General features: G+C 36.8%; 2 protein-coding genes and 1 non-coding gene across 5 annotated transcripts in view; 2 read left to right on the top strand and 1 right to left on the bottom strand.

Moving 5' to 3' along the window:
• Positions 1-28,458, top strand: part of LOC150081272 (sentrin-specific protease 6-like) — a 369,847-nt gene extending 341,389 nt beyond the window's left edge. For both annotated transcript variants that reach the window (XM_090379581.1, XM_090379580.1), the window contains 3 exons: positions 9,924-9,992; positions 24,415-24,565; positions 27,535-28,458. In XM_090379581.1, coding sequence (XP_090235707.1) covers positions 9,924-9,992; positions 24,415-24,565; positions 27,535-27,765 — 451 coding nt within the window. In that variant the 3' untranslated portion in view covers positions 27,766-28,458. The remainder of the gene's footprint in view (positions 1-9,923; positions 9,993-24,414; positions 24,566-27,534) is intronic.
• Positions 28,459-80,681: 52,223 nt separating this feature from the next.
• Positions 80,682-80,765, bottom strand: TRNAL-UAA (transfer RNA leucine (anticodon UAA)). Its single transcript has one exon. It is a non-coding gene; the product is annotated as a tRNA-Leu (tRNA).
• An 8,828-nt stretch (positions 80,766-89,593) lies between these two features.
• Positions 89,594-141,455, top strand: LOC150081270 (uncharacterized). 2 transcript variants are annotated; one of them, XM_090379015.1, is made up of 9 exons: positions 89,594-89,702; positions 95,349-95,419; positions 109,492-109,741; positions 114,495-114,600; positions 121,155-121,357; positions 130,881-130,992; positions 133,933-134,197; positions 136,644-136,841; positions 141,276-141,455. In XM_090379015.1, exons 1-9 carry the CDS (start codon positions 89,653-89,655, stop codon positions 141,368-141,370), a joined length of 1,350 nt encoding a protein of 449 aa, XP_090235141.1. In that variant the 5' UTR covers positions 89,594-89,652; the 3' UTR covers positions 141,371-141,455. The 2 variants fall into 2 exon arrangements, with proteins under 2 accessions (XP_090235141.1, XP_090235142.1); XM_090379016.1 differs by having other exon boundaries at positions 95,349-95,423.
• The last annotated feature ends 2,724 nt before the right edge of the window (positions 141,456-144,179 follow it).

Here is a 144,179-nt window from a genome sequence, read left to right as displayed (position 1 = left end):
GTTAGTGTGACTTTTTTGGTGTTTCTTGAGATGGAGTATTATCAGGATTACAATCACTGAAAAAGCAGGGGAGAAGCTATACAATTTGTTAGTAATAAATAGATTCTGGAGTTTACACAGGTGAAGTACTTTTGCCCTAATCTCAGAAGCACTAATAGTCATTTGCCCAATGATAACTTGCCCTAATGAATGCTTTCCATAATGGTGAAAAAAGGGCAGGTTACCCCACTTGAATCCCATGGGAGCTTGAACCCCTCCTGAAGTGGAGGGGATAACCTGATCTTTTTTCTTTAGAATCATGGGTGGACTAGTGGATAAATTGTTTATTCACAAAATATAAATTTTTTTATTACTGTATTTTTATTTTGTTGTTATTTTTGTTTATTTTTAAAGACACTTGCACAGATACACACATTGTATTGTCAATCAATACCTCAATAGCTATTTGCAATATATACGGTATTCGCCACCTTGTCGCTGTGGGGGGGGGGGACTTGCGTGTCCCGATGACCTGGAGAGCTAAGTCAGCAGTAGCTTAGCTACTGGTAGGGCCTCCCAAGCCGGACAGGTCAAAGGGTAGGGGCCAGACTAAGAGAGATACCCCGGCCCTCCAGGTTGGGGGTTGCTGCAATGGGCTAGCTCCTTGTTCACTGTAAAAAATATACAAATGCTAAATGACCTACAAGTGAAAATGAAAATGGACTGCACTTTCGGAAACGACCCGGCAAATGGAAAAGGACTATGATTTTGGGATGCTGGAATATTCAAGGCCTTTCAACTAAAAGAAACTTTCTTTCGGATGAACTGCAAAAATTCAAGTTAGACGTTGTGTTATCAGAGACAAAGAAAAAGGGATGTGGAGAGGAAATAATGGGAGAATACTACCATTTTTGGAGTGGAGTTGATAAGAGTGAAAGAGCAAGAGCAGGAGTTTCTATTGCTGTTAAAAAGAAATTGAGACACAACATCAAAAACTGGCAATTTATTAATGAAAGAATGATCTCATTGGAACTGAAAATGTACGGGAGAGAAATGTGTATTTTGGGAATATATGCCCCGACTAATGACACCGCCGATACCATGAAGGATGAATTTTGGGAGGATCTGAGAGAACTAATAGAAAAAAATTCCTAAGAACAAAGAGATATTTCTAATGGGAGATTTCAATGCAAGAGTAGGAACTGAACAAAATATCAAAGTTATTGGAAGATTTGGAGAGAAAGAGAAGAATGACAACGGAGATAGACTATGCAATCTTTGTGAACAGTTTGACTTGAGAATAAACAACACATTTTTCCAACACAAGGATATCCATAAATATACTTGGTCACAGGAGACAAGACAAATTAGATCAGTTATAGATTACATTATTTCAAAACATTCAGGGACATAGGTATTGAAAGATGTCAGAGTTTATAGAGGAGCTGAATGTGGATCTGACCATTTTCTTGTTAAAACAACACTGAGGTGGAACTGGATTAAGAAAATATGTGTGGACAACCAACAATGCAAAGAAGGAGAAATGCTACAAATGGATCAATTTAACATTGACCTACTCCAGGACGACAGCATTAGAAACAACTTCATCCATAGACTGGATGCTGCAATTAACATAGAGATAAAAGGTAATACTGAAGAAATCTACGAATATTTAAAAAATACTGTTAAAAAAATAGCTCATGAAATCCTAGGCAAAAAGAAGAGCCAAGGACCAAAAAAGACCTGGATTACAGAGAAAGTAAGAGCTGCTGTAGAGGAAAAGAAACTTGCATATCGGAAATGGCTGAGTGATAGGAATGAGGCATATAGGAACATTTATGTTGAAAAAAAGAAAATAGCCAATCGGTTGGTAGTAGAAGCTAAAAATGAAGAATGGGAAAGGAAATGCGCAACTATTAATAGCAAATTGGGCTTCAAGCAATCAGCAGAATCGTGGAAGGTCCTTAAAGACTTGAGAAAACAGAATAAACACAATGCTGGTTTGCAATTAATACCTTTGAAAGACTGGACAGAGTACTATGAAGGACTTTTAAAAGAAGACCGGGAAGAGTTCAAGACGATGGAGGATTTTGGTTTAGAAGACTCTGGCTTAAAAGTTTCTGTTAAGGAAGTGAAACTCCTGCTAAAGGAAGGAAGGAAGGAATGGCAAATCACCTGGACGTGGAGGAGTTTACATGGAACTTCTGAAATATGGAGGAAGAGGAGTGGCTGTTCTGATACAAAAACTGTTAAATAGTATACTGAGAGGAGGAGAAGAAATACCGAAAGAAATGATAACAGGATATATTACATCAATTTATAAGAAGGGCGATCGGAAAAGCTGTTCAAATTACAGAGGAATATGCGTCCTGAACTCACTGTTAAAGATCCTTGGAAAATGGATCAGGAGCCGTTTAGAAGCCCGAATCGAGGTATCAGAAGAACAAAGTGGTTTTACAGCTGAGAGGTCATGTATAGATCATATCTCAACAGTACGACAGATCCTTGAAAAATACCAATCAAAAGGGGAAAAAATCTTTATGATTTTCATTGACCTTGAAAAGGTGTATGACAGTGTTCCAAGAAAACTCTTATGGGAAGCACTGAAAGAGGCAAATATTGATGGACAACTGATTAACATTATTAAGGCAATTTACAGGAATAATAGATGCAGAATTAAAGTAGGACCAGCTTTGTAACCTGAATTCCACACTTCAAAAGGCTTATTACAAAGTTGTTGCATGTCGTCAACACTTTTCAAAATTTATATTGACATCTGCCTAAGATCCTGGTCAAAAAAATTTAATAAAATGGGATTGCCAATTAATAAGAACACCTATATTCACAATTTACTTTTTGCAGATGATCAGGTGGTGATAGCACAAGACTTAGAAGATGTAAAGTATGCATGTCTTCAATTGTTTGAGGAATATAAACAGTGGGGTCTAAAAATCAATTTTAGCAAGACTGAAATGTTGTCTTCAGGGCCAGGACTCGTTCTAAATATTGCAGGTTTTAAAATCAAACAAGTCAATAAATTCAAATATTTGGGATCAATCTTCATGATCAAAGTGATGGATCATCCCAAGCAGAGATCAATAAGAGAATTACAGACGGCAGAAAGGCTATCGGCATGTTAAACTCTGTTCTGTGGAGCAAAAATATCCTAAATAAAACAAAGAAACATATTTCAAACGATTGTACAAAGTCTTCTATTGTATGGATCGGAAACCTGGACATTGAATAGGCGAGCGGAAAACAAATTGCTCTCCACAGAAATGGATTTTTGGAGAGGCTCAGCAGGAACTTCTAGAAGAGACAGAAAATGGAATGAAGACATAAGGGAAAAAATGGAAGTGAAAAAGACTATTATTGACACCCTCAAAGAAAAGCGTCAAACATGGTATGGACATGTAAAACGGATGCAGGAAAACAGATATCCAAAGGCTATCCTGGAATGGATACCTCCTGGAAGAAGAAGAGGAAGACCTAGGAAGACATGGATGGATGGAGTACGGGAGTGAATGACAGCCCGAGGCTTAACCGACCAAGACACCTTGAACTGCACTTTATGGCGGGAAAAAATTCCTAACAAGAAATAACTTATAGGCTGAGGAAACCCATTGTAAATGGAAACACTCCTCTTGAAGAAGAAGAAGATACAAAGAATCTTTCTTTTCCTATTATTTCCTAATAATTTTTCCTTATATTTTCATAAAGAATCTTTCTTTTCCTATTATTTCCTAATAATTTTTCCTTATATTTTCATAAAGAATCTTTCTTTTCCTATTATTTCCTAATAATTTTTCCTTATATTTTCCTAACCTAACCTTAAGGTTAGGTTAGGAAAATATAAGGAAACCTTTTCTATTATTTTCTAACCTATCATTCAAGGTCAGGTTATTGAAATATAACAAATAATAAAACTAATTCAGTAATATAGTTAAAACATTCATGAACTCCAAAAATCTGCTTTTAATAATGAGAAAAAACATAATAAAGAACGTAAAAATGAACGGAACAGTGCTTTTTTTGGGGGGGGGGAATATATTTCATGAATGCAATTCATATAGTTGTCCCTCGATAGCTATTCACAATTTCATTAATAATATTCTGAAAAGTATCTCATGATTTTTCCCATAAATTTCATGCCACATATATTCATTCATGTGATCTACAACATATCTTTACAGCTACCATTTAGTCTTTTAGTCACACTTTTTAGTCTCTTCCACTGGACTTCAATGTTATTCATGCGTTCCTGTATGTGGATCTACAAAATGTTACTTATGTTTCACCATTAAATGTTTGTAATTCTTTTTTTTTCTAAAGTGGTAATATGCCTATATCCACACCATTCATCTGTTATGATGATAGGGAGTGGGTTTTGTTTTTTTGTTTTTTTTTTTGTTTTTTTTTTTTCACTACTTTTCGAATAATGCGTAAGAGTTTTTGCTTTCCGATTGTTTATAAATTTCATGAACACGAATTTTGATTCTCTTTAAGATACTCCAAACACCCATTTCTTCTTAGCAGTTAAATTTCGTCCTTTGGTTTTACCAATAGTTTTCTCCGATGCACCCAACTTAATGGGATTTTTAACAACTGAAATTCACAAATATCTCTTAGTTTCTTATAAAAGTCAATTGATGTTACTTACGAAATCTCCAGACGTTGACCAAAAGTATATAATGCACATTATCTTTATTAATGGAAGTTTTGTATTTTCCATAAAACTGTTTTAATAAAGAAACTCGTGCAGAACATTTTTTAAAATTCCAGAACTTTCCACGACTCTATTCGTGATTCAATTAGTTTAAAATAATCATTGCACTTAAAATTACAATTGCAGTCTTATTAATTTAATTTTCATCAAAAAATCAAGCAACATTTCATTTTCCTTACAAATTCCTTCCATCTTTAAAAGATTCATTGCTACTTTTATCTGTTTACCATTCATTACAAAACTAATTATGCACTGTTCTTTACTCATAAATACACCCCATAATTGCCAACCAATGACTACACAGTATCTTGTCGTCTGTCATGCACATCACCAATCATTTCACCACATGTCACACCCACATGTCAGTCAATATATTGTAGTAGTGGCAGTGGCATGTGATGCAAGAAAGCAGTGTATGAGCTTATGCAGCATCAGTCAAAAAAAAAAATTCACACAACCATTCCCTCTAAATGTTTGTCCAATTCCTCCTTAAATCTATTTAACCTATCAACAACGACAGATGGAAGTTTGTTCCAGCAATTAACCACCCACTGGCTAAAGGCAAATTAACAAATGACAGATCTATTCTACATCTGTCTTTCCTTAATTTGAATTTATGCCCCCTGAGGTTTGTAATCTGAACAAGTGGAAGAATCCCACCAGAATTCAGCACGCTCAACCCATTCAAGGCCTTATACACCTCAATCAGATCACCTTGCAGGTTCCTAGTCTCCCGCCGCTGCAATTTGCAGAACTTAAGCCTTTCTTGGTAAGAGGTTCCCTTCATTCCCCTCACCAATCTTGTTGCCCTTCTCTGTACACGCTCAAGCAAATCTACATCCTTCCTAAAATGAGCCCTCCAGACCTGTACACAGTACTTAAGGCATGGCCTGACCATTGCCTTATACAGAGGGACAATCACCTCCTTTTCCCTGCTAGCAAAATTCCTGTATATCATTGACAAAACCCCCATGACCTGCTCTTGTAGCTTGTCTGCATTGCTCAGAAAACTTTATATCTGACTGCACAATTACTCCCAGGTCTTTTTCATTTTCTACTACCTTAAGTGTAGTACCACACAGTTGGTACATTTCTCTGGGGTTACTTCTACCCATATGCAGTACTTTGCATGTCAAGGTTAAACTTCAGTTGCCACTTCTCAGCCCACTGCCCAAATTTTCTAGATCCTGTTACAATAGCACACTGCCATTACTGTCATTAACAACCCTGCCAACCTTTGTATCATCTGCAAACTTCTACACTAAGCCTGATATACCTTCATCGATATCATTGATAAATTACTAGCAACTGTCAGACAAAAGGACTGGGTGAGGATCTTGGGATTGCTGGCTTTGGAGGAGTTAGAAGGCTGACTTCTCCACGAGTACCTTGCTATTAGTCTGGCAATAAGGTTTCTGTGGCACAACCAGGAGAAGCCATTTCTTTGCAACAAGACATGCCGAGCATCTGGAAGTGAGAGGTCAAGAGAGCTGACTGTTAAGGGAGTTCTGAACTCTTTCATCAGGCCAGGGTATGTTTTGACTCCTTGTATGATGTTACTACCCTGTTGCTGGTATGGTGCAGTTGTTTCTCTTGAATTGTGGTGGTCAACTTAGTACTGGAAAGAGTCATCTGAGCCAGAGAGATGGTTAATCTGATTCTGTTCACTGTAATAACTTTATGTGGAAAGTTTGTAGAAAGAGGCTCCTTGGATAAAGTGGTTTATAACAGAAAATTATTTTTGCCCTCTTCAGTAACACTAACATGTATGGTATCCTTCAAAAAAAAAAAAGATCCAATAAAAAGTTTGTAAAAAAGACTAAATTCCTTAAAAGACTATTGAATGAAAAGAAAATAGATTAAACAAGTTTCAAATAACTTAAACCAACAATTTAAAAGTCATCCATATTTTCACCAGTATAAAACTCACAAAGGTACCTTTTCAGCAAGACCTGTAGGGAAGTTTAGGCAGATCAAAACCTGGCCTGGTGGTTAGGGAGTCTTCTCACTGGGCAACCTTTCCCCCTTCCCCATTTGTAGCCACCTCCAAGCCCCAAGACTGTGGTGGGCTTGGGAATTTGTCAACAACATTTCTGCAGCTTGAACTACACTGATAGGACCTATATAGTTTCACAACCAAATTAACTGCCAAGACAGTTACATATTCTTCGTTGAATAGGTTAACAAAACCCTCCCATTCTTTGACATTAATATATCTCGAGTAATTGGCTGAGCACATCTATGTACCTGAAAACCCATAGAGACTCTTATCAGTTTTGACATACTATTCTAACTACCCACTCCATAAAAAAAAAGAAAAAAAAAAAAAAAACATATTTAAGGGATTAACTCTAAGGGCATTAAAGGTCTGCACACCTGAAACCATGAAGCAAGAAATTCACAGTTAGATGGCCTTCTTTAGAGTCAATACCCTATGAAGAAGAATGTACAGTCAGTCCTCGTATAGAACAATAGTTGTGTTCCTAGAAACCCTCGTGCAATATAAACAACAGGCCCTATGCAAAAAATAGGGTTAGGTGCCGACCACCCAAGATTGAACACACATTTGTAACCAAAACATTACCAAACACAATAAATAATCGTAATAAAATACTTACGTATTTTATTACGACTATTACGTAATAAAATATTGTTAATGCTTTTGCTTCTATCGTAAGCAAACTTGTTTTTTTGCTTGATTTTCTATCGAAACAGATGACAGCCATTCCATCTCTTCCAGTTCTTTGTGTCTTAATCTAATGGATTTTAATTACACTTTGAGTTATTCCTGCTATGAAAGATGTTTTTATTTTCTCTGCATTCTTTGTAATTCTCGGCATTGCCTCATTTAGGTCTGTAGCACGTGGAATATCACATGGTCTTTAATTTTGCTCAGCGTTTCACAATTTCATATTTTTTCTCTATCGACAGAGGCAAACTGGCCATAAGCCTTACCGGAGAAACCCCGGTGGGCCGGAGGCCGGTGTGATTTTGGCCATAAACAATAGTATGAGGCCACTATAAATTTACCCGGATAAGAATTTTTGACCCAGTCCGCCTGTGTTTATTGATATTGCTTTTCTTTTTCTCTCTGAATCTGCAGTGTCTTCACCAGGACGCTTCCTTTTCACACCTTTTAAGTATTTTACTCATTTTTAGGGAATAAAGCACAATTACAAAACGAGGAGGCACGCTTAATACACATAAACAAGCTGGGCACATGTAGCAACTGAATAAACAACACCGTAAAGGCAGAGATGCACTATTAACACTTCACATTTTACTAATGCACATTTCTAGGGGTTACTACCATAAAACAATTTCCAGTTGCGTTTCTGCTAGTGGAATCTGTTATAAACTGGTAGTAAACTCGATCTAATTGCATTTGCGATTATACCGATTGCTGGAATTGTGTTGGTTTTTACGTTATTATGGTGAAATGTGTTTCCCCTTCACTGATATAAAAACCATAAATACATTTTCAGAATCTTCTCTTCATTCCTATCGTGTTGTGTTCAGTTTCGATGATTCGGTTCGTGTTATATAAGATATCATTCCCCTATTTATAAATTGTGTATGATCAAATTCGTGTAGTGCAAACACGTGTTATACAAGGGCTGACTGTATCTGATTGAATTTGTGAATAGTGAATAGCTAGGAATAGGTGACATAGACCTAAATATCTAGGAAGAGGTGACATAAATGTAAATATCTAGGAATAGGTGACATAGGCGTGAATATCTAGGAAGAGGTGACAATAAACAGATTAGCCAAAAAAATGTGTTAACATTAAACAGACAAGAAACTAAAGCAACTCCCATGTTCCTCCAGCACTCTTCCCCCTCCCAGCTATGTTGGGCAGAAATTTAAAGAATTGCAAACAAGAATTGGTGAATGCATCTCATCAACCACACTAGATATAGAAACCTATAACAAAGTGACACCGCTTACCATTCTATATGAAACAAATTCATTCAAAATTTCAGACTCTGAAAGTCCACAGTCTCATGCACCACTACTTTTTATATGTGGAAAGAGACTAGAAGTCTCTTTCCACATATAAAAAGAATATAAAAATACAGTGAACAAAAATGCTGGCTGGTTGACCATTCCTCTGGCTTGAATAATCCTCTTCCAGGACCAGGTTTGTTGCCATATTCAAGAACAGTAGCATTGTAAAGTGAGTCCAAACACACCTGACCTAACTGCAGGGATTAGAACCCCCCCCAAACAGCCAGCCACCAACCAAAGACCATCAAACCGTAGCTTTCTCTTCATTGACAGAGTAGCAGCCAGCCAGCTCCCACAACCTTGCCTCTTCCACCTAGACACTTGACATGGCTTGCTGCAAAGAAAGGGCATCTCCCAGTTGTGCTACAAGCACCTTGTTGCCAACCTGACTGAGATCTCCTTCATTGAAGCGGGCAATCCCAAGATTCCTTACCTAGTCTCTTTGTATCCAACAGCTGTCAAAAATAGGATTGATGTAAACCAATGTATTCTAATGTAAAGCTTAAAATTGTAGTTTTCCAGTTTTAACCATAAATAAATTAGCCAGTGAGTCCTGAAATGTCTGATTGTATTAATGTATATATTTACTGATTAAAATAGTCTAGGGTTTTTTTTTTTTTTTTTCCCCGTCATGCTTTTATTTACCATACATCATTCTGTTTTATGTTGCACTGCTTTTCAGGAACACATTCTCAATGTAAATTAGGAGTACTGTGCCTGTAATTGACTACAAAAGTTTGTGCAGTCTGTGGCTTTTGACATTATGTCAGGGTGTATTTCAGATATATTGAAAATTGGTAAACATGTCAAATCCATAAAAAATATAAAGGAAAAAAATTGGGGTTAATGTGAAAAGTTATACTAAATGCAATCCGATTCTATATACATATTTGATTTGAATCTTTATGGAATGATTGTTGGTTAGTATCATATATTTTATTTAGTTAATTTGCATATGTAACTACTACTTTAATAGGTGTGTGTGTGTGTGTGTGTGTGTGTGTGTGTGTGTGTGTGTGTGTGTGTGTGTGTGTGTGTGTGTGTGTCATCAAGAAAGAAATTATAAAGCTTGATATTTTTATTTTATTTATTTATTTTTTTTTTTGATGAAGTAAATTTGTTATATATTCCACTTGGAGTTTCATAATTTAAATTAATGTAATATTTAAAATGAAACCAGAAATATATGTATTCTTCTTGTGAATAGGCCATGTATCCTGATATTTGATTCATTAGCCGGACCTAGTCGATGGAGGATAGTTGCAACTCTAAGAGAGTAAGGATTTTGAATTTATATTTATATCAAGTTACAGCTGAAATATTTAAGAGCACTCATTTCAAAAATTAAGCAGAAAACACCAAAAAATTTATCTATCTAATAATACACTCATTATATATTAATAAATATCTAATAAGAAATGTTATTTAATATGAAACAAATGGAAAATAAATTTATCAAAAACTTAGTCATTGTTGAACCAGTGTATATGATTAGTAAAATAATCATCCAACTCTGTTATTGTTGCACTCAGTGAGTATATAGGTCACCATTTTCCTCCATGCTAACCTAATTCCTATTTAGCCCTAGCCAGAGTAAGCATTATTCTTCCTGTAGTTCTTTCTTGAGACAATTGATCCCCCATCTCCTCTTGGTAAGCCTCTGGGCCTGTTATTGCTTCAATTATCTATTTAGCTAATCTTCATTCTCCTGGCCTTTCTACATGCCATCATAAGGTTGTTGTGATGCACTTACCTTTGACTGGATATTTGTTACCCCATGATTTTTTTTCTTATTTACTTGTTTGTAATGCTTTTGCCATTCCTTCCTCCCTATTTTATATATACAGGGTGATTCACTACCAGTGCGACAAACTTGCAGGTGTAGGGGGCACAAAGACGAATCAGAATCACATAGCATTGCAGGGTCCGAAATGCCTTCGTCGTGCGGGAGGTCGCGTGAACAAAGAAGCATAGAAAAAGAACAGAAACAGCAACTCGTTAGTGTAACAGAAATCATTTTAATGACAAGTTTTACATTGTCAAAAAGCCATGCTACAGAAGGCGTTCTAAAGTTCGACCAGAAGCAGTCACATATGCTTCACCGCGCCGCCGCGTCGAATCCCTAATGTTCTGAAAGATTCCTGGCGTGTCTCGAATCTCCCCGGCAGCTACAGAGATGCGAGCGACGAGGTCTTCAACTGAATCAACAGGGGTCTCGTACACCAATGTCCTCATTTAACCCCAGCAGAAGAAGTCCAGGCATGATAGGTCCGGCGATCTAGCAGGCCAATGAACCGGACCACCACAATCTATCCAATGCTGTCCAAATGTAACGTTGAGGTGTTGGCGGACGTCATTGGTGTAATGTGGGGGAGCCCCATCATGCTGGAACCACATTGAGCAGCACAACGACTGAGGAACATGTGCTTCTTCAATAAGTTCGGGCAGGACTTGCTGTAGGAAGATCAAGTATGCCCTACCGTCCAGATGAGGGGGCAGAAGGTATGGTCCAATGAGGTGGTCTCCAACAATGCCGGCCCAAACATTGACAGAGAAACGGCATTGAGTTGCACGTGTTCGCGTACCATGGGGGTTCTCCAAAGCCCACAAATGGGCGTTAGGTTGATTGAAGGTTCCCTCTCTTGTGAAACTTGCCTCATCCATGAACAATACGGACGCAGCAAATGCGCAGTCTGCCACACTCTGTTGAAGGAACCAAGTAGCAAAAGTCCTCCGGAGTGGATAATCCGCAGGCTCCACTGATTGGACGTATTGCAGATGGTATGAACTCATTTGGTTTGTTGACAGTATCCTCCATACAGTGGATTGGGAAATACCCAATCGTTGGCCTATCGCTCGAGTACTCGGATTGCCTTCTGCAAGACGTAGGACATTGTCTGGCGTCCTCGTCATTCGCTCTCGATTCATGGTACCTCTCGTGAAACAACCAGTCTCACGTAGCCTTCTGTGCACACGTGCGAAAATCGCATGATGAGGAGCACGCCTGTGCGGGAAACGTTCCTGGTACAAGTGCAGAGCGCCGCACCCGTTACAGTCCGCAGCTCCATACTCGAGGTGCATGTCGGCCAGTTCAACGTTTGAATACTTGCCCGTCCTACTGCTTCGGGAACCGGTTCGCAAACGCTGACTTCCAGCGGGATCACTGTTCACGCGACCTCCTGTTCAATGTCCTCTACCACATGACGAAGGCATTTCGGACCCTGCAATGCTATGTGATTCTGATTCGTCTTTGTGCCCCCTACACCTCCTGCAAGTTTGTCGCACTGGTAGTGAATCACCCTGTATATATTCGTAAAACTCATTTCAAAAATTCTAATTTTTGATAAAATTGTTATTTCTTACCCTGCTCTCGGCACCTTAGTTAAAATAGGTTATGAACAGTTAATTTTGTATTTTGGCTAATTTATCGTTGGCTCCCAATGAATTTGTTTAACTAGCTTCCTGCATGTCCTGCTTTATTTGTTTTGTTGTTTATTTCTATGTTTAATCTTTGATCTTCATTAAACACTTCATACATATGTATAAGTTAAGTGTGATAGCATCATTAATACACAGCCAAATCTGAATTAACAGAATATTTTCAAGGTGGGATCGTTTTAAGTTATCTCATATTGTGAATACCTTCACAACAAGTTGCGATGATATTGCACTACATCGAATAAGTAACGCTTCACCTGAGAAGATTAATGTTACTTATTCTCAGATGGATACCACCACCTAGACGGTACCGTTTCAGGGCTATTTGGCCCTTCTTCGGTGGGTGGGTAGGTACCCGAGTGATGCAATGATGGCAAAACAATTATGAAGTATAACTCCACAATATGAGAGATGTCTGATGGTGTATGATGTGTTTAGACTATAAAGCGTTTAGGGCTAAAGCCTCATGCTGCGAGAAAGTCTAGACTATGTATAAGTTAAGTGCGATAGCATCATTAATACACAGCCAAATCTGAATTAACAGAATATTTTCAAGGCGGCATCGTTTTAATTCTCTTAATTCAGATTTGGCTGTGTATTAATGATGCTATTCACTTAACTTATACATAGTCTAGACTTTCTCGCAACATGAGGCTTTAGCCCATTTTATATTTGTCAATGTAAAGTTTCAGCTGCCACTTCTCAGCCTATTGTAATTTTTTCAGATCCTGTTGCAGTATCATAGCCTGATTACCGAATCTGCCAATCTTTGTGTTATCTGCAGACATGGACATTAAGCCTGATATATCCTGATCAATATCATTAATAGTATTTGCCATATAGTACAACAAAGCCACAGGCTTTTGCTGCACTGCCTTAAAAAAAAAAAAAAAAAAGTAGATAAGAAATTACAAATTATATGATTCCCTCCTCACCTATGCAATTGTCCAGTTGACCTTAGAATTTATTCAAACTATCAGCCTCAACTACCTGCTAGGACAACTTGTTCCAGCAACCAATGGCTCTGGTTAAAAGAAAACTTCCTACAATCAAATCTAAATCTCATCTCCTGAAAGGCGCCTCCATAGCCAGGTGGGAAGGAGCAGCAGTGCATAACACACGCTTCTTGATTAGACCGGGGTTCGAGCCCGTCACCACCAAATACGGAGGATGCGGAAAGGTCAGGGAATGACCACCGCATATTCCCGGAGCAATATGGCCTTAGTTGCTAATGCTCCTAAAAACCAAATAACAAACAAACATCTCCTGAAATTTGAATTTATGGCCCCTAGTTCTGGAATTCTTTATAACAGTGAAAATTTCACCATCATTCATTTTACTAACCTCTGAGGTGCCTGGTTGCCAAACCTGCAGCCCACATATACAAAGTCTTTACTCGTACGTTCGTACTTTTGCCAATCTCACCATGTGAGTTGCCCATCTTTGGACCCTTTCAAGAAGCTCGGTGTCTTTTTTCAGATAAGGTCTCAATACTTGAACACAGTATGCCTTATACTGTGGGATTATGACATCCCTATGTCTACAGGAGAATGTTTGATAAATCATGGATAAACACTATGGGCTTTCCTAGCTGCCTGTTTACACTGCTCAGAAAACTTCATATCTGCCCATATTGTAACTCCCAGATCCCTTTCCTCATCCACTTTTTAATTCAACCCCACCAAGTGTATAATTTATTTTGTGGTTGCTGTTCCCCCAAGTGTAAGACCTTGCATTTTGCTGCATTAAAACACTTCTCTGACCATTTTTGAAGTCTGTTCAAGTCATCCTGAAGGAGTGCTGCTTGGCACTGATGATTAATGACTCTACCAATCTTTGTTGTCTGTAAATTTTGACATCACGCCTTCTATCCATTCATCAATGTCATTTATGAAAATGAGAAACAACAGTGGTGTACATCAGGAGGGGGCCCACTCCTGATGTTACACCACTGCAAGTATGACATTTTCAAGTGTCATCAGGATTGACACTTGCAAATGTGAATGCCGTTCATGACCTGATCAGTGAAAACTGCAAAATAACATTGAGACAACATTCAACATCTCATAAGCAAGCTCATGATATTGTGGTGAATGTTTTAAGAATGGTCTCTTCCAGGTGGGTCCCTAAAGCACTGAATGCAGATCAGAAATAGGAAAGCTGTCGTGAGATTGTGCAGAAATTTGAAACTAATGAAGCTCAATTTTGGGGCATTATATTGCTGTCGACGAAACAGGTGCGCCACTTTGATTCTGAAACAAAAGAACAATCAAAGCAGTGAATGCATCCCTCTTCTCCCCCTCCTAAAAGTTTCAAGTGCAAAAGTCAGCTGGGAAAGTCATGACATCCATCTTTTGGGATCCAGAAGGAGTGATCGTGGTTTATATCCTAGAATGAGGTGCCATTATCAATGCCAAGTATTATTTTAACCTACTGAGACATTTCTACTAGGAAGTCAAACTCAAGAGTTGTGAGAAATTGACCAAAGGCATCATCTTTCATCAAGACAGTGCACTGAGTACACACTGTGTTTGTGACTCAGGCAACTCTGTGATTGTGAGCTGTTAGCTTGTGCTATTATGGCATCCTCCTTGCTTATTGGATTTGGCTCTGTCAGACTGTTTTCTATTTCCAAATCTCAAAAAAGGACTTGGAACGACAGAATTCAACAGTGACAATGCTGTCAACAACTGGTTTGAGTCAAAATCTTCCGATTTTATTTGAGCACTTTACAAAAGCTAGTGGATTGTGCCAGAAAGTGTGTTGAATTGACAGGAGGCTATGTTGAAAAATGAATGGGTTTTCACAGCCTTCTAACATTCCTTCTAAAAGGCTAGAAACTTTTCAACCTACCCTCATGCACTGTGATCATTGCCACCTAGTGGTTCTTTTCTCTGCAGATTCTTAATGCATGAAGAATCACTGCTGATAATCAGGTCAACAGGATTGCTCTCACTTGTTGCCTCTCTAACATGCTACTATAGAAAACAATCAACCAATAAATCCACAAGGATCTTGCTAGTGCATAAGTGACCAACTCACAAGTTCCAGTTAAAATCTCCTATTAAAAGACATTCTGTTTTACTGACCCCAACTATTTAGCATTAGCATTAGTTGAAGCATATGATGCAAGAAAAGAAAGCAAGCTTTACAGCACCAGCAAAAAAAAAAAAAAAAAAAACCCTTCCAATTTCACCCATCCAGTCACTTTAAATGTTTGTCTAGTTCAGCCTTAAATTTGTTTAAGCTATAAACTTCCACATCAGCAGATGAGAAGTCTGTTCCAGCAATCAACTACCCGCTGGCTAAAGACAAACTTCCGCACATTTATTCTACAACTGTCTTTCCTCAATTTGAATCTAGGCCCCCTCAGGTTCATAGTCTGAGCAAGCAGAAGTATCCCATCAGCACTGAGCCTGCTCAAACCATTCAAGGCCTTATACACCTCAATCAGATCACCTCACAGTTGCCTAGTCTCCAGATGCTGCAACTTGCAGAACTTGAACTTTTCTTCGTAAGCACACCCCTTTGTTCTTCTCACCAATTTTGTTGCCCTTCACTGTACTCGTTCTAGCAACGCTACATCCTTCTTAAAATGAGGCCTCCAGACCTGTATACAGTACTCAAGGTGCGGCCTGACCAAATCTCTTTGTATAAGTGCCTTATAAAGTTAAGTTAAGTGCAGCCATTATCAACCCACTGCAGGATGGAAGCCTCCTCAACAATTCATGCTGAGGGAAATGGACCATAATCTACCACGCTGGTCCAGTGCGGGTTGGCAGATCAACCGTATTCAGCAGTCAGGGGCTTGAACCCCGGTCTACTCAAAGAGCGTGTGCTACTGCACTCCTGCTCCTGCCCACTTGGCTACGGAGGCCATAAGTGCCTTATACAAAGGGATAATCACCTCCTTGTCTCTGCAAGAAAAATTCCTATATATTATTGACAAAACTCCATTACCTGCTCTGGCAGCCCATCTGCGCTGCTCAGAGAACTTCATATCTGACTACACAATTACCACCAGATCTTTTTCATTCTCCACCTCCGTGAGTGTACTACCACACAGTTGGTACGTTTCTCTTGGGTTACTACTACCCATATGGAGTACTTTGCATTTGTCAATGTTAAACTTCAGTTGCCACTACTGAGCTCATCTGCCTAACTTTTCTGGACCCTGTTGCAGTAGCATACTGTCTTTACTGTCATTAACAACCCTGCCAACCTTTGTATCATCTGCAAACTTGGACATTAAGCCTGATATACCTTCATCGATATCATTGATAAATACACAAAACAATGGGCCCAGAATCAATCTCTGGGGGACTCTGCTAATAACATTAGTCCACGTAGAGCCGTGTCCATTTATTACCACTCTCTGCCATCTTCCACTCAACCATCCTTTATCCATTGCAGTAACTTGCCCTTAATGCCATACCGCTCCAATTTGTACAATAGTCTTCCGTGTGCAACAGTATCAAAAGCTTTACTGAAATCCAAGTATATAATATCAAATTATTTTTTGCATCCAGTTCCTTTGTGACCACATCATAGTATCCAATCAAATTGGTCAGACAAGACTTCCCCTTAACAAACCCCTGCTGTGTCTGAACTATTACTGCTGTCTTGTCTAGGCGATCCTGTATCACCTCTTTAACCAGTAACTCCATTATTTTCCCCGGAACAGAAGTTAAACTAACAGATCTCTAATTATTTGTGTCACCCTTTGAACCCCCCCTTGTGAATTGGGAATACATTTTCACATCTCCAGTCCATGGGACCTCACCTGGCTCTAAGGATGCTCTCATAATTATGGCTAAGGGTTTGCTTACTTCACTTGCTGCCTCCTTCATTATAACTGGATAGATTCCATCTGCCCCAGGTGCCTTTTTTATGTTTAACTTCAACAATTTCTCCTCCACTTTGCTTTCAGTTATTACAAATCACTTAGCTCCCTGTTAGTTTATAAACTTCTGGCATTTTCCTCCCTTAATAACTCCTCATGTGTATGAAATGTAGATGCAAAATACTCATTCAGCTACTTGAGCAGGATCATCAATAGTCAAACCATCTATATTAAGTGGACCAATCTGTTCATCCTCTTCCTTCTAGAGCTTACATAAGTAAAGAACTCTATGCTGTTTTTCTTTGTATCCTTTGCCAAAGATTTCATGTAATCTGCCTTAACCTCTTTTTGACTTGATTACAGACTAGCTTATATCTGCCATAGGCTTCTGTGTCACCTGATAATTTATATGCATCCCATGCATTTTTCTTCTCTGCCACGAGCCTCATTAATTCATCCGATCGATTTAAGCCTGAACCTTGAACAGTATTTCTTAGTTGGTTCTTAGAACAGTATTTCTCTATATAGTTGTTTGTTATACCCATTACAGTCATTATGCCTATAACACACTCCTACTTTTTCATTTCCTAGTGCTCATTTCACATCAAACTGACTCTATTGCACTGACCACCCATGTCAACCAGATGCACTGCCTTAGATTGAATATGCTTCTTAACAAAGAGCCCCCTTCCAGTCTGTCCTTCCTGAATACCATGTTTTTCTTGTATCCAAAATCTGTATCCCTTACATCTGAGTGATGCCACGTCTCTGATATTCCTGCCATCTCCACATTTAATAGCTTAACCAGTACTTCAAATTCATCAGTATCTTGTTAATAATTATCTAGTTAGTTAATAGTTTTTGAGTTTTAATATATTATTTACATCATAGCATAATATGTACTGTATTCATAAAAATAAGTTTGAAGATTATTTATTACACGAACAGTCATGGATAGGGTCTATCATGCCATTTCTTTGGAACATGCGTTGTTCATTATAACAGGATCAGTTGTACAAGCACAATATTATACTAAATTGTTAGAAGGCAACATTTCAGAATTCTTATCAAATCCTTAATCATTAATTAATCCAGTTGGTGGGAAGCGGCTGTGAATTAACCTTCATGGATTATCATGGGATACAATAATACCTGAACCAAACAATAATACTTCCAAATTTAGGATTGAAACGTATTTTCTCGGGCATTTATCTGGCTAATTTTGCATTATCCAGATAAATCCCGCGATTTCTCAGGATTTTCTTATGTCTGGCAGCAGACGACTGGCTTTCATTTTACTTATATTTACTGATTGTACAGTAGTGTCAGAACAGTAGCATGCATTCCTGTAAGTAAGCAAAATAAAATTTGCCATCCTAAATATTGATAAGCGTTAACCAATTAGAAAACTGTATCAAAAAATATTTCGGTACCCTCGAACTGCCTCCCGTAAGCGACACTAACCTTGATTTTTTAAATTTATTTATATAATGAGTAGTGAAGAGTGTTTTCTGTTCCTTTCTTTTAGCTCAAGCGCTAATTTATTTTAAAAAAAATCTGTATAAATTGCAAACTTTTTAGCATACACGAGATAACTCAGGATAGTCCAAATGGGTTAATTATTCCCATGTATTTTCTACTAAAAAATTTATAAAAAAACACAAAAAAACTATACAATGAGTATTTGCATAATGCATACTTTTAATCTGTAAAATAAAAAAAGTCGATTCATTTTGGCACATTTTCAGGAAAAGAATGTTCCGGGAAGGGGTTAAAAAAGAAAACAAATTTACTTAATGTGGTGTTTTTTTGTAACGTAAATACAATTTACGTTACAATAAAATGACATTAAAAATATGCAATCAGCATCAAAGCAGGAGATACCAGTAATGTTAAATTGAAAGAATACTATGCTGTATAAGAGACAACTTTAAAAATTGGTAAAATTGTAATTTGCAATAAGTACAGATCAGATTGTTTACGTACCATTTGCTGTCATATTCTGAAGCATAACCAAACTGGAATAGACCTTGTCCAAGGGTTATTCCAGTTTGTTATGCTTTGCTAACAAGATTAATTCTAATTGACACTTTTTACTAATACATTTATACTCTTAACATTTTCCAAATCTTCATTAACATTCCAATATATAAATTATATGATAATTAATTTATTTATCATCTAATAGTTAATAAAAAATATCATTAAATAAATTTTAAAAAATTAGAAAACTGTACATACCTCAGAGATCTTCACTGAAACTCAAAAGTATTCTCAAAACACTTCTAGGCTGAAGCAGGCTTCTTATAAAGCTAGAACTATGGATATTGCTTTGAGGCAAGCAAATATTAATGTCATGGGTTAACACTGAATTTACAGATAAAGTCTTGAGCCAGGTAATTAAGCAATTAAAAGAGGGAAGATAAGATAATTGGTTTTTACAGCTTCTAGTGAAGTACCTTCTGTATTGTTGACATTTTGTTCTTTTGTTAATGTTCCAATCATAGTTGCCTCTGCTTCCTGTAAAGTCAATGTAGGAACATCGTTGTGGATTGTTATCTTCTGAGATTGGATTGTATTACTGGTTCTGCTTCCTCATGTCTTCAATTCTTCTCTTGAAAACGTTAAAATATTGGATATCAAAATTGAATTTTGTTTTCTATTGATGGTGAGGTCACTAAAGAATCTGATAAGGGAAGGGTCCTCTTTGAAGGTTCCTTTCTTGTAATTCTGGTAAGTAGCAAGGACTGATGTAACTTTGAAGTGCCATAGGTTCCCACATTGGAAAGCTACATTGGACTGTCAGACACACCAAACTGGACATCATTAATGGTTCATCAAGTCTAGATAGTAGTCATCGATAAGATTTGCATCTGTAGGTGCCCTCCAATCACAGTTGATACAGTATATAGGGCCTCTGCATTTTCATCTGGAAATTGTAGACATTTTTGATTCAGGAGGAACTTCTGTAAAATGTGCCCATTCCTTGTTTCCTGGCTACTCGCTATTAGGTAGGTGCACTTTATTAAAGTGCCCATTCAATGTATGATATGTATTAATTTTAATATTTGTAGAAGAATAAGAGAAATTTACCTCGATATGATACATAGAACACTTCCATATGGTACTCTCCAGAAATTAGCATTAGCAGAGGCATATGATGCAAGAAAGCAAGCTTATGCAGCATCAGCCAAAAAAAAAAAAAAACCCACTCCCATTTCACCCCTCCATTCGTTGGAAATACCTGTTCAGCTCAACCTTAAATTTATTTAGGTTATCAACTTCCACAACAAGGGATGGAAGTCTGTTCCACAAACCACCTACCCGCTGGCTAAAGGCAAATTTCCGCACATCTGTTTTCCCTCAATTTGAATTTATGCCCTCTCAGGTGATTATTCAGAGCAAGAGAATCCCATCAGCATCGAGCATGCTCAAACCATTTAAGGCTTTATACACCTCTATCAGATCACCTCACCGGTGCCTAGTCTCCAGACACTGTAATTTGCAAAACTTAAGCCTTTCTTCATAAGAGCAACCCTTTGTTCCATTCATTAATCTTGTTGCCCTTCTCTGTACTCGTTCCAGCAGCTCTACATCCTTCTTCAAATGAGGCCTCGAGACCTGTATACAGTACTCAAGGTGTGGCCTGACCATTGCCTTATACAAGGGAATAATCACCTCCTTATCGGGTGCCTCCATAGCCAGGTGGGCAGGAGCAGCAGTGCATAGCACACGCTCCTTGATCACACCGGAGTTCGAGCCCGTGGCCACCAAATATGGAGGATGCGGAAAGGTCAGGGAATGACCACCGCATATCTACGGAGCAATATGGCCTTAGTTGCTAATGCTCCTGAAAAACCAAAATAACAAACCTCCTTATCCCTGCTAGAAAAATTCCTGTATATCATTGACAAGACACCATGAGCTACTCTTGCAGCCCGTCTGCACTGCTCGGAGAACTTCATATCTGCCTGCACAATTACCCCCAGGTCCTTTTCATTCTCTACTACTGTCAGTGTAGTATCACAGAGTTGATACATTGCTCTGGGGTTGCTGTTTCCCATATGTAGTACTTTACATTTGTCAATGTTAAACTACATTTGCCACCTCTCAGCCCATCTGCTCAACGTTTCCAAATCCTGTTGCAGCAGCATAGCATCAGTAGTGTCCATAACAACCCTGCCAACTTTTGTATTGTCTGCAAACTTGGACATTAAGCTTGATATACTCAGTATTCTTTATAAATAATACATCATCAGTATTATTTATAAATACAGAAAAAAATAATGCACCCAACACTGAACCCTGAGGGACTCCACTGATAACATTAGTACACAATGAACAGTGTCCATTGATACCACTCTCTGTCTTCTCCCCCTCAACCTCCCCTTTATCCATAGCAGCAATTTACCTCCAAAGCCACACTGCTCCAATTTGTGCAGCAGTCTTCCATGTGCAACAGTATCAAAAGCCTTTCTAAGATCCAAGTATATAATATCAAAGTTATTCCCTGCATCCAGTTCTTTTGTGACTGCATCATAGTATCCAATCAAATTGGTCAGGCAAGACTTCCCCTTAACAAAACCATGCTGTGTCCGAGCTATAACTGAAGTCTTGTCTAGATGATCCTGCAGTGCTTCTTTAACCAGTGCCTCCATTAATTTTCCTGGAACAGAAGTTAAACTCACAGGTCTATAATTACTTGTGTCAGCCTTTGATCCTCCTTTGTGAATTGGGCTCACATTTGCACATCTCCAGTCTATGGGTACCTCCCCTGAGTCCAAGGAAGCTCTCATAATTATGGCTAACCGTTTGCTTACTTCCTTTGCTGCCTCCATTAATATAACTGGATAGATCCCATCCACTCCAGGTACCTTTCTTGTGTTTATCTTCAACAATTTCTCCTCCACTTTACTCTCAGTTATTACAAGATTATCTAGCTTACTGCCAGAGTTGAATACACCTCTGGTATTCCCCTCGCTGAATAACTCCTCATGTGTGAATGTCGATGCAAAATATTCATTTAGTTTGTTAGCTACCTGAGCAGGACCATCAACAGTTGAACTATCGATAACAAGTGGACCAATCTGATTCATCCCCTTCCTTCTAGAGTTTACATAAGTAAAGAACTCTTTGCTGTTTTTCTTTGCATCCCTTGCCAAAGATTTCTCGTAATCTGCCTTTGCCTGCCTAACCTCCTTTGTAACTTGGTCACAGATCAACTTATATCTATCATAGGCTTCTGTGTCACTTGTTAATTTATATGTATCCCATGCATTTTTCTTCTCTGCCGTATGTCTCATTAGTTCATCTGATATCCATTTAGGCCTAAACCTTGAACAATATTTCTTAGTTGGTATGTAAAGCCTAGTAGCTTTCAAGATAAGTTCTTTGAATGCTTCCCATTTTGAATTTGCTGTTGGTAACATCATCAGTTGGTCCCACTGTATAGAATTTAAATACTGTCTCAGACCATCGTAGTCGCCTTTATGAAAGCAATAACCCTTCCCTTTACCCCTGATGGTAGTTAACTCTTTGAGTAAATCCCACTTCAGCACACTGTGATCACTGCCACCTAGTGATTCCTTTATCTGCAGATTCTTAATGCATGAAGAATCACTACTGATAATCAAATCAAGAATATTACTCCCTGTAGTTGCCTCCCGAACATGCTGATGTAGAAAACAATCATCCAATAAATCCACAAAAGCCTTGCTAGTGTGTGAGTGACCAACCCACAAATTCCAGTCTATATCTGGGAAATTAAAATCCCCATTATAAGACTCTCTGATTTACTGGCCCACTCTATTTCCCTGTACAGTTTCTTATTATACTCATCAGAGTCATTAGGCCTATAGCACACTCTTACTCTCAATTTTGATCTCCCAATGCTTATGTCACACCAAACTGACTCAACACTGCACTGTCCAGCAATGTCGACTGGCTTCACTTCCTTGGATTTTATGTGTTTCTTAACTAACAGCATAACCCCTCCTCCCTTCCTATCCTGTCTATCCTTTCTATAGATATTGTACTCCCCAAATTCCAGTTCTGTATTTTTTATATCTGTGTGACACCACGTCTCTGATATCCCAACAATATTCGCCTTTGATGCTTTGAGCAATACCTGAAATTCATCAAATTTATTTACCGAACTGCTTGCATTGGTGTACACGCAAGTATACATGCACCTGTTTCTATTCTTAGCTACCCTAACACAACCCATGTGTTTACTTGTACCGCAATGACTCCCAGCAGTCTCTGAAATATCCTGCATCTTATTTTCCAGGCGTCTGCTCATTCCAATAGAAGCAGTGCAAGAATCACTTTCATCTCTGCCAGTGGCTACTGTTAATCTATTAGTCCTTGTATCCCCCCAAGCTAGCAGTTTTCCGACACACGTAACACTGCCTCGATAGAAATATTCTTGCACCCTTTCTATTTAAGTGTATCCCATCTCTGTAGAAGCAGTCTTTCCTGTTAACAACAAATATTCATGGGCTTTTGCACACATGTGTAAAGACAAATAATCTTTGCCTTTCATTTGCATGCTAGGCGACAAACAATATCCAGTAATTGCGACTTGTTTTGCCAAGGTCTCATCTGTGCGATTCCTGCTGAATAATTGAGTAAAACAGTATGTGTCCTCGGTGCATGTTCGTTCAGCAGCGTCAGAGTTAGCCTTCCATGCCGTTAATGAAAACCATGCATTTTCATGTCCAATGTAATTATACAAGACTTAATTGCAGAAACCATAGAAATTAAATTACACGAGAATTCTATAAACGTTCACCATCCATATCTAATCTCCGATCTGTGGTCTTTCACGTGCATGCATAAGGACAAACAATTTATTTAAGATTCAAGCTCATTTGAATTTTTAATTATTTTTTGAATTGTTTTCAATTGATTTTTTACTGTAATCATTTTGTGTTAATCTCTTATTCGTTTTAATTTCTGGAGAGTATCATATGGAAGTGTTCTACGTATCATATTGAGATAAATTTCTCTTATTCTTCTACAATATTGATATCAACATAGAACCTATTGAGCATCATAGCTCTGTTATATACTGTCATATTAATTTTTAAAAAATTCTGGAATACCTGTTCCAACCGAAAGACTGGTCTGTATAAAGATTCTAATTGATAAAAGTTAACAAATGTAAATTCCATTTCAGTTTTATGTTACCGAATATTTTCTTTTGATTCCAATAAATCCTGCTGGTGCTAACATGTAACATTTTTTTATGCTTCCCTTAAATTATAAATTAAGACAACTGTTAATATATTGATCTAAAGTGGCCAATAAAAGCAATGGATTTCTTATAAGTTAAAAATTTTCTTTTTTCTCACTTCATATTAATTTTTCCTTTATTATTATGTGAATACAAATGTGAAAATATTATCTTTCGCAGATATTTGAATGTGGAATGGCAAATAAAAAAAGGTTCTAAACGGGCATTTGATCGTACAACAATGCGTGGGTACACCCCTAGAGTTCCCCAGCAAACTAATTATAGTGACTGTGGTGTATATGTTCTTCAGTATGTAGAAAGCTTCTTTGAGGTATGATATGATTAAATGAAAAATACTCATTTTTCAATTTATTACTATTTCATATTGTTATTTGCTTGATCATTATCTTTTTTGATTGCTTATAATTAAATTTATTGCAATTTCCTTATCTTCTGTCACAGCAAAATTATCCTTTTAAAAAATGATTTTGCTCTTTAGATTGTTAAATAGACATTTTATTATTATTTTATTATGAAACCAGCAATAAGTTACTATTAAGTCCAATTAAGATAAGTCTTAAATTGTGGTAGTTATCATTTAGCATCTAAGGTAAGGTGACCAGATTATGATGGCCACAACTGGGACAATGGGAGGGGGGGGAGAAGAACTGTGTAATGTTTAGATAATGTATGCTCTAAAAATGAAAAGGAACTCAATACCAGTGTCGAAGAACTGGGGTATTACTAGTTATAATAATTTTGAATAATGACTCATGAATTTACTAGAATGTTCTTTCAACATTCCCATTATGTGCTAGAATAGCAAACAAAAAGCCAGATAAATTTTTCAATTTCAGAAGTCTGCTCTTGAAATGCAAACTTCTGAAAAAATACTAATTGCTGCCCATAACAAGATCTCTTAAGCCATTATTTCTTATTTTATTTTTCTTTTCTTTATTTTCAACTTTTTTTAAACTCTTCTAAAATGAAATTTTTAAACAAATAAAACTGATTAAATAATAAGTTTTCATCAATTGATATTCCTTGCCAGTAATGTTTTTACACATATTTGGTACTTCCTCCCAAACTGGTGTACTTTTTAACAGCATCAGTCCATAAATTTTAATTTATTGAAGGGTTCAGGCAATTTTCATAGGCAAGTTTTTTTTTTTTTTTTTACATATCAAATAATTCATCATTAAATGATATTATTTCTTAATCCTGGATTTGTGATCAGTTAATTTTGCAAATGTTTAAGAGGAAAAAAATTTCTTCAGTGCATAATTTAAGCATTTTGATCACCTGATGCAGGTAACATGTTACTTATGTTGTGCAATTTTCGGAACTTTTTTGCAGTTGCTTATTGAATATGCCAAGCTCACCATACATTACATGGAAATATGCTTCATTTAACGGTGGTTCAAAAACTTTTAAAATAAATTTTGGCAGTCTATCTTCCACAAGAGAAAATGCCTTCAGTACTTCAAAGATTTTTAATACTCGATCAATAGCTTGGTATAAACTTAACCAGGGAGTTTTTGAACATATCAATAACTTGTTATATATTACATCATTTAAAGAACAAAATTTTCAAAATTATAAACTTTGACAAACTCATAACGAAAATAACATCACATTATTATATTCTTGAGCGCAAAACATTGAAAACCCAGGGCATCTGGTCATCTTAACCTAAGAAATTTACTGTTAGAGAAAGCCACAACGAGCTGTGTGTGTGTGTATATATTATACTCGCAGCTCACTGTGGTCATGGTATATTACGAGAAGAGCCAATTTGGATGTTGTTGTGGGCTGAAAAACTCAGAATAACTTGCAGTCAGGAGGCTCCTCCCTCTGCCTGAGGGTTTGGCTAACTTGAGCCCTGATTTAAGAAGCCTTTAAGATATTCTCCAGCCTTCAACCAGATCCAAACCAGACTTCTCCAAATGGATGACCAGTAGTGAAACAACTATAAGATCACAGATGTCTTAAATGGACATAATGGTTTCTTAATAGTTAAAATAATCACAGAAGTGGCTGTCTGGGGGAGGGCGAGAGAATGAAACCATATCACAAATAAATACTATTGTACTTTTCTTTAGAGGAAATGTTACTTATTTGTTATTACTTTATTCATGATAGCCTTACAGTATGAGAGATTAACACCAAGTACAGGTCGACCATCACTAATCCGGCAGTGTTGGGACCTGTGGGATGCCAGATTAGTGAGTTTGCCGGATCACCAGTAGTTATTTTAGCACATACATTTTACCAAACAGCTAACCACCTCCTTTTACCTTTAACATGTTGACTGCCAAGCTAGTTTAAGAAAAAAATTCCCCAGGGGCCAAAAAAAATATTTAGGAAATAATTTGATTAGTAATTCTAAAATAAATATTGTAATGTCAGTGTTGTCGTTTTTTCACTTAAAATATAAAAATAAAAATAAAGTATTTTTTTTATGTCGCATATATGTGGCCACACATATGTTGGTTACTTTATTTCTTGAGAAGCCATGTCGGCCACATACATATGAAGGTCGCTTGTGATTAGGTTATTGCATGCGCGGCAAGTACTGCAATAAAACTAATTACGATAAAATAAACTCTCAAACATCGCAATAAGTTTGTCAGTATTGTTAGAGATTTTGTGAAAACAAGTTTGTTAGCATGCTGTATTATCCATCATATTGTGTTGTGTTTTTCCGCTAGTTTGTATAAGTGTGTTGTAAACAAAAAAAATCTAAAAAGGAATGGCTAAAAGAAAATTACTAAGATAAGAGGAACTGAGAGAAATTGCTAGAATTTACAATTAAGCAGAGTTAAACTTCTCAGAGACACACCGCTGTCAAGTTTTTTTCCGAAGTTCAACTTTATCTGTTATGGACAATGCATGGTGTTTGTGCTTTACACCATGAAAGTCACTTCCTTTATGCACTGGAACCATGGCTGGGGCTAAATGTGAGCAGGTTATAATAATAAATGTAGAAAAACAAGTGGGAATGGGTTGCCAGTGTTTACGAGTTTTTGCCAACAGCCGATGCTGCAACCAATGCCACCAAAACAGTAGCGGCAGGTCGGTGCGCCGACCTGGGAAATTTAAAATTACGTTAGCGGAAATTATGTCCAAATTAGTGGTAGTACCGGTGGCCAGATTAGTGATGGTCGACCTGTATTAAAAATTTTGTCTTTATCGGACAACGTTCATTATAGTAAATGGTTATATATACTTTATTATTCATAGACTAATTACCTAGTTAGTAACCATATTGTTATTTTAACATTCCTTATTTACTTTCAGAACCCACTGTCAAAATTTGGAAGTCCATTGCCTAATTTAGAGAATTGGTTTCCTGAAGAAAAAGTAACACAAAAAAGAGAGGAGCTCAGGTCACTCATATTGCAGCTACAGAAACCCCAACAGCCACAGTCTTCACAGACTGAAGAAACCAAAGAAAGTAGTGATAGTTCTTTAGTTTTGACATCTAAAAGTCTCACAGAGGGTCAAAATGAGGAACAAGTTAAAAGATGAAAGGATTTACTTGGAAGAATTTTGGAGGAAAACAACCTAAAGAAACTAGTATGCATTTGTGTTTGTGAGTGATGTTACTACATTTATAGTTTGAGTAAACTTGTCGTTTGATATTTGTGAGAACTGCTGTGTTGAGCAGGAGAACATAATTTTGCCGCATATTGTGGAAATGAAAATTCAGGTGTTCTAAACTGAACTTTAGTGACATCAAGATGGAAATGCAGTGCCATAGGGATTACTCAAACTTAACTGTGGAGCAGCACATGTGATTAAACTTTGCAACATCTTAGCTTGTTGGAAGCAAGCACCAATGGCATGTTAGACATCAAACACTCTTTGTGCTACTACAAAAGATTCTTAATATCTCATGAATCATCTACATAATCGGTGACAAGTGCAGGTGTGTGCAGCTGTCCGTATATGCTAGCATCTTCATTGGAGTACACTTAAATAGATGTGTTGATGTGATAACGGTTTTGTTGGTGATGTATTTCTGTCTCATTTTCTTTTTTCTCTCTCTCTCTCTCTTCCCCCCCCCACCTTGGTAACTTTTCCTTTGTTTGTGTGTGCACGTATTGTATGAAACAACAAAAGAAAATAACAACTTGACTGAAATCTCAGGTCTTGGAAACTGAACATTTCATCAAGATCTTCCTATTCCCTAGTCTTGATACTTGACTGCTGATTCTAATAAAAAAGTGGAAAATTACTTTTATTATTTATGGTTATTAACCAAGAAATTGTGGATAGGAGGCTAATCTGCTTCAGAACATGAGAAGAAATGACATTCACTTTAAACATTCATTTAATTTCAATTAATTTCTACATTCCCGTGTAGCTTTTTTTTTTCCTTATTTAACTATTTTAAAATAGTGGTGATGAATACTGTAATAATACCTGAAGGTTGTGTTGCCACAACTGTACAGTGTTTTCCAAATACAAATTTTTCTTTAAGTATGCTAAAACATTTTTAAGTAGTACAAATAAACTATTAATTTTTCATACAACAAACACATTTATTTTTTTCATCCTTATAGTTGTATGTTATTTTCTCTTCATTTTATTGGGTCAGCTCTAATATTATTGAGAAAAACTTTTTCCACTTAACTGATGTCATAATAATATAGACAGAAATTCACAAGTAGGTAACAACAAAATAATTATTGGGTGAAAAGAATTATTAGAAGAAAAGGGCAGCCCTAACACAATTCACACAGAGATCTAGAAATACAAAGAGTAGCTATTTTTGTAAAATGCCAAAGATTAATTTTTTTCTGAATGGGGACAATTTTTTTAATTGATTTTCTATAGATTAAGAAATTAGATTTAAAAGCATCTTTATTTTTAATTAATATAAAGTTCATATGGTGAATCATCAGGTTTAGTTTTAAATATATTATGCTTCATTAAAAATGGACCTCTTTCTTATAGTGAGGGTTCTTGTGATCAGCATTAAGAATACAGCCACTCCCTGATTAACATAAGGGTTGTGTTCCGCGGAACTCTATGTAAGTTGGAATTTCCCTTGTGCTTGTGCAGCACTCGCACTTGTGCTTGCTGAATTGATTGAATCAAAAAAGAAATGTTCGATAAACATGTGAATAGAATTATTTATTGTATTTATTAATTTTTTTTTCTCATGCGCAGGAAAAATTACAGAAGCGTACAATTTTTAAAAAATTATAAAATTACAAAAAAGAGAGACAGACAACGTCAATAGATTTTAACCCTCAAGCATCGTTGCCAGAATCGACGTCTTCAGCTGATAATTACACTACTGCGGAGGTTGGCTGTGGAGATTTAGGAGTTGTCGGCCACTCAACCTTACGAAAAAACATATTAATGGATGACTGGACGGTGGCTGTTTTCTTTGCATCTTTTTCTTTGTAGCAGGTAAGCATATCATTCATCCCTCTATTAACTTTTAAGAATCGTTCGCTGTCAGGATCCATCTTTTCAAACCTCGCTATTGCCAATGCAATTTCACAAAATGCCATTGCCATCTCTCTGGTGATGAAGCGTCTCGGCTCCTCATTTGGTTCATCTTGAGCTTCATCAGCATTTTCTTCTTTCACTATTGCTGCCTGCAAGTCAATAAGTTCTTCGTTAGATAATTCCTTCTCTTCTTCCTCTATTAAACTTTGGCAACAACCTCCAACTGCAGTAGCTCTGGAACCTTTACAATCTTATCTGTATTATTTGAAAAAGATTCGTCTTTTTCAAACCCTTTGAAGCCTTTTACATGCTGTGGGCATATTTTCTTCCTTTCACCACTTAAACAATTTTTAGTAATTTCCGGGTGCCAAGTGTATTTTGAGGCCAAGCAATATTCTTGCGATTTAGGGTGCTTTTGATAAGAGATTGAAGTTATTTCTTCTTTTTAAGTTCCTGCATTTCTATCAACAGTTTTTCTTTAAACGAGTTCTATACTTTAAAGCCACAAGTTAGAACACAGGAAGGAAACACACCTTTCGTATTTTCCTTTCTTTATTTTCCTTTATTTTCTTGTATTAATCAACTAACACTTCAACCGCTTGGCCTCCAAGCGGCACTACTCCTGCCTCCCCATGGCGGGGCCGGTAGCCTGGGGGAAAAGTTATCCTCCAGGGCTAAAAGGAGTAACCATGGATTCAAATGAGTATCCACCTCTAGAGCCTTCAAGCTCCAGACCAGACATATCCACTGATAATGACTGTAATCAACCGAAAAAGCTTCGAAGGGAAGTGCGGTGCAATGATGTGCCAAATTTTCTTGTAGTACATTCCCTCTCCACCCAGCCTGTGGGCAAATTGTCACCATTTGTAATACAGAGATATTTGGAATCCATTGCTAGAACACCAAAAATGGTAAAACGATTGCAATCCGGAGACCTCCTTTTTGAGTGGCTGCTCAAAACGACATTCGGTGGGCTGCCAGTATCTATTACTCCTTCCTAATTCATTTCACAAATATACGTGGTCTCAATTCTAATCATAACGATGTCCATTTCCAATTGCAGTCTGCCAAACCCCACGTACTTTTTCTGACAGAATCTCAGTTATCAGTTGATTCAACTACTGCTCATCTCAGATCCCCAAATTATTCGCTGTATGATTCCTTTCGCCTCAAAGGTGGTACTTGTGCATATGTCCATTCGGATATTCCCTGTCAGAGACTTGGCAATTTGGAATCTACTCTCTTTGATCGTCTCTGGCTTAAAATCTCTCTACTTAAAATCATTGTGTAAAATTCATCTGTTGTCTCTAACGTTCTCCCAACTCCACTAATCACTTGGAGCTTTTTGACTTCCTCTCTTTGCAACTTGACTTTCTCCAGTCCAACTTTCCTAACAGTGAGGTAATTTTCCTTGGTGATTTTAATGTTCACAACTCCAGCTGGCTTCCGTTTTCTAGTCACACCGACCCAGCTGGTCGAGATGCTGAGGCTTTTGCAATTACTAATGACGTTGCACAGATTGTTCATTTACCTACAAGAATACCGGATAATCCTAATCATACAGCCAACACGCTTGATCTTTTTCTCACAAACAACCCTTCTGAGTACATGGTCGAAGTGAGAGGTCCTGTAGGCACTTCAGATCACAACTTGATGATTGTCTCTTCTCCAATGGAGCCTTTATCTCATGGCTATTCCCAACCTCGTGTTGTTTGGCATTACAAGAATGCAAAATGGGATGACCTGCGAGATTTCTTTTCTTCATTTCCTTGGTCGGATTACTGTTTCAAAACTTCTGATGTCAACGTTTGCTCAGATCGTGTCAGTGAAATTATTCTTGCAGGAATGGAATCCTTTATCCCACACTCCACTTTAAAATCTCGTCCTTTATCTAAACCTTGGTTTTCCAATAAATGTGCTAAGTCTGTTCAAGTGAAGAATGTTGCATATCGTAATTGGCTTGTTTCTAATTCTTCTGTTTCATTTCTGCCTACACCAAAGCTCGCAACAATTGTAAAGCAGTTATTAATCAGTCCAAACTAGAGTTTGAACAGGCTAAGAGTAGAAAACTTGCTTCTTGCCCTAATGGTAGCCAAGCATTCTGGTCCCTTGCTATTGGCCGAAACTTTTGCCCATCTCTGCTCCCAACTCTGTCCAAACCAGATGGTTCTGTTGTCACTTCAGCCAAGGATAAAGCTGACCTGCTAGCATCCCATTTTTCTTCCAACTCATATATTAATGATCTTGGTAAAACACCTCCCACCATTCCCAACACACTCCATTCAATCCCTCCTGTGGTCTTCCGTCAAAAGGATGTCAGAAGGATTTTGACGAATCTTGATGCTAAGAAAGCTCCAGGTCCGGATGGTATTTCTCCACTTGTTCTCAAAACCTGTGCTCCTGAACTTACTCCTATTCTTTGCCACCTTTTTTCACTTTCTTATTCCAAAGGTGTTTTTCCTTCTGCTTGGAAATTTGCTCATATCCTTCCCATCCAATTATCATCCCATTGCAATTACTTCTACTATTTCTAAAATAATGGAGAAATCAATTAACCGCCAACTCTTAAACTACCTAGAAACTTTCCTTCTAATCAACGATCGCAAGTATGGATTCCATCAGTGTCGATCCACTGGTGATTTTCTGACTTATGTTACCCATTTAAGGACTAATTCAATGGAAAAGTTCGGTGAAACACAAGTAGTTGCTCTTGACATCTCAAAGGCTTTTGATCGTGTTTGGAGTAAAGGTCTTCTAAACAAGCTTCCATCTTATGGTTTGCCAACTGTTTTTAGTAATTGGTTATCCAGTTTTCTCTCTGATCGCTCACTGAGGGTGATGGTAGATGGCTCTCTGTCTTCTAACTTTTCCACTAATGCTGGTGTCCCCCAAGGTTCCTTTCTTTTGCCCACTCTTTTCCTCTTGTATATTAATGACCTTCTTCCATTGACTGGAAATCCTATCCATAGTTTTGCCGATGATAGCACATTGCATTCCATTTTGAGAAACCTTGCCCTGTTCAATCAGCTTCAACTTCTCGAAAATCTGCTACCAATTCCTTAAATGCTGATCTTCAGGTAATTCTACAGTGGGGCCAAGACAACTTAGTTGATTTCAAACCTTCTAAAACTCAGTCTTGTCTTATATCTCGCAAAAAGGATTCTTCTGCTCCTATGCTTATCTTTAGTGATACTCCAATTTCCAAGCAAAATGATATATCTCTTTTGGGGATTACCCTGACTTCTAATCTCTCTTGGCACAAGTACATTAGGCGCCTCCGTAGCCAGGTGGGAAGGAGCACCAGTGCGTAGCACACGCTTCTTGATTAGACCGGGGTTCGAGCCCGTCACCACCAAATACGGATTATGCAGAAAGGTCAGGGAATGACCACCGCAGCGGAGCAATATGGCCTTAGTTGCTAATGCTTCTAAAAACCAAATAACAACAACAACAAGTACATTACAAATATTGCTTCCTCTGCATCTAAAAAACTTGGTTTTCTCTTTCGCTCTCGGCGTTACTTTTCTTCCAAACAGCTGCTCGCTCTGTATAAATCGCAAATCCACACTGCCATGGAATATTGTTCCCACATCTGGGGTGGTGCCCCCAAAACCTCTCTCAGGCTTCTTGATTCCATTCCGAAGACGGCAGTTAGGTTAATTAATGATTCATCTCTAACAGAGTCTCTCCAGTCGCTTTCTCACAGACGCACTGTTTCTGCTGCATGCCTCTTCTACAGATACTTCCATGGGCACTGTTCTTCTGAATTGGCTTCTATAATTCCTGCTCTCTCTTTCAAAACAGTCCGAACACGTGCCGCCACCAGCCAACATCCATTTGCTGTCCAACTTCAAATTCACAGAATCAACTTGTCATCTTCCTCGTTTATTCATTCAACTGCCGTTTTCTGGAACAACCTTTCTTCATACGTATTTCCTGAAAATTACAGTCTACAGAAGTTCAAGTCCAATGTCAACAAATATCTTCTTTCGTCTTCTCAACCTCCAACCCAAGCACGGTACTAAGTACTATAGGTTCTAATACCTCTCGTGTTTGGGGTTTACATAAAAAAAAAAAACTCCCCACAACACCTTAAATTCCTCGAAAAGCATCATAACCGAATGGGACCTACTTACAGTATCTAAAGAGGAATCAAAAAGTAATCAGTGCCAAATGCAAAATGGCTAAAAAAGATGGAAATCTCGTCCCAACTAGATCCATCATTTTAACTTTCAGTACCCTAGATTTGCCATCATCATTAAAAGGCTATTTAAACTGCCAAGCTCGGCCTTATATTCCTAATCCCATTCATTGTTTTAAGTGCCAGAAATATGGACATACCCAGCAGGCATGTAGAGGTGATGCCATTTGTCCTATTTGTGGTTCCAAGGAGCATGCACAAGCAGTGTTCAGCCTCAATTCCCATTTGCCCCAACTGCAAAGAAAATCACCCAGCCTTTTCTAAATCTTGTGAAATGTGGAAAACAGGAAAGAAAATTCAAAAATATAAAATAGAACATAAAGGGACATATCCTGAGGCACACGGACAAGTTCTGCTGACCATGCCCAGTCGTTCTTATGCATCTCACACTCGAAGCACCCATTCAACAGCAGCTCAAACAGATGTATCAATACCCCCTAACACATCTCTAGCTAACTGGTTTAAAACAACACTATCAAACTCTGGAAAATACACACCCAAAAATAAACCAGTGAAGCAACCAACACTCCAATTAGCATTCCAGCTGGCACTCCAGCACTCGCATGATAGTGAAAAATTGAAATCTAAAGACAGCAAGAAAACCACAAACAGTATGGAAGTAGATGTACCCTCAGATTATGAGGAACCCATACTAGAACTTCATGCGAACGATACTGGATGCCCCACCTTCTCAAAAAAAAAATGCAAAAAATGCTCCTCATACAAAAAGCAGTCAGAAGAATCATCCTCAGTTAAACCAAAATGAGGCACAACGGAAATGCAGTGGACTAGTCAGTCATTCTGATGACCTAAAGGATTTACTTGCTCAGTTCAAACCCATAGGTGTATGCATACAGGAAACTTTCTTGTCACCGCATGTTTCACCAAAATTTTCAAATTATGTCATCTACAGACAAGATAGGATTTCTGAGTCTCCTGCCCATAGAGGTGTAGCCATTCTTATTAATTCTAACACACTGTCCAAGCACATCCAATTACAAACCACTCTAGAAGCTGTGGCAGTTCGTATTGCAGTTGGTGTTTCAGTTACCCTTGTTTCCATTTATATTCCACCAGCAATAACATTTCCCCATTCAGAACTGGACAACCTCATTAAACAACTCCCAATGCCAATTTGTCTTTTAGGTGATTTTAATGGCCACCATCCATTGTGGGCGGGGTCCACTACAATGGATGCAAGGGGCAAATTAATTGAAGAATTTTTGAACAATAATGATCTAAATTTACTAAACTCTGATTCTCCCACCTATATCCACCTACCTACAGGATCTACTTCTGAAATTGACATCAATCTGTTCACCGTCCATCTTTCCATTCTTGTCATGGTCAGTGTTAACCGATCCCTTTAATAGCGATCATTTTCCTATTATTTGCACATAACAAACAGGGGTAACTCGAAATCCTGATCAACGATCCACTTGGAAGTTTAAAAAGGCTAATTGGGATGGCTATTCTGCCCAAATATCTCTAGACGGGCTTTATGTTGAAAAACAGTCGATTGATGTTGTAACCACTTACATCACCAATCAGATTCTAACTTCTAACTGCAGCCCATGCTTTTATTCCAAAATCCAAACCATATCGCATTCACCAAAATCACTGGCGGAATACGGATTGCTTTCATGCCAAAAAGGAGAAAAAACCATGCTTGGAATAATTTCCGCAAGTATCCTACCACCAGTAACCTGATTACTTATAAAAGACTTAAAGCTAAAGAGAGCCAAATTATACGGAAAGCGAAACATGATTCGTGGATTGCTTTTGCCTCAACCATCACAAAAGACACCAACACACACATCATCTGGAGAAGAATACAGGCCTTAAATGGCAAATTTTTAAGTCTGTCGATACTTCATTGGAAAGGGAAAGACATGTTTTCTGAGAAAGTTGCTAATGCGTTAGCAGAATCATTTGCCATCTTTCTTTCTCTTCTTATGCATCCCCCTTCCAGTCCATCAAAGCAGATGCAGAACAATATAAAATCAACTTCTCCACGCACCGCTCGTTCCCGTACAACCAACCTTTCACATTGACAGAACTCAAAGAATCGTTAAATAGATCATCAAACAGTGCTGCAGGCCCAGATGGTATTCATTACATTATGATGAAGCATTTACTCGAGAAGGACTTGTGTACCTTGCTGATTTTATACAATTAGATCTTCTCTGAAAATGCCTATCCTCTTCCTGGCGCCATTCTTTCATTATTGTCATACCATGTGTACCTTGCTGATTTTATACAATTAGATCTTCTCTGAAAATGCCTATCCTCTTCCTGGCGCCATTCTTTCATTATTGTCATACCATGTGTACCTTGCTAATTTTATACAATCGGATCTTCTCTGAAAATGCCTATCCTTCTTCCTGGCGCCATTCTTTCATTATTGTCATACCAAAACCAGGCAAAGATTCTTCCCTGGTTCAAAATTATAGACCTATATCTCTCGTGAGCTGCTTGGGAAAAACTTTCGAAAGGATGGTACATTCAAGGCTCACTTCGGATCCTGGAGTCACAGAATCTCCTGCCATATCATCAATATGGCTTTTGGAAAAACCGATCAACTCTAGACATGCTCATCAAGGCCGAATCTCATATCCGCAATGCCTTTGTCAGGAAACAACATCTAGTCATAGTCAACCTAGATCTTAAAAAGGCATTTGACCCTACTTGGCGATATGGATATTTACCATGTTGGACTTAGGGGGCATTTACCTAAAATAATTCAAAATTTCCTGCAGTTGTGCTCTTTTCAGGTAAAATATAAAAACTTACTCTCTGCTCACATTCAGGAAGGAGTCCCACGGGGATCAATACTTAGTTCAACACTTTTTTGATATCTGAGTTAGCAGCATGACAAAAGACATCCCAAATACTGTTGAAACCTATATGTATGCAGATGACCTTACCATTTCCTGTCAGTCTCAAGGTATCAATACCATCGAACGGCAGCTCCAACGTTCCATAACTAAAATAGAATCCTGGACTTTATGGAATGGATACCGGCTATCAGAAAAGAAATGCACTGCCACTCACTTTTGCAAGCGTCGCACCCTCCATCCTGATCCTGAATCGCAAATAAACCATACTCCAATACCACTTATTACCACTGTTAGATTTCTTGGACTGATGTTAGATAACAAGCTTAATTTCCAAGCTCACATCACTCATTTACAAAATATTTGTCTAAAGCATTGAACATACTTCGGCCGATCTCATCCACGTCTTGGGTAGCTGATCGGTATACTTTACTGCATCTTTACAGAACTTTAATCCGTTCACGTCTAGACTATGGTTGTCCAGTTTGACTCTGCCAGAAGCATTACTTTACGGCTGAATGTCATCCAGCACAGTGCTCTGATGACTGTGCTTGGAGCTTTCAGGACTTCTCCGATCCAAAGTCTTTACATTGAAACCCATGATCCCCTATTACATCTTCGTAGGAAAACACTACTGCTCCACTATGCTGCTAAGATTCAGGCTTCCATTGCACCTTTTATGAGAGTAAACCAAATGAGAATCGACCGGCCTCACTCAGAATTAGAGAACTTGTCCAGAGTTGGGATATCGACTTAAATGATATTTTTCAGGATACAAGTGCACCTGTTCCTCCTTGGACGTATGTTTCTGCCTCTTACAATGAACATTTTCTGCAATGGGGAAAGAATGTCATACCTCCCTGCAATATCAGGCAGTTGCACTCAGCTCACTCTACTCTAAACTTGCATGCCTGTAAAATCTACACTGACGGATCAAAAACTGCAACTACGGTAGGTGCTGCAGCAGTTTTTCTTTCACTTTCAGCCTCACTACCACTAGCCTGCAGTCTTCACCACTGAATTATATGCCATAAAGTTAGCACTTAGTAAGATTATAGAGCTTTCCATCTTGTCTGCTATAATTTAAACTGACTTTCTCAATGCTGTCTCTGCTATAAGAAAGATTTCTCCTCCTTTCACCCTACATTGAAACACATCCACTCTCAGCTATTCTCTTGCAGTGTGTCCAATCAGTTTTTGCTGGATCCTGGGCCATTCTGGGAAATGAAAGTGCTGACTTTGCCGCTAAACATCCCCAACCATCTCTCTCTCTCGCAACATCCTCAGGTTCCATACACTGACTATAAGTCTGTGATATGCAAAGCGTTCTACGATAAATGGTTACAGATCTGGAAAAGTAACACCAATAATAAACTTTACCAGATAAGGAAAGAACCAAAGCTGTTGTTCTCTGGCTTCCAACAAAACAAACAAGAGGAAGTGGTACTGGCAAGACTCATAATTGGACACACTCATCATACTCATCTCTTCCTATTATTGGGAGAAAACCCACTGCAGTGCTCAAACTGTCAACAACAACTTACTGTCCGTCATTTTCTGGTGGATTGTCCCTTACATTCAACCACTTTTCAGTCACTTTCCACATTGAATATCTCACATGATCTATCTCATTGTATAGGAAATTAAGCAAATATAGACAAACTTTTGACATATTTAAGATGTATTGGCCTGTACAGGAGGATATAATTTAACATTTATAACAATATGTTGCCTCTACATAAGCTATGAACAGACACAATTTGGCCACAGCAGCCCTTGTGTCGTTAAACCCAATAGCAACAACAACATAATAATTTCCACCCAGGCCTTATTAATGTTTAAAATGGCGTCGTAAATATTGTAAGATTTCCAAAAATCTCTTAACATAATTTTTCTCACCGTCTACTGCAGACAATGCCTGAGCAAATGTTGTGCATAAATAGTATGCTTTTAAATTCAAAATAACACCCTGATCCATAAATTGGATGAGTGAAGTTGTGTTTGGTGGTAGAAATATAACCTCACATTCGAATTGAAATCGTCTAGATGCGTAGGATGTCCAGGAACATTATCTAATAGAAGCAATATCTTGAAAGGAATATCGTCTTTACAATCTTTTTCAACTTCGGGAATGAAGCAGCATTTAAACCAATCCTCAAAGAGAGATATTGTTATCCATGCTCTCTGGTTCGATCCGAAATGCACGGGTAGGGTGGCTTTATTGATACCCTTAAATGCACAAGGATTTCCAGAATGGTACACAAGCAGTGGTTTTAATCTGTAATCTCCCGCTGCATTAGCCCCAAGCAAGAGCGTGGCCCCATCTTTTGAAGCCTTGAAACCTGGCATTGTCTTTTCCTCTTTGGCAATGTATGTTCGATCCGGCCTTTTTTTTTTTTTTTTTTTTTTTTTTTTTTTTTTTTCAATACAGAGCAGTCTTGTCAACATTAAAAATTTACTACGTTGAATAGCTACCTTCATCAATAATTTTTTCCAGCACATCACAAAATTTCTCTGCAGCTGCAGAATCGGCACTGGTGACTTCACCACATACTTTAATGCTTTGGAAATCAGCACGATGCTTGAAACTATTAAACCACCCATTGCTTGCCAAGAACATGGCTTGGGGTTCACTCTACTTATACTTAATATCTTCATAAATACTTCTTGCTTTTGCTTGAATGGCCATTGGACTCAGGGGCACTTGCTTCTGAATCTGATTTTCCATCCATCTTATTAATAGCTGTTCCATCTTCAAATACTTGTGTGATCATGGTTTATCTTAAGTTTGTTGATCCTTTGACATGTTCTTTTATATGCACACTTATCCTTTAAAATAGTATTCACTGCTGAAGCAGCGAGACCTAACTCCGTGCAACTGATGAAGAACTTTGTCTTGCTTCGTACTTCTGAATCATTTTCATCTTCATTTCTAAATCAATTTTGTTTTGTTTCCTGGCACTGCCAGCACTTTTTATGTGATTGAAGATTTCGGTGAAGGGGGAACTCATTTCATCATAATACCGTAATGTAAAAACCCACAAAAATGAAAGTGTAGTGCAATTGCCATTATAAATATGACCTTTTAGAGAGATAAATAGCTTAGTTATATAGCAAAAATTTCAACTTCCAAGGACTTGGAACGAATGCAAAAAAAAAAAAAAAAAAAAAAACAATATGTTATTGGGTTCACATTACAATATTTGCACAATACTTCCATTTATTCCTACAGATGCAAAGTTTCCATATTTGTTTCAGTTTGCACTGGCCAGCAAAAACTTACGTAAAGTCGAATTTGCATAAGTTGAATACAGTAAACCCCCGCTATTCGCAGTATCTGTATTTACAGTCGCTGATTTAATATAAAATGAAACCTAAAAAAATGTGAATTTTAAATCGCCGTGAACATTTTCTGCCATAAAAAAAAAACATGGGCGTGACTAAAATCATCTTTCCCAGTCAAAACAGCGCTCAGTGGGTAGGGGGAGAGGGGTGACAAAATCGCAAGCCTGGATGTTTCTCGCCAATCCTTGTTCAGTATGTGCTTGTCATGGAAGGTTTCGTTGTTTGCTTTTAATTTATATGCTTACAAAAGTGAAGAATCTACCGTCTTGCAGTGTGTTAGTGTAAACAGACTTTTTCGAGTGTCTTAACGGAAGAAAGTGACTTTATTGTGGACAAGTTATTTTCTAACCCCTACAAAAATATGGCTGCGAATAACAAGGGAATTGTGAAAAGAACAAAGAAGGTGATGACATTAGCGAATAAAATTCAGTTATTAGACAAAATTTGTAATGGTGAAAGTGTCTCGTCAGTGGCAAAACGTTATAAAATCAATTAGTCAACGGTACGATCAATCAAGAAATCGGAAGGAAAAATCCGCCATAGTGTCTGTGAAAACGCGCTAATTGATTCAAAAATTTGCTCTGTAACTCATGATGTTAAATTAGAAAAAATGGAAAAGGCTTTAAATCTGTGGATAGAAGACCGAACTCAAAATAAAATTCCCTTAAGTTCACTCATCATTTGTGAAATGGAAAAACACCTTTATCAACACTTTAGTGAAACTGGTGATAGCACTGGCGGGATAAGTTTTTTAGCTATAGCAAAGGCACTGGATTGAAAGATTTTTTTGAAATTTCTAATAAATATTACATTTAATATTAAATTGTTTCTTATTTTCATTTCGATGCCTTATGCTTGCATTTCACTATGTACTGTCTATGTACATAGTCATATTATGAAGGTACATATACATACATAGACAAAATTTTAGATTAGTTTTTCTTATATTTCTTATATATATATACTTTGGAACGGAACCCCTTTATTACTATGGGAGCCATAACTCAGTATTCGTGTTTTCGGTATTCGCAGCATTTCTCAGGAACGTAACCCCCGCGAATAGTGGGGGTTTACTGTATTACGTAAGTCGGGGAGTTCCTGTAGTATCACCAACAGATTCAGTGTTACTCATATCCATAAATGTAAAATAATTTATAACTTAATAATTGGGTTTTATGAAAATAAGTGAGGCCATTCTTTTGACATTTACTGATATGATATATATATATATAAATATATATATATATAAATAATTGATGAAGATAATAGGTAGTAGTGATAAAACGGAACGTTTAAATGAATGAACAAGTATATTATAATAGTTTATGGATTCAGGAAACTGCTAATGATAGCAGAAATGCCCAGCAACCATAATGAAATATAGACATAGATTAGATAAGTGTATAGGTAGTGGTGCTGACCTGTCAGGTGTAACTGCAATGAAAAATATTAAAAATTACCTGAAAAATAAAAACAGATTACGTAAAAGTTTAAATAAAATTAAATGAAAATATATAAATGGTACCTAATGCTGTAGATCCTGTGATTTTAGCTACATCATCAAGGGAGGCAGCCAAAACCAAAGGAATCACAGCAATAAGCAAAGCCTCTGTTTCTGTTATGATGTATACGCAGCAGACAATGAGAACATACTTATACATCATAGCCAACCCGGCAGAGACCAAAAAGAAAAGGACTAAAGAACAAAACCAGTATAATACTAAAAAAAATAAAAAGTAAAGTGCAGGTAATTCAGCTGATCTCTCTCTCTCTCTCTCGCATCTATATATGACAAGCAGGAAAGAAATTCTAATTGAAGTAAGTAACATAAAGGAAATAAATATACTGAAATGTAATGAAATGATTATCAGATGTTATCGATGTTGGTATTGGGAAAAAATTATGAAATGGCAGTGTGGATTGAAGGAAACATTGGAAAATGGTTTAAGGTTAAACGTAGGGAGAAATAATTAATGATTGACAACAGATTGTCAGATTTTGAGATATTATTATTCATATGGGGACTAATGATATTAAGCGCACACAATCTGACGAGTTGTTAGGAAAACATAGGACCATGCCTAAGAAATGCTGCGAGTTAGGTCAGAATGTCTGTGTGTCTGCAATTCTACCCAGGCACTATGGAAAGGATTATATGCTGAAACCCTTGTGAATTAACTGAAGACTTGAAGGACTCTGCTAAATTTGCAGATGATGTAAAGATTGGTAGAATGATCACCGGCAAGCAGAGCTTCTTCAGGGTGACCTAGATAGACTTCAGGGAGGGTCAGAAAAGTGGCAGCTATGCTTTTAATCCAGCCAAGTGCAAGCTCTTGCACCTGGGGAACAGTAACCCCCAAAATAACCTATTCACTTGGTGGAGTTGAACTAAAGTCAGTAGTGGAAGAAAAGGACTTGAGAGTTAAGATACAATCAGATATGAAGTTCTCTGAGTATTGTAGACAGGTTGCAAGGAAGGCCCGTGGTGTCCTATCAATGATTTATCGAACGTTTGCTAGTAGAGATAAGGACTTCATAATCCAATTATATAAAGCTTTTGTTAGACCACACTTGGAATACCGTGTTCAGATGTGGAGACTGAACCTAAAAAAAAAGACAGCAAGCTTCTGGAAAGGGTCTAGAGATGGGTAACTTGCCTTCTGAGATTGGCAAAAGGGCATCTGTATGAGGAAAGACTTCGAACGTGTGGGTTGCAGAGCTTGGAAACTAGGCAACTTGATTGAGGTGTTTAAAGCTCTGAGAGGCAATAGTAAAATGAATGAGAATGAAAATTTCATGGTTATAAATGATTCTAGAACTACGGGCCATAAATTCAATTTACGAGGAGAGATGTTTATGCTCGATTGCAGGAAGTTTTATTTTAGCCAGTGAGTTATAAATTACTGGAATAAATTATCTACGTGGGTGGTGGAGGCTTACAGTTTGGGTGACATTCCAAGATCAGCTGGATAGTCTCCTATGGGAGGAGGGAAATGCATAGGTTGTCTATTTCCCTTTCTCTTATTATTATTTATTAATTATATATTTTATTTTATTATTATTATTTTATTTTATTTCTATTTAATTTTTTTTGGCTGGTGTAGCATAAGCCTCAGGCTTCCTTGCACGATATGGCCATTCTAATACTGTACATTTTCTTAATGTACATATAGTAAATAAAAAGCTTTATACAAAAAAAAAACGTATCACTTTTATGAAGATAAAGAACAAGTTGAATCTGGCAAAGTCTGTTATCTTTAAAAAAAAAAAAAAAAAAGTAGCATATAAAGTGCTAGCATTGGATGTAACCAGTCAGGCCTTCAAAGTATAGGAATTAGACTAAAGCTGAACAGAATATATGACAATAATAAACAAGACTTAAACTCTATTAGATGATTCATTGCTTTCAGGCCACTTTACCAGTGGCAGTGAAATATGCAAATAACTTAGCTTTGGAAATAATATCTTATTCATCACATTAAACAAACATAACTGCATAAAATTAAACCAGGATTGCAATTCTCAAATGGGACAAAGTCCCTCTACAACTCCAAAAACAACACGAACTAATACATATAAGGGTATTTCCACATCCACATGGACCTCTTTCTGCTACCAGCTGTCAGAAAGAGATTCATGTGGATGTACAAATACTCTCTATCACAGATAATCATCACCACTCCCTTTTCGGCGCCTCCGTAGCCAGATGGGAAGGAGCAGCAGTGCGTAGCACACGCTTCTTGATTAGACCGGGGTTCGAGCCCGTCACCACCAAATATGGAAGATGCGGAAAGGTCAGGAAATGACCACTGCATATCCCGGAGCAATATGGCCTTAGTTGCTAATGCTCCTAAAAACCAAATAACAAAACAAAAAAAAAAAACTCCCTTTTCTTCATTTTCCCAAAACACATCTTTTAAACCTTAAATGCTCTTTACACATAATGCCAAAAGGTTAACTTATGCATAGACATGGGTTAATCTTTTGATATGTTTGTAGCCATCTGAAAATGCCACGAGCATATAAAGGGAGAAGGGGTAGTAGGTAAACAGACTTACAGATAACATGGGATCAAAAATTAAATGTACGTGTAAGTTAAAGTAACAACATAAAAGTAAGTAAATTAATTAACAGGGTAAATATAAATTGATTTAGTTTTAGTAAAGGCCAGAAGATGCAAGGAAGCTAAACTTTTGATGTGTCAGCCAAACAAAAATGGAGGGGGGGGGGGAACAATCATTGGCTATATTCCTCTTATTACACTCTTTCCACTGTCATACTAGTTCAGCTTACCCTTAAATTTCAGTACCCCAAGAACCAGGAAGGCAATTTCATTGGCTCATTAGTATAAATATATATATATATAAGTTTGTATTAATATATTGAATAAAGTATGCATAAATGGATGTGAAAGTTACCCAAAGTGCCAGTAACTAGAAGGGTGTGGATAGTAGACAAAGAAGTGTGGTAGATTTGTGAAAGGTGAAAGAATGTTAATATCCTAAAGGTTATGATGAATTAAGAGAATTATGGGCTGAATTACCAAGCCAATAGAAAGTGGGAGAACTGTAAAGTAAAATTAGTACGTCAAAATACTAATAAAATAAAAATAAAAAATGCAAATAAATAAATAGAAAATGAAAATAAAATGATAGTGTTATATCTGTCATCAGATATGGGGGAAAACATATTTAAGAAATGGTCGAATATAGGTAGGGCAAATATGTTTGATCTGATGTCAGCTAAAATAAATAATTATTGATACATGATCAGGTATTTCATTAGGGGACTACACCTGACCATCAGGAACTGCGTTACTATACTTGTCTATAGTAGTAGAAGAAAATTGATAGGCCAAAAAGCAACGAAAAAGCACATTCTAATGCAGTTCTTGATACAATAAAAAATTAATTTTGAAATGAGGAAAATTAATAATTTTTCCTTCGATTTTTGCTTTCTTTTGTTATGTCTAATGCCTGGTCTTACAAAATATAACTAATATCAATTTTGTTATTATAGCTCAGAAGAACAGTTAAGTTCACACCATTTGACACACTTGTATTCACTCATTTTATTCCCCCCCCAACTCCAGCAGCACTCTATAATCCTTTCCCACCTATATCACTTCCTAAATGCAAATGCTATTCTTGTCGACACTGACTGGACAGGAAATGTGACTTAAATTTTAAAGTAGTGGAATAAGGCCTGCTAATATATAAAAAAGAATAATAGGAAAATACTAAAAACTAGTGGAATGGTATTTCCCTTTGAAAGTTTCCAAAAAAGTAAAACTAGAATGAATGGAAGAAAACTTTTCAAAAGTGAAAACTCTAGAATGCCAGTGAAATGTCTCCTTGACCATCTAGAGCTGTCACAAATAAAATTTAGAGAAGAGTAAAATATACAGTAAGTGCTGGTTATATTGGTCACATCTGCAAAATTTTTGATTCTAATAAGCAAAAATTGACGAATATTATCTACAGGCTATAAAAATAAAGATATAAAGCAAATTTACACTTTATTCCCAAAAGTTTATTACCAATTAAATGATATGTGAAAATCAGAAGAATGTTATCTACAGGTTAGCAAAATAAAAATAAATTTATACTTGCATACATAGCTTAATTAATACACAATACATATTAATTAAACATAACACTTTGTAATATGATTATAATTTAAAAGAGTTCACTTATTTGAGATTGCTTTAAATTATCACTACAAAGTTTATTTATAGATTTTTTGATATTGTATAACTTTGTATTCATGATCGCTTGCACCAGTTTCTTCCAACAATTTTTTTTGTTCCTCAGGATGGCTATAGCTTCACAAGTTTGCCACCTTGTAACTGGAATTCATTTGGGTTAATCTTCATTTTCCTCCATGAAATAATCAACAACAGACTTTGCAAAATCTTCATCTGTTAAAGCTGTGGTAACTTATAGATCATCATCCATGTCCACCCAGTCATTAAAACTCATATTCACGCATATCTTCAGGCTTTTCAATGTGATAAGTTTCATGACTTACTTGACCATTATGAATAATTAATCCAATTTTTTGAAACATTTGCTAATGTAGGTTTCAGAAACTTCATTCCAGGCACTCGTCATATGAAGTGCATCTAGAACAGTTATCTGCTTTGCAATATTGGATGATGTTCCCAATCTATCTATAGGCTGGATGATTCTTTGTCTCATATCCAATCTATAAAAGGTCTTAAAGGTTTTTATTATTCCCTGGTCAAGAGATTGAATCAGCGATGTGGTATTTGAAAGTAGAAAAACTAATTCAATATTTTTGAAAGTCAACTTTGGATGAGCTGGGCAGTTGGCCAAAACCAATGCAATTTATTTGTTTTTCTTATCCAATTGCAAATCCCATTTACAAAGATAATCTTCAAATAAAGAAGCCATCATCCAAGCGTTGGCATTATTGGCTTATTCAACAGGCAGCTGTTTTACTTCTTTAAAACATCTAGGTGATTTACTCTTGACTATAACAAATTGCTTCATCTTGCTTCCCATCACATTGCATATTAAAAGAACTGTAATCCTGTCTTTGATCTTCTTTCCTGCAGATGCAGAGAAATTTTTAAAAATCATGCAGTGGTCTGGGGTAGCCCTGTAATACAACCCTCTTTCATCTGTATTAAAAATGTCTTCAGGATTATAAGTGCTTAACATAGTTTGCCAAGAGGTTTTCAACCAGTTGTCAGCCACAGAACCAATCGGAATCCTGTTTTTTTTTCTATGTAGTTTTTGATAAACAATACCATGCCTCTCCTTCCATCTTGTCAGCCATCCATCCGTTGCTTGTTGTTGTTATTTGGTTTTTAGGAGCATTAGCAACTAAGGCCATATTGCTCCGAGAATATGCAGTGGTCATTCCCTGACCTTTCCGCATCCTCCGTATTTGGTGGTGACGGGCTCGAACCCCGGTCTAATCAAGAAGCGTGTGTTACACACTGCTGCTCCTTCCCACCTGGCGACGGAGGCACCTTCCATCTGTTGCCTTAAACTCTTTGTGTGGGTTTTCAGAAAAATCATTAGCTTTTTGAAGAAGAATGCTTTGATTGATTGGTGCATTAAATGAGCTGGCCTGTTTGAACCAAACAAACAGAGCTTCATCTGTTGTTTGGCATTTCCCTTCACGCTTCCTTTTTCTGGTTTCACTAATCACATTAGTGTTTAATATGTGATGTGATTTTAATAATTTTCATGAAGATGACTGAGGCACTCCTAATTTTATTGCTGCTTCCCTTTGAGACACATTGCTTAAATTGAATTTGTCATGTTTCTATAATTTGTAACATCTTTTACACTCAAATTCACTTTCTTTCTGTTCACCGACTTTTTTTTTTTTTTTTTTTTTTTTTTTGGGTAGTAAAATTTAAAACACAGTAAAAAAGATAAGCGTCAATCAATAACAAAGCACATGGCGCACACAAATTGGAACTAACACGACACGCACAAGCGAGATACGGAGTAAAAAGTTTATGAAGTTCATTTTTTATATGATTGAAGATTTCAGTGAAGGGGAAACATATTACAGAAAAACTGTAAATTGTTTTTGTCTTATAGTTGTGACCTCCAAAAATGTGCTTTAGAAAAATATCACAGAGGCACTCAAAACTGCTTCTTATAACCAAAGATGTGATTCTATTAACAATGAAAGTGTAGTGCAATTTATTTATTTGAATTGGTTCTTTGCAATTTGATTCTATGAAGTGGCTGATTCTAATAACCAGTGATCACTATAACCAGTGCTTACTATACATACACTGGTGTTCAAAGAAAGTGCATCGCCTAGGAATTTCACATTTCTAACCCATTTTGGCGATGGTATGTTACATTAATGACTAGCATCACAAATAGAAATATAAACAAAAGATATTTATTACTAGTTAAGGTAAAGCTAAGTAATATTTGACAGGTACTCTCAAAATATTCCAAAATGAGCATTTGCAACCTTTATACAACAATTTTGGTAAACACTACAATTATAGCTGAAACATTATCAGAAGCCCTCAATTTACTTCAGTTTATCATTTTAAATGGAAAACAAAATGAAAAGTTCAGGTGAAAACTAATATTTAGTTGAACCGCCTCTGGCCCTAATTGACAGCAGCACACCGTCAAGGCCAATGCCTTGACGGTGTGCTGACAAGATCAATTTCTGAAGATAATCAACTGATAATTTGTAGTTACAAACACAAATTATGGCTTCATGAAGTTCACGAAAGGTCTTTGGTTTCTTTCTGGCAACTGCAGATTCCACATGATGCCAACAATTCTCTGTAGGATTGAGGTCCAGGCTCTCTCCTGGCCAGCTAAGAGTTGTAATGGACTGTTCTTCCAACCATTTTTTCACCTGTAACAAAGGCAAACACATTACTGTCGAACCTCTAATGCAGAAATGAATCTAAAGTAACTACAGAAGTGCCTACTTACACTTTTCGCCCGATGACAAGGAGCAGAGTCGTCCTGAAAGATGCAGTTACTTGGCAGGTTGAAATGGTTGAATTTCTTCTCAGATGAGAAGAAATTCAACCTGCATGGCTCTGATGGGAATTCAAGCGTGTCCATTTGACATGCTCCTTACACCAAATTAATTGGGCCTTTTCATTTTTTGTGAGGAGGGGCTTCTTCTTAGGACAATCAGCCACAAGTCCATTTTTGAAGAGGTGTCTTTTGACTGTTACTGCACTTGCTACTACTTCTGTATGTTCTTCCCATTCTCTTTTCAGCTCAGACGAAGAACTTTATGGTATTTAAGGCATAAGCACTTCACAACGCGGTCCTCTTTTGGCATAGAGACTCATTTGCATCCGGTTCCTTTTTTCCTATCAGCAGAACCGGTATTCTTGAGTTTGGAAAGAAATCTACTCGCTGTTCACTGATTACAAGACACCCAATAAACAATATGATGGGAAGAACATCCTTCCTCACGTAAAGCAACAGTAGCACTCTTTCTTCGTGGTGTCAACTGCACGCAACTTGCCATCCTGACACAACCAAGGAATGATTGCAACTCTTGCAGAGCATGCTTATATAGCCGAAAGTAACAGCTAATGCAATATTACATCATCACCTATGCATGTCAATGTTATCTGATGCAATCTGTAAGAAAAATTGCCATATACTTACATTATTTGGATGACAGTTACAATTAAAGGGGTGATGCACTTTCTTTGAACACCAGTGTATATAGAATATATATATACCGATACAAAACATTATGACCAGCACATTGTTATGCATATCGAAGCAACTGCAGGGTGCTTGTGCAGGTGCAGGTTGGGACACGGTATAAAAAACACCCAATACTGAGCTCTGTTAATCAGTGTTACTCTTGTTCTTCGGATGAGAAAGGCAGCAGACTTAAGCGAGCTTGACAAAGGCCAAATTGTAATGGCCAGATGACTGGGTCAGAGCATATCCAAAATGGCATGGCTGGTGGGGTGCTCACGGTCAGCCATGGTTAGTACCTACCGAAAGTGGTTCGAGGAGGGGAAACCAATGAACTGCCGGCAAGGTGTTAGACTACCATTGCTCGTCGATGCTCGAGGTGAGTGAAAGCTCTCCCGAATGGTACGTGGCAACAGAAGGGTGACCGTGGTGCAACTCGCCAGTAATTGGAATGCTCGTGATGGGAGTAATGTGTCACAACACAGTACATCAAACCCTGCTGAAAATGGGGCTGCGTAGCCACAGGCTGCTCAGAGTGCCCATGATAACCATGGTTCACCGACGACAGTGCCTACAATGGGCACGCGAGCATCGAAACTGGACCTTGAGTGATTGGAAGAAGGTTGTCTGGTCCGATGAATCACGTTTCCTGTTGCACCATGTGGATGGCCAGGTACGTGTGCGTCATTTATCTGGGGAAGTGATGGCGCTGTGAGATGAATATCCTGAAAGAGGCCTCTGAGGTCGGGAAAACTCATGTCTAAGAATATATAAATTCATACACCGACCATTGAATAAAATTTAAAATTTAATATGACTACAATCTTTACAAAAAAAAAAAAAAAAAAAAAAAAATTTGCAATAAACTATTACGGAATGCTAAAAACTGTAATAAAAAAGATCATTTACAATAAAATTTGCTAAAATATAAAACATTAAAAGCGCTAAAAATCTGAAGCTTTCGGGAGCGTCAGCTCCCTTCTTCAACAGTGATATAACTTCCTGCAACATCTCCTTAAGTAGCAGGCTCACGGTACCTCCACACGTGGTATTTCTCCACGTGGTTCAATCGGCACATGGTCAGAACTGGAAGCGGAAATGTCTCGGGAACGTGGCAAAGAAAATCGTTCATCCGACCTTAATATAATTGTTTCAAAGATAGGATTAATACGTATACCTCTATCTCTGTTTATTGTATTCCTACTGGATGAACTAATCCGTAAACCCTCGAGCCATTTACGCTCCCAGTATCTATGTGCACGATCCAAAATAATAGCGTCCTCCGGGGAGATTTGATGCTGCTTCTCCCAAAAATGTTCGGCCACAGCAGACTTGTTGTATTCAGCGGTTCTTATGGCATTTAAATGTTCCCCCAGACGATCCCTGAGCCGTCGTTTTGTTTCCCCCACATAACACTCCCCACAATCCGGGGAAAAACAAAACGACGGCTCAGGGATCGTCTGGGGGAACATTTAAATGCCATAAGAACCGCTGAATACAACAAGTCTGCTGTGGCCGAACATTTTTGGGAGAAGCAGCATCAAATCTCCCCGGAGGACGCTATTATTTTGGATCGTGCACATAGACACTGGGAGCGTAAATGGCTCGAGGGTTTACGGATTAGTTCATCCAGTAGGAATACAATAAACAGAGATAGAGGTATACGTATTAATCCTATCTTTGAAACAATTATATTAAGGTCGGATGAACGATTTTCTTTGCCACGTTCCCGAGACATTTCCGCTTCCAGTTCTGACCATGTGCCGATTGAACCACGTGGAGAAATACCACGTGTGGAGGTACCGTGAGCCTGCTACTTAAGGAGATGTTGCAGGAAGTTATATCACTGTTGAAGAAGGGAGCTGACGCTCCCGAAAGCTTCAGATTTTTAGCGCTTTTAATGTTTTATATTTTAGCAAATTTTATTGTAAATGATCTTTTTTATTACAGTTTTTAGCATTCCGTAATAGTTTATTGCAAATTTTTTTTTTTTTTTTTTTGTAAAGATTGTAGTCATATTAAATTTTAAATTTTATTCAATGGTCGGTGTATGAATTTATATATTCTTAGACAGCTGTGAGATGAAAACAATCCAGTGGCAGCAGTGTCATGCTTTGGGCGATGTTCTGCTGGGATACCTTGGGTCCAGTCATCCATGTGCCGGGCACTCTGATGTCTACCACCTACCTAAACATCATTGCTGACCAGGTACACCCTTTCATGGCAATGGTCTTCCCCTCTGGCAGTACAGTCTTTCAGCAGGATAATGCGCCATGCCACACCACCCATATTGTTCGAGACTTGTTTGTGGAAATTGAGGAAGATTTCCAGGTATTGGCCTGGCCTGCAAATTCTCCAGACTTCAATCCCATTGAGCATCTGTGGTTTGTGTTGGAACAGCAACTCCAATCTACGGCATCTCAACCACAGACCTTACAGAGTTAAAAGTATCTGCTGGTTACGTGTTGGTACCAGATACCACAAGACACATTTAGAAATCTTGTAGCATCCATGCCTCACCAGGTACGAGCTGTTTTGGCTGCATGTGTGAGGATCAACATCATATTAGGTAGGTGGTCATAATGTTTTGCCTCATCGGTGTATATAAGTAGTAAAATATAGAAGAAATGGAAATAACTGGAAAAGAATAGAAGAAGGAACTCAGCCACTGACGCTCCATCTTTTCAAGAGAAAGCTACAAAGCACTAGTGATCAAAGGCCAAACAGTGTTTTGATAACTCCTCAACCCAGAAGAGGAAGTTAAGCAGCTGTAGTCCTGACATTATAGCAAGCACAGTCCCGACTGGTGAAGCACTTGAAGCCATAAACAAATGAAATAGAAAACATGCAAACAGAATATAAATATCCAAAGACAAATGTCTCTAGTGAGGATAAAACAGTTGACATTTCAAACTTAAAATAATAAAAGCTGCTCTGTAATTATAAAGTATCAAGAAATGATTGGAAATTAAATTAATTTTGAGAAAAAGGGACCAAGGAACATATGACTTAGAATATATCAAAAACAGGTGAAATAAAAAGCATGATGGTAGCAAAAGTGCAATAATAATGAAATCTGGAATAGTGATGGCACATTAATGCACTAATATAAAATACACAACCACATTAGAGTATAAATAACCATTATAGTAGACTAACACCAAACATGCTTTTAATTTCACCTGTTATTTTCAATATATCTGAATGTGTACATTTTCTGTTTCATTTTTTCTCAGCTTTGATTGCTTCCATAGCTATAACCACTTAACTTAAGACTCTTCTGGGTTGAGGGTTCATCCTTTGCCTGCTAAAGTGCCTTGTAGCTACCACTTGAAAAGACAGGCCTTCAGCAGCCAATTTCTATCTCTTCCTTCCAGATATTTCCAATTATCTTCATTAGGCTACCTTCATATTTACTCTCTCAAAATTTTCATTTCAGTTTGTGACAGTTTTAGCTAGTCAAGGAGACATATCATCCCACTTTACTGTAGAGTTTCCATTTTTGGAAACCCTACATCTGAAAAGAGACATACCATCCCACTAGTTTTCATTGTTTTCCTGTTATTCTTTTTTTCTGTAAAGATAGACTTTATCTCACATTTCTTGTCTGATCACTGTCAACAAGAATATTGTTCTTATTTTAATCCTGACCTCTAAAAAGGGCCATTGTAGTTTACTTCTTGAATGAAGATGTAAAAAAGTTTCTCAGTTAAGCTTTTAAGTATTCCCCCCCCCCCCAAAAAAAAAAATAAAATAAAATGTGTGCATTCCAATGTCCTCTTTATGTTTTAATTCATATTTTTATAATTGTAATTTCAGTATAAATGGTTCTTATTTTTAATATTAAGTTTGGTTTCTGGTTTTATGAGTTCTAAATGTGTTGTGGTTTCTTATTAGTGGTTTTAATTGAGGTTCAATAAAAACATGGGCAAGTCCATACAGATGGTATTATAATTATTGTTAGCTATATGGTGCAAGGAAGCCTGAGGCTTATGCTGCACCAGCCAAAAAAAAAAATTCCCAAGTTACCCTGAGAGAGAGAGAAGTAAAAGGGAATCACCAAGAAAGAGAAGCATGATTGTATCCAGCTCAGGATCCTGGGTGTGCCAAGCCCATACTCAACAGATGTGAGCCCCTGGGATAATATAAATATAAAAAAAGCTGCAGCAGTGCAAACCTGCAGAATAGTATTAGCCATATAGTGCAGAGAGAGAGAGAGGTTTTTGCTGCACTGTCAAAAAAAAAAAATAAATAACCTATGTGCTTCCCTCTTCATGTAGGTAACTATCCCACCCTTCTCCAGCCTGTCGGCCTCAACCACCCATGCAGGTAACTTATTCCAGTAATTAACAACTCACTGGTTCTGGAATCAACATGAATATAATATAACAGAAATTTTGCCATCATTTTACTATTCTCTCTCTCTCTCTCTCTCAGAGTCTTATGGACCTCACTGAGATCCTCGTGGAAGTGCCTGGTTGCCAAGCTCTGTAGTCCACATTTCCTCATTCTAGTATCCCCTTTCAGACCTTGCTTCTTGTTGGTTGCCAAGTCCAAATGATTACTTCTCTTTGGACTCTTTCAAAAAGCTCAGTGTCTCTTCAAGTGCATTCTCTATACTTGGACACAGTATTCCAAATGTTCTCACATCAGGTACTGTAACTTGGTTTTTGGTTCATTCACTGTTAATTCTGCCTACAGAAAGTGGCCTGCTGAGCAATCATATCCTTTCATCTGGGCTTCAAGTGAAGGCTTCTCACCCATATAAAGTTTGAGAATAGATTGCAGTTATTTCAGCCCCAATGCCTCTAATCAGATAAGACTAATTCTCTCAAGTGCCAGCTATCCTTGGGGGTGGGGGACTTTGCAGGGAATCGGCTACTAGATGGTTCAATTAGTCTTTTGCCCAGATCTGATGATCAGTCTGCACATCAGAACCACTGCAGACCTAATGTAGTCTTACGGTTGCTAATATGTAATAATACTTAAAATGGAGGGGGGGGGGGTCATAAAGCCGTTATATCATTTGGGCAATATTTAACACCTTGTCAAGCCAAAATCAAACAGTATGCAATTTGATATAATCGTGTTTACCTGTTCTGGAAACAGGAAGATGCATTTAAAGAACTTACAATACATTTATTGCATTTCTACAACTGATAAATTATGAGTAATTTATCAGCTGTAGTGCATTTTTAATTTGGAATTAAAGTCAAGCTGCCCTGTTCAGACAGTGCTGAAATGCAGTTCTGGAGTGTTGTGGCTAAAGCTAGATCTCTTAAAGTCCCAATTTTCAATTTCTAAAAGTCAGTAGGTAAGTCAAACCTTTTATGCCTGTATGCATAAAAGGTTTGATCAAAATGAATGATCTTATAATTCTTGAACACATAGGAGTAGCTAAAAGATTGTGAGTGGGGCTTACAAGAACATCTTTTTTCAGCACATGCACACCAAGTTTTAACTTGTTACACATGCCAGTCTAGTAGAAAGTTGCTTTGCATAAACACGTTTTTTATTTAACTTGGCAGGCAAGAATAACACACACACACTAACTTAAATCTTCCATAGCACTTTCTGCTGCTAGGAATACACTGTTGTCTCATGATTTCCTATTATGTAATTTCAAAAAGTTTAGGACAAATATTTGATCTCAGTAGCCTTCAAGTGATATGGAAGTTGTTAGTGAACTCCGTTTAGCATTTTTTCTTTTCTTAAACTTCCAACCTAATGTATGATTCTGCCATGGCATTCTGATTTTCCTGACTTTACAGATCTCCCAACTCTCTTTTGTAGCTTCCATTAAAGATCATTTTAATATCGCAGCTGACAACTGAGAATGATTCTCAGTTATTCATTCTGTGATCAGAGTGAATACTCCATTTTTTGGCCTTTGTGGTGGTACCTGATTAATGGGTCTGATACCCACCATCAGACCATGCTGCTGTCAGACTCCTGCTTGCCGATGCTACCAGAACCTAATGTGCATACTTCACAACCACGTAACATCCTTCCCTAACTATATTAGATGTATGTTTCCATTGTGGAGTAGCACAGCTTTTAGATTCAATTTTACAAATGTATAGGAAAATCTACCATCCTTCTGGCTTATGTTCTCTTCCAAAGGCATGAAGCACTCCATACATATCATTAATATAGAAAAATTAATCTTCCATAGCAAAACATGAAGGAAACTCTTTTGTGCATTCAGATTCCATTGGGTCATCTGTGCTTTCCTTCTTTTAATTACCAAGTTCCTGGAGGAACAGACAGGCAGTTTATCACTGACAACATATTGGAATACTCAATTTTTTTTTTCTATCCTTCAATTTGAGTTATTAAAAAACAGCAGTCATTAAGATGATTGGTTGGCTCTGTCCACATCATCACAACAGTTAGTGGCAGTGATACTTCACATATTTTTTAACTAGTCTCTAAGAAGCAAAGCACAATTAGTGCTACATATATGTGGAGCTCACTTCTTGTTCCAATTATCTAATTTGCAGCCAAAGTAATGCACATATGCTTTTTTTAATAGGAAAAGATACTGTCAGTGACATTTGCTTCTGCAGAAAAAGTTATTTGGTAAATTAATGCACTGACTTGACATTTTAAAAGTATGTTCAACTGCAGTTGACAGCAAAAATTATAAAAAGAGCAAGAGTTTACAGATATGCAACAACATTAACACACACAAACATTCTAAGTTCAACTGATTTAACATCTGAGAGGATATCTGTACATTCAAGGAGCAGGTGGGGGAAGGGTAGAATAATTTTTAAACTACTTGAAACTGACAAGGTACAGGAAACTTCTAACTCCAGAACTTCTCAATCAACAGTCCAACTGCTATAAACAGAGAGACAAAAATCTAAGTACATAAAAACTAAAATATGACATTAGCGTCGCCTCCGTAGCCAGGTGGGCAGGAGCAGCAGTGCGTAGCACACACTTCTTGATTAGGCCAGGGTTCGAGCCCGTGACCACCAAATGTGGAAAGGTCAGGGAATGACCACCGCATATCCCCGGAGCAATATGGCCTTAGTTGCTGATGCTGCTAAAAATCAAAATAACAAACAAACAACAACATGACATTAGCATTAGCAGAGAGATGATGCAAGAAAGCAAGCTTATGTAGTATTAGCCAAATAAAAAAAAAAAAAAACCTTCCCAATTCATCCATCCATTCACTCCAAATTTGTCTAGTTCTGGCTTGAACTTATTTAAGCTGTCGACTTCTGCTATGGCAGATGGAAATTTGTTCCAACTATCAACCACCCACTGGCTAAAGGCAAATTTCAACACATCCATTCTACAATTGTCTTAACTCAATTTTGAATTTATATCCCCTCAGATGAGTAACCTGAGCAAGAGGAAGAATTCCATCAGCATTGAGCTTGCTCAAACCATTCAAGCCCTTATACACAGAGCCGGTCATAGTGTTTGCGGGGCTGTGTGCGAAAATAAATGCGGGGCCGAAAAAAGTAAACTTTTATTTACTCATTAAAGATATGTTTTTTCAAATCAAAAATAATTATTCAAATATAATCACAGAAAGTTTTATAGCAAAAGTAACAAAAACAATTTCTATACCACTAATGAATACAATATTAATATAAACAAAAAAAAAACTATATATTTTATTACAAAGTAATTCTGTGCTTTTTTCACTGCAAAGTCATCTATAATTTGTGAAAAATCTATCACTTCTTTCAATTGCAACTAGTGATAGCCCAACTAGTCTCTGCTGCAAGGATGAAATCCAATGATAAATTCGCGACTTACTGTAAAATACAATTTTTTTGAATCAGGGTTCAATGTAAGTAATAAAATTTAGGCTAATATTTTAATTTATTATAAAAAAACACCACCAGTGTGGGGACGGACTACCCGCGGGGCCGTGCACACCCTGCACTCCTCTTTCGCTGGCTCTGCTTATACACCTCAATCAGATCACCTCACAGGTGCCTAGTCTCCATACACTAATTTGCAAACACTTAAGCCTTTCTTGAAAGAGCAACCCTTTGTTCCATTCACTAATTTTGTTGCCCTTCTCTGCACTCATTCCAGCAGCTCGACATCTTTCCTAAAATGAGGCCCCCAGACCTGTATACAGTATTCAAGGTGTGGTCTGACCGCCTTATACAAAGGAATAATCACTTCCTTATCCCTTCTAACAAAATTCCTGTATATCACTGACAAGACACCATTAGATACTCTTGCAACCTGTCTGCACTGCTCAGAAAACTTCATATCTTACTGCAAAATTATCCCCCAGGTCTTTTCATTCTCTACTACCCTGAGTGGAGAATGAAAGAGTAATGTACCACACAGTTGGTACGTTACTCTGGGAATTACTGCTACCTATATGCAGTACTTTACATTTGTCAACTGAAATGGCAACTTCAGTTGCCACTTCTCAGCCCATCTCAACTTTTCTAGATCCTGTTAGTAATAGTGTACTGTCATTAACAACCCTGCCAACTTTGTATCATCTGCAAACTTGGACATTAATCCTGATATACCTTCATCAATATCATTGATAAATACAGAAAACAAGAATGGGCCCAACACCGAACCCTGTGACACTCCACTAATAACATTAGTCCATGAAGAGCATTGTCCATTGATTACCACTGCCTACTCCCACTCAACCATCCCTTTATCCATAACAGCAACTTGCCCTTAATAATGCCATACTGCTCCAATTTGTACAGTAGTCTTCCATGTACAACAGTATCAAAAGCTTTCCTAAAACCTAAGTTTATGATATCAAAATTATTTTTTGCATCCAGTTCCTTTGTGACCACGTCATAGTATCCAATCATATTTGTCAGACAAGGCTTCCCCTTAACAAACCCATGCTGTGTCTGACCTATAATTGCAGTCTTGTCTAGATGATCCTGCAGTGCTTCTTTAACCAGTGGCCTCATTGTTTTCCCAGGAACAGAAGTTAAACTAACAGGTCTGTAATTACTTGTGTCACCCTTTGATCCCCCTTTATGAACTGGGGATACATTTTCACATCTCCAGTCCATGATGACCTCTCCTGAATCCAAGGATGCTCTCATAATTATGACTGTCGTGAGACAGGTTAGTTTTACTCTACTGATGACTAGTCATTGTGATAGTAATCCTGCTTAGTACGAGAGGAACTGCTGGTTCGGACACTTGGTACATGTGCTTGGTCGAGTGACCAGTGGTGCAAAGTTACCATCCATGAGATTATAACTAAATGCTTCTAAGTCAGAATCTCATCTAGCCATTTGCTTACTCCCTTTGCTGCCTCCCTTAATATACGAGGGAGGTGATAATTTAATTCACGGAGTGGTGCAAGATTTTATGTTTACTGCATGAACTTTTCATAATGCCACTAGAGATACTCTCCCTGATCACTACTGAGCAGATTCTGTGTGTGCATGCCAATACTTGTTGAGCTAGTGTTGCTTCAAGAGAATTCTTTTTAGTTGTGTGTCACTGACGATCGTTTTTAAGCAGGTATCATGTCAGAGATACAGACTGAACAGCGATATACGATTTGCTATTGTGTTAGATGGGGCTCAAATGCGTCGGAAACAGTTAAAGAGATGAATGAAGCATATGGTATTGAGTGTCTTGGTAGGACAGCCATATTTAAATGGCACAAGTGATTCATTGAAAGTCGTGAGTTGCAGATGACCCACGACCTTGTCAGCCTTCTTCCTCAGCTCCTGAGCAAATCACAAAAGCCCAGGAAATCTTGGATGAAGACAAGTGAATTACACTTCATGAATTAGCTGTTAGGATGTCAATTTCATACGGTTAATGCTCACAATATTGTGAGAGATCACCTGAAAATGTTACAAATCTGTGCCTGCTGGATTCTACACAGAACAAAAACAGCAAAGAGTAGACGTGTGCAAAGAAATGCTTGATTGTTTTGAAACACAGGGTCAAAACTTCTTGAATCGAATAGTCCTGTGATGAAACTTGAATTTTTCACTATGATCCAGAGATCAAAACAACAGTCGAGTAGTGGAAACATTGTTTCTTCAAGACCTAAGAAATTTCGGCCAATCAATATCTGGAAAGCTAAAGTTTCCCATTATAAGACATTCTGATTTAATGACCCACTATTTCTCTGTACAGTTATTCATTATACTTATCATAGTCATTAGGCCTATAACACACTCCTGCTCTCAATTTTGCTTTCCCAGTGCTTACGTCACAACAAAGTAATTCAACATTGCACTAGCCACCCATGTTAACTTGATGCACTGCCTTAGATTTTATGTGCATCTTAACTAGAGCATAATCCCTCCTTCGTGTGCTGCATGTCCTTTTTATACACATTGTACTCCCCATATTCAAATTCTGCATCAACATGGTGAGGACAATGGGCAGATATAGATATAATTTTATTACTATTATTAGCCATAATGGTACAAGGAAGCCTGAGGCTTAATGTGCACCAGCCAAAAAAAAATTTCTGAATTATCCTGAGAGAGAGAATAAGGGTCATAAGTAGAAGGGAAGGGAATCACCAAGAAAGAGAAGAATGATGATATCCAGCTCAGGACCTGGGTGTGCCAAGCCCATACCAGATGTGAGCCAAAACATTATGACCAGCAAGTTGTTATGCAAAGAGAAGCAACTGCAGGTGAACTATGGCGCAAGTCAGGACACAGTAAAAAAAAAAAAAAAAACACCTGATACTGAGTTCCGGTAAATCGGTGTTACTCTTATTCTTCAGATGGGAAAGGGAGTGAACTTAAGCAAGTATGACAAAGGCCAAATTGTAATGGCCAGACGACTGGATCAGAGCATACCTGAAATGGCACAGCTGGTGGGATGCTCACGGTCAGCCATGGTTAGTACCTACTGAAAGTTGTCCGAGGAGGGGAAACCCACGAACTGCCGGCGAGGTGTTGGACGACCATGGCTCATCGATGCTCGAGGTGAGCGAAGGCTCTCCCGGATGGTACATGGCAACAGAAGGGCGACTGTGGTGCAACTAGCCGGTAATTGGAATGCTGGTGATGGGAGTAATGTGTCACAACACACAGTATCGAACCCTGCTGAAAATTGGGACTGTGTAGTCGCAGGCCACTCCAAGTGCCCATGCTAACCACGGTTCACCGGTAACCACATCTACAATGGGCACGCGAGCATCGAAACTGGACCTTGAATGATTGGAAGAAGGTCATCTGGTCCGATGAATCACGTTTCCTACTGAACCATGTGGACAGCCGGTATGTTGCATCGCTTACCTAGGGAGGTGATGGTGCCTGGATGCACCGTGAGATGAAAACAAGCTGGTGGCAGCAGTGTCGTGCTTTGGGCAATGTTCTGCTGGGATACCCTGGGTCCAGTCATCCATGTGTCGGGCACTCTGATGTCTACCACCTACCTAAACATCACTGCTGACCAGGTACACTCTTTTATGGCAACGGTCTTTCCCTCTAGCGGTGCCATCTTTCAGCAGGATAATGCACCATGCCACACCACCCGCATCGTTTGAGACTGGTTCGCGGAACATGAGGAAGACTTTCAGGTATTGCCCTAGCCTCCAAAATCCCCAGACATCAATCCCATCGAGCATCTATGGTTTGTATTGGAACAGCAACTCCGATCTGCAGCGTCTCAACCAAGGACTTCACAGGAGTTAAAGGATCTGCTGGTTACATGTTGGTACCAGATACCACATTATGCTACAAGATTACTACATTTAGTAATCTTGTAGCATCCATGCCTCGCCAGGTATGAGCTGTTTTGGCTGCACATGGAGGGCCAACATCGTATTTGGTCGTAATGTTTTGGCTCATTGGTGTATGTGACTTGTGGCTAAAAACGACTGAACCCATTATAATCATCTTTGCAAAAACAAAATCCTTTCTCTTTATACTTGACAGTAGTTATTTTGTTGAATACTTCCTCCATTGTTATACTATGGTCACTGCCAATAGCAGTTTTTTACTTGAAGATTCTTATCGCCTGTTAAATTGCTGCTTATAACTATATCAGGAATATTGCCTTCTCTTGTAGCCTCTCTAATATGTTGGCATAAAGAGCAGTCATCCAGCAAATCGAGAGATTTTTTGTCCACTGAGTGCTCTCAACCTATGAGTTCCAGTTGATGTCTGGAAAGTTAAAATCCTCGTTAGACATTCTAATTCCAAGGATCTCTTTCAGTTTGGTTTAAGGATTCTTCAAATACAGTCTGGCAGCAGCTTGAAGATTTGAGAAATTTTTGTTAATTACAACAAAAATTCCTGTTTTTCGTATGTAAGTAATGGGAATTTAGCAAAAACATACTTGAAACAATTTTCTTCTTTATTCAGGAATTGGATGAACTGTTTCATTAAACGTAGGTTTATATGCTGCAGAGTAACAGTTCTTTGTTTAGCTCTACTAGTGGCTCGTCTTTAATTTTCTTTGAGCCTGTGCGAGAGATTGTCTTTGGTGGCTACATGTTCCTTTCCCAATGTTCACTTTTTGTCCAATAACTTTGAAATCTCCACATTAACATATGCACAACAGTACATGTACAGGGTTGTTTAAATAACTTGTCCCCAGTAACATTTTTCCATATTGTTATTTATTATTTTTGTATCTCATTAAATTTGCAATGTAGTATAATATTGTGATATAATTTTTAATATAATATACGCAACAAAAAAGGACATAATACAAACTTTGGTAATATTCGCAACAATGATATTTAATGATGTCCTTGTTGAGAATTCAGTACATCTGTATGGGACCCACCATCATTCTCTGCACATAACAATTCAGTGCTATGACCTTTTCAAAATTCTGCACAGCATTGTTATGTAATGTCTACTTCAGTAGATGCATTCTGTACAGCTGCTTTCAATTCTTCCACTGCCCTGTACTATGATTTTTATTTTGGAATACATTTTCCCCCCACAGTGAGTCAATAAATCATCATAGTAAGTTATTACATGAGGAAAGATCCAGATTCCTTTTGGGGAGGGATTAAATTGAGCTAGTAAATTTTGTGTGGCAGCCAATCTGTTTCATTTCAAAAACATCATTTGGGAATTCGTCAACAGAAATAGCATACCAGGCAGATGACTCATCCTGCTGAAACCAGATATGCCCAAGAAGATTTATTCTTTTAAGCTGTGGGGTGAGCTCTTCTCTCATTTCATTTGCCCATTTCAAGTATTGCTGAATCCCTCCTTAAATTTAAAGATAACATCCACCCTCCATTAGAGTGGGTTGGAATTTATTCCAAAAGTCCATCACTCTGACTAAACAAAAATTTTCCGATATCTTGCAAATTTATCAAGTTAAATTTGTTCCCCTAAGTGTAAAGATGCCCTCAACGTTTACTTTACTCAACCATTTCAAAGCCTTGAACACTTCAATCAGGTCAGTCTGCACTACAAATATGCCCTCACAGGTGGTAATAATTAATGTCCTCCCACACCTGGTTGAAAAGGACTGAGTTAGCATTAGCATTAGTAGAGGCATATGATGCAAGAAAGGAAGCTTATGCAGCATCAGCCAAAAAAAAAAAAAAAAAAAACTGCTCCCATTTCACCCCTCCGTTTGTTCCAAATACCTGTCCAGCTCAGCCTTAAATTTATTTAGGCTATCAACTTCCACAACAAAAGATGGAAATCTGTTCCGCCAACCAACTACCTGCTGGCTAAAGGCAAACTTCCACATATCTATCCTACAACTGTCTTTCCTCAATTTGAATTTATGCCCTCTCAGCTGATTATTCTGAGCAAGATCAGATCACCTCGCAGGTGCCTAGTCTTATGACACTGTAATCTGCAAAGCTTAAGCCTTTCTTCTTAAGAGCAACCCTTCGTTCCATTCACTAATCTTGTTGCGCTTCTCTGTACTTGTTCCAACAGCTCTACATCCTCCTTAAAATGAGGCCTCCAGACCTTTGTATAAGGCCTCCATTGCCTTATACAAAGGGATAATCACCTCCTTATCCCTGTTAGAAAAATTCCTGTATATCACTGACAAGACGCCATGTGCTACTCTTGCAGACCATCTGCACTGCTCGGAAAACTTCATATCTGCCTGCACAATTACTCCCAGGTCCTTTTCATTCTCTACCACTGTCAGTGTAGTACCACAGAGTTGATACGTTACTCTGGGTTTACTGCTTCCCATATGTAGTACTTTACATTTGTCAATGTTAAACTTCATTTGCCACCTCTCAGCCAATCTGCTCATTTTTCTAGATCCTGTTGCAGCAGTGTACTGTCATTAGTATCCTTAACAACTCTGCCAACCTTCGTATCGTCTGGAAACTTGGACATTAAGCCTGATATACCATCATCAATATCAATACCTGTAACATTTTTAAATACAGAAAACAACAATGGATCCAATAAGGAACCCTGAGGAACTCCACTAATAACATTGGTCCACAAAGAGCAGTGTCCATTGATTACTACTTTGTCTTCTCCCACTCAACCACCCCTTTATCCATAGCAGTAATTTGTCTCCAATGCCACACTGCTACAATTTGTGCAGCAGTCTTCCATGTACAACAGTATCAAAAGCGTTTCCAAGATCCAAATATATGATATCAAATTTATTCTCTGCATCCAGTTCCTTTGTGACCACATCATAGTATCCAGTCAAATTTGTCAGACAAAACTTCCCCTTAACAAAACCATGCTGTGTCCGAGCTATAACTGAAGTCTTGTCTAGATGATCCTGCAGTGCTTCTTTAACCAGTGCCTCCATTAATTTCCTTGCAACGGAAGTCAAATTAACAGGTCTATAATTACTTGTGTCGCCCTTTGTGAATTGGGATCACATTTGCATATCTCCAGTCCATGAGTACCTCACCTGAGTCCAAGGAAGCTCTCATAATTATGGCTAACGGTTTGCTTACTTCCTTTGCTGCCTCCTCTAATATAACTGGATAGATCCCATCCACCCTAGGTGTCTTTTTTATGTTTATCTTCAACAATTTCTCCTCCATTTTCCTCTCATTTATTACAAAATCATCTAGCTCACTGCCAGAGTTTGATTCACCTCTGGCATTCCCCTCCCTGAATAACTCCTCATGTGAATGTAGATGCAAAATATGCATTTAATTTTTTTGCCACCTGAGCAGGATCATCAACAGTTGAACCATCAATATCCAGTGGATCAATCTGATTCATCCCTTTCCTTCTAGAGTTTACATAGGTAAAGAACGCTTTTTTTTTTCTTTGCATCCTTTGCCAAAGATTTCTCATAATCTGCTTTTGCCTGCCTAATCTCCTTTGTAACTTGGTTGCAGACCAGTTTATATCTATCATAGGCTTCCATGTCACCAATTAATTTATATGTATCACATGCATTTTTCTTTTCTGCCATATGTCTCATTAGTTCATCTGACATCCATTTAGGCCTAAATCTTGAACAATATTTCTTAGTTGGTATGTAAAGCCTAGTAGCTTCTAAGATTAATTCTTTGAATGCCTCCCATATTGAATTTGCTGTTGGTAACATCGTCAGCTGGTCCCACCTTATAGAATTTAAATACTGTTTCAGACCACCGTAGTCCTGTACACATTGAAAGCAAAAACCCTTCCCTTTATCCTTGATAGTAGTTACCTCTCTGAGTAAATCCCACTTCAGCACACTGTGATCACTGCCACTTAGTGGTTCCTTTATCTGCAGATTCTTAATGCATGAAGAATCACTACTGATAATCATATCAAGAGTATTACTCCCTCTAGATGCCACCTGAACGTGCTGATGTAGAAAACAATCAACCAATAAATCCACAAAAGCCTTGTTAGTGTGTGAGTGACCGACCCACAAATTCCAGTCAATATCTGGGAAATTAAAATCCCCCATTATAAGACTCTCTGATTTACTGGTCCACTCTATTTCCCTGTGCAGTTTTTTATTATACTCATCAGAGTTATTAGGCCTATAACACACTCCTACTCTCAATTTTGATCTCCCAGTGCTTATGTCACACAAAACTGACTCGACACTGCACTGTTCAGCGATGTCGACTGGCTGCACTTCCTTGAATTTTGTGTTTCTTAACTAATAGCATAACCCCTCCTCCCTTCCTATCCTGTCTATCCTTCCTGTATACATTGTACTCCCCAAATTCCAGTTCTGCATTCCTTATATCTGTGTGACACCACGTCTCTGATATCCCAACAGTATCTGCCTTTGGTGTTTTGACCAGCACATCAAATTCATCAAATTTATTTACCAAACTCCTAGCATTGGTGTATACGCAAGTATACATGCACCTGTTCCTATTCTTAGCTATCCTAACACAACCCATGTGTTTACTTGTACCGCAATGACTCCCAGCCATCTCTGAAATACCCTGCATCTTGTTTTGCAGGCTGCTGCTCATTCCAATAGAAGCAGTGCAAGAATCACTTTCCCCTCTGCCAGTTGTTAATCTATCAGTCCTTGTATCCCCCAAGCTAGCAGTTTTCCGACCCACCTAACACTGCCTCGATAGCATCAGCAAATATTCTTGCACCCTTTCTATTTTAAGTGTATCCCATCCCTGTAGAAGCAGTCTCTCCTGTTAACAAGTATAGACCAGGTTGAAAAAAATTCTGCCCTTTGAGCATTGCACAATCTTTCCAGGACCGAATTGATTTACAAGGCTCTCATCATATACTCCCTCCTGTCGCGTCTGGGCAGAATTGCAGACACTTTCAAATTCAACCCTAATTCATGGCTTTTTTTCAACTGTGACCAGTACTATCATTAGTGCCGTGTACAACAATATCACCTTTTGTGCCCTTAAAAGATGATATCTGCTCTACAACGTCATCAACCTTTGCCCCTGGCAGATATACCCTGGTCCTGTTTCACCTAACCTTTTTACACACTATGTTCCCCGTTTCCCTGACAATGGAGTCACCGACAACTACTAGTTCCTGGTAGAACAGCACATTCTGCCTTGGGGGTTGCCACTGTGTTGCGTGATGATCAAGTGCAAGCTCTGGCGTTGATGTGGGCAGCTAAGAGCTTGATGGGCCCCTCAATTTAGATCCTTTGAGGGCATTCACCCTGTCCTTCAAGCTCTCATATAAGCTCATAACAACGCCGAGTTGTCGCCTGATTTCCTCACTCTCCTTACATTGCACGCACACAAAGACATTCCCGTTGGCAATATCATGTCCCATACCTGATTGCTCCACAAACATCAAACAAGCAGTGCATTTTAAAAGGCTGTGATTCAGAGGACAACTGCCCCCTCAGTTCTCCCCTGAGCCACAGCAGTTGAAATCCCTTCAATGATATGAGCAATTTTTATGGACTTTTTTACAAAATGCTAAGTAAGTTAGTCTCAAGTGAGGGCTGCATCCTTTTTTCTCCAAGAAACTTGGGTATTTTTCCCAGCAAACTGACTGAGAATTCATGCAATTATTGATATGATGTACAATGGCTTTATCTGCTTTGCCACTTAACACCATCTAACCCTCATAAATTACCAAACAAGTCTCTCTTGAAAAGAATACCTCTTTATTCCCTTAACCAATCTGTTACTCTTTCCTACCCTTTCCAACAGGTCCATATCTTTCCTAAAGTGGAGTTTTAGAGACTGTATATAATATTCAAGATAGGAAACTAACCACTGCGTAGATAATGGAATAATAATCACTCTGTCTCCACTAGCAAAGTTTTTGTATATTATTTTTGAAATCATGAGCTGCCCTAAAAGCCCTCTTAAAACTTCATGGTCCTCATTCTTCTCTTTCTTGGTGATTTCCTTCCCCCCCCCTCTCTCTCTCAGCATAAGCCTCAGGCTTCATCCTCACTAACAGAAGATATATTGTGAATGATGTTACCTTCCTGAATAAGGTAAATGTTGGAAGTGATCACAGAATGGTAAGATGTACACTTGATATAGATGTAGGAAAGGAAAGGAAAGGAAAAAACTGACTCGAGTAAATAATACAAAGGTCTTTGAGATAACAGAGGAGGAGAAAAAGCAGTATGTACTGGAACTTAAGAACAAGTTTGAGCTTCTGCAGACTGCTCAGGACCAAGATATCGATGAGGAATATTACAACTTTCTGAAAGTGATAAAGCCCAAGAAACCTATAGGGAAAAAGAAATCCAAAAAGAAAAAATTAGTCAAGAAACACTTGTCATGATGAACTGAAGACGACAAATGAAGAGCAAGAAAAACTGACAGTGAGAAAATTGAGTATACCGAGTTATGCAAAGCCATTAGAAACAGACTCAGAGAGGACATAAGAAGATTTAACACAAGAAAAGTAGAACAAACATTAAGGGAAAACAAAGGATTTAAATCAGCAGCCATGAGCAGTAATGCAGAAAGACAAATGATATTGAAATTGAAGAATAGCGATGGTGTACTTATAAACAGCAGAGAAGGCATAATTCAAATAGCAGAAGACTACTATAGAGAATTATACAAGGAGCGAGGGAATGATACCAGCAGTGCGGAAGATGGATTGCAAAGTAGCAACACATACGACATACCCGATATTTTTCCTGATGAAGTAGAACATGCATTGAAGAAAATGAAGAATCAGAAAGCCGGGGGAAGATGAAGTTACTGTAGAGTTGTTAAAATTGGGAGGAAGAGACATAACACAAAAACTGGCAAGGCTCTTCACAAAGTGCATTAGAAAAGGTGTGACGCCTAAGCAGTGGAATAATGTAATCATAGTTTTGCTGCATAAGAAAGGAGATAAATCAGAAATGGGAAATTATAGACCAATTAGCTTGTTAACCCACATCTACAAGTTGTTCACAAGGGTCATTACTAACAGATTAGAAAGAATACTTGATGAGAATCAACCGAAAGAGCAAGCTGGCTTTAGGACAGGATTCTCAACTATGGATCACCTTCACGTAATATCACAGCTAATGGAGAAAGCAAATGAATATAAAACAACATTATGCCTGGCATTTGTGGATTATGAAAAGGCATTTGACTCCATACATCATAAGGCAATGTTTCGGGCACTGGAAAGACAAGGCATGGATACCCCATATATTATGATTTTGAAGAAAATATATGAGAGTGCTACCTCCTTTATTAGACTAGACAAAGACAGTAGTAAATTTAAAATTGCTCGACAAGGAGACACAATATCTCCGAAGTTGTTTACTACTGCCCTTGAGGAAGCTTTCAGAAGATTAGACTGGTCACAGAAAGAAGTCAGTGTGAATGGAGAGTACCTAAACCATTTACGATTTGCAGATGACATTGTGGTCATAAGCCACGATCCCAAAGAATTAGAGGAAAATCTTAATCAGTTATGCATAGTTAGTAAGGATTTTGGACTAAAGATGAATATGGCTAAAACAAAAGTAATGATGAACAAGTATGCCACGGAAAGGGAAATAATGATTGAAGGAGCAGTAATTGAAAAGGTGGAGTCATATACTTATCTGGGACAAGTTATTAGCTGTAATAATGATAAATGGCTGGAAGTCAAGAGAAGAATAAATTTTTGATGGATAGCATTAAGGAAATATAGTTACATACTGAAGAGCAATATCCCAGTTTGCCTGAAACGTAAAATAATGAATCAATGTATACTCCCCACCATGACTTATGGAAGTGAAACTTGGGCACTCACCAAAAGAATGGAAGAGAAGCTGAGAACTACACAGCGAAGAATGGAACGAATTATATTGGGAATCAGACTGTTAGATAAGAAGAGAAACACATGGATTAGGCAGCAAACTCAATTAAAGGACATTCTTATCAAAACTGAAGAACTAAAATGGTCTTGGGCAGGACACATCGCTCGAAGACATGATGACAGATGGACTAAGAAAATAACAGAATGGTACCCAAGAGGAGCTAGAAGAAAACCTGGAAGACAAAGGCGGAGATGGATAGATGAAATTCATGAGTTTTTGGGTAGTAAATGGATGGCCAGTGCTCAAAACAGAAGGAACTGGAAAGTTGCTAGAGAGGCCTTCATCCTGCAGTGGATTGTAAATGGCTGATGATGATGAGTTGTATAAAAAGAAAATGTTGTAAAAAGCATAAAATACAAAAATATATTGATGAATTTTAAATGTTTAGAGTTTTAATTTGGCTGGAATAAGAATCAATTTATAGAAGTTTGCCTTGGAAGTTTAAAGTTTAATTGAGCTCTGGATAGTGAATATCCACCTCTTCTGGGCAGGGGCGGTAACATATCCTCAATGTTTGATTTATAATATGGAGGATATGATTAAGGATCAAAAGATTAAAATTGATAGGATAGAGGAATAAAGTGTGGATGAGCTTATTGCTCAGTAAGTGCAGGTACAAGTAAGGTGTTAGGACAGTGATAATGATGATGCCGTAACTTGCCCCTGATGCCATGCCACTCCAATTTGTACAACAGTCTTCTATGTGCAACAGTATCAAAAGCTTTACTGAAATCTGAGTATATGATATCAAAATTATTTTTAGAATCCAATTCCTTTGTGACCACATCGTAGTATCCAATCAAATTTGTCAGACAAAACTTCCCCTTAACAAACCCAGGCTGTGTCTGAACTATTGCTGCTGTCTTGTTTAAGTGATCCTGGATCACCTCTTTAACCAGTGACTCCATTATTTTCCCCAGAACAGAAGTTAAACTAACAGGTCTATAATTATTTGTGTCACCTATTGAACCCCCTCCCCTTGTGAATTGGAGATACATTTGCACATCTCCAGTCCATGGGGACCTCCCCTGACTCTAAGGATGCTCTCATAATTATGGCTAAGGGTTTGCTTACTTCCTTTGCTGCCTCCTTCATTATAACTGGATAGATTCCATCTGCCCCAGGTGCCTTTTTTTATGTTTAACTTCAACAATTTCTCCTCCACTTTGCTCTCAATTATCACAAAATCACTTAGCTCCCTATTAGAGTTTGATAAACTTGTGGCATTCCCCTCCTTGAATAACTCCTCGTGTGAATGTAGATGCAAAATACTCATTCAGTTTATCAGCTACTTGAGCAGGATCATCAATAGTCGAATCATCTATGTTAAGTGGACCAATCTGATTCATCCGCTTCCCTCTAGAGTTTACATAAGTAAATAACTCTATGCTGTTTTTCTTTGCGTCCTTTGCCAAAGATTTCTCATAATCTGCCTTCACCTGCCTAACCTCCTTTGTGACTTGATTACAGACTAGCTTATATCTGTCATAGGCTTCTGTGTCACCTGATAATTTATATGCATCCCATGCATTTTTCTTCTCTGCCACAAGGCTCATTAATTCATCTGACATCCATTTAGGCTTGAACCTTGAACAGTATTTCTTAGTTGATATGAAAAGCCTAGTAGCCTCCAAGATTAAACCCCAGGGGCTCACATCTAGTGCGTATGGGCTTGGCACACCCAGGGTCCTGAGCTGGATATCATCATTCTTATTTTTCTTGGTGATTCCCTTCTATTTCTCTCTCTCTCTCGGGGTAATTCAGAAAAATTTTTTTTTTTTTGGCTGGTGCAGCATAAGCCTCAGGCTTCCTTGCACTCTATGGCTAATAATAATAATAATAATAATAATAATAATAATAATTAAGTCCCTGAAGGTTTCCCATTTAGAATTCACCGGTGGTAACATCATAGGTTGATCCTACTCTATAGAATTTAAAAACTGCCTGAGACCTCTGTAGTCACCTTTACGAAAACAAAAACCCTTCCCTTTACTCTTGATCGTAGTTACATCTTTAAGTAAATCTCACATCAATACACTGTGATCTCTGTCACCTAGTGTTTTCTTTATCTGCAAATTCCTAACGCATGTGTCATCACTGCTGATAATCAGATCAAGGGTATTACTCCCTCGTTTGACCCTCGAACATACTGCTGTAGAAAACAATCCCCTAATAAATCCACAAAAGTCCTGCTAGCATGCAAGTGACCAACCCACAAGTTCCAGTCAATATCTGGAAAGTTAAAATCCCCCATTACAAGACATTCTGATTTACTGGCCCATTCTATTTCTCTGCACTCATCAGCATCATTAGACCTATATTACAACTGAAGCACTGCACATTGCATTTGGATCTCTCTACCAGAATGAAATTTCTATTCATCCTGCTGATATTCCTGTTATTGCAGCAAGTTCCCTCTTTCAACTGGTAAGAGTAAATACAGTTTATTTATTTATAACATTACTGAAATTTAAAGAAACCATGAGTAAAAAATAATCTGATTAAAGAAAAGTAACCAACTTCTGGTATTTTTGTGATCTTACAATTTATTTGCATTTATTCTATTCAACTTAAGTTACGCTGTATTAAAATTTAAATAAAATTTTTGGAAGCATTTACAAAGTATATCAAAACTTGCTGAGATTGTTTTTTCTTCTCTATAGCTAATGCTTTCAAAGGTTGCTAGATTTATAAAATAAAATGCAGAACTAGACAATATGGTTATGTAGAATAAAAATTATATAATATTGGTGGAAATGCACCATAGTTTGCCCATAAGTTTGACTACATACGTAGTTAACGGCATCATTTAGATTTTATCTCATATTGTGGCTACCTTCACAATGAGATACCAGGTATTGCACTACTTCAAATAAATAACGCTTCTCTAGTAGAGGAGACTACTGTTATTTATTCTCTGTTACACTACGTATTTAGTTAAACTTATGGATGGACTATGGTGTATTTGCACTGATATTATATAGTTAATTTCTACCCATAATATATTATGCCTTGTGCATTTAGTTTTCAACATATTACCATTATCTTCACCATTTGGCATCTCTCATATTGTGGAATTAACTTCGCAACCGTGATGGCATGTCTGCATTATATGAGTACCTGCCCGCCCACTGATGAGTGAGCCAACAAGCTCCGAAACGTGTCTGGGTGGTGGTGCCCACTGAGAATAAATAACAATAGTCTCCTCTACTAGAGAAGCATTCTTTATTTGAAGTAGTCAATACCTGGTATCTCTTTGTGAAGGTAGCCACAATATGAGATAAAATCTAAACGATGCCGTGCCATTACACTATGTATGTAGTTAAACTTATGGGTAAACATAACATATTATGCCTTGTGCATTTACTTTTCAACATAGAATAAAAAAGAATTTCATCCTAGAGTGACCCCATCTTGTCAGGAGTTAGTGTCCTGGGCTCCGAACATGATGGGTGCTAGTGTCTGAAAAAACCAGGGACATAGTAGTTCAATAACTTATAACTCCACCATTTGTACTGGGTTGAAAGGCTATGGCACTATGCTTATACAAACTGTACTCACAGGAAGTACTTACCAGTAAAAACTGAAAAACCAAGAATGCCTTTGAAGAGCTTCACTAATATATATTTCCAGATAGTACCTCTTAATGAGGAATTAATCATAACCACCACTGGGCTAGTTTATGAAAGGAGAAAATGATGGATACGTATAAATAAATAATTAAGCCTATAATAAAAAATAAATCTCAATATTACTGTATATTCATTAGCTTAGCTAGGAAAAAAATTGATAAATCAATAAAAAATTTAAATATTGTATGGCAAAAGGTACTCTCTCTCTCTCTCACACACACACACACACAGTGCAGAAAGAATAGGACCCTCTCTGACCTATTTAATAGTCTTAGCCCACCTGGGCTTACTTTCTACCAACTTCCATTACATGTTAACTGGAATTTTCCTCTATTCCTCCTGCAAAACAGCTACCATAATCATTTTGGAGAAAGATGTTTTGGCCATAGCCGTATCTAGTGCTCCACTTTATTGTCCCACAGGTGTTCATTTCATTGAATTGAGGTCCAGTCTCTGAGCCAGCCAATCCATGTTTTTAACATCATTTTTCACAAACCAATCATATATGGCATGGAGCATTGTTGTGGTGATACTGATCGAGCTGAATTTCTGTAATACATAATTGCCTAAAACATCCAAGTAGGTTTTAGACTGATTTCAGACATTACCGCCAATGGACCAAGTCTGGAGCAGCTGAAAGAGCCCTATACCTAAACCTCCACCAAACTTTATGGTTGAGACAGTATGCTCTGACAGGAATTGCCCTCTGGGGAATCCCATACCCAAATATGTTCATTGGAACGAAACATTATATGACAGAATTCATCATTCCATGGCACTTCTGCCTCTGTACTAGAGTCTGCGGATGTCATGAATGATACTACTCCAAATGCCATTTCACTTTGATGACCATGATATTGGGATTATGTGCAGCCCTACTGCTGAATTCAAGGCTATGCATTTCCCTACAGATAGTTGCTGTAGTGACAAATGTTCCTGTGCTCTCTTAGACCTGTTTCATGATGTCTTCCTCAAATGATACAAGTCATGAATCTTTATAGTTCATCGAACATCATCTGTGACCCTCCAAGTCTGTCTAGGCCTTTTTTCTTTTCACCCATTATTTTCCATCTTTGAATAACATTTGCCATAATGGATTTTGGGAGCGTCATATCAACCGTAATCGTGCACGCAGGAAGATTATTGGTGTGCCATCCAACCCACACTGGCTTTTAAAATGCTGCTGCTACACAAACAGATCCACAGATTTCTGTTGGTATGGCTGAGCCAATATGCATGTGTGGAGAATGTCTGACCTGATACACAATTCATGAAGAGGATGTTTATGTATTCTATACATAAATGTGGGGTTGTGTCAGTTGTGTTGTTCATCTGGCCTCTTAACCTAGAGGCCTGTGTTTTCACGCAAAAATCTCTAGTTTACCATCCAATTCTGCAAGGAGGTGAGCCAGGCAGTAGGAGTATGAAGCACTGGCAGGGTGAACCCAGTGGCAGCCAAGGCTACGGACAGGGAGAACCCAGTAAAAAAAAAAATCACCATGTGTACCCTGTATGCACGAAAGATGTTTTATATTATGTGAAAACATCCATGTCAATGCTTAATTTTCTTGTAATTTCAACAATTTCAAACTCAGGCTTTCAAACTTGTTCACATTAACATATGAACAAATATGTTAATGTCCAATATGTTCATATGTCAGTGTCAAACTCATTCATAATTTCAATAATTTTATGTTGTAGATTGATAATCCCACAATTGATCTTATTTATGTATTCGACAACATAAGCAGCACAAAAAACTGAGCTGGATATCATCATTCTTCCCTTTCTTGGTGATTCCCTTCTACTTTTGACTCTCTCTCTCAGGGTAACATGGGAATTTTTTTTGGCTGGTGCGCCTCAGGCTCCCTTGCACCATATAGCTAATAATAATAAGAACAACAACAACAACAACATACACCTACTCTTTCCCTTTCCCAGTGTATATGTCACACCAAACAGACTCAACATTACACTGTCCACCCATGTCAACTGGATGCACTTCCTGACATTTTATGTTTTTCTTAATTAACAGCATAACCCCTCCTCCCTTCCTACCCTTTCTGTACACATTTTACTCCCCAAATTCCAATTCTGCACTGCTTATATCTGTGTGACATCATGTCTCTGATATCCCAAGAATATCTGCCTTTGATGTCTTGATCAGCACTTCAAATTCATCAATTTTATTAACTATACTTCTAGCATTAGTGTACATGCAAGTATACATGCACTTGTTCTTACTCTTAGTTACCCTTAAGATATAATTACCATCAGGGGTAAAGGAAAGGGTTTTTGCTTCCATAAAGGTGAGTACAGTGGTCTCAGACAGTTTTTAAATTCTGTACAGTGGGATCAACTGACGATGTTACCAACAGTAAATTCTAAGAGGGAAGCATTCGAGGAATTAATCGTGGAAGCTACTAAAAGTTTCATACCCATTAAGAAATATTGTTCAAGGTTTAGGCCTAAATGGTTATCAAATGAACTAATGAGACTCTTGACAGAGAAGAAAAATGCATGGGATGCATATAAATTATCAAGCAACTCAGAAGCCTATGGCAGATATAAACTAGCCTGTAATCATGTCACAAAGGAGGTTAGGCAGGCGAAGGCAGATTATGAGAAATCTTTGGCAAAAGATACTAAGAAAAATAGCAAGGATTTCTTTACTTATATAAACTCTAAAAGGAAGGGGATGAATCTGATTGGTCCACTTGATATCGATGGTTCAACTATTGATGATCCTGCTCAGATAGCAAACAAACTGAATGAGTATTTTGCATCTACATTCACACATGAGGAGTTATTAAGGTTTGAAAATGGCAGAAGTTTATCAAACTAACAGGGAGCTAAGTGATTTTGTAATAACTGAGAGCAAAGTGGAAGAGAAACTGTTGAAGTTAAACATAAGAAAAGCACCTGGGGTGGATGGGATCTATCCAATTATATTAAAGGAGGCGGCAAAGCAACTAAGCAAACCCTTAGCCATAATTATGAGAGCATCCTTGGACTCAGGGGAGGTTCCCACAGACTGGAGATGTGCAAATGTATCCCCAATTCACAAAGGGGGATCGAAGGGTGACACGAGTAATTACAGACCAGTTAGTTTAACTTCTGTTCCGGGTAAAATAATGGAGTCGCTGGTTAAAGATGCATTGCAGGATCATCTAGACAAGACTGCAGCAATAATTCAGACACAGCAGGGATTTCTTAAGGGAAAGTCTTGTCTGACAAATTTTACAATTGGTTATTATGATGTGGTTACAAAGGAACTGGATGCAAAAAATAATTTTGATATATTATATTTGGATTTCAGGAAAGCTTTTGACACTGTTGTGCATGGAAGACTATTGTACAAATTGGAGCAGAATGGTATTAAGGACAAGTTGCTACAATGGATAAAAGGATGGTTGAGTGGAAGAAGACAGAGGGTGGTAATTAATGGGTGCTGCTCTTCGTGGACTAATGTTATTAGTGGAGTCCCACAGGGTTCGATGGTGGGTCCTCTGTTGTTTTGTATATTTATCAATGATATTGATGAAGGTATATCAGGCTTAGTGTCAAAGTTTGCAGATCATGCAAACGTTGGCAGGGTTGTTAATGACAGTAAAGGCAGTGTGCTACTGCAACAGGATCTAGATAATTTGGGCAGATGGGCTAAGAAGTGGCAACTGAAGTTTAACCTTGACAAATGCGAAGTACTGTATATGGGTAGAAGTAACCCCACAGAAACAGAAACGTACCAACTGTGTGGCACTACACTTAAAGTGGTAGAAAATGAAAAAGACCTGGGAGTAATTGTGCAGTCAGATATGAAGTTTTCTGAGCAATGCAGACAGGCTGCCAGGGTAGGTCATGGGGTTTTGTCAATGATATATAGGAATTTTGCTAGCAGGGAAAAGGAGGTGATTGTCCCTCTGTATAAGGCAATGGTCAGGCCATGCCTTAAGTACTGCATACAGGTCTGGAGGCCTCATTTTAGGAAGGATGTAGATTTGCTTGAGCGTGTACAGAGAAGGGCAACAAGATTGGTGAGGGGAATGAAGGGATCCTCTTACCAAGGGAGGCTTAAGTTCTGCAAATTGCAGTGGCTGGAGACTAGGCACCTGCACGGTGATCTGATTGAGGTGTATAAGGCCTTGAATGGGTTGAGCACGCTAAATTCGGATGGGATCCTTCCACTTGTTCGGATTACGAACCTAAGAGGGCATAAATTCAAATTAAGAAAAGACAGATGTAGAATAGATGTGCGGAAATTTGCCTTTAGCCAGCGGGTGGTTAATTGCTGGAACAAACTTCCATCTGTCGTGGAAGTTGATAGGTTAAATAAATTTAAGGAGGAACTGGACAGGCATTTGGAGGGAATGGTGTGATTTTTTTTTTTTTTTTGGCTGATGCTGCATAAGCTCATACACTTGCTTTCTTGCATCACATGCCACTACTACTACTACCCTAACACAGCCCATGTATTTACTTGTTCCATGATAACTCCCAGCAGCTCTTGAAATCCCCAGCAACTTGCTCTCTAAGCTGCTGCTCATTACAATGGAAGCAGTGCAAGTTAAATCTTTTAGTTTAATCTTTTAGTCTTTGAATCCCCCAAACTAGCAGTTTTCCGACCTACCTAACACTGCCTTGATAGCATCAGCAAATTTTCTTGCACCCTTTCTATTTAAGTATATCCCATCCCTGTAGAAGCAGTCTCTCCTGTTAGCAAGTACAGACCACACTGAAAAAAATTCTACCCCGTGAGCCTTGCACAATCTCTCCAAGGCCGAATTGATCGACAAGGCTCTCATCATATACTCCCTCCTATCGTGTCTGGGCAGAATTGCACACTTTCAAATTTAACTGGCGACTCTTTTTCAGTATTGGCCTGTACTTGTTAAGTAAATCTGCAGATCTCTTAGTCTTAAGGTCATTAGTGCCAACATGTACAACAGTATCACCTTTTGTGCACTTAATAGATGATATCTGCTCTACAATGTCATCAACCTTTGTCCCTGGCAGACATACCCTCGTCCTGTTCCACCTATTGAATGGTCCTGATCCACCTACCACCTATTTTTCAAATGCATGTGTGCAAATTCGGAATAACCCGGTGTCACACAGAGGAAGAACAATCCTTCATACACTTGGTAACAGGTTAAAAGATGATACTTGTTCTGTAATATCAACCTTGGTCACCCTGTGGACATATTCTGTAATTTCAAAATATATTTCCTGTTTCTCTGACAACTGAGTCACTCATAATTGAAACTCCTTGTGAGATTAATGCCTTTTGCCCCAGTGTTCCTTCCCTGCAATGAAGTGCACAAGAGAGCTCCAGAATTGAGTTAGATACCAGAGTGCTTGAATACCTTATGAGTTCTTTGATTTAAATTCTTTCAGGGTTATAACTGCTTTCTTCATGTTGTCAGTCTTCAACAAAATATTGAGTTTACATTCCTCTCCCCCCCTCTCATTCTGTGGTATGCTTTCAACACTTCGTTAAGTCCATGCCATGAAAAATTCTGGCTATCATGAGAATTTAAGGGTGGGGGACTTATTCTCTATTAGATTAAGTTCCTAATAAAATGATCACTCAGCGTATACTGCTTTATTATTTATGTACAAGGCCATTCAAAAATGAAAGTCAGTATTTCATAATACATTCTGTACAACTCTGGAAAAAAAAAAAGTATAAACATTATTGAATTTAAAGTGCTGTAATCAAGCGATACCTTGTGATTTCTGCTTATGCACATAGCGGCCGATAAATTTAACATAAAAGGTTCAACAATCAAAAGCACAGGAAATACATGGATTTGTTCAGACAGCCTCCCACAGTGCCATTGAATGGCATCTAGAATCAGACTTGTCTAATAATGTGTGAATTCTCTACTGACCAAAAATAGGTTATGCATGTCAAGCACCCATTGGCATGTAAGAGTTTGAGCTATCAGCCCAGTACTTAGGAAAGAATATCAGCATACTGCAGATTACCCACTTGTTGAGCCCACTGACATTTCCACCAGTTTTGGCCAAGATTTGAACCCCGTGCCTCTGCAAATGAGTGACAAGGGGTGAACCCACTAAAGTCTCACAGTAGGTTCATCTAAGTATTTGAATCGTATGCCATAACGTTATCTATAATATGATTTTTGTATTAATGTGGATGAAGAGTTCCATTAATGTGCACATTATTGCCAAGATATTTTTCCAAGATAAATTTTTTTTTACCGTTTCCGAGGTTAACAGGTTTAAAATGCTGTTAATGACATCCGTAAATGAGATATTTTCTTTGTGAGTGACATACAAAAATGAGTGATTGCAACGCTGTATATACTGCAATATCTAATTTTAATAAATAAGCATCACATTACAAACCCTATCCTTGTTCGCATACACAATGAGTGGGAGAAAAAGTTTATATATTTGCCTTTTGAAAAAAAAGAGTTAGTTTGGTCTTTTGGCAATGAGTTACAGCAGGATTACAATCATTGAAGAAGCAGTGAAACAAACATCCATGAAATGTGTGGTTTTTAGATATTGTTAGTGATATATTCATTCTGAACTTCATACAGGTGAAGTACTTTCGTTTCAGGTTTAGATAATGATAACCATTCAAATATAATAAAATGAATTCTGCTTGAGAGAAATTCACAAATTGGGCAATACACCTACCTGCCTTACGATTAAAAATAGGATACATTGTTGCACAAAATAAATAAATTTTCTGCTTATATTCCAAAAAGAACATGTAATATCAGAGGAATGCACAAGATACAGAGACGTGAAGAACATCATCATGTTTAACAGTCATGAAGACTTGAATCATGGTCACTCAAATGTGTGCACTTCTATACCCTCATAACTTTGTTGCAATAGTCCCCCAGGGCATAGTGTGCAAAGATATAAAACAATTACAGGAAAAAATATATAAAGGTATAGGAAAATACAAGAAAAAATTGGGAAAGATAGGAAAATATAAAAAAAATGTATATAAATACTACATAGGGCATACAGGCAAAAAGTCACCAATCAGATAGATACCACATGTTTAATTAATATTAAATTAATATTACATTACACCAATGAGAATTAAAAATTATTGGAAATACAGAGAATTATATACAGGAAAAATAAAATGTATATGTCCTCTGTTTCTTATATATTTGTTCCAAAATATATAGTCAACAGCGGGTGAGACAATTGCATATATGTTATAGAATGGTTTGTTTGTTTTTTTTTTTTTTTTTTTTTCATAAAAAAAATGAAGTAATGTAACTTTGAAAGTTCATTATATAATAATGGAAAGAAAAAAATGGGGGAGGGGGCTTAGCCACTATCTGGGATCGCCATTGGTAGGAGGGTACCACATGAACTGTCAGTTCAACGGTGCAGTACAAATGTTTATCAAATAGGAGGTTCTAGTCTCGCCCCCCCCCCTCTAAAATTCTGAAGCCTACATGGAACAGCAGTAATGACTGTATTGATGTAGCGTAAAAACAAAAGTAATGACTAACTTTTGTTTAACACTATATATATATATATATACACACTGTATATATATATATATATATTATTGTTGAAAAGTGTAAGTAAAAAATTTTCTTTTGAGCGTGATTTACGTTTACTGATCTGACAGTAAAATACCAGTTATTCAAGTAGTTTGCGAGAGAGAGAAATATAAAGTCCATTAGTGAGAACAGAGGCGTTAAAAACCGATAGACAACTATCTGTAAATAACTGTCTCTGTACATTTTTTTTTTTTTCAATTGCATTAGTCTTTGTTGTGCCGCTTATCAATGCATATGGATGCCTAATTATTGTGAATCTGGTTTATTTCAAGCTTCTATACACTCTGCTCCATTCTATGCTAGTCTTTTTCGGGGAATATTACCATTTACTTATGTGTGGTTCTCCCTAATCAACCTGAAGTAGTCGTTGATAAAATAGCAGTCCTAAGAACACCTATATCTGAAATGAAAAGTGTTAGTGTAATATCTGCCGTGAAAGATAGAGATAGAGAGAGAATAACGAACGGATTTTGGATAACAGATATGAAACAATGGTGATATGGAGAAAGAAAAATGAACCTATCGATACTAAATAATAATCGCTAGCGAGAAAAGAAAAAAATTTAACCCTTTGTCAGGAGTGGGGTTCGAACCCACGCCCTCTTACGAGGACCAGATCTTAAGTCTGGCGCCTTAGACCACTCGGCCATCCTGACTGATAAATTCGGTATCGTAAAATAGTTATAAGATTGCAATTCAAAAATACAATAATTGTCATTAATTTCATTTTAAAAAGCTTGTATTAAGTGAAATTTAAATTATAGTAAATGCCACGAATAAAAAGAAAATTGTAATTATTACTCTTTTCGATTACTGATATTCTACACATAACCTTGACTACAATACGTTGTTTACAAAAGCTACGCCACCTATAGGCAAAATACTCATCATTTCTTAAACAAAAAAAACCCGGCAGATTCACCACGGAATGTACATAAAAAACGGTAATTAGTTCCCATTTTCTTTTATAATAAAAGAAGAATTTAAAATGTATTTTTCAAAGAAGCCTTATATTTTCTTGGTCTTTAGTTGTGTTTAAAATCGTTAGTTAAGGCCAGCAACTAAATGGACGCCCAACGATTTTGTAAGAAGGGGAGGGGAGGGGGGCGACCGAGCGTGGATCAGACACATGATGACACTTGGCCAACTAATAATAATGAGGAAACTTGGCCTGAGCCAACCATCCTGATTATTATTATTTTTAGCCATATGGTGCATGGAAGCTTGAGGCTTATGTTGCACCAGCCAAAAAAATTCCCGAGTTACCCTGAGAAAGAATTCATAATTTTATTATCAAATTTAGTTAGCATCAATGCTATTACAAATGAAACAGCCATTATACATACATGTAACACATTATAATTTAGGTATAGTTATATATTAAATTGGATATTTTTCTAATTTAGCTGATAAAATGGCTTATACGGTTGCATTCCGGGGGGGGGGGGGTGGCATATGCCGGTTTTTGTTAGCTAATGACATACGGGACAAAATATTACAATTGAGAACTAATTAGACCGAATTGTATTAGTAGTGCAAAATGATGCAGAAAGGCAAGCTTATACAGCATCATTCAAAATATAATAATAAAAATAATAGAATAATGATATTACCTTGAGGCCATATTAAATAATAACAATAAAAAATAAGCAGCTGGGATTAGAACACAAAGTCTGAGGAGTATACATCAGACATGATATGAAGACTTTCCCAGGTATACAGTACCGAATCTACAAATGCTATACCTTCCAGATTGATTTACGAAAAATCTTCCTTCTATGTGCTCCTTAATGAGCTGGATATCATCATTCTTTTTCTTGGTGATTTTCTTCTACTTCTGACACCCTCTCTCTCGGGGTAATTCAGAATGTTTTTTTTTTTTTTTTTGGCTGGTGCAGCATAAGCTCAGGCTTCCTTGCATCATATGGCTAATAATAATAATAAAACCAACGGTCTCCGCCCCTGTCGCGATAGCAAACATGACAGTATGGTAGTTTCGCCACTGGCTTTGTTTTTATAAAATATAGTTATAAAGTTCTATTCGGTCGGTAATAGCCCTCAAAAACGATAATTTTAGCCCAATCAACCAACATGAAATTTATCAGAGAATTTGTGTGAGAGGCGTATTCAGTGCCAAAGCAGCTAAGGCTGCGAGGTGTTAGTATATTATGTCTGAAAATTACATGTATTCTGTTGCCAGTTTGCTTGAGAGTGACTAATTCAGGCGCGTTTGGAAAGAAAAAAAAAACAGTAAAACTTCCTCGCGCTGTTGACTGGATTCTAACTCGGGTATTTTCCAATCGGTGGGTGATGGACGACGGTTATATCCACTTGCTACACACGGGGTTTTATTAACTAGTAAAACTAATATTGGAACAGAAACGGGTATGCATGGGTTGTCCGTTTTGATTGTATACTTATCCGCTCAAAGCTTCTCCAAGGGATGTTCATATAGGATTTATATTACATTTCATTAAAATACTTATTATTATGAGATTAATTCATTAGTGGTTAGTGTTTTTAAGTTAGCAGGTTTTGCGTGTTTAGGCAAAAATTAGCTAAAAATATGCCTAATTGCCATTAGAACAAAGTGGTATAAACCAGAAATCTAATTATACAAATATGAAATTGAGTAAAATTAGTGAAACATTACCATTAATTTCGTTTAGCATCCTACCCGTTCAAAGCTTCTGATGAGCAGTGGAGAGATTGCCATGTGGATGAGTGAATCTTTTTTTCCTTTTGTTAATTCTATGTAGTTTAATTTTAAGTATATAGATTAGCATATATTTAGCAATGGTGATTAAATCTTTACCTAGGGCACATATTGTCTCTAACAACACTAAAATTGTTAGTCAGCACCATTTAGGCTAGAAAAGCAACTATACAGCTGCATCCGCTCCATGAAATCATTCCATTATAAATTATATAGAATCCAATACAAAGGAATAAAGTGGGTTTATAGTTAACAACTATAAACCCAAAACATGGATTTATAGTTGTTAACTGTAACAATAGCATTAACGCCACATATCAATACCACATTCCTGACACCCCATAGTAGGGATTATTTTGTTGTAATAATAAAAAATGGAGTTGCAAATATAATTTGTTGCAGTAGGGTTTTAGGAGCATCACCGACTAAGGCTATGTTGCTCTGTGTATATTGTCTGTAAACTGCGTGTGTTCTGAGGTCATAAATATTCACATGGAATGTCACAGGACTGACTACCTGAGGTCCAACTTATAGGTCCAATTGTATTATGGCCATATATTAAGTGTGTTCTCTGGTCGAAATGCCTGTTTTGATAGACTAAAAACTAGTGTTTCCGGGAGAAAAACTTATCTGCTCCCGGGACTGACTAAATGTGACACGCACTGAAAAAAAACCTACATAAAAGTTCTTCGCTCATTGATGGAATTCGAACTCTGACCTTTTTCATTTGATTTCGAAAACAATGGTGATTATAACCACTGTCTAACAGCGCAGACTTATGCACAAGGGCTATATATTATAATTTCTCAGATATTAGTTCATATAGGCTATGGCAGCGGACAGATGTCACGGGTATTGATGGTCACTGCAAGACGCGCTCATGAAAGTGCGCTTTAATGGGCGCGTCAGCACTAACGATGGACCACCGACATGTAGAAATCTGTTGCCTGGTTTCATGAATGCGGTTTGCAACTGTATCATGCTGACGAAACAGGATTACAACTCTTATACGCATTTGAAGAAAGCAACATGAAGCCATGGCGCAATGTTGGCGTTTGGCAGATTGAAGGGATGGTGTTATGGCTTGGGGACTGTTTTCGTGTATGTCATCTATCCTCTGATCACTTAATCAACCACTCAACTGAAACACCTACCTGGATTTCTCATCTCCTCCGAACTTCGCTGACTGCAATACATTGTAGTTGATAACGTTTCTCAGACATTTTCCATAATCACAGGCGACTGCCTTATCTAAAACTGTAGAGGGATCTGTTTTCACTGTTAAAGAACATTGGACTAGGCACCAGTTAAAACTACATCTGGAGTTCATTGGTATGATGTGGGGCTTGTGAATGGCAGCTCCCATGAAATCCATGGCAGTTCACTTCCTGTGGACACTGGATGCATTTATGAACACTCCTTTAGCATCTGGAGCCCGATATGGTTTGCAATGGTTAAACCTCTTTGAAACACCATAAGAATCTTTCCATGACTCATTCTGCTTGTTTATGAAATCTCCATTATTATCTACTTGTAAACCTGTCTCTGTTTTACCTATGCCCTCATGGGTAGCATTGTTGATATAAGCACCATCGTCCCCACACTGGGAGGAAAAATCTAAGTTCGAATCCTGTCAAGGAATTTTTATGGGCCTTTTTCACAAGGTGGCTAAGTTAGTCGGTCTCAGATGACAGTCGCATGGAAACTCTGGTTGGTTTTTCGCCCAGCAAACCAACCACAGAACACATGCGATTTATAGACATTAATATACACTGAATGATCACTGAATTATGACCACCTACCTAATACTTCGTCGGTCTTCCTTTTGCCTTCAGTACAGCAGCTATCCGACGTGGCTTTGATTCAACAAGATGTCGGAAGCGTTCAGGAAGTATGGCCAACCAAGCTGTGTGTAATGCGGTCAGCAATGCAGATATTGAGGTGATTGGTGTATCCAGACGCCTGATATGCCTTTCCATAGTGTCCCACAAGTGCTCTATGGGACTGATATCGGTGGAGTTCAGCCAATCGATATGCTGGAAGTCAGAACTGTGTTCCTCAAACCATTCCTGCACATCAAGTGCCCGATGGCTCGGCGCATTGTCATCTTGGAAGACACCGTCGTCATTCGGGAAAAAGTGTAACATAGCGGGGCGTACGCACTCAGCAAGCAGTTTATGATAGCGGAGACCAGTGATACGTTGTTCCATATACCCCAGCGATCCAAGTTCCTGCCAGAAAAACATGCCCCCTACAACCGCCTCCACTTTTGATACCATGCATGATGGATGAAGAGCCTCATGTTGTTGACGCCAAATCCGTACACGACCATCGACGGTGTGGAGTAAATAACTTGACTCATCCGATCAGCACACCTTCTTCCAGTCTTCTAACGTCCAACTTGCATGCTCTTTGCATCAGGCGAGTCTTTTACGCCGATGAACCTTGGTAAGGAGAGGATGCCGTAGGGGTTGTCTGCTGATATAGCCCATGCGTGCGATGCATGGTCATGCCAGATAATGTTCCAGGTTGGCCCATGTAGTATTGCGTAGTCAACTGTTGAACAGTGCTGCGCCTGTTTGCCTGGACGAGTCGTCGGACCCGGCGCTCACCTCTAACATCAACATTTCGTGACCTTTTCAGTTTTGCCGTCGGGTCGTTGTTTAACCATTTTGACGCCAGTCCTAGTAAACTTTAACTACCGCAGCTCTCGAACACCTCACCAGTTCAGCCGTTTGGGAAATCGAGGCACCAGCTCGTCGAGCACCCACAATCTGTCCTTTATCAAAGTCCGATAAATCCTTCCTTTTACCCATCAGGCTCGGAATTTTACTGCCTACAGAACCACTGACACCTTATCTATGCTACGTAGGTCAACTAACTGCGCACTCTCGTACCTCACGTGGTCATAATTTAGTGATCACTCAGTGTATATACAATATAGCGCAATATGGTCTAAGCCGCTAATGCACCTAAAACCATACAACCAACAAACCGCTTTACATATATCTGCACACCGTTTATTGCATTGGAAAGTAGGTCTCGTAATTAATAACGAAACTACAGATAATGGCCTTCTTCAACGAAATTGTCAAACGATCCCTTGCTTTTCAATAACCATAAAATAACCAATTCCCAAGCTCTCTGACTGTTCAATTCCCCTCTCCCCACGTTAGGTAACCTGGTTTAGAGGCCCCGGTGCAAGAACCAATGTTTTGGAAAAGAAAGAACGGCAGTCCTATTTGTCTGGACAGGGGCCCCCTCCTTCAATTTGATCCTCCACCTTTTCAGTAGAAGCGTTTTGATGCCTCTGACCAAATATCAGAAATGGTCAAATATCCTTTTTTCATAAATGTAATTAAATTGTAATCATAACTGAATAATAAATTTTAATAACAATCATATAAAATAAAATGATTATTAAATCATTATGCATAAAATGATCTTTTATATAAAAGTGACAGGTTTCTATAATTGATCATAATAATGCCGATTTTTTAAAAAAAAAAAATTATAGATTCAGTTTCGAACTCCATTCGGGAATTTAAATCAGAAAGAAGAATAAACGATCATTAAGTGCTCGATAAATGATCGAGTAACAATAGTGAATCATTGGCACACATTAATTTACCTACTGGCATTTGCTATGACGTCACCACTCAATCGATATCCGGTTTTGGCAAACGAACCTATTTCAGGTTCGCCATTGTTGTACTAGAGAGAAACTGTAGATCTGATTAAAATTTAAAAATTTAAAAAAATAAAAAATGCAGAAAATTACAATAAACTGAATATGCATCATATTACTTGCCCATTGATTAAACCAAGGTAAAAGTAAATGATCGATGGTGAAATGAGCGTCCGTTTTCGTTCCGAAATTCAAACCGAAACCACTTTCTAAATGGGAACATGCATGCATGCCTAGTAGACTATGGAACATACCATCCATTAGCAACGATTGACTTAAGATTATGCAAGCCATAAAATCCGTGGTACTTCACACTAACAAAGAAAGGAATGGCGCCTACGATATCTAAGGGCATAGTTACAATGATTATAATCGATAAGGTGATAAAATAAATTATTTATTTAATGTAAACTTCGTCATTATCCACTGGAAAAGATTTCTTGCGTTTGGATTAAGGGTAATTTATTATTTATTAATATAATTTATCTAATTAGCAGTAAACCAGTTTATATGTGAAAACTATTTAAAACTTCACTTTTAAATACTGTGTATATGGTATTTAAAATATTTTAAAAATGATGTATACAGAGATGCTATTAGGATTCCCAGAAACTTGGGGGGGGGGATTATATTCACCCATCAAATTTTTGCGTATACTTTTCTTAGGTGTAAAGTAACACCTAAGAAGTTCGTGAAAGGAACTATTGAACTGTGGAAGATAGCGTATGTTATCATTTGCAAATGAACGGAAAAGAGGTGGGACAGAAAGACGTCTCCTGAAGTACTGAGATCAATTCTAATGAAGTGGTTTCTCTGCTATCAGCAGCTGAAGGTGTTTGTGATGACTGAATGATTATCTCACTGCGTATAGCCTGCATTTTTAAAAAAATATTTACTAATGCTTATTAATGCTAGCCTTGTTATATTTATTTATATTTTTTATTTATTTCTTTGTTATTTTATTTTTATTTATTTCTTTGTTATTTTATTTTTATTTATTTCTTTGTTATTTTATTTTTATTTATTTATTATTATTTTTTAATGTGAGAGATGCTTTTCTAGAACATTTATAATGCGTGAGGGTCTTGTATAAGAATTTTTGTTATGTGGAAGTCAGTTCCGTGATCCAAACAGGGTCTTTTCGAGATTTATAAAAGGGCTGGCTGCAAAAAATAAAAATAAAAAGTAAAATAATATGCACTTCCTTCTACATAAAAATATTTAAGTAATATTACTTAAATATTACTTAAATTATTTAAATAATTACTTAAACACCGAGACACCTGCATCAAATACAAGATCGAAAGGGGAAGGAACAAAGTTTAGGACATTAATTTTGCACCCTTCATATGATATAACCACCTTCAAAAAAGTATACGGATACCACTGTTGTCATAGTCCATTGGACCTAGTGACTCAGACCGATATATAATGAAAGTGTGTGAATCATACAAGTAAGTTGCTCTCATGCCATGTAGAGCCCAGCTGACTGAATTCTAGAGGGGGTGTTATTGTCGGTTGTGACATTGCTGGCTTGTAGATTACTGCAAATGCTCATGGCCTACAACATCCAAATTCGATCGTTGCTGATGTTATCATGAATTGAACCATGAGCATCGCACAGGAAGACCACAGAGGCTCAACCAACGTGACCAGAAGGTACGCGAATGGATAGTATGAAAATCTCGTCAGACATCCCCTACAAAACATCAAGCAGGAGTTTCAGGCATCAACAGGGATACAGAACTCTGTAGTCTTAGTTTTCATGGAAGAGTGGCAACCAAACATCAACCGAAATAAGTGGCCTTGCAGAGTGCAATGAACGCCGTTGTTAGTAGTCTGGAGAGCAGTAGAAATCTGTTCAAAGGGGTAACGATTCTCACTCTGGGACCTCTGCCCATCTTTGGATAGTTCGTGCACTTATTTCAACACCAGAGGCCATCTCAAAGTCCAGTTTAGATCAGGAGCACTAGCATTGCATTTACAAAGGCATAGCCATTTCAAATATCGAAACGGCTATTACTTTTCGGCTGTTGATTTACAGAGTACAGCTTCTCACACTAAACTTTTTAATTTTGTCAGGACCAGTCCAGAGCATAGGAATGGATGAAATGCATCATTCGTTCTCGCGCAGAATTCTTATTGATTATGCATCTAATTAAAATAATTCATGCTTAATATTGAATATTAAAAAATTTATTTCACACTAAAAGAAAAAACTGTCGAATTTCTTAAGTTTGTTCATCACGAGAACATGGCTTATCTGCTGAAAACTCAAATTCCTTAGGTTATATTATCTGAAATGAATGATACCAGTTTATGATTTTCTCAGTTATTCATGGACCTAGTTGCTTTGGCTACTAGATCTAAGACACGGCAATATATTATGACTATAATTAGTTGTGTAATTCATTTGTCAGTCGATTTGTTATTTGATGGACTGAAAACCGGAGTTTCCGGGAGAAAAAACCATACAACACATGCCTGAGACCGACTAAGTCGCGTTGTGAAAAAGAGCCTATAAAAATTCTGTAGTGGTGCAATGACAGACTGTAATGATGTGTTAATAAACTTTTATAAATAAAATATTTCAATTGTTAGGGATATCAAATATCAAATATTAGGAAGCTCTATAAGCGCGCTTATGTATAAACACGCTACTGCCAAAAATACATTGATTTTTTAGTACTGTCCAAAAACCTTTAGAAAAATATTACGCACATATAAAAATCGTTTTATAATTAGGTGAATTCTGAGATTTAATCTCGAGAGAGATTAAGTTTCAACAGAATTAAACTAACTTCATTTATTTCAATATTCAGTTAAAAGTAGAATTCAGAAAGTTTAACCTGCAGGTTACGTGTTTAAATGCCTTAATAAAAACTGTAGTAGTCATTCAAGTACTGTCAATCCGTGCAATGGCTTGTTATATTTGTGATTAGGCATATCCACATTTTTTAATAATTTGATATTTTGTAAAAGATAGTGTCTGTAAGAGAGGACATGTTACTCTTTATGATAAAGAGATGCTCTTCCCATCTTATCATAATTTGAACAACTGACTACAATGTCTATGTTGCATATATTCTCTGCGTATAGGCGGTAAGATGCACATTTCTTTTTCAAAATGTGATTAGATATGGGCAGTTTGGTTTCGAGCTGCAAAAGGCAGTCTTCTCAGTCAAACAGGTAAGGGCAAATGAAACTTTTTTTTAAAAAATAGTTTTATTAAAAATTTATACGAGATCCTAAGGCAAATGAGAGAAGCCTGATTTAATCAACGTTATTAGTTTAGTGTTGTCATACAAGCCAATTATTGTACGTTTACCCCAGAGAGCAGCACTGCAGTTTGTTAGTTTTTTTTGAATTATTTATTTATTTATTATTATTTTTTTGTTAATACAAGTCAGATATATTTTTGTTTTTTAATAATAAACAAAATAGAAGCACAGAGTAATAGTATTAGTATTGACAAAATATGTGTAGTTGTCAATAAAAAAAAAAAAAAATATATATATATATATATGTATATGCATTTATAACTACCCCTAATCACTGAATATTCTGTATATAACTAACAGTATACTAAATGGTCAAATTATTCGGACATCTGATATCATTGTTATATATAGCCTGCATTTGCATTGATAATATTTAGGGAAAAAGTTATTGAAGACAAAGATAAAATTTACTGCACATCATCTTTAACATAATAACAATTTTTCATATAGGGAATAAAGATTTTAAATATTTTTAAACAATTCATGAAAAAAAATATATATATATAAATGAACTTTTTGAAGAGAGATAGTGACAATGGAAGTTTAAGAAATTATTATTATTGGAACAACTCAGTAAAAGCTGAATAATTTGGCTTAACCTTGGGAGGGGGGAAGGATTATATTTTTATCTAAAGATATACAGATAAAAATATAAACTCACTGTAAAATTAATAATTAATTTTTATAATAAATACATATATATTAAGTTAAAATAATAAAAAGTGGCATACACAGAAACTAAAATTAGAAAAACATAAAACACTTAAGTATGGAGCTTTAAATAAGTGCACATCATCGTTATTAGCACTGTTCTCTGCATTAGCAAGCTCTTTAAACAGCAGAACCACTGGCCTGGTTATGCAGGTTGGGAATGTGACTTCTGGTGCATACAGAATAGCTGGTTGTTGTTCAGCAACTAAGGCCATGTTGCCCCGCTTATATTGTATGTAAATTGCATGTGTTCTGAGGTCGATTTTCTGTTTACTGGACGAAAAACATGAATTTATGGAAGAAATACAGAATAGCAAATCTGGTTCTCTGCTGATGGTGTATTTGATAAATCAACAATGTTGTTTACATAATTGTGACTCTTTCTCCTCTCCGTTTCCAGCAATAGTGCTAAATGTGTAAATTTGGCCAAAGCCATGCATTACTGAGAAAAGTATTACCAAGGAATACAATTTTGAAAACCTAACCAGACTGTATTTATTTATCCTAATTGCAAGAATCTGCCAACAAGGAGAGTTGTCTTTGTTAGCTCACAAAGTGTTACAAAAGTAGGTGTACGTCACACTTTGTATGCCATTTGAAAAAAAAAATTAAAAATGAGTGAAACATTTTGAAATAAAAGTGATTATTTGTTCTTTTTTTAACATTATTTTTGAGGTAGTACGGAGCATGGTTTCATTTAACTCAGAGAAACTAGTTTTTCGTCCTGCAAACAAACCAACCATAGAAATTTATACCCACAGTATATAGTGATACTTCATGACTTTAACTGGCTGTGCAGTTATTATAAACAGCCCATACACAAAGAAAAAGAGGTTTTTTATGCTAAATGCACTTAGATACTATTATAAAGTTGGCTTATTATTTTACCTCCTACTGACCAATTCATGCCCATACAATACTTGTCTACTAGCTCACTGTTAAAACTGACTATTGGCCAGATTTGATAATTGATCATTTCTCCTCTTATATATTGGACAGACAACTTGCGTGATCGAGACCCACTAATATTAGTGGGTCTTGATCACACAAGTTGTCTGTCCAACTTGTCTAGTAAAGTTTCAAGACAACAGGATTCCATAATGTTTTTTATACAATGTCAATTTCTCCTCTTATATCTGCATTTTATATTAGATTAATGGGTGGGTGCAGTGGTGTATTTACACATAGGTGTATTGTGCTCATACCTATTTCACCTATGCTTAGGTTTCTTATTTTAAACTCATTTTACACCCAATAAATTAAAATCGTTATTTTTTTTTTATATATATATTTACCTAACCACTTAAAACCTTTTTTTATAATGCTAACCCTAAATATGAAAGTTTATTGGAACGTGTAGTACTGTGTATGGGTGGTGAGGATAGAAAGTAATTGTTGACACTGGACATGAATTTTGTTAGCTTGTAATTTTCAGGTCTTAGTAGTGACAAATGATGCAATGAAGCAAGCTTACAGAGGAATTAGTCAAAAAAAAAAAAAAAAAATAGCCCACATCATTTTTCCATCCCCTCTAATATTTTCTCTGATCCTTCCTTAAATTTATTCGAAGTATGTACCTCCACAAATTCAGATGGAAGTTTGTTCCAGCAAACAATTACTTTTTGGCTGAAAGCGAATTTTCATGTCACTGTCTACCGAACATCCTTTTTCGGTTTAAATTTATGTCCCCTTATATGCATCATCTGATTTGTTATTTGTTTTTTTAGGAGCATTAGCAGCTAAGGCCATATTGCTCCGGGGATATGCGGTGGTCATTCCCTGACCTTTCTGCATCCTCCATATTTGGTGGTCACGGGCTCGAACTAATCAAGGTTCGGTCTAATCAAGAAGCATGTGCTACGCACTGCTGCTCCTGCCCACCCGGCTACGGAGGTGCCGCATCATCTGAGAAAGAGTAAGGATGCCATCAACATTTAGTTTACTCAATCCATTAAAACTTCAGTCCTTAATACTTCAATCAAGTATCCTTACAGGTGCCTAGTTTCCACATGATAAAATTTACAGAATTGAAGTAAGAGAACACTTTTGTGCCTCCAACTAATTTTGTTGCTCTTCTTTGCATCTATTCCAATTAATCTTCATTCTTCCTAAATGAAGCTTGCGTGGAGTGCTCAAGCTGTGGCCTAAGCCTCACCATTGCTTTATACAACCAATGGGATAATCACTTCCTTGTCCCTTTAGGCAAAAATTCCTGTATCTGTCATTGCCAGAACACCATGTGCTGGCCAAGCAGCCTGTCTGCACATTGCAGAGAACTTCATGTCTAACTATAATTATGCTTTTCATTCTTCACTATCTTCAGTGTAGTATCACCTAATTGGTATGTTATTCTGAGATTATTACATATGCAATACATTGCACTTATCAATGTCAAATCTCAGGTTCCACTTCTCAGCCTGTCTGCCCAATTTCTGTAGGCCTTGTTGCAGTAGCATACCCTGATTACTGTCATTTATCACCCTGCCAACCTTGATATCCTCACAAAACATAAGCATCAACCTTGTTATGCCTTCACAAATATTATTATTAGCCATATGGTACAAGGAAGTCTGAGGCTTATGCTGCACCAGCCAAAAAACAATTTCTGAATTACCCAGAGAGAGAGAGAGAGAGAGAGAGAGAGAGAGAGCTCAGGACCACACTGAACCCTGAGGGATTGCACTAATAACATTAGCCCATGAAAAACAGTACCCATTAATAACCATGCTCTGTTTCCTGCCACTCAACTGTTTCTTTATCCATATCAGTAATGTCTGTAATGCCACACTGCTTCAATTTGTATAGCAGTCTTGCATGAGGAACAGTAACAAAAGCTTTACTGAAATGGAAATATATATTGTCAAAATTATTTTTTATATCTAGTTTTGCCGGCAAAACACTAAGCAGGGCATAGGGTGGCTATGTCTGGGGGCACCAAAATTCAAAATTTTTATTATAATAATATTTAATAAAAGTATCTTAAGGGCACCCAAATAAACAGATTGACTTAAAATTTAGCTCTGGACATTTTCATAGTAGCTTAATCAGATTGGTCATGTAAGATCTTCCCTTATGAAAACTGTGCTGTGAGTGCCATGTTACTGCAGCTGGTAGTTTCGGTTGACTAATTTTCCCTGGTGCAGTCTGTGGGTCTTGCATTTGTCTAGACCAAATTCCATCACAAATTCCAACAGTGCCTGATATCATTGCTGAATTCTTCGGTGATCTGGAGTAGTTGCTGGAGGTGCTTCTCAGTTCCTGCATAGAGCTTGATGTCATCCACGTACATCAGGTGGGTGAGGGTGTACAGGTTCTTCCTTCCTTCTTTAAGGTTATATCCGTACTTGCTACTGTTGAGCATGGTGGATAGTGGGTTACGTGCTAGACAGAACCACAATGGGCTCAGGGCATCTCCCTGGAAGATTCCTCTCCTGATGGGGATTGGCCTGGTTGTGATGTTTTCAATCTTAATGGTGGTACTCCATTTCACCATCGTTTCTCCTTGGAAGTTTGTCACTATCGGATTCACTTTGTAGATGTTCAGTGCCTCTATTAGCCAGCTATGAGGCATTGAGTCGAAGGCATTGCGGTAATCGATTTAGGCTGTGTACGTGTTGTGGCGCTTCTTGTAGGCTTGCTCCATAACCGTGGCATCTATGGTTAATTGCTTCTTGCATCCTTTGCTCAGCCGCTTGCATCCTTTCTGCTGTTCGGCCATTATGTTTTGGCTCTCCAAGTGGTCTGATATCTTCCTGGTTATGCAGCTAGTCAGGATCTTGTACATTGTTGGGAGGCAGGTGATAGGCCTCTATTTCACCAGGTTTCTTGTATCTTCATCTTTAGGCTTCAGATATGTGATTCCTTGAGTGAGAAACTTCGGGATCGTCTCTGGGTGCCTTATCATTCGGGTGAACTTCTCTGCCAGGTGCTTGTGTGCAAGTGAGCTTCTTGTACCAGTAGTTGTGGATGTTATCTATTCCTGGAGTTCGCCAGTTGTGAGAGTTCTTGATCGTCTGTTTTACTTCTTCCCGAATCTCCCACCCTCTCATTTCTTGTACATCCTTGGTTTTCTTGTGTTCTGTCCGGGTGGCTCGGCTGTTATGTCTTACTTCCCTGCTCCATATGTTTCCCCAGAACTCCTCAATCATCTTCTTCTCAGGTGGTCCATTCCCTTCTTTTCCATCTTCTCCAAGATTCCTATAGAAGCTTCTTTGGTCCTCATCGAAGATTCGGTTCATTTTCCTCTGGGAGCTCTCTTTGTATCGGCGTTGTCTCTTGCTGAGGGCAAGGAGGTTCTGTTTCAGTGTGTCCAAGTACTCTCCTATTCTCTGATTTTTTTTTGTCTCATATTTGCTGTGGATGCTGGTACTGGGCAATATTATTATCATTAGCCATATGGTGCAAGGAAGCCTGAGGCTTATACTGCACCAGCCAAAAAAAAAAAAATTTCTGAATTACCCCGAGAGAGAGAGGTTGACTGACTTATGCATGTCTTCAGGCTGGTTTGGAAAAAGAAAAGAGTTAGAATTACAGATGCTAATTCAGAAGAACAGTGCCAATTGAAATATCTGTAGATAAAGGCATCCAGCTGAAACTCAAAAATAATTGATGGTAATGGTTTCCTTTTCTTGATGAGCACTGAATGTGTTATACTTTGCAGTCAGGCTTCAATATTAAATTTGAAATCCTCTTCTGTTGATTAAAACAAGTTTTTTAGTTTTGTTTTTATTTGGAATAAAAGTGACATGCTGAATTCAGCATGTTATCTTTATTCCAAGTAATTATTTACTTATGTGATGTTGGATAAATTATATATTCTAAATAGGTGCATTTTTATTTTTAGGGAAATTATATTGCTGATGATTGGTTTGGATAATGCAGGAAAAACGTGTACAGCCAAACATCTTTTGGGTGGTAGGTAATATATCTTCTAGCTGAAGGGCAGAGCCTTAATCTAAATAGGATGGCATACCTTTTGATAAATTGAGCTTTTAAACCTGCCTTAAGCAGCCCTTCATTAAACACCATCATCTGTTAAATGGTGGCTTTTTATTGCTCCTATGCTAAATCCCTTATTAAGCACTGACTTGTCTATTGTAAATAGCAAGCAGTGCAGGCAAATTTTAATTTGTTAATCCTATCAAACTCATTGATATTTATTTGTTTATCTTCCAACTGTTAATTTTAGCTGTATTAGGCAATTTTTTATTGTAAACAAATTACTATAGTATTCTGCACATTTTTAATCTTTACTATTTTGATGCTAGCTAGGTTAAAGTTTTAAATGGTAATTTACTGTACTTTACTGTTACTGTTTCATATTTTAGCTTAAAAATTTTAAAACAGCAATACTCTACAACTAAAAACTAAGCTTCAAAATTTTCATTTTCTTATAGTGAACTTTTGTTTCCAAATGAGGAATAGTTTACAGAAAAACTAATTTAGAGTACAGTACAAAACTACTCAGCATCATAATCGAAGTTTTGCACATGCTTACATAATATATCAGTAAAGGTGGTGTCACATGCCCATCTTTACCTACAGGATTTTGCTTTTCATGAGCTTCTTCATAAAGGAGTACAGTATCTTTATTATGTTTGCCACTTTCTGTATAGTATACTGTGTACTATCATTGTAATATCTTTGAAAGTTACCCTTTCAAAGAAAGAACAGAAGTAATGGAATTAAAAAGGAAACTAGAGAGTGGTCAAAATACTTTATAATTTATAAGAAGATTAAAAGAATTTGCTATTTTTAAAGATAGAAAATTTTTAAGCATCATTACTGATATAAGAAGAAATTTTAACATTCATCAGGTGTCTAAGAGATGCCACTTTTTAAAATTTTTCTGTTCTTTTTTAAAATTCTGTAAATAAAATCAGATCCTCCCATATACCTTTCCCCACTAGCTGTTTCTCTAACTGTTTATGCTGTATTTTCTGTTTTCATTTCAATATACTATGGATTACAAGATATTAAATTTTTGTTTGGTGTTTAGCAAACACTAGGTGAGCATACTGAAACTGAAGAATAGCAATGGTGTACTTATAAATAGCAGAGAAGGCATAATTCAAATAGCAGAAGACTACTATAAAGAGTTATACAAGGAGCGAGGGAATGATGCCAAATGTAGGGATGATGGATTGCAAATTAGTAACACATACAACATACCTGATATCCTTCCTGATGAGGTAGAACATGCATTGAAGAAAATGAAGAATCAGAAAGCCCCGAGGGAAGATGAAGTTACTGTAGAGTTGTTAAAATTGGGAGGAAGAGACATGACACAAAAACTGGCAAGACCCTTCACAAAATGCATTAGAAAATGTGTGATACCTAAGGAGGGGAATAATGCAATCATAGTTTTGCTGCATAAGAAAGAAGATAAATCAGAAATTGGAAATTATAGACCAATTAGCTTGTTATCCCACATTAGCATTAGTAGAGGCATTTGATGCAAGAAAGCAAGCTTATGCAACATCAGCCAAAAAAAAAAAAAAAAACCCACTTCCACTTCACCCCTCTGTTCGTTCAAAATACCTGTGCTGAGCCTTAAACTTATTTAGGCTATCAACCTCCACGACAAGGGATGGAAGTCTGTTCCACCAACCAACCACCCGCTCGCTAAAGGCAAATTTCCGCACGTCTATCCTACATCTGTCTTTCCTCAATTTGAATTTATGCCCTCTCAGGTGATTATTCTGAGCTAGAGGAAGAATCCCATCAGCATTGAGCATGCTGAAACCATTCAAGGCTTTATACACCTCTATCAGATCATCTCGCTGGTGCCTAGTCTCCAGACACTGTAATTTGCAAAACTTAAGCCTTTCTTCATAAGAGCACCCCTTTGTTCCATTCACTAATCTTGTTGCCCTTCTCTGTACTCGTTCCAGCTGCTCTACATCCTTCTTGAAATGAGGCCTCCAGACCTGTATACAGTACTCTAGGTGTGGCCTGACCATTGCCTTATACAAGGGAATAATCACCTCCTTATCCCTGCTGGAAAAATTCCTGTATATCATTGACAATACTCCATGAGCTACTCTTGCAGCCCGTCTGCACTGCTCAGAGAACTTCATATCTGCCTGCACAACCACCCCCAAGTCCCTTTCATTCTCTACCACTGTCAGTGTAGTACCACAGAGTCGATACCTTGCTCTGGGGTTGCTGTTTCCCATGTGTAGTACTTTACATTTGTCAATGTTAAACTTCATTTGCCACCTCTCAGCCCATCTGCTCAACCTTTCCAGATCCTGTTGCAGCAGCATAGTGTCAGTAGTGTCCTTGACAACCCTGCCAAACTTTGTATCGTCTGCAAACTTGGACATTAAGCTTGAGATACCATCATCAATATCATTTATAAATACAGAAAACAATAATAGACCCAACACTGAGCCCTGAGGGACTCCACTAATAACATTAGTCCACGATGAGCAGTGTCCATTGATTACCACTCTCTGTCTGATCCCCCTCAACCACCCCTTTATCCATAGCAGCAATTTGCCTCCAATGTCACGCTGCTCCAATTTGTGTAGCAGTCTTCCATGTGCAACAGTATCAAAAGCCTTTCTAAGATCCAAGTATATAATATCAAAGCTATTCCCTGCATCCAGTTCTTTTGTGACTGCATCATAGTATCCAATCAAATTGGTCAGGCAAGACTTCCCCTTAACAAAACCGTGCTGTGTCCGAGCTATAACTGAAGTCTTGTCTAAATGATCCTGCAGTGCTTCTTTAACCAGTGCCTCCATTAATTTTCCTGGAACAGAAGTTAAGCTCACAGGTCTATAATTACTTGTGTCAGCCTTTGATCCTCCTTTGTGAATTGGGGTCACATTTGCACATTTCCAGTCTATAGGTACCTCCCCTGAGTCCAAGGAAGCTCTCATAATTATGGCTAATGGTTTGCTTACTTCCTTTGCTGCCTCCTTTAATATAACTGGATAGATCCCATCCACCCCGGGTGCCTTTCTTGTGTTTATCTTCAACAATTTCTCCTCCACTTTACTCCCAGTTATTTCAAGATTCTGTAGCTTACTGCTAGAGTTGAATACACCTCTGGCATTCCCCTCGCTGAATAACTCCTCATGTGTGAATGTCGATGCAAAATATTCATTTAGTTTGTTAGCTACCTGAGCAGGACCATCAACAGTTGACCCATCATTATCAAGTGGACCAATCTGATTCATCCCCTTCCTTCTAGAGTTTACATAAGTAAAGAACTCTTTGCTGTTTTGTTTTGCATCCCTTGCCAAGGATTTCTCGTAATCTGCCTTCGCCTGCCTAACCTCCTTTGTAACTTGGTTGCATATCAACTTGTATCTATCATAGGCTTCTGTGTCGTGTGTTAATTTGTAAGTATCCCATGCATTTTTCTTCTCAGCCATATGCCTCATTAATTCATCTGACATCCATTTTGGCCTAAACCTTGAACAATATTTCTTAGTTGGTATGTAAAGCCTAGTAGCTTCCAAGATAAGTTCTTTGAATGCTTCCCATTTTGAATTTGCTGTTGGTAACATCATCAGTTGGTCCCACTGTATAGAATTTAAATACTGTCTCTACAAATCTACAAGTTGTTCACAAGGGTCATTACTAACAGATTAGAAGGAATATTTGATGAGAATCAACCGAAAGAGCAAGCTGTCTTTAGGGCAGGATTCTCAACTATGGATCACCTTCACGTAATGTAATGTCACAGCTAATGGAGAAAGCAAATATAAAACACCATTATTAGCATTAGCATTAGTAGAGGCATATGATGCAAGAAAGCAAGCTTATTCAGCATCAGCCAATGCCTGGCATTCGTGGATTATGAAAAGGCATTTGACTCCATACAGCATAAGGCAATGTTTCGGGCACTGGAAAGACAAGGCATAGATACCCCATATATTATGATTTTGAAGAAAATATATGAGAATGCTACCTCCTTTATTAGACTAGACAAAGACAGTAGTAAATTTAAAATTGTTCAACAAAGAGACACAATATCTCCGAAGTTGTTTACTACTGCCCTTGAGGAAGCTTTCAGAAGATTAGACTGGTCACAGAAAGAAGTCAGTGTGAATGGAGAGTACCTAAACCATTTATGATTTGCAGATGATATTGTGGTCATAAGCCATGATCCCAAAGAATTAGAGGAAAATCTTAATCAGTGTTAGTAAGGATTTTGGACTAAAGATGAATATGGCTAAAACAAAAGTAATGATGAACAAGTATGCCACAGAAAGGGATATAATGATTGAAGGAGCAGTAATTGAAAAGGTGGAGTCATATACTTATCTGGGACAAGTCATTAGCTGTAATAATGATAAATGGATGGAAGTCAAGAGAAGAATAAATTTTGGATGGATAGCATTCAGGAAATATAGTCACATACTGAGGAGCAATATCCAATTTGTCTGAAATGTAAAGTAATGAATCAATGTATACTTCCCACCATGACTTATGGAAGTGAAACTTGGGCACTCACCAAAAGAATGGAAGAGAAGCTGAGAACTACAGGCGAAGAATAGAGCGAATTATATTGGGAATCAGACTGTTAGATCAGAAGAGAAACAAATGGATTAGGCATCAAACTCAAATAAAGGATATTCTTATCAAAACTAAAGAACTAAAATGGTCTTGGGCAGGACACAGAGCTTGAAGACATGATGACAGATGGACTAAGAAAATAACAGAATGGTACCCAAGAGGAGCTAAGAGAAAACCTGGAAGACAACAATGGCGATGGGCAGATGAAATTCATGAGTTTGTGGGTAGTAAATGGATGGGCATTGCACAAAACAGAAGGAACTGGAAAGTTACTGGAGAGGCCTTCATCCTGCAGTGGATTGAAAATGGCTGATGATGATGAGGTGAGCAAATGCATCTGCCTTTCTTTTAGGCAACTCCCATTCCCACCTGGTATCTGTGAGATGGCTGTAACAGGTATCTAATCTTGCTGTATTATAATACTTTGATTTTGCCAGCCAAATGTGAATAGCTGACAAAAGTACATTCATGTTGCATCTGCCAGACACCATGCAAGCATCCAAGTTTCAGTTTGGGGGCGAGGGGGGGTAGGATCAGCGACCTTGAAAATTCTAGAAAAAATTTACTAAAAACTTTCTTTATTATTATTGGTTTCTCTCATTCGTTCAATAATTTTTGAACTGGGTTTAGCAAATCATAATTAATGGAACACCATTTTCAATCCAGTCAGAAAGCTAAAAATTAATTTTTTATAATAAAACAAACCAAGGAGGTTAAATATATGGCATATGTGTGTCCTTGTTACAACTGAGGGTACAAGTGAGTGAAGGTTAACAAAATGAAAATCACAAATTTTTGAAAACATAATATTTTAAATAAAGTTATTTTATTTTTTTATTAAGAATTGTTTATTTGTGATTTTAAAATAAATTAATCAAATAAATAATTACAGTTGGTGATCACTGAACTGTGACCACCCCATCGGTAATGGACTGTTCCACAAAGCTCACAGGTAGGTGGCAGTGGTTGCTTAATATGGAGCATGTTTTGCTGGCAAGAACTAGGACCACTGGTGCATATGGACCAACGTTTCACTGGTGAGGTCTACTGGCAGCTCTTAGGAGACCATGTGTACCCTGCCATGTTGCATTTTATCCCAGACAGAAATGGGATCTTCCAAGAGGATAATGCACCAGGTGTACACTGTCCATGAGTGGCTTGAGGAACACAGTGATCGTGATTGGCCTCCAAATTCACCTAACCTCAATCCAATTGAACATCTGTGGATATTTTGGAATGGGAAGTGAGGCATATGGACATGCATCTATCATTTATTCTGACACCGTAAAGCATTGCAGACAGCATGGCTGCAGATCCCTACAGATTTGTTCAGACATCTAGTGGAGTCTATGCCTGGGCAAATAGCGGCTATTATCTGGTCGAATGGTGGACCAATACCTTATTAGGTAGGTAGTCACGATTCAGTGATCACCGAGTGTATTTTAAAATGAACTAAATTAGTTTTCAAATAATTAATTAAAAAGAGAACAAGTCAATATTAATAAAATTGGATGTGCCCCCTTTTCTTTAATACAGGTAATGTGCTAATGGTACTTTATTATTCCAGACGTAAGTCTAGACCAAGCTTGAGTTAAGCATCATTTCTCATGCAGGTTTAATGCAAGTTTTATCATATTAGGAAAAAAGATTTTTTTAAGTAATGGATATTGAACCGTAATATGCAACACATTCATAGTAATGTAAACAGCACACTTCTATATTGATATGAATTAATGGTATGAAGGAAAACACAAAGCTATGTAGAGGATATGAGGATATTTATTCTGAATTAAGGCTAGTTACATGAATTGATTTGTGGGTGGGTAACCTGACATTTCAGAAGCTGCCTTGCTTCATTCTTCTGATGCTAGTGGAATCTAGCTAAAGCTTACTAGTCGGGACTGACTGATGGAGTTGCTATTAGCACATCAGATGTGTTAAGTGGCTTACTACAAACATTTGTTTGTTTATTTTTCTAATGCAGACTTTCTAAAGGTAAATCAATATATCATAGCCGAATGGTCAGGCGTGCAGGTGCATAAGTACACGTGCCTTGAGTGACCGGGGTTCAAGCCCGTGATTGCTAAATACGGTGCTGTTTCTTGTATTCTGTCTATCTTGTGAACTCCTCTGACAGTTTGGTTGTCCCAGAGTATAAACAGAAAATTTATTTATTTATTATATAATTCATAATTATATTGATTATATTGAGTCATAATTAATATAATTTTGTTTATCCATAATACTTACAGTAAAATAACCAAATCCACAATTATATTGATATCTTTTTCAAAAGAGAAGTTTATATGGAAACTTAAAATTTCACAAAAACTGTATTTTAGTGGATTTTTTTTTTTTTATTAGAATATATTTAACAATTCCAGTGACAGTTGCATCATGTGAAAGAGGTTTCAGCAAGCTGAAATTGATTAAAAACTATTTACCGTCAACATAAGCCAAGAAACATTATCTGATATGGCCATTTTATCAATTGAGAGGACCATATGTAATCAAATAAATTTCAACAAAATTATTGATGATTTTTCGCCACTCAAAGCTTGCAAAATAAAATTTTAATCTGTACATACAAAAGCTGTGTGTCTCTCTGTAATGTATTATTGTTAATTTATTAAAGAAATATATAATCTTTATTTATAATTAAAATTATTCTAATTTGTGATATTTTTGACGAAACACTTATTTTAAGTATTATAATATTGTTATTATTTTTGAAATGAATGACGTATAAATAAATAAGTTATATATTTATAATAAATACTGCTTATTAGAATAAAAATCACTTTAAACAGTTTTATTTTATTTTTTTTTGTTATCCTTTTATTTTTATTAAAACTTGTACTAGAAATGTATTTTAAATAAGTCATTTTTTAATATTTTAGGGGAGCGTGCAATATTTCATTCTTACCTCAGGTACTAAAATGGCTCGGAACAGCTCTGTTGACTTTAGACTTCAATATCTGTAGATTGTAATTTTCAGGAAATATGTATGATGGAAGGTTTTTCCAGAAAATGGAAGTGAATAAATGAGGTACAAGAAAAGTTGGTTTTGTGAGTTTAAAGCTGGACAGTAAAAGGATGTTAACTGGTTGTGGCATGTATTCAGACTGCTTTGGAAGAGAGAGAGTGAGAGTGGGAATTATAGAGCCAATTCAGAAGAACAGCGCTCATGGAAGTATCTATAGCATTAGTAAAGGCACATGATGTGAGAAAGCAAGCTTTCATAGCATCAGCCAAAAAACACACACACACACACCCCTTCTCATATCACCAATCCACCTGCTCCAAATTTTTTTCTAGTTCTCCCTTAAATCTGTTTAAGCTATTAACTTCTACAATGACAGATGGAAGTTTGTTCCAGCAATCAACCACCCGCTGTCTAAAGGCAAACTTCCGCACGTCTATCCTGCAACTGTCTTTCCTCAATTTGAATTTATGCCCTCTCAGGTGATTATTCTGAGCACGAGGAAGAATCTCATCATCATTGAGCATGCTCAAACCATTCAAGGCTTTATACACCTCAGTCAGATCACCTTGCAGGTACCTAGTCTCCAGACACTGCAATTTGCAAAACTTAAACATTTCTTCATAAGAGCAACCCTTTGTTCCATTCACTAATCTTGTTGTCCTATTCTGCACTCGCTCCAACAGCTATACACCTTTCCTAAAATGAGGCCTCCAGACCTGTATACAGTACTCAAGGTGTGGCCTGACCATTGCCTTTTACAAGGGATAATCACCTCCTTTTCACTGCTAGAAAAATTCCTGTATATCATTGACAAGGCACCCTGAGCTACTCTTGCAGACCGTCTGCACTACTCAGAAAACTTCATATCTGCTTGCACAATTACCCCCAGGTCCTTTGCATTCTCTACAACTGTCAGTGTAGTAGCACACAGTTGGTACGTTACTTTGGGGTTACTGCTTCCCATATGCAGTACAGTCAGTCCTCGTATAACACGTGTTTACACTACACGATTTATAAACAGGGAAACAATATCTTGTATAACACGAACCGAATTCGCTTATGCATGATTCGCCTTAGTGTTTACAAGAAATGGCAGCCGAACGCGGAATCACCCCAACTGAACGCAACACGATAGGAATGAAGAGAAGATTCTGAAAATGTATTTATATGTTTTATATCGGGGGAAACGTATTTCACCACAATAACGTAAAAACCAACACAATTCCAGCTATCGGTATGATCGCAAATGCAATTAGATTGAGTTTACTACCAGTTTATAACAGATTCCACTAGCAGAAATGCAACTGGAAATTGTTTTTATTGTTTTATGGTAGTAACCCCTAGGAATGTGCTTTAGTAAACTCTGAAGTGTTAATAGTGTATCTTTAGTTGCTACACGTGCTTATTGTTTTGTTGTTTATTCAGTTGCTACACGCATGCAGCTTTGTTTATGTGTTTCAAGCGTACCTCCTCGTTTTGTAATTGTGCTTTATTCCCTAAAAATGAGTAAAATACTTAAAACGTGTAAAAAGAAAGCATCCTGGTGAAGACACTGCAGATTCAGAGAGAAAAGGAAAAGCAATATCGATAAACAGAGGCGGACTGGATCAAAAATTCTTACCCGAGAAAATTTGTAGTGGCCTCATACTAGCATTTATGGCCAAAATCATACGGGCCTCCGGCCCACCGGGGTTTCCCCGGTAAGGCTTGTGGCCAGTCTGCCTCTGTCAATAGAGAAAAAATATGAAATTGTGAAACGCTTTGAGCAAAATGAAAGACCATGTGATATTGCACATGCTACAGACCTAAATGAGGCAACGCTGAGAATTACAAAGAATGCAGAGAAAATAAAAACAACTTTCATAGCAGGAACAACTCAAAGTGTAATTAAAATCCATTAGATTAAGACACAAAGAACTGGAAGAGATGGAATGGCTGTTATCTGTTTGGATAGATAAAACAAAAAACAAGTTTGTTTACGATAGAAGCAAAAGTATTGGCAATATTTTATTACGTAATAGTCGTAATAAAATACGTAAGTATTTTATTACGATTATTTATTGTGTTTGGTAATGTTTTGGTTACAAATGTGTGTTCAATCTTGGACGGCCGGCACCTAACCCTATTTTTCCCATAGGGCCTGTTGTTTATATTGCACGATTTTGCATTGCACGAGGGTTTCTAGGAACACAACTATCGTGCTATATGAGGACTGACTGTACTTTACATTTGTCAATGTTAAACTTCAGTTGCCGCCTCTCAGACAATCTACTCAACTTTTCTAGATCCCGTTGCAGCAGCGTACTGTCATTAGTGTCATTAACAACCCTGCCAACCTTCGTATCATCTGCAAACTTGAACATTAAGCCTGATATACCATTATCATTAATAAATACAGAAAACAACAATGGACCCAACACTGAACCCTGGGGGACTCCCACTAATAACACTAGTCCACGAAGAGCAGTGTCCATTGATTACCAGTCTCTGTCTTCTCACACTCAACCATCCCTTTATCCATAGCAGCAATTTGCCTCCAATGCCACACTGCTCCAATTTGTGCAGCAGTCTTCCATGTGCAACAGTATCAAAAGCCTTTCTAAGATCCAAGTTTATGATATCAAAGTTATTCTCTGCATCCAGTTCTTGTTACCACATCATAGCATCCAATCAAATTGGTCAGGCAAGACTTCCCCTTAACAAAACCATGTTGTGTCTGAGCTATAACTGAAGTGTTGTCTAGATAGTCCTGCAGTTCTCTTTTAACCAGTGCCTCCATTAATTTCTCTGGAACAAAAGTTAAAACTAACAGGTGTGGAATTACATGTGTCGCCCTTTGTGAATTGGGGTCACATTTGCACATTTCCAATCCAGGAGTCCAAGGAAGCTCTCATAATTATGGCTAAGGGTTTGCTTACTTCCTTTGCTGCCTCCTTTAATATAACTGGATAGATCCCATCCACCCTAGTTGCCTTTCTTATGTTTATCTTCAACAATTTCTCCTCCACTTTGCTCTCAGTTATTACAAAATCATATGCACATCTCCAGTCTATGGGTACCTCCCCTAAGTCCAAAGAAGCTCTCATAATTATGGCTAAGGGTTTGCTTACTTCTTTGCTGCCTCCTTTAATATAACTGGATAGATCCCATCCACCCTGGGTGCCTTTTTTATGTTTATCCTCGACAATTACTCCTCCACTTTCGTCTCAGTTATTACAAAATCATCTAGCTCACTGCTAGAGTTTACTTCACCTCTGGCATTCACCTTCCTGAATAACTCCTCATGTGTGAATGTAGATGCAAAATACTTGTTTAGTTTGTTAGCCACCTGAGCAGAATCATCAACAGTTGAAACATCAATATCCAGCGGACCAATCTGATTCATCCCTTTCCTTCTTGAGTTTACATAAGTAAAGAACTGTGTTCTGGTTTTCTTTGCTTCCTTGGCCAAGGATTTCTCATAATCTGCCTTTGCCTGCCTAATTTCCTTTGTGACTTGGTTATGATAGATATAAGCGTCCATGTCACCCATTAATTTATATGTATCCCATGCATATTTCTTCTCTGCCATATGTCTTGTTAGTTCATCTGATATCCATTTAGGCCTAAACCTTGAACAATATTTCTTAGTTGGTATGTAAAGCTTAGTAGCTTCCAAAATAAATTCTTTGAATGTTTCCCATTTTGATTTTGCTGTTGGTAACATCATCAGTTGGTCCCACTGTATAGAATTTAAATACTGTCTCAGACCATCATAGTCACCTTTACGAAAGCAATAACCCTTCCCTTTACCCGTGATGGTAGTTACCTCTTTGAGTAAGTCCCACTTCAGCACACTGTGATCACTGCCACCTGGTGGTTCCTTTATCTGCAGATTCCTAATGCATGAAGAATCACTACCGATAATCAGATCAAGAGTATTATGCCCTCTAGTTGCTTCCCGAACGTGCTGATGTAGAAAACAATCATCCAATAAATCCACAAAACCCCTGCTAGTGTGTGAGTGACCAACCCACAAACTCCAGTCAATATCTGGGAAATTAAAATCCCCCATTATAAGAATCTCTGATTTACTGGCCCACTATTTCCTTGTACAGTTTCTTATTATACTCATCAGAGTCATTAGGCTTATAGCACACTCCTACTCTCAATTTTGATCTCCCAATGCTTGTCACACCAAACTGACTCGACACTGCACTGTTCAGCGATGTGGACTGGCTTCACTTCCTTGGATTTTATGTGTTTCTGAACTAATAGCATAACCCCTCCTCCCTTCATATCCTTTTTGTAGACATTGTACTCCCAAAATTCCAGTTCTGCATTCCTTATATCTGTGTGACACCACGTCTCTGATATCCCAACAATATCTGCCTTTGATGTTTTGGGCAATACCTCAAATTCATCAAATTTATTTGCCAAAAATCTTAGCATTGGTGTACACGCAAGTATACATGCACCTGTTCCTATTATTAGCTACCCTAACACAACCCATGTGTTTACTTATATCACAATGACTCCCAGCAGTCTCTGAAATACCCTGCATCTTGTTTTCCAGGCTGCTGCTCATTCCAATAGAAGCAGTGCAAGAATCACTTTCACCTCTGCCAGTGGCTAATGTCTATTAGTCCATGTAGCCCCCCAAGCTAGCAGTTTTTCGACCCACCTAACACTGCCTCGATAGCATCAGCAAATATTCTTGCACCCTTTCTATTTAAGTGTATCCCATCCCCGTAGAAGCAGTCTCTCCTGTTAACAAGTACAGACCAGTCTGAAAAAAATTCTACACCTTGAACCTTGCACAATCTTTCCAGGGCCGAATTGATCGACAAGGCTCTCATCATATACTCCTATCGTGTCTGGGCAGAATTGCTTGGCCAATAATTTGGCCAATTCTAGATGGTCTGGTTTGCAGACACCCCCCCCCCCCCCCGGAACTGGTCTAAGGACCCCAGTTTGGGAAATGCTGATCTAGTGTGAGGTCCAAATATCTCCCCCCCCCCGTAACTTCCATATCCTTGGGACACTGAAGCAAGGGACTGATTCTATCTGCACACTCAAACAAAACAAAAGAAATTGTTCATCAATTTTCCAAATAGCAGCCTCTGGAAGTTTCTGAGGAAAAACTTCCTGTGCTCAGCGTTTTAGTCAGACTCACGTTTGAATGTGGGCAGTGAGATTGTGTGCAAGTTCAATAGATTCAGCTCCAGGCAGGTTTCTATTGAACTGCTACTATATAAAGTACTTTTAGAGTATATAATTGATGCAGATAAATTTAGCTCTTCATTATATCCATATTGATATACATGATTTTCCTGGTCATTATATATATGACATCAGGGGCATTCCCAAGATTTTCTAAAGGGGATGCAGTGTTCCGGGAAATTATCAAGCTTTAATCATCATGTAACAGTAAAAAATCCACATTATTTTGATCATGGGGGACTATAGCCTGTTCCTGAAACCACCCCATATGAGATTTACTAATAACTATTATTAATTTGAAAGAAATGTTCTGGGATGCTGATTCACTGTTCAGCATCCCAGAACATTTCTCTGTAGAAAGACAGATCTAGATTAAAATAATAATAATTTATTTATCCCTATTTTATGTTACACTTTTTGGGAGGGAGAACACATAAGCCATTGGCTTTTTATGGGTATTCCTTTAGAAAACGATATGAATAACAATAAAAATATACAGTTCTGAAATTGTACAGGTAAAGTTCAACAGATAAGACATAAATAAATTTGAATTTTTTGTACATTTCTTTACAGAATAGTTCGTAAACCATCTCTACTTATAATTGCATTGTGAACATTTTTACAATTAAATGATGAGATGTCTGCAGAGAAATTTACAAACTATTTGACTGCTTCTTTTAACATTTGTACATTATTGGTAATGATTTCCTCTGAGTTTTTAAAATCCAGGAGTTGAGTGGAAGGCAATTTGAATCAGACATCCCTGGTGATGTGTACAATTAGTAGTTTCTTGAATTGGTTTAGCGAAGTGGCATTTTTGATTTTTGCAGAAAGTTTGTTCCAGGTTTTAGCACCTCTTTATTTTATATTTTTCTGACCCATGGCTTTTCTGAAAAGCAGAACCTTCAGGTTTGCTTTATTTCTTAGATTGTATAATATTTCTTCTTCTATGGTTATGAAAAAAGATCTGTGAATAAAAGTTTTGTGAATTCTGATTTCTCAAAGTTGGAATGTATGCCAATTCAAATTTTTATGTGTGTACATAACAGAGCAAAAGAAGTATACTGCTGTTATGAATATGTTTATATTTTTTATTTAGGAATAATTTTATTTTTTATTTTAACATTTATAGTTATAAATTTATTTTGTGATAATCTAGATAATATCATTCATAATATTGTTTAATTTTATTATTATAATTAAAGTATCATATTTAAATATGCTAAAGAATTATTTTTTTTACCCTCCAATTGAATGGGCTCAGAATCAACAGAGGAGGTAGTACCAACTGTTGGATTTTCCAGTGTACAGTTAAAGCATGGAAAGTTCAAGGTTACTATCTATGACCTTGGTGGAGGATCTAGAATTCGTGGAATTTGGAAAAACTATTATGCTTTAGTTTATGGTGTAATTTTTGTTGTTGATGCTACTGCTGTACACAGAGTACAGGAATGTAAGAAAGAAATTTCGGATGTCTTGAAGGATCCAAGAATTGCTGGGAAGCCCCTTTTGTTGTGAGTATGCTGAATATTTTATATTTATATTTTATATATACATTTAATTAATAGGTAACAGAGCAGCAATGGCTCAATACGTTCCGTTATAAGTAAATTAGTTTAGAAATGTAAGATATACCTCTATGATGTCTTGTAGAACACTTCAGTGCTGATACTTTCCATATTTTAATAATTATACAAATAAATTACATGTATTCCACTCACTTGTAGATATCAGTGACCCAATGCACCCCAGAATCGGAGACCCGCAGACCCCAAGCCCGACCCCAAAACATATCGAATCACCACCCAAATCTTTGAGCAAGACAATACGAAACATTCATATTTTAAAAACAATTTAAATGATTTGAGACCAAATAAATACATAGTGAATCCATACTCTTAATACTTTAAAAACTAATATTAAAACAAAAAAAATTAAGAATCTTCTAAAACATTAAGAGACTAAAGAATTTTGTTACTTCCCTGAAGCGGATGGGGCTTTTTGACCAGGGTCATGATCACACGAAAGTGAAACCGTGAGTATTGCAGAGGAATTTTATAGCATGGAGATTAGTTGCGAACCAGGTGCATGCACATGAAGGACCATGAATCTGAGATGGGGTAGGGGCAACGTATATTGACTGAATTTTAATGTAATTTAATTTCAAGTGTCTCCGAAATTAATAGTTTGATGTAATCATGTTGGATGCTGAGAATTTTTTGCTTCATTGAATAGAAAGGTGTGGATCACATGGAGTGTGAGTTCCGAAGCCGAGGAGCGGAATGAGAGGACAGATGTTCAATGTTGTCTCATTCTCGTATTGAGCATACAATGAGTGAATCTTTGATATGAGGAGTTGCAATCCTTGCAAGATACATTGTAGACTAAGTCATTTAATAGGAATGTGGAAGAGGATTGGACTTCGCAGTTTTTTAGGGCAGCATGTAGTTTCATTGTGGGTTTGACTATGATTTTGAATTGTGTCTTTGAAAATACTATTTAGTTGTTTGAACCATTGTTCAACATATGATAAAGCAATAAAATATTTTTTTATGTTATTGTTGATAGCAGGAGAGGTATTGTGTAATCTGTTTTTTGCTTGTATCCTTATTTCATTTATAATAGGTAGAAGATAACCTATATTTTGAAATCTGTTTTTTAGTGTTTGTATTTCTGTGTTTAGGGCTGCTTCAGATGTTGAGTATTTGTAGGCATTAAGAAATTGATTAAGGATGATGGATCTTTTACAGGTGAAGGGGTGGTAGCTGTTGTAATGAAGAAGCATTCCAGTGTTGGGCCTTTCTGTATATGCTGAATTGAATTTTGTTCATAACCCATGTGAGGGTGAAATTTAGAAAATGTAATGATTTTGTTTCAGTATTATCGGATTCTAGTGTGAAGCTTAATCTTGCATGGATATTATTTAAGTTTTTTAGGATGTCCTGTATGTTTCCCACATCTGTGATGCAGAGTATCATCCAGATATCTACCATAGTAGGTGATCCGTAGAAGAAAGGGAGTTAAATGTATTGTTTCAATATTGGTAAGGTATATCCACTCATATCCTTTCGACTTTGCAAGCTTGGGAGATTTCTTGCCTACCTTGGTACAGAAATATACCAAATTAATACTTAGATATTCAGCTCAGGATCACCACATAACTTTCCTAAAATATTGTCTCAAACAAAACATTACCCCGAAATTTGCTATGATCAAATTCAACCAAAATTTACCAGACATAAACAAACTAGCTTACACCATATTGCATAGTATCATTAACCTCACCCTGAGATCTCGTTATTCTATCAAGCAACAATATCTGTATCGAGTCAAACACATCCATAATAAATTAAGAAAATACCTTTCCCCTAACAATTGGTCAACCTTGATAACTACTATAAATTTTCACTGCAAAGCACTAGCTTTGGAAATTAGAAACTGTCACAGAAATAAACTAAACAGGCTATCCCGGATATTTGACATTCCACACGCTAATTACCCCGAACTGCCACTTTCAACTTGCGGCATGTCTTCCCAGCCCCATGTCACTAATCTCTAAAAGCTCCCTAACCTCTGACCAAATTTCACTTCTGTCTAAAGGCTTAAACTACAATCTATCCCATTGCAATTTGCCTAAGAAACAACTTGTTATAGACGTTGAATTTGGACTTCAGAACATCCCACAGAAAGACATAATTATTGAACAGATAAACCATGTAGTGAACAACCCTAAAAGCCTGCTCCTCCCAAAATTAAATAGTAAAGAAACCTCAGCATTACATGACCTTCAAAAAAACAAAGATATCATGATACAAAAAGCCGATAAAGGCGATACGGTTGTAGTTTTAGACAAGCAAGATTTTATCAACAAATTAAATTCCATAGTATCAGATACTTCCACTTACGAAGAAGTCAGTCCGGACCTTTTTTCCAATTTAGTCAACCAATATAATAAGAATTTAATGACATACTGAAAAAACAATTCATTACGATTGCCAAGTTAAAACAATTAAAAGCTAGAATGTACAATATAACCATACTTTTTTTGGCCAGGTCAAACTACATAAGATAGCTTTCCCCATTCATCCCATCATTTTTTACAAACACTCTGCATTCTCAGCGTTAGTGTCCCACATATATAATATAGTCAACTGTTCAGACAAACCATAAAATTTGGAATAAAAAAACTACGATTCACTATTTAACATCCTAAAAGATAAACACTTAATGATAAAGACAACCTATTTTCCCTAGATGTCACGCTTTATATACCAACGTGAACGTCACATACACCCTGGACATCATCTGGGACATGCTAAACAAAGACCCTCCACTAATTAACCATACAAAACTCTCGATTACTGCTATATTTGACCTGATAAAACTTTTAAATGAAGCCAATTATATCGCATTCCTAGATAAAGTCTTCAAACAGTTTTATGGCCTATCCATGGGATTAAATCTAAGTGCCTTACTTGCAGAAATATAACTTACCAATATCGAAACAATACATTTAACTCCCTTTCTTCCACGGATCATCTACCATGGTAGATATTTGAATGATTTATTCTGCATCACAGATGCAGGGAACATACAGGACATCCTACAAAACTTAAATAATATCCATGCAAGATTAAGCTTCACACTAGAATCCGAAAATACTGAAACAAAACATTATATTTTCTAAATTTCACTCTCACATGGGTTATGAACAAAATTCAATTCAGCATATACAGAAAGGCCACCAACACTGGAATGCTTCTTCATTACAACAGCTACCACCCCTTCACCTATAAAAGATCCATCATCCTTAATCAATTTCTTAATGCCTACAAATACTCAACATCCAAATCAGCCCTAAACACAGAAATACAATCACTAAAAAACAGATTTCAAAATAGAGGTTACCTTCTACCTATTATAAACGAAATAAGGATACAAGCAAAAAACAGATTACACGATACCTCTCCTGTTATCAACAATAATAACATAAAAAAATATTTTGTTGCTTTACTGTATATTGAACAATGGTTCAAACAACTAAATAGCATTTTCAGACACACAATTCAAAATCATAGCCAAACCCACAATGAAATTGCATGCTGCCCTAAAAAACCGGGAAGTCCAATCCTCTTCCACATTCCAATTAAATGACTTAGTCTAAAATGTATCTTGCAAAAATTGTAACTCCTCATACCAGGGATCCACTCGTTGTACACTCAATACGAGAATGAGACAGCATTCAACATCTGTCCTCTCATCTCTACAATTCAGTTACACAGGAACATTTATCCATGTTGTGTTGTGTCTTATGAAAAATCATAATAGAATCAGAATTTCGATTTAATGAATAAAAATAGTTCCTTGGTATTAATTTATGATCAGTTTAATTAAATAAAATACTAAATTAAATGTCTAGGTTTACTTTCTCTTTCTCTCTCTCTCTCTCTCTCTCTCTCTCTCTCTCTGCACAAGTTAAATCCTGCTAGAATGAGTAAGAAACAAAGAAAATGGACTATTTACTTTTATTTTATGTTTTTTCTGTAACACCAATCAGGGGTTAAAAATGAATCGATTTTATGATATTAATCAGAATTAAATATATTAAGAAATCTTTATTGCAGTAACTATATAACAGTTGTATGCATTACATCATAGCCTGTCATGGCGACAAAGCCATGGATTTTAGGTTTTAATTATGACAATCTTGAAATTATGTAAATGAATTAGACTTACAGTTGCTTTTGACCACCTTACATGAGTTTTTGAAGTTAGACACTTCAGCATTCGGCATGGCACTGGATCTTGGCGAGTGGTTTAAATAGTTTTATAATGGGAATTTCTGACTTTTGTGCATGTATACCATTTGTTGGCTGAACTGTTTTTCTTGCTTGTTTTTTTTTTTTTTTTTTTTTTTCAAAAAAAAAATTGAGCTGTTGAAGTGAAGATGTAAACAGAAAAGAGAAAGCTTATCACCAGGAATAGCGTTTATGGAGTAATTTAATTAATCCTTTAATCACTGAATGTTAAAATGCAATTCTTTAAAAAATAAATGATATAAACAATCATTGCAGAAATGCTAGATTGTAGAACCATTGCATTTGTTTGAAATATTGTTTGCAGTCTAATAACCATTCTCCATGGCAGAATTCCAGGAATTCTCTGTTATCTTGTATAATTACATTATTAAAAGTATTGCACTGGATTTGTACATTATTAAGGGTTGATTTACTAACGTAAAATTGAATTTCTGATTAAATTTTCTAGACTAGTCAACAAGCAAGATTTGGAGACTGCAGTTGATGAAACTGAAATCTGCAATCTCTTGGATTTGGAAAGCATTGTTAATGAATTCAAGTGTCCTACTAGAGTAGTTAGTATTTTTTTTTACATATTATGATAATATGCTGGAATATTAATTTTGTATATTTAAATTTATTTAGCTAGAATATATATAGTGTATGTTCATAAATTAAGAGGCTGATTTAATGTTTTAGCAGTAGTCATGCAAGAATCAGATTAATCTGTAGTTTACTACAAAAATAAAAGCTGCATGCATGTTTTAATTTTATTTCGTAGAAATAAATGATCTCTTTTATAGAACAAAATTAACATCAGATCTTGTAGGAAGATTGGGGAATCATCAAGTGAGACAGTGTTAGAGAAAGCTGTTCACTGAAGTTTACAGAGATGAGACTGTCTAGGGAAACACTTTTTAGTCTAAAAGTTTAAAGAGAGCATAGAAAATATCAATGATGCATAAAGTGGATGCCTACAATCACAATATCAATCAGCAGAAAATGTTCAAAACAGAAAAAAATTTTGGTATATTTGAATAAATGGCTAACTTTACACTCTTGATTGCTGAGGAATTAAATTTAGAACACAAAATTGTGAAACTCATTTTGAAAGACAAGTTTCTTTTTACCATTTGATTGGGTACAATGATATGACAGCTCATGAGGCAGTTTATGGCAAAGACTGTTTAGCAAAAATGTTGGAGCAACTCGAATATTCAGCTACTATAGCATCATTATCAACTTCTAAAAATTTGTCAAGAACAATTTCCCCACTGATCAAATCTCGCTTGGAACTGTTCCCAAGATTGCTCAATGCCTTGTAGTAGTAGTTCATCCCTCACTGTTAATTAGCGTTTTAGCAAAACCTGCTTTTGCAAAACAATTCTTAATCATTGGTTCCGTCACATCTTTATCCACACTTTCGGCAACTCTGATATGCACATCCCCAAATCTATAACAGAATCTATAGATTGGTTCGTTTCTATTCTCAGTATAATTTTTTCAGTATGCACCTTCAGTAGTACATTTTCAAATCTTTGGCCCATTGGCTGCATTTTAGACCAAGTATTCGGAGAGAAGAAAACAAGCTTTACACTTGTAAGTTTCAAAATTACCAAGTGAAGGTGGGCAGGGCAGTTGTCAACAATCAACATGATTTTTCTGTTTTCTTTCATCATCTTTCTATTAAAATTTAAAATCCACTGCTCAAAAATTTCACTTGTCATCCAAGATTTTTTGTTGTAGTCAAACTCTAACGACTTTGAAACATCAGGGTTGTTTACTTTTTCCGATTACCAAAAGCTTCAGCTTTTCATTACCAGCCATATTTGCACCAACCAAGAGTGTAATTCTCCTTACTATTTTTACTATCTAAACATTTATAACCTTTAAAAGTCAGTGTCTTGTTCGGCAAACATTTTAAAAATAGATGTTTCATCAACGTTGAATGTGTCTTTGGGCTCGTAGTCCTCCATAATTTTTTTTCAAAACTGTTTCTTTCCAGTGGGTATAATCTACTTCAATTGCAACTCCACTTTCATCAGAAATAACTTTTCAAGTAAGCCATGGCACTCTTTAAATTTGTCCAGCTATCCAGAACTCGCTTGGAATGTTTTATGTCCCAGAAAAGATGCATGCTCCATAGCCTTTTCTTTTATTAATGGCCCTGATGTCGGCATCTTTTGGTCTCAAATCAACTTCACCCACTTAAAAACTGCTACATCTTCACAATGGCATAATTTCGTATGCTTTCGACTGTGTACAGTTTCCTTAAACAGATTGAAAATCGAAACATGGTTTTTCAGAATGGCTAACACACTAATTTTACATCAAATTTTACAAATCATACCAAATTTTAGAGAAATTTCTTTTTTTTTTTTTTTTTAATGCCCCAATCTACACTATTAAGCACTTCCACTTTTTCGTGCTATACTCAAGGACTTTTTCATGCTATACTCTTAGACACTGTGAAGTTACTTGCATAGCAGCTAAAACAAAACTGATTCAGGGACCACTTACCTACCATATAAACAGAGACAGGTGAAAATTAGTGAAAGTGTGGATGACTCGTTTCTTCAAAACAGATGAATTTCCAGGATAAAGGGAAACCACTCTCTCCTAATTCTCTAATAAGATGCTTACAGTATAAAACAGGTTGTTTAGCTCTTAATTTGTGCTTTCTACAGCATCAGCTTTATTGCCCAAAGCCCAGGAGTGCAACAATGCATACCCAGGTCTCTTGAAATCAGTTCGTTATATGTAAATTTTCTTCATTATACGGAAACTATTTTTAATGTAATGACCAAGGAGAAATCAAAAAAGTCGCTATATAGAAAAATTCACTATATGGAAGTTCATTCAAGAGAGGTCTGACTGTATTTATATTTAACTGTTTCTCATATGTATTTTGTTTGCTGAATCCAAAAGTATCATTGGTTTTTCTCTAGTATCAGTGTATTGGTGATAATTAAAAGTTTTATGTTTTTTTTTTTAATATTTAATGTTTTTTGAGGTTTGCTATGGCTACCACATGAAAGTATAAGTTATCTCCAGACATTTGCAATGTTTGTAGATATTATATAGGTTCAAAGCAGGTGAAGCATAATGCCATTAGTGGCACCAAGTTTTGCAGTGCATATGAAGCCTATCTTTGGGATATCTATGGGCAATCAAGACAAATTGTGGGCTCATCTTTTTTGCTATAGTAGCTGGAGGCCAACATTAGAGGGGTGGTTTCTTGGTAATCATAAGTGTATGACTATTTTTTTATTTACCTTGAATCTGGAGAGAGAGGCCATAAATCATTGTGATGACTGCTGCTACTTTTGTATGGTGAATATATCAAAGTTTAAAGAATCTGCAGATTGAAAAAGCTGCCAATTCCCAATCCACTGTCCAGAGAAGAGCCTTCGGAATTGGAGGATGGTGAATCTGGTGATAAAATAATTAGGGTTACACTTCAGAAGCATGTTCAAGAAAAATGCCACATTTCTCTAATAAGCAAGAATTGGATTATTTAATGAAAGACTTGGATGTAATCGAATCCAGTGCACAGCTCCTGATATCCCATCTACTGGATCCTGGCTACAAGACTTCCATGTACAGAAAAAGCTTTGTCACTCATGTGACTTTTATACTGTTTCAGGAACTGTGCTATTGTTTTGATTCCTTTGGTCTTTATGAAGAAATCGGTAAAAAAAAAAAGCCATTATCAACCCATTGCAGGAAGGAAGCCTCCTCAACAATTCATGTTGAAGGAAATGGACCATAATCTGCCATGCAGGTCCAGTGCGGGTTGGCAGATCATCTGTATTTAGCAGTCAGGGGCTTGAAACCTGGTCTACTCAAGGAGCATGTGCTACTGCACTCCTGCTCCTGACCAGGCGCCTCCGTAGCCAGGTGGGAAGTAGCAGCAGTGCATAGCACACGCTTCTTGATTAGACCAGGGTTCAAGCCCGTCCCCACCAAATATGGAGGATGCGGAAAGGTCAAGGGAATGACCACCGCATATTCCCGGAGCAATATGGCCTTAGTTGCTAATGCTCCTAAAAGCCAAATAACAAACAACAAACAAACAGCTCCTGACCACTCGGCTACGGAGGCCGTATTAATCCATTAATCACAATCCACAAGAGTGGCATCTTTTCATAGACAGTTCAAGTAAAAATTCAAAAGCTGTGTTGCTTCAAAAATGGGAATAAACACCCATTGAAGAAGGTTAAGAAATGTGAAGAATTTGTTAGTCTTGGAATGATAAAGGGATGTCTGTGGGAGACTTCAAGATGCTGGGATTCCTTCTAGGTTTGCAAGGTGGTTTTACTAAGTTGCCTTGCTTCCTTTGTATCTCAGACAGCAAGCCAGTAGCTCAGCACTACAGAAGAAGAGAATGGCCTGCCAAAATTGAGTTGAAGCCTGGTGCACACAATGTAGTAAACAATCCCTTGGCTCTAGGAACAAAGTCTTGCTTTCACCATTCCATGTCAAGCTGGGATTGGTGAATCATAAAGCATTGGATTCTCAAGCTGGCACTTTCAAGCATTGCTAATTTCACATAGTGTAATTAACAATTCTTGAAGATGCCACCTTGAGCAATTAAAATTAAACATAGTGTAATTAACAGTGGAAAATGTTTTCTGTCTTTCAATTCTTACTTTACATCTTAAGCTGACATAGTGCAGTGACTAAACACTCTAAGCAACTTTTAGATTCTCATGTTTGTAAAAGATATAAATCAACAACTTCTTCAAAGACATGTGAATGAACTTCTTTTTTTTTCTTTTAGCTCAGTAATTTTGGTGTATAGTAATCCTTATTTTTGTTCATATAAATTGGTAATGATGAAATATATTCTGCTTGAGGGCAGGTTTGTAACTCTGGTGATTTATACAAGCTATGTGCAGTGGCTTCCCATTGCCTTCCATACCTGTACATATGGGTCTGTAGACTAGTGTGTTAAAAGCCAGTTTGCCTATTTGCCAGGGATAAAAACTCAGCATCTCTGATTGAGACCAGCTAACCCAAACATGGCTGTTAGAAACTCCTCTGATCTAGGACAGGACTTGAACTGAGGTCTTTCCAAATGAGTACCAAGTGACTAAGCCACTGTATGTTAACACAGAAGTCTTATATAAATTAAAGTAAAGGTAAAGTAAAGTGCAGCCATTATCAACCCACTGCAGGATGGAAGCCTCCTCAACAATTCATGCTGAGGGAAACGGACCATAACCTGCCACGCTGGTCCAGTGCGGGTTGGCAGATCAACCGTATTCAGCAGTCAGGGGCTTGAACCCCGGTCTACTCAAAGAGCGCGTGCTACTGCACTCGCGCTCCTGACCACTCAGCTACGGAGATCATTATGTAAATTACTCAGGATTAAATATGTGCATTCATTTGTTTTTTGAAATTTATTCAAAATCTGGGTGCATCTCAAGCATCAAGAAATATGGTAATTGGACAGCATATGTAGACCATAATTCTAAGTAGACTTCAACTTTTGGAGACTGGTTATGTTATTCATTTTGTTGAAAGGAAATGCTTTTGCTCAGCTTAGGCCATCCTGCCATTCTTACATTTTGATCTTTGTTGGATCTCTTCAGGGAGTGAGATGAGATCTTGAAGCAAATAGCCTTTGCTAATGATAAAAAGCATGTTGCGCCTGTGAACAGAACTTCTAATTTCAGTGGCTTTAGGCAAAAGTACCTCAAGCTAGCTAAATATAAAATTCCTTAATTTTTTAAATATAAAATTCCTTAACCAGGTGGTTGTTATGCCAGTACTGAGTTACTCATGCCAAGTGTTGAATCTCTGTGAATGATAAAATACAGTAATTTCTTCTGTTCTCTGTCTTGTAAATTCCTTTGACCACATGTAGCCCCCTGAAGTATAAGCAGTTTATTTATTTATTTTTTTTTTTTTTTTACATTTGGTTTGGAAATAGTGACCACAGATGCCTTGGATATTACCCACCTTCATCCCATGCTTCCTTACACACTCTCTCTCTCTCTATATCTACCATGACATTTGTTAGTAAGGAGCTGGGCTGTTAGTTGTAGGTGGCTTTTATTGATCCTGTGAATAACTTGGTGAATCTTGTACCAAACCTTTTGTGTGGGGAAGCTGTGGCTTTCAAAATTTGCTTTAATTTTCTATTAAAGTATACCTGTGTGTGCCATTGCCTTTTGGTGGTCCTGATGACCATTTCATCTGTCTCTAGGCAGTGCAGAAGGTAAAAGTGGCCCTTTCCAGCTTGTTGGTTCAAGTGGAATTTTTTCGTAGTATATATGATATAATCCATGAAATTAATAGAGTATCCATTGTTGATGGTTTATCTCATCTGCTGTAGTTCAGGTTCCAGCTGCTATGGCTGTGATTATTCCTCCCATGTTATTATGTCATATCTTGTGTATACCATATATAAATAATGCTCCCAAATTAGTGTTAATATCATTAGGAATTATTTTTGTATAAATAAAGGCACTAGAATTGAAATATTTTTTATTTCATCCTGTGCAATCATGATTTTTATCACTTGTTATTAAATGTTTAGGAATAAGATATTTAACTGAGAATATTAAGATAGACTGTGCACGTGCATGCATGTGTGGGTGGGTGTGTTTTTTCTCACTACAAAGTATTTTGGAATATCTTTGTACAAAAATGGGAACACCTCTCACAACCTCTTAACGTATTTACCACAAAATATATCTAGGGTCATACCTAAACTGAAATGTCCCTCTAGTAGGTTTGTCAGTACTGCTTAAAAGTTGGTGTCGCATTATACATAAGTTATATGAAAAAATCAGGTTTTTTTTTTAACCAAAAATCAGGTGGTCACATTATATATGGAATTGGCTTATACATGAGTATATGCAATATTTCTTTGATATTTTTAACATGCATCATTCTCATTCTAGTTGAATGAGAATGTTCACTGATTAATTATGATAACAGAGATGTTCACAAAGTTATCATTTGCAAACAGGACTTAAACATTTTTTTTTTCTTGATATCGCTTGCTAACAAAAATTATATGAAATAGTGATTTTTTTTTTTTTTTTTTTTTTCTATTGAAAAGATATGCTATTAGCAGATATTTACTTCACTTGAGTTAATTTTTTTTTATATATAGGAAGCTTCTTCAGCTGTCACTTTGCAGTCAAAAAAAAGGGACAGAGGAATAGATATGGGGTTTCATTGGTTAATTGGCCACATTGCCAAAAATTTTAAAGAACTTCATGAGAGAGTGGAGAGGGAATCAATGCAGCAGAAAGAAAAGGAAGAGAAAGAAAGAGCAGAAAGAATGGAACGAGTGCAGAAAGCCCGAAAAGAAAGGTTGGTAATAAGAAAAGTTGAGAAGAATCCTTTTATCCATAGCTTTTTTCACCTCCATATCTTATTGAAATTTCCAGCTAACAGTTAAAATTATATTTAGTAAGATTAGGGCTGTATGGGAAACTGGGGTTGGAAAGAAATGTTGTTGTAACAATTGCACTGATTATGGTTACTGTTGAACTCTTGAATGTTAGCAAAAAAGTTTTGTGTGTCAGACAAATCTACATAGCACAGTGCGTGCATTATTTAATCAAGCATGGATCCACTTGGATTCCATAGATGATAGGGATGCTGAAATAACTAGGATTAGAACAGATCTATGCAAGTTCAGGTGTCATCCCTGAATGTTTGGTTGACACCTGAACATTTGGATGATACAGTTATACAACGATAATTTAGTTTTCCATTCAGATCACAGTAGTGAGCTAATTTCCCACTATCTGGGCATTTCTGAGTGTCTTTCCAGGCATTACCTTGTTTGTTGTGTGTAAGCCCTCCCCTCCCTGGCAAGAAGTTGCAATCAATGGTTATAGATTAAATCTGTTATTCTTTATTACATGCAGATCTCGGATTTTGGGGTGTGTCACAAAACCTATATAACAGATTAGCATTAGTAGAGGCATATGATGCAAGAAAGAAAGCTTATGCAGCATCAGCCAAAAAAAAACCACTCCCATTTCACCCCTCTGTTCGTTCGAAATACCTGTCCAGCTGAGCCTTAAATTTATTTAGGCTATCAACTTCCACAACAAGGGATGGAAGTCTGTTCCACCAACCAACTACCCGCTGGCTAAAGGCAAATTTCCGCACATCTATCCTACATCTGTCTTTCCTCAATTTGAATTTATGCCCTCTCAGGTGATTATTCTGAGCAAGAGGAAGAATCCCATCGGCATTGAGCATACTCAAACCATTCAAGGCTTTATACACCTCTATCAGATCACCTCGCCGGTGCCTAGTCTCTAGACACTGTAATTTGCAAAACTTAAGCCTTTCTTCTTAAGAGCACCCCTTTGTTCCATTCACTAATCTTGTTGCCCTTCTCTGTACTCGTTCCAGCAGCTCTACATCCTTCTTGAAATGAGGCTTCCAGACCTGTATACAGTACTCTAGGTGTGGCCTGACCACTGTCTTATATGAGGGAATAATCACCTCCTTATCCCTGCTAGAAAAATTCCTGTATATCATTGACAAGACACCATGAGCTACTCTTGCAGCCTGTCTGCACTGCTCAGAGAACTTCATATCTGCCTGCACAATAACCCCCAGGTCCTTTTCATTCTCTATCACTGTCAGTGTAGTACCACAGAGTTGATACAGATCATAGGCTTTGTAATCAATCTCACTCAGAGAGAGAGAGAGAGAGAGCTATTTACCAGGCAAATTTCATACATTCCACTGTTGCAGAGCATTGTTGATATGAGTAGCATATTTATTTGTAACTCTCATTCCAATGTTGAGATTTTCAACCATGCACATGATTCTCATCATCGCTCTTGATTTAGAGGCACTTCATATGTATATGTCAGGACCCAATATTAATTTTTTTAATAAAGGTACCCACATACACCGTATTATGGAGGTAATTATTAGCCATATGGTCAAGGAAGCCTGAGGCTTTTGCTGCACAAGCCAAAAAAAAAAAAAATTTCTAAGTTACCCTGAGAGAGAGAGAGAGAGAGAGAGAGAGAGAGAGAGAGAGAGAGAGAGAGAGAGAGAGAGAGAGAGAGAGAGAGAGAGAGAGAGAGAGAGAGAGAGAGAGAGAGAGAGTCGGAAGTAGAAGGGAATCACCAAGAAACAGAAGAATGATGATATCCAGCTCAGGCCCATACTCACTAGATGTGAGCCCTGGGGTACTTTTGCAACATGATGATAAATGGTGAACTTCTTATAATTTGGCTGTGTGTCATCCTACTTTCCCAGGGTTTGACAACTGAAACTTGCCTTTCTTTTTGTTTTTGTTCTTCTTTCATTTCTCTCTCTGCCCACCCCACCCTTCTTTTATCTTAGTTTTCTGTGTTTAAAAATTAATTTTATGCATCGAAAAAAATGATAAGCAAATGCTTCCAAGCTGATATGCTTTGGAAGAGAAGATTCTGTAAATTTCCAAAAAAAATTTTCTTGGTTACAGAATCATAGTTGCTCTTTTAAAACTTGATGCACTATAATCTTTTTGAAATCTCGTATTGCTGCAATCTCTCTCTCTCTCTCACAGTTAGCCTAAAGTTTTCTATGATTATAGTGGATATAGTTTGAGGGTCTGCCTTTATGGAACTTCAGAAACACTAATTAGCAGTCTTCTTTGGAGCCCTTATCTCACCAATATCACCTGGTTTTGGCGCATTATAGCCTTAGTTGCTAATGCTCCAATAAAACCCAAGAACCAACCAACCAACCTTGGAGCCCTCATCTCACCAATAAATTATTGACTCCAACGTTCTTCTTTGGATGCCTCTTTCATAATTGAAAGAATTCTTTACAGCTGATTTTCCTAATTGGAAACAAACTCTTATTGCACACAGCACAATTAAACTTTCTGGCATTTTTTCTTTGGATGTAAAACCATCCAAATTTAGTTTTACAAAATAATGCTGCTCTGCATTAGGATTATCTACTGTTACTACCTGGGGACTATATTCGCTCTCTTGTGACAATGACAGAGCTTGAACTTAGGCTCTTTAGAAATGACTGCTATTATCTCTGAGTAAAACTAAAGTAACTATAGCAGTATCGTTTAATCAAATAACACATCGCCAGTAGGTGAATCCATTATTTATTAAAAACTCAAAGCACTGTTGTGACTAGTTTCAGAACTATTTGGTTCTGTCATCAGACAACAGGTAGCCTCATTTAATGACCTTGTGTCAAGTGGCAAATAAATGTATCAAATTTAAAATAGTGGCCAAGCAGTGTTTGGACAAAAACTTCTGATTAAAAACATGTAAAATTAAAACCCCTATTAGTAGGCTGTGTCGGCCCAATGTAGCAATTAAGTAAAGAAGCAGGGTAATATTTTAAGGCAGGTATTGAAAGAGTTTATTAGAAATAGGTGTTATTCAATTAAAAATTATACTAGCTACTTTTAAATCAATTCATGGATAAACATAGTCATTTCTAAAAAAGCCTTTTGTACAAAAATTGCAGGAGGTGCAATATGGTCCCAGGCAGTAATGGTATAACATCTGAATGCAAAGTAGCATTATTTTCTAAAACTATTTCAATGCTTATTTCATTTACAATATTGAATAGTATCCTTACTTCCTTAGTCAATTGCATCCAAATTAAAATTTTACAAGTAACCACATAGTCTTCTTTACATTGAAGAGAATGATAACTGGTTTGTTTCCATTGTGAGGTCATTAGTATTACAGATGCTATTACTACTGTTGCAGAATTGTTTCAAATATTACTCTTCACTGAAGAAAAAAATTACTCTCAGTTATTTTGGCATGGCACAGCTGAAATAGCAAAATTGAAACAATAATTTGTCTATGCACAGTCAGTTCTGTTATAACGCGCATTTTGGCAATGCGAATTTGTTCCAACGCAACTGATATATTAGGGAACAATGCGGGTATAACATGATTTTCGCTTTGGCTCATGTGCGATTTCATCTGCGAGTAACATCAGGTGAATGGAAAACCCGGCACCATGCTAAACATAGTGACCTGTGCAGCAATACATACAAGTTTTCGAAGCTTAAAAAATAAATATCAAATGTGTGAGAGCTATATATCCCATTTACCATAGTTGTATTGATCGGAGACACACTGTTGTCATTCACTGTATTCACAAGATATTGTAGGCAGACTCGTGTTTTTACGACCTGGCATTTTTCAGTTCGAACAGAAATTTCTTGAGGCATGAGCAGAGGAGGACATTTCTGGAGGTCACTACCATAAAACAAAAACAATTTGCAGTTCCTGGTTTATTGGACTTTTCTGTTAGTACAAAACGGGTAGTAAATTCAATCTTATTGCATTTGCAATAATACCGATAGCTGGAATTCTGTGGGTTTTTACTTTATTATGGTGAAATGTGTTTTTCCATTTCATGAAATCTTTAATCATATAAAAAACAAATAAAATTTCAGAATCTTCTCTTCATTCCTATTTTTTAAGCTTCATAAACTTGTACTCCGTATCTCACTTGTGCAATTTGTGCATACCATATTCGTCATTATTGATTTCTTATCTTTTTTAGTTTTAAATTTTTCAATCCAAAAAGAAAAATGTCAGTGAACTAAAATATTAATTAGTATGTATATATCACAGTGCTATATTTACTATAATATTTATGTATTTATTAGAAATTGAAGATGTTTAAATCTATGTTAGCAATTTTATTGGGTTTCTAACTTTTTAAGAGTTTTACTTATCATACTGAACATTTTTTTGAGTGCTCTGCCCCTATCTCTATTTTTCCCATAAGCCCTGTTGTTTTCAATGCGAGAAATACCATAATGCAGAGGTTTTTAGGAACATATGTACCGCGTTATAGCAGAACTGACTGTATTTTCAGCTAAATAATACATAGTAATACTGTACAGTTGGCATATATATTATAAATAAGAAGAATTATCTATTCAATTTATGCTATACTGCATTGAGATTGAAAGAAATAATTTTCAGAAGCACTGTTTCTTTCAGTCTCGGTGCACAGTAGTATAAATTGAGTAGATTTTTTAATTCTGTGTATTTATGCCCTTAAATTATGTAGTTATTATATAGGATTATTTCAAGTACATTTCAAATAATGTGCCCATTTATGTATGAACTGTCTTGAAATTTATCCAGTATGTATGCACCTGTTAGCCATTGTTGTTCAGTTTTGGCTTACAAAAGTTGAAATTGAATAAATTCTCTGGAATTCTGATTCAGAAGTTTATAAAACTGAATTAAGTGCTACAGGAATAGATTTGGAGAATATTATTGCTTCAAAAAAAAAAAACAATGAGTTTATATTTTTTAACAATATTTTACATTATTTTTTTTCTTTTTTGGTTTGATTTTTGGCAATTACTTTATGCTGGACAATCAAATAAAAATAAAAAATTAATATTTAAAAGTGTTTATGTACATAACTCATTTTCACAAAACTTCCAGATTTTATAAAGAAACTCACTGGTGAAAGGGTTAAATTTATAATATATATATTTATTCAAAATTGAGATTCCTGTGCAACTCATTTTATGTTATAATTTCCTCTACATGATTTTTGCTAGTATAGCATTTCATGTATTTTGGGGCATCTGTCAACAATAACTGCATTTAAGGTTAATTTAAAAAATTCAGCACTCTAAAATTTCGAACATATAAAATCAAGCCATACTTTTGTAACCAAATTTTAATAAGAAAAAAAAAAAAAGATTTGAATTAAATGGTTAAAAGTTCTTATCAAAAATTGAAGTGTCAAAAATTTTAATGTTCCCAAGGAAATACAGATTTTTTGACTCTTACTTAGATTCCAAAACAGCCTAAAGATGGAGAAAAAAAAATTGTCATTTATAATATGAAAGAACAGTTCTAACTACTGGGAAATTTAAATTCCTCTTTTAAAGACAACTATGGTCTATAATTAAAATGGCACCTCCGTAGCCAGGTGGGCAGGAGAAGCAGTGCGTAGCACACGCTTCTTGATTAGACTGGGGTTCAAGCCCATGACCACCAAATACAGAAGATGTGGAAAGGTCAGGGAATGACCACCGCATATCCCCAGTGCAATATGGCCTTAGTTGCTAATGCTCCTAAAAACCAAATAACAAACAAACATAATTAAAATAATGAACAGTTATTTTTCTATAAAGACTAATGTGGTTATATCTTCAGACTATTATATAAAGAGGTACACTAAATATGCCACAACAATAATATGGCAGATTAATGCTGCAATTATAGTCATACTTGGCAAGGTGAAATTCTGCTACCAAAGGTACCAAGAAAACCCCAATATTCAATATAAAATAAAATAAGATTAGCAACATTCACCCCCAGCATGGCAAATACATCCCCCACCCACCAATGCACAAGTGCCGCTTTCATAATAAATGAAATAAACAAAAACAGAGAACTCCCGACTATCTGAACTCAGCTCTTCAAAGTGACATCATCACTGGTAACAAAAACTTCATTTTCCTTCATTGTCAGCACCTCTTAATATTGGTCACCATCATCCAACTTAAACTCCTCAAATTCTCCAACAAAATCCATATGTTCCTTCAAATTGTCCATCCCTCAATGTTGCTATCACATTCATTTGCTGGCCCATGTTTTTCAGTGATATTCTCATTCAAAGCCATTCTTTGTGAAGAAATTGATTATTACATTTGATGCAGTATACTATCCCAAGCAATAACAATGTTATGAATCCAAGACTGTGACTGAAAATTGTTCCCCATGTTTTGAGTCAAATATCTTACCAGGTAGGTATTTATGCTCTCTTGAGGTTATAAATAATGCCTTGATCCAGTTACTGCATAAAACTGATTGTATCGAAGGTATGTTCTTCGCATGCTTGTGTGTGTGTCTCAATAGAATGTAATAGCAAGCAATCAGCATGCATCATCTGGTCAGGACAGTTTTGGTCAACTGTTTGCTTAGCATGAATTATTGCATATGGTTTAATAGCTAACACCATATGATCTCCATAGACAGATAGACAGACTTTGCTCTCCACTTCCTCACTAGGATGAAGGTAGTAAATATGTGCAATGTGCAGCCTTGGAATACTTTGGGTAATATGACTGGAAAGTCACATTACCCAAAGCATTCCAAGTGATCTAGAGTCATCAAGACGTTCTTTATTTTTCTGAAATTATTCTTCTGTCTTACTCTTAATAACTAATTGAAAAAAATTTGACTACAAATCAAGCACTTCTATTGGCCTCATAATCACATGGAAGTTGGTTAGCTACTTTGGGGTGCAGTTTTATACTGATGTCTGCAGTAAAAAACTGCACTCCAAACATAACAGAATAATAATTCTTTCTTTACTTAATTTTCCACCACTGCAAGACTCTTCAGAAAATGGAGTTAGGAATAAATTAAACTTTAATTAATTAGGATCATACCAAGCTTTATATTAACCAAAAAATAATAATTAATTTCTCACAGGATAAAAAGAGACTTTTTTGCTATGCATTACTGAATTTTGTAATAAATATGTATTTAATCTGTTGCTTATCAGGTGAATAATATTTACTGTTTATAAAAGGGAATTTTGTATGAACTGAGTTAGTATTAATGAGTTTCTGCTGTTACAAGAAAGCAAGCATTAGCCAAAAAAAAAAAAAAAAAAAAAACCTACCCACCTCATCTGCCCGTTCCCTCTAGTGATGTCTAATTCTTCTTTAAATTTATTCATACTATCCACAACACTAGATGGAGGTTTGTTCCAATAATCAATTACTCCTCTCTGGCTGAAAGCAAATTTTTGCACGTCTATCCTGTAGCCATCCTTTTTTCAATTTTCATCTCTTTATGTGTGTGTTGTCTGAAAAAGAGTAAGGATACCATCAACATTTAGTTCACTCAGTCCATTTAAAGCCTTAAGTACTTCAGTGAGGTCTCCTCACATTTGCCTGATTTCCAAGCGCTACAATTTGCAGAAATGAAGTCTTTTATGGTTCGAATACTCTTTTTTGTCCTTGACTGATCTGGTTGCCAGTCTACAACACAGGATGATGGTTATGTGAGAAGAGCACATTGCTGACTATTGCTGTGATAGTGCAGCAAGCAAGCAATCAGCATGCATCATCTGGCCAGGACAGTTTTGGTCAACTGTTTGCTTAGCATGAATTATTGCATATGGTTCAATAGCTAACACCATATGATCTCCATAGACAGATAGACAGACTTTGCTCTCCACTTCCTCACTAGGATGAAGGTAGTAAATATGTGCAATGTGCAGCTTTGGAATACTTTGGGTAATATGACTGGAAGTCACATTACCCCAAGCATTCCAAGCTTTTCTGTGCTATTACCCAAAGCATTCCAAGCAGATATCATTTAAAATTTTGTTCATTTATCATTCTGAAATGGAAATATGTCTAGAAAGACGTCTTTCTGTTTCTTTTCTATCCCAATATTTTAATATTACAATGTACTTTCTTCATGTTTTTCCATGGAAACTAACTTTGACACAATTTTAACAAGTACCAATACTTTTCCAACTGCACATTTCACCCTACAACAAGTATGTGTACAGTTATAACTTGTCTGTCTACAGTTACTACAATTGACTACTGCACTGTAAAAGTGGAAACAGAAGGCAAACTTTTTTTTGATGAATCTGAAGTACAAAAATATGATAGTACCTATGAACATTCCCAGTAGCATCAACAGCAGTTAAAATTAAACAAGCAATTACAAAGCATGTACAAGAAAAATTTCACTACTGCTGCAGTTTAAAATACTCATTGTTTTCACAGAATTACTCAGTATTTAACATTATCAGTGTGATGGTGCATTAAAAATTCTGTTGTAAACCATAATCAGAATATCTTTTCACTATATATATATATATATATTCATACTCGTATATACATCAAAAAATTTGGGGATTGATTTTGAAATTGTGGCATTGTAGTGAGTTGCAATATGTTCAGTGACTCATCTAGACATAGTAAAATGTGAATAACCTGTTTATATGCAACCAGTGTGAATTGGTTTAAAATCACTCATTTTAAAATGAGTGATTTTAGTGATTAGCAAATTTTCATAATTTTTTTTTTTTTTTTTTTTTTTTATATTAAGGAACATGAACAGAAACCCACTAAATGTTAAAAACAGTTTTCAGAGAAGATGCTATGTGTCATTCAAAGACTTTTCGGTGGTTTTCATCAAAGTTTAAAGTGAGTCACTTTTCCCGTGAAAGATGATCCTTGTTCTGTACACCCTTCAAAAATCAATAACTCAAATACATGTTCATGATTTGATTGATTTTTTAACTATTTTTGAAGTTTCTAGTGAAACTTCACAAATGTCGCATTAAGTATTTCTTATGCGATGTGTCAAAATCAATTTTTAACACAAAATTTAGGAATGTGATGCATTTCAGCAAAGTTTGTGCCTTGCATCCCCATTGACAATCACAGACAGCATTATGACATAGACCCCTACCCACTCAGCACTTTCCATTCAAGAATTTCTTGGGAAGCACTCTGTCACTGTGGTTCCCCTATCTACTGCATTCACCTGATTTAGTTCCTGTGATTCCCCCCCTCCTCCAGTCTTAAAGCTCCATTGAAAAGCTACAAATTTTTCAACAACTAAGGAATTATTCAGAATGCAGCACAGGAACTGTTAGCAATTCCAAAATAAGCTTATCAGGAATACTTTTAGAAGTTTCTGAAGCAGCGGAATCTGTACATATGGTGTCAAGGAGATTATTTGAAGGGAAATCTATCTGAATAGCCAGTAAACTTCATAATTTCTCAAATATTAGTTCAGTCCCCGAACTTTTTGATCACGCCTCATATATGTTTTATAATTAGTTTTATGTATAGTTCATTAATTTCTAATAGGGAACAACAGGAAATGATAGAAAGAGCTAAGGAAGAACAAAGCCAAGATGAGCTAGATGATGATAGAGATGTAATCGTAGGCAACCCATTTAAACCTGTTTCCCAAATAAAGGTATTCTTTTGAAAGAATTTTTTGCTTATCATATCATATGCCATTAATTGTGAAATTTTGATTTGATATACTTTCCATCTTGAATGTTTAACTCTTTTGGGAGTAAACATGTTGATCTGCAGATTTTGTGTGTCGGCTATGGTGAGTATGTATGATTTTGGAGGTAATTTCAAATAAATCAAATTTTTTATGTATGAACTGCCTTTTAAATTTTTCTAGTGCATGCCGTCATCTCTTATCTGCATTTCCAACTAATAGTAGATGTGGTTGTAATAGATAGCAGAATGAACTTCAGAAGAGGACCTACACATGGGAGGGATCCTCATCTGATTTTTTCCAATTTTTTTTAAAAAATTTTAAAAATTTGGTTTTTATTTTTGACAATAATTTTATATTAATGATGAGCAATCAAATCAAAATAAGAAGAAATTAATATTTAATTGTATTATATAAAAATTTTTAATTTTTAGAAAACTTAAAAAAGTATTTCTTCAAAAAAAACACAAGAATATAATGAAATTCATGCCAAAGAACTCACCCTTATTGAAAACTCCCTATAGCAACACTTTGGAAAAGTTTAAAGTGTATATTCTTACTGCCTTTTTCTACATTTTTTTTTTTGCTTGACATTTATATCTTTTCTATAAACTGTATAATATTGGTAAAAGGTTGGCCCTAACTGAAAATATCTTTAACCCTCTCAATAGTTATGCTGCGTTGAGACCAAGCTCTCTCTGGCTTTGCTAAGCCTGAGAACAAAATCATGAGTTGATTTATAATGTGCAAGCTGATCCACACATTTATACTTTCTGCTTTTCTGAGCAAAATGTCTGAGAATGGAAGGGCTCCTTATAGATGTAGATTTTATTCTTGCCATCTACTTTAAATGAACATATCTGTATGTTCTGTAACAGTGGCATTAATTGTATCTGATACTATACAGTAAACCCCTGCTATTCGCGGGGGTTACGTTCCTGAGAACTGCCGCGATTACCGAAAATGCGAATACTGAGTTATGGCTCCCATAGTAATAAAGGGGTTCCGTTCCAAAGTATGAAATATATAAGAAAAACTAGTCTAAAATTTTGTCTACGTATTATATGTACCTTCATAATATGACTATGTACATGGTGAAATGCAAGCCATATGGCATCGAAATGAAAATAAGAAACAATTTAATATTAAATGTAATATTTATTAAAAATTTCAAACAAATCTTTCAAACCAGCGTCTTTGCTAGCTAAAAAACTTATCCCACCAGTGCTATCACCAGTTTCGCTAAAGTGTTGATAAAGGTGTTTTGCCTTTTCACGAATGATAAGTGAACTTAACGGAATTTTATTTTGAGTTTGGTCTTCTATCCACAGATTTAAAGGTTTTTCCATTTTTTCTAATTTAACATCACGAGTTACAGAGCAAATTTTTGAAGCAATTAGCGCGTTTTCGTGGACACTACGGCGGATTTTTTCTTCCGATTTTTTGATTGATCGTACCGTTGACTCATTGATTTTATAATGTTTTTACAATGAGGAGACACTTTCACCATTAGAAATTGTCTAATAACTCAATTTTATTCACTAATGTCATCACCTTCTTTGATCTTTTCACATTTCCCTTGTTATTCGTAGCCATATTTTTGTACGGGTTAGAAAGAACTTGTCCACAATAAAGTCGCTTTCTTCCATTAACAAACTCGAAAAGGTCTGTTTTACACTGCAAAATGGTAGATTTATCACTTTTGTAAGCTTATCAATTTATAAATTGATAAATTTATTCAATTTATAAGCATACAAATTAAAAGTAAACGACGAAACCTTCATGACAAGCGCATAACACATACTGAACAAGGATTAGCGAGAAACATCCACGCTCGCGATTTTGTCACCCCTCTCCCCCCATCCACTGAGCGCTGTTTTGACCGGGGAAGATAATTTTAGCCACGCCCACGTTTTTTATGGTGGAAAATGTTCACGGCGCTTTAAAATTCAAATTTTTTTAGGTTTCATTTTATATTAAATCAGCGACCGCAAATAGCGGGGGTTTACTGTACTCTGTTATTTTGATTTAATAGTTTTCTTTCTTTAAAATTATTCTATTGTGTGTGTGTGTGTGTGTGTGTGTGTGTGTGTGTGTGTGTGTGTGTGTGTGTGTGTGATGAGTAGCATAAGCTAAATCATATCATAGGTCAATACAGGGAAGAATAGCTGTGCAGATGAGGCTAGGACAACTCTGCACAATGTTAGCAAAGAGAATACTTATCCCTGTATATTGAGGAATAGTTGATGGAGGTTATGTTTATGAAGAAGTGCTTATTAGTATTTTTAAATTCTCTCAGTCTGGTACTGAGTTGGTAAAATGTGTTTTCACATTATGTCACTTTCACTTTATCAGATGCTCTTTTTCTTTAAAAATTTTTCTGCTTCTTTTCTGAATATAAATGCTATGCTGTATAGTCAAATTACATTTGAATAAAATCTTCATTTCTTTTGCACCATTATGGCAGTATGCAACACAATTGTCAGACATACTGTGAATTGGGAAAGCATACAGGTTGGATAAGATACCATGTGCCACAACAAACTGAGAATTGTTTTATTGGTTACTTTTAAAAGAAAAAAAAAGAAGCTTTAAATACAACTTGTTGGGTGACTCTACCAGTGTATAAAAAACTCGAGCTGTACAGAGTTACTATGGCTGTAGTAACTCTGTGGAATTCAATAACAATGAAATTTCATAACAATAGTTGTCACACCAATGAGAACTTGTTTTTGGATGCTGTTAGACTATTCTCATATAGATGAAGTTCCTCAGTAATTGGTTGCCAAAGTGTTTAGTGCTTCTTTAATTGTGCCCACAAGGCATCCATAATATTAAATATTATAAAGTAATTTTTGCTGCTTATGCATAAAGAAATGAATTTAGTTCTTTTCTTTACTTTAGGAAGACCTTGCAAAAAAAGAACTTAAAAAAAAGTTTAATGCCTCTCCTCAAGTACCTCCAGGTGCAAGGGTTATTCATGTAAGCCCAACACACAGTGCAGATGAAGAGCAGAAAGGAGCAAGTTATATCTCACTAGAAGCTATGCCAAACATATTCTCAGAGTCTGAGGGCGATAGCAAAGGCCTTAGTTCTACGGATATAGAAGGTGATATGGTTAATGGAGGTCTTTTGCCATCCTTATCTCCACTTGAAGGAGTTCCTGAAAGTAAGAAAGCTTTTCATAATTTTTAAATTTCACAAATAATGGAATTTTCAAAAATAAATGCTGTCCTTAAAAGAAGATAATTATTCTGATATGTGTCGACATGATAGCAAATTAAATTCTTAATATGGAAATGTGGAACACACAAACTCATGCTAATTATACTCAACTAAATTTGTTTAAAATTCTTCAAAATAAATTAATTTAAATGTACAATAGTCAATGTTTTGGAACCTCCTTGGGCTCTGTTTTTCTCAATATTGAGGTTTTGGTGAATTAAGATGTAACCAAGATGTTTTGTTTTAAGTAACTGAGAACCAGGCATCCTAGTTACATCTCAATCTATCCATACTTCAGTTTTCATGTTCCATCATAGTTACATCTTAACCTGCATCATTCCTAGTTGCATCTTAACTCATCCAAACTTTCTTGAAAAGAAAGAGCCCAAAGAGATTTCAAAATGTTGACTGTTTTGTGCTTGACTTAATTTAGTTTGAAGATTTATTTTTCTAAAAATAAATAAATCATAAACCATTGTTAGATTAAAGCAAAATGTTATTAAAACACTCATTTTAATGTGTCATAATGATGCACAAAGACAAATTTGTGTCTAAAATTATGCAAATGAGTTTGAGCAGCCAAAATGGCATCAATGATCCATGCGTGTGATTCCATGGGTATAGGTGTGACATTGACTCCTCATGTCGAGAATATTAATTAGTGCCAGAGATATCAATTCTTATTCTTGTGTAAGAGCTAATGCCAGCTCAGTGAGGGTTTACAAAAAAAGTCTAGATTCACTATTCCTGTAAAAGGGCAAGCATAGGGATCCTATCTTATAGATATGAAAGTACCTCATGGGAACATGTGAAAATCTCTACAACCACTGACAGTGATTCCTGTTCACACCATTAAACCACCACCACCTTCAAATGGTCTTTTTTTTGCAGTGTTACCAGAATGGAATCTAGTTCCCCGTTCCTCTAGATGAAAATGCATTGAGAATTGAATGGAAGGTTGTATCTCACTTCATCAGTGAACAGCATCTATACCCATTGCTCCTGGGTCCAGTTGATGTGCTATCAGTGCCAATTCAAACAGGATCTTTTAGGTATATAGATCAAGGTAACAGATCTAGTTGTTGTGCAAAAGACCCCTCTCATGAAGCCCTCTGTAGATAGTATGCCCAGATACAAACTTTTTATAGATCCAGAAAGCTCTAATGCATTTGCTTGCTGTTTAAGTCACTATGACACCTTACATTTAGACAGGTCAAATAACAGTTATGTTTTGCAGAAGTGATACCTGGACAACTTCAGACAGGTCTCTGAAAGACTGTGTGTTTTGGAATGGTTCCACAGTCTGCTTAGCTGCAAGTCACATTCAACCACCTGGCTACTTTAGCTTGACTTTGTCTTGCCTCTATTCTCCCCATTGCTGTCTGCCACAAAGAATAATGGCATGTTTGGCATCTTCACAATGATGGCTTTCTTGAAACTGATAGTGCAGTCAACAACATGAAATACTCAGTTTCTGGAAATGGGTTGTTTTTATCTGGTTATCCAATTTGCACATTGTACCACGTTTGTGCCTTTTTGTCAGCCTGAGATAGTTTTTGTTTTGTAATTTTTAAAATGTATTTGCCTTTTTGTGTTGTCTGTATTCTGTGAATACTTATTTTAGTTGATTCTAACAAGAACTTTAATTTTATAATATTTGTTTGTAATCAGCCTGATTCTGCATGATTAACATTATTTTCTGCCCTTCATTCCTGAAATTGTTTAGTCCCCTAACACGGCACTTTTTTTTTTTTTTTTGTCCCAAACAAATTTCTTGCATCTTGACATTGTGGTTCTTGATAACCATGTATTATGGTCTGTGTAGTTAAACTCTGAGTAACACCTGCATTTTACATGTTTCTCTGAGAAAGATTTATGAATAATCTTTGAAATGTCAATGTAATTAAAATATCACAATATTGTTTCTTTTGTCAACCATTAACAGTGATTCATTGATAATTGTCTGCACAATAAATAAAATAAATTTTCTGTTTATACTCCGGCACGACAACCAAGTCAGTAGAGTTTACAATAAATCGTCAATACAAATATTTATTGTATTTAGTAGTCACGGGCTTGAGCCCCGGTCCGCTCAAGGAACGCGTGCTATGCACCCTCGCTCCTGACCACTAGGCTACGTCAGGCCTGATGTAATTTAGAAACAATTCTATGCTCTTACATTGCTTCTATTTGTTCCTTCGTCTTTTTTTTTTTTTTACTTAGCTTATTTTGTGAAAAACATTTGATCCTTGAAAAGCTAATTACAAAATAGTTTGGTAGATATGAGACAGTTTGTAATTATTAATGAGTAGTAGTAAAAAAGAAATATTAATTTTCTTAATTTCTGATTTAGATAATAATCTCCTAAATAATTTCAATACATATTACAGATTCCAAAGAGAAAAAGAAAAAACCAAAGAAACTTAAGAAACACTTCAAGAATAAAGTGGTACCAGGAAATTCAACTCTTACTGATTTGAAAGCAAGAGAGCTTCCTCCTTTGCGACATATCAGCAACGGTAGTCATGATACTTGGCATAACAGTTCAGAGTCTCTAGTGCCTTTGCCACCATCACCAACACATCAAGGTTTGTATGAGGTTCAATTTGTCTTTAAAAATATCAGTGGATTGTTTTGAAGGTTATGATTGTTTTTGCCTTTGCCATAGACAGAGTAGGATCTATTGTAGACAGTAATTTTGTATCAAAACTTTTTTTAAGAATATTGCTTTTTAACAAAGATTTTTTACAGAACTTTGCTTTTTGTTGAAGAAATTAATCTTAGAGATCGTACGAAGAAATCACTTATCAAAACATTAGCATTATTAGAGGCATATGATGCAAGAAAGCAAGCTTATACAGCATCAGCGAAAAAAAAAAAAAAAGAAATTTCCCATTTCACCCATCTGATCACTCCAAATGTTGTCTAGCTCAGCCTTAAATTTATTTAAGCTATGAACTTCCACATCAGCAGATGGAAGTCTGTTCCAGCAATCAATTACCCACTGGCTAAAGACAAACTTCCGCACATTTATTCTACAACTGTCTTTCCTCGATTTGAATCTAGGCCCCCCTCAGGTTCTTAGTCTGAGCAAGCAGAAGTATCCCATCAGTACTGAGCCTGCTCAAACCATTCAAGGCCTTATACACCTCAATCAGATCACCTCGCAGTTGCCGTCTCCAGATGCTGCAACTTGCAGAACTTAAACCTTTCTTTGTAAGCACACCCATTTGTTCTTCTCACCAATCTTGTTGTCCTTCACTGTACTTGTTCTAGCAACTCTACATCCTTTCTAAAATGAGGCCTCCAGACCTGTACGCAGTACTCGAGGTGTGGCCTGACGATTGCCTTATACAAAGGGATAATCACCTCTTTGCTCTGCTAGCAAAATTCGTATATATCATTGATAAAACTCCTTGACCTTCTCTGGCAGCCAGTCTGCACTGCTCAGAGAAGTTCATATCTGACTGCACAATTAGCCCCCAGGTCTTTTTCATTCTCCACCTCTCTGAGTGTAGTACCACACAGTTGGTACATTTCTCTTGGGTTATTGCTACCCATATGCAGTACTTTGCATTTGTCAATGTTAAACTTTAGTTGCCACCTCTCAACCCATCTGCTGAACTTTTCTAGATCCTGTTGCAGTAACATACCACCCTTACTGTCATTAACAACCCTACCAACTTTGTATCATCTGCAAACTTGGACATTAAACCTGATATACCTTCATCGATAAATACACAAAACAACCATGGGCCCCCGCAGCAAACCCTGGGGGACTTCACTAATAACATTAGTCCACGTAGAGCAGTGTCCATTTATACATAGAGTGAAAAAGCTTTATCAAGTGCAAGTGGTAGGATATTTGAATGGTACAAGTGCTTCAAACATGGATGTGATAACCCTTGGAATGGTGCAACATCTTGGAGGCCTGCACATCAACAAATGTGAACTTATTTCTGAATTAGAAATATTATTTGGTCATGTAACAATTGAAAACATAGCCTTTCAAGTTGTAATATCATGATAATTTCCAAGTCATCATATCTGATATTTTAAATATTAAGAAATTTACTTCATGCAGTTCCTTTGTTACCATGTTTCCAACAACAGATCAGTTAGAAACAAGGGATGAACTTGCAAAAGAACTGGTTAAAATTTTTAATATTACTGACTGGAGATGAAATGTGATGTTATCTTTATGACCTACAGATATAATGCCAGTTCTCTCAGGTAGAAAAAAATTATTCAGATTAACAGGTAAATGTAAGATTATATTATGTTAAATTATTGTTTTGACTATAAAAAGTATAAATTCATTGTGAATTTATATCAGGAGGCATGACTGCATACTTAGAAATCATTAAATACATGAAAGATTAATACTGGAATGGCTGAATGATGCCAGGAAGCAGACATTTTTGCATCTGCCAGTGGCGCATTATGGCCTTTGCTGTCCTTGTGCCGTAAAGCCCTTAAACAACAACAGCAGCATCTGCCAATAAAAAAAATCTCCAGTCACTCATACTTTCCCCATTCTGAAAAAAGTGACTGTCTAATTCTGATTTGAATTTTACTTGAACAGAGTAAAAAAATTTTGAACATATAAAAATTGGAAATTACTACATTACAATGCTTCTGCTGATCATAGTGATTTTCTAGTGAAGCAGGAGTTATGACAGCTGTGATTATAATCAAGGAACTCTCAGAAATGTATGAAGAAACTTTTCTTCAATAATATAATTGATAGGGATAAAAATGTGTTAATAACCAAGGTCATTACTTTGAAAATTGATGTGTACTTGTTTAAATAAAAATTGTCCTGGAAATTTTTTGATTTTTACGTTGTATAAATTTATTGTGCACTTAGTGCAGCAAATTTAAATTCATTTATTGAATAATCATTTTAATGCATATTTAAGTTATTTAAATTTAAAAATTAAAATTTATCATTGCATAATCAAGAGATTGGAATGTGATATATGTGGAAAAGAAATGTTACTGATTTTCATTGTTTGAATTAACTAATCAATTTTCCCAAATAGCCAATGAATTTTTTTTTTTTTTTCTGTTTATATGACTCTGAAACTTGCTCTAACTGCCTTCTATTAAATGTTAAATAGCGAAATCCCTTTTATAAACTTCCTTATCAAGCACCAACCTGTTTAACATAACAAAAAAGTGCAAGCACTTTTTATTGTAAGCAGTATAATTCTGCATCATTTTTTAAACTATGCTATTTTGACAAGTGAACTAAATATGTTAAAGCTTTAATAGCGAATACAAAAAAATTATACTTTTTTTTTTAAAAATCCGTCCATCCGTTAACATATAACTTGACTCCCAGTGAACAAATTTTTGTAAAATCCACTAAAAAAGTACTGTGTATGTTTTAAAATTTTGAAATTGTCAGTTTCTTAGAGTGAACATACTTCCAAACGAGTCATTGTTTGTAGAGGAAACCAGTTTATAGTGCAGTACTATGAACAGGCAAAACAAAACTGCTCAGCTAATCAAGGCATCACACATTTCAAGCAATGTCATGTGACCACACCTTATAAGTTTTAATTTCTGTGAGCTTTTTGAAATGCATATGGGCTGTCTTTATAGCAAGTATGCATGTACTGATAACTAATATAACATAAGTTTTTATTTTAGTGGCATGATGCAGGTAAACTGAAATGGAGAATAATGAATATCTAAGCACTTCAACCTGCATATAGAAAAATCGGTCATTATGTTTCTTAAAAGAATACAGATAATTCTCAGGCATTTCATGGTACTTCCTGTAAAACTTCCTTAGTAACTGAATTGCTGTCTTTATTATACCACAACTACACACACACTGACAGATTTCACTTATTGTCTTCATGTCCATCCGTTAACATATAATAACTTGACTCCCAGTGAACAAATGTTCGTAAAATTTTATATTTGGGTCTTTTAGAAAGATTTGTCAAGCCAAATTTTCAAAATCAGACTAATAGGAATTCATCTCTCCCCCACCCCATAAAATCCTTACATAGAAGCATGGAAGAATTAAGAACAGTTCAGATTCCATAGCCTTCCACATAAATCTGCATATAGTTCCAAATGTTCAGGAATTACCCAAAGAAAAACTGGATCAGCACCAAATTTTCAGCATACATTTCAGTGGTCCTTGGGAAGATATAAACACCGTGCTGATTCTGTAGCACCTCCATCTCGCAGATTTCTGCGAAATGGAGGCGTGTGAAATGTGCGAGATGGAGGATATGTGAAAATATGTTTTGGGCATTGCTTAGTAAGCGAAAATCAGATTTATACCAAATTTTTAGTATAATTTTTGTTTGTTTTTGAGAAATTAACCCATTCTCCCCATCCCTTTAAAAAGACCTACTATACAAGTATCACCTCACAACTACCCATCACATGATAAAGTTTTGGTAAACATATTAAGTATAGAAGTTTTAACCCCCGAGCTTTAAAACTTCTATATTTGTTATTCGATAATCAAATGTGCTAGAAATTTAACACAATGCATGCATTACTTAATGCCTGATTTTCCTACAACCTGCAAATTACAGTGTCTGGAGACTAGGCACCGGCGAGGTGATCTGACAGAGGTGTGTAAAGCCTTGAATGGTTTGAGCATGCTCAATGCTGATGGGATTCTGTCTCTTGCTCAGAATAATCACCTGAGAGGGCATAAATTCAAATTGAGGAAAGACAGATGTAGGATAGATGTGCGGAAATTTGCCTTTAGCCAGCGGGCGGTTGGTTGAACAGACTTCCATCCCTTGTTGTGGAAGTTGATAGCCTAAATAAATTTAAGGCTCAGCTGGATAGGTATTTCGAACGGAGGGGTGAAGTGGAAGTTTTTTTTTTTTTGGCTGATGCTGCATAAGCTTGCTTTCTTCCATCATATGCCTCTACTAATGCTAACTTTTATATGTGATTTTGTTTCCCGAGCAGCTTGAATATTTTGTTTTTCATTAGGTTTTTGACAGATATTGCAACTGATTTTTTTTTTTTTCTTTCAGGAAAAATAAATTGGGCCCTTGCAGAAGAACTAATGCCATTTGAAGAAAGAGATGATCCAAGGCAACATACTAAAAGTGAAAGTGTGGTTCGTTGAAGAAAAAACTATTGTATTAAGATTTGCAATATTCTTTTACTGCCACTGGTAAAAAAGATACTCTGAAAACTGTATTTTAGTAACTCCGTCCACATTTGATAACTTCAAGACAATGAAGTGCTTTATGCAGAGCAATTTTATATTTATTTTTGTGTTAGCTTTTAAAGAGCTTGAGGGCCAGTACAAGCCTAGTGAAAAAAATGCAGTGATGTGCAGCCAATCTAGTCATTTGTTTTCAATTCTTGCACAAAACTGTTGGTATTATGTAAGTAATCAGTGTTTTGGACGATGACTAATTTTTATGCTTTTTTTTTAAACAATTAAATGTTGCTATAAATGCATGCTCTATAAAATAAATGTGATTTTATTTTAATGCACCTTTCTTACCAAGGGCTTTGATCAATTTCTATTGAAATTGTTTTGTAAATAGCGAATACCTTTTATAGAATAAATGAGTCAAAATATTGTCTAGCTGATAAGGATGAATTGTTCTTTTCAGATTTTTTCACGTTATTTAAAATTAAGCATTGTTCTCTTTAAATTATCTCTATTCATTATGACTTATACTCTGTTCATTATGACATATACAAGCTGTGGCTAGAAAGTCCCAGAAATGGCTACAGTAAGTTGCTGTTATCATAACCAACAGCAAAGCTGCCATTGAATCTTGTTTGTTGTTTTTCATCTATCATCATGATAGACATAAGTTGCTGGGCATTTATTTGTGTCACAATATTAAATTAAAATGCTATTTGCATCTGAAAAATGAACTTAACAATTTCTGGTTAAATTGAGGAATTGTTTCAAGTTTATAGTGAGTCTGCAGGGCTGAAGATGAATTTTCAAATGGCTCAATTTTCTGAGGGATGAAAAAATGCAAGAACAATTCTCGATCTAGCCAAACAGCAGTATGAAAAAGAAAAATGTTGAAAAGTGCAGGAACTTATTCATACTATCAGAATAGTTGGGGTAGGTAAAGGAAATGCTTGTCAAATTTTAACTTTCAGCCTTGAAATGAAGGTCTGTGCAAAGATATCACCAAAAAACTCGACTTATAGCAAATGACTTAAAACAGTTTTCTATCAACCTGTTTGACAAAATTTAAGAACCAAGCTTTCTGGATAGCTTGTTTCTTCATTCTCATTGCAGGGAATGAAACATTGATTTTTCAGTATGCTTCATCCTTAGATCAAAACGTAGAACAATGGAAGATAGAGAGTTCTCAAAACCCAAAAAAGCAAGGATTGGCAGATCATGCTTATTGTTTTCTTTGATTTAAAAAAGGTATTTTTTCACTAAGAACAAACTATCAATCAGACATTTTACCTTCAAAGTGTTTGAGGGGAAAACTCTAGCTGGACAAGTGGATGTTGCATTACAACATGCCAACTCACACACCATTATTGATAAGGCAATTTATGAAAAACATCTTCAGATGGAACACCCTACTCTCCCAACTTAGCTTCATATGATTTCTTTTTAAGTATCAAACTTTTACTGAAAGTCCAGCAGCACATGTTGAGAACAAAATCAATATCAGAAATGCTTCTAATCGTGGCAGAAAAGAATGGCTTAACATAGGGCTGTCCAAAGTAAATATTTCAAGAGAAAAAAATAAAAGCATGGAACTTTCTAGCTACACCTCATATTGTTACTATGGCCAAGTCATTATTTGTGATTAAACATTTTATATAAGGTTGCATGACCTTTTTGTTATTTATTGTTTTGAATAAATCATATTTTGTATCATATTTGATGCTATTTTACTTTATTACATTCATTGTTAATGAAATGATGGAATTTACAGGAATATGATACAACAGATGTGAGCTTGGCAGTAAAAAACACCAACATGTAAAAATAAATAGGGGCTTAAAGGGGAACAGGTATCCTGTGTGTTATCAGACACTCAGCCTAAAACACTGATGGATCCAATATCTCTCTATTACAGAAGATTTAGGAGAAGTCCAGTTGGCCTGCCTCCCTAAAATCCACTCATGCACACCTTCTCGATGGTAAGCCCTGTTACGTCACTTAGGTGGCAACGAACGTGTAGAGTGGTTCTCTTCAAGACGCCTGGTCAGCGTGAAGAGGAAAAGACCAAACTCTCCAGCATATGAAAGCACGCCGAAACAAATGGCCCTCAGTCCCCAGCAGCTTTCACTCTCCCTCTTACGGCAGCGAGAGGATCAAAGTGTAAGCAGAGAGTGCTAAGAATATCTGGGTACGACCAGGCTGCCATGCACGTAAACTGAACTTGGCCTGTTATAACGTAAGAACACTCATCGGTGAAGACAGGATATTAGAGCTGGAAAAGGAATTAGAAAATGTGAATTGGAATATCATCGATTTGGCTGAAACAAGAAGAAGAAATGAATCACTTATAAGTTTATCAAGTGGAAATCTGCTGTACACCAATGGAAACAGTGAAAGGAGTGAAGGTGGAGTTGGGTTTCTGGTCCATAAAGATTTTAAAAACAACATTTTGGAATTCAAAAGTACATCACCAAGGGTGTCAAGACTAATACTCAAGATTTCTAAGAGATACAAGCTAAAGATTATAATGATTTATGCACCAACATCGAGCCATGATGATGAAGAGGTTGAAGAAATGTACACCGAAATTGAGAGTCTTCTAGATGAGCAGAAAACCCACTACACTATTATTATGGGAGACTTCAATGCTAAGGTTGGAAAAAGACAAAACAGCGCAGAAAGGGGAACTATAGGAAATTTTGGAATTGGTGAAAGAAATGAAAGAGGTGAAAGACTTGTGGAATTTGCAGAATCTCAAGGATTGTCAGTAATG

The sequence above is a fragment of the Mastigoproctus giganteus genome, chromosome 8 (genome assembly GCF_048544385.1).
Source record: "Mastigoproctus giganteus isolate SK-2022 chromosome 8, ASM4854438v1, whole genome shotgun sequence".
Lineage (NCBI taxonomy): Eukaryota > Metazoa > Arthropoda > Arachnida > Uropygi > Thelyphonidae > Mastigoproctus > Mastigoproctus giganteus.
This window is presented reverse-complemented; position numbering and strand designations above follow the sequence as displayed.

What these genes read in the sequence shown, in the direction of transcription:
- LOC150081270 (XM_090379015.1), top strand. Translation starts at nt 89,653, where the DNA reads ATGGGCAGTTTGGTTTCGAGCTGCAAAAGGCAGTCTTCTCAGTCAAAC. An exon ending in CAGTCTTCTCAGTCAAACAG is followed by an intron (nt 89,703 to 95,348) that starts GTAAGGGCAAAT and finishes TTTTATTTTTAG; the next exon opens with GGAAATTATATTGCTGATGA. An exon ending in TCAAGTGTCCTACTAGAGTA is followed by an intron (nt 114,601 to 121,154) that starts GTTAGTATTTTT and finishes TTTTATATATAG; the next exon opens with GAAGCTTCTTCAGCTGTCAC.